We start from the raw sequence: 144179 nt of genomic DNA, 5'->3' as shown, positions 1-144179 counted from the left end.
GGGAGGATTCAGGTCCACAGGAAACCTGGCTCTTCACTTAAAATCCCAGAGAACAATTTGTATTTATAGGCAGAAAAGAGCATGCTGTGAGATCTGGAGACCAAAGATAAAACAGCAAAGGCCTTTTAATCTAGGTAGACAAAACAAGAGAGAAGAATAGGGAAAACGGCATATAATCACTGAGCGGTTGTGCTGGCTCAAGGATTGTTTTTTTCCATGGTTCTGTATTCTTCTAAACGTGTGGGGGTAATGCTGGTCACCCATAGTGTCCACCCTATCAAGTGTGGCACACTTGGGTTTGGGTTTGTTTCCAGACCCCTTTCTCATGCCCCATCTGACCTCCATGCACCCCATTTCTGCCTTTACCTCTGGGCAGAGCAGACATTTCCCGCACCCAGTGCTGCTAGTACCAAGCACCCAAAAGATGCCTTCTCATCATACATTTAGCTTGGTTTTACTTATTTTAACTCTTATTCAGTAGGACAAATATGAAGATTTGAAATTCTCTCAAAAAATGCCATCACTAATGGGATAAAAGGGAGCTAAATGGTAGGCCAGTCATTTTTTTTTTCCTTCTTCCACATTCCTGATGACTGAAAAGGATGCCTGCATTGAACAACCACGATTGTAACCTCACATAAGCAATTGCCTCAGTTTACCCATAACATTCCTTTTGCTTTCCCTTGGTCTGAACCCTGGCACTAAACTCCTGGTCGTACATGATTGGGAAGGTCCTGGTGATTTACTGATTGCCATCGCTGACTTAGAAATTTCAATCTTAAATTTAAAAAAGGTCTATCCACACTTACTGCGTTGATCTCAAAATTACATCACCCTAATGCAGTACTGGGGAGAAGGAGAGAAATCTAAGTTGTAACTACATATAATGGTTCTTCAATGTTATATTTAGTGGCAGCATTTAGATTTCCGTAATTTTTTCCTCATGTTTAGTAAAAGCTAACATTCTGCTTTTAAGAAGGGCCAAAAAAAATCTCTCAAGAAGCACTTGTCTATATATTAAGTTGGAAAAGAGGATTTTGATTTTCACACTATTAGTAATTATTTTTGTACATGCTGACTTAGTTTAAATTTCTACAGAATATTTGGAAGCTACCTCACTTTTATCAATAGGACTATTCACAGTTCCTCCTGTATCTCATTTCTCTGGCTTACATCCTAGCAGTTAGAAGAAGAAAACTACCCCGAATCTACCTTCTTCTATTTCCTCCCCTTTCCTAATTCCATTTTCCTAACTTTCTCTCTTTCCCAGCTGTTCCCTGTTCCTCAGTGAACTCTCTATCCACTCCATGCAACAAGACATTCAAGACACATTTTGGGATATTGAAGCAGAAGTAACTTGACTGCAGCAGCTCCACACAGCAAAAGCTGGAGACATTCGGTGTTAAGGTGCCCAAGCCACGACCATGCATCAGCCAGAGTGAAGGTACTAGTGGTAAACTCTTGCCTGCACATCTGGACCGCACAAGCAGTTTCTTTTCTAGCAAATAACAACCAATTCCAAGAAAGGATCCTCCCCAGAATGACAAATAAATGTTTTCAGGCTTTTTTCCCCTCCTCTTCTATGCAAGCAAACTAAAGAACAAGATTTAGAAACCTGACTGGTAAGAAAGATGGAACGCACACACAAAGCAGTAGCAATCAAAGGGTTCATAAATGTCACATTTTCACACCAGTCCAATTTCTTTAACATTAGAACACATTCAGAGCCTCACCTAAGATTTGACCACCCAGCTAGCACTCACACAGCAATGATAAAATAGACAGAATACAGACCTCAATTTCTGATGCATTTTTTTCTGATGAGCAAAACACAGACACCTATAAAAGTTATCATATAGGTCCTCTCTCAGAAGAAAACCTGAGATCTTGTAAGCAAAGAACACCCTGAAAATATATTGTGTCAGTTTAACAGTATGACCTCATTTTCCGAATGCATGAAAACTACTTCCAGAGGCAAAACAAGAACCTAGAGATCAGATTTTTGATAACACTTTTGCAATATTCTACTGGGCACAAAGTATATAATGACATGATCAGCTCAAAAATAGAGTATAGTAATAATTTAAAAAATACCAGTAAACTTGGTCATAAGGAAATGAAAAATATTTACTTAACATCTACTGATGTGTCCTGGAAATTTTCCCACAAAAATTTATTCACCAAGAACATAAAAAAGTATTTCTAGCTTTCACCGCCTTGATTGAATATAACATTATAACATTACAATTTCAAATATGAATTTGAAAAAGCCTTATTTCTTTTTTTATGAATGCTGAAGACTAATTCTGTTAACCCACCAAGTTTATTTGACCAGGAAATGCTCTCCTAGCATTCTTTTCCAGAGAGGCTCTCCCAGGAGGAAATATGGAAAGTAAAATGCTGGTAAAAGTCTGGGCCTGGAAACTCAGACTTTGGACGTGTCTGATTTGCACTATTTTCCAAAGGCTACTGACCCCAACCTACTCTCAGCAGCATCTCAACATATTTACCAGAACCTACAGTACCTTCAATTTTGCCATCTAAGCTCCCTACCCTATTTGAACTAAAATCAAAGCTACTGTTTAAACTGTGCAAGTTAAGCAAAACAATTTTGAGGAAAACAGAAGGGTTAGCCTGCCCAGTCTGACAGGGCAGCAAATTCTGGCAAGAGATCAAGCACAAGCTGCTGGGGGGGACAGAGGGAGGATGGCAGTGGCCTTTGCAGCCACCAGTCACGGACATGGAGACCAAGAGCTCTGCACTTCTTCACGCCACCACCATCTTCTACCTCTGCTTTCCTGGGCAAATTCTGAGTCCCAGGGAAGGTGGCCAAGGTGGAAAAGTGGGTATCTTGTGCTGCACAACTGTCTCTCAGGCTCAACAGCTTTTACTTAGAGAAAGCTTGTCTTCATTTGGGATCCCTTCCAGTTAAACACCAACCATTTCATTAGACGTGGCTGACTTTTGGATACTTCTCTCCTGTGAACGTGTAAAGGTGGTGGGAGAGCAAGGACAACACCACCTGACTGAAGGCCAATTTGCACCAAACCTGTTTGTCGGAAGTAGTGTATTTGTTTGGAGAATTGTGCTAGAAATACTCCAACACTAGACTTTCCTTTGGAGCTTGATAGCTGCTTCATCAATGTCACGTCCATCTGCCCTCCAGGAAACTAGGTGAAGTAGGCAGCCCATGGTCCTGGTCAAGAAGCTCTCACCTATTGCCATCTAGTTCAGTATAAATGGCTGCATGAAGGCAAGGAACAGCCTTTTGAGACTCAAGAGGAAAATATATATGTATATTGATGAATTAATTCATCTGCATTTTGTTTTTCAGTTTGCAAATTTTAAACATTTAAATCAGCTGGCTTCCCCAAAAGTACCGAAGTTTGGAAATTGCATTAGACTATGCCCTTTTTCCAGAGATTTACTGTTTCTTTGGTAACACATTATTGCCACAACATGTTGGGTTAGTCAATGCCTACTGCAGCATATAAGTGCTAACTACTGTCTTTTCCATGCTCAACTAGAAGTGTTGCTGTCTTTTCATTCATGACAGTAGCACTTCCCCATCACATATTTCACATACACAATAGAAAAACCTATAACCGCCTCATGTCTTTAATAGTTAAAGCTAGTAACAAAATGCGCTCTTTCAGTCTCTTTCAAAACAAATGTATCTGCTGTCATTCTTTGAGCCAACATCTGGAGACTTTGCAATGTCTGGCTGAATTTCCCCATGAACACAGCATCTCTTACAAAAATAAATAATAAAGAACATCCAGATGCCAGGATGCTATTCAATACTTTCATTGCCAAAATAACAACAACAAAACTCTGAAGATCTGCAACAAGTTTGCAGAATTCCCCAACTTTCTGCACCAGCAGTTCCATCTCCAGAGGCAGAAAAGCAGACCCTTTTCTCCTTCTTTGAAGATCCCAAACATGCCCCCAGAGCATCTGCCATCTGCTTAGTGCTTGAGCTACTGAAAATGAAAGCGATAACTTCTCTTAGTATAGCCACAAAAGCTGGAACAGAACCTGCAGCAGCAGCAGGCACCATGTGAGCAACCTTCTCTCAGGACCGAGCGTGCTCAGTTTCCTACCTGAATAAGTTTTGCATAAACAAGTCGAGAGCATGGTTGAGCAAAATGAAAGAAACATCTCATTAAACTTTTTGGATGCCTGCAGGGCTGGGTACCTTAGGCGCTGTAACTGCTTAATGTCACTATTATATTAATGAAAGAGGATGGGAATATCCCACTGCTTAAAGTACACAAATGAACCTGAAATAGAATGCAAAGAAAGTGTTGTTACACACACACAAATAATAGTAAAAAAAAAAAAAAAAATCTATGGAACAGGCAAAAATTCATCTTCACTGTCCACAAACTTGCTGGGCTAGGCACTGGGTGGGAAGTTTGCACACATGTAGCAAGTACAGATTAGTGCATTTAATAAAAAATATTACTCTTGTCTATCCTAACTTTAGTTATATTAAACATGGTAATGGTGGGGGAACTGTGCAGAGAACTCGGTTCTATTGCTATGCCTCTCCTTTGCTAATTTGGTTATCTGGGTGCATAATTGCCCTATGTGCGCACAATTGTGCTGTTGGGTGTCCAAATACAGCATTCAGTTATGCAGCTCAGCTATTTCAAAGTTTCATTTTCAGATTTGATATGCCTCTGAGATGGGCATAGAGCACTTAATTGTATAGTAATTCTGTACTTTGTTAGTGAGTTAGATCTCCTATCTACTGGAAATCAACAGGATATTATCACTGACTTCTTAACGTAGAGACAGACATATCAGCCAAAACCAACAAGGCTGATTTCACACTATGTTCTTAAAATCATGCATCTGAAAACAGCAACGGCCAATAGTGTTTTTAGAAATCATGTATGACATATGAATAATCCAGGAAAGGTTTCCTTACATGCACATGCATGTACTTATACGCACATGCTTGACACATATTCAATTACAATAATCTAGGCTCCTTCTCATTTCATTTCTTTTTGATTGAAAAACTTCCAGTAATGTCATTCCATACAGAATGTTACTTGTTACTTAAAGTATTCAGAGGGCATTTTGAAGTGTGAACGAAAACATCCAGTGTAAGACCACTATGTGAAATTCTGAGCATCGCATCCTATGGTATGCTTTGGCATATCATTTATCCTATACTAGGAGCAATAAACTGTCCAAGGGAAAAAAATACTTTATTATTTAAAGTATATCTATTCTAGTTCAGATCCTGCAGGAAAAAGAAAGAATGCCTGTTTGTTATATTAAAAAGAATAAACTATGAATTTATAAAACATCATGTCATAAATATCTAGGCTCAAGTTCAATTCCCAGGCCGAATAAAAGCATCAGCTTTACAGTGAAGCTTGCTGAAAAGAAGCTCTGTAGGTAATGCTTCAGCTTGATTCGTGCAGTCATGTCAGCAGGCAGAGTGTTTCAGGTTAGGAAATGACTTCTCCACCATAACTTCTATTGTTTAGTAGCTGCTTGCCTTGCTCCGTTGCCAAGACATACGAGTGTGTGCCCACATTCTCATTCCTCACGTGCCAAAAGCCAGCGAGGTTGTTCAGGTGAAAGCAGGAGACCCCTGAGCAGCTAAGCTCCAAAATGCAACTGGCATTGCCTATCTAATGCCAGGGAAAACTTTGTCATCCCTAAACATAGTTATTGGTATTGACCCCGAGCAAACGAGCAAGATGCAGAAAATCCTCTCCTAGCTTGGTGTATCAACACAGCAATAAGGGAGGAAGGTGAATGCCAATATCCCATCTCCAGCTGCAACCAGATGCTAACACTCTAGAGAAGACTAAATGATTGTTAATCATAATCCCATAAGTCAATTAGACATTGAGAAAAAATGATTCTCCTGACCCCAGCCACAGGCCGCTGAAGCATGAGACGTCATTATAATCTTGTCCAACATTAAGCAACATGTGTTACAATATGCTGAAGGCCCTGCAAATGTTTCCTCAGCCCAACGAGGAGTGCAAGCAAAACAGAACACAGTCCCAACTCCTCTACACGCACTGAAAAAATTCTCCACAAAACCCAACCCAAGCAAATTTTTAAGGAAGAAATCCTGTCCCATTTTAAACATCCCAAGCAATGACAAACTCTAAACTATTACAATTTTTAATTGCTCTCCTTGCTCCTTACTATTTCAAAGCACAACATCATCCAGGCACTGAATCTCTCAGTTGTGTCAAGAAGCTATCATGGGTGTTCCTTATACGCACGTAAGATATTAAAGGCCTCATTTCACTTTTCAGTTTCCTCTCGATAAGTTGAAAAACGCTGTACACCACGCATTATGAAGCATGTTTTAGAAATCTTGGGTCATCTGGTTGCCGTGAGCAGAGCTCTTATTAGTACTTCACCTCCTTCCTGATGTGCGAACAACAAACCAGACACAGACTCAGAATTCCAGTGATCTTACTAATGCTGTGCACTTTCTTATTTCTATGCAATAGTTATATTGCTATTGAGCCAAAGATCACATTTAAGTCACAGTATTACAATGAAAATTCCTGATTATATGATTTTCCACACTTTTTTTTCCCCAAACTTCCAGCTAAAAATTGTCTCCTATCCTGATGTTGTAACTATTCTCCTGGTTCCTCTGCATTTGGCTGTATGAAAATGCCTTCGACGAGGGATGGTAACTATTTAAAAGACTGATTTAGCGTTTACCATACCAGTAACCTGACCTCCCCCCAGCCAAACCTGCACATAATTTATCAACGACAATGGGGTATCACATCAAAAATTGTGAATCTAATGACATTAAACAGCTTAAAATTTTGTCTAATTAAAATTAAACCAAAATCCAGTCCCCGGGGGACCGCACAAGAAACAGTTGCGCTTACAAACACGCCTAAGATCCTCTCTAAATCAGGCAAGATTTATGAGGGGACTTTGCCAATGTTTGTGGTATTTATTCCACAGCGACTCCATGGCACAATAGTTTTAAACTCACACTTAACAGCAGAACTAATAGACATATCAAGGACACAATATAGGGTGAGTCTGCTATAGCAGAACACTTGATGAATAGCTTAGGAATTTGGAAGATGTGGTTTCTTACAATATGAAACTCTGGGAAGCAATTTGCTCTAGTTCTACTGTAAATTGGTCTTTAACAATTACTAAGTCATTTGGAAAGATTCAGAACAAGCAAACCACAGCTTGTCATTTATTTCATAGGCTCCATTTTTAAGGCTTCATCTTTTCAGCTAGGAAAACAACAAAGAATAACATATGCAAAAGCTTTTATATAGTTAACCAAGAAGTTTTAGTTGACTTTTCTATTCCAAATTTTCAGAATAAAATGGGTACCAATTAGTTGACTGGGTAACCCATTAATTAATCTTATAAATCAACAGTGTATTTGAATGTACATAAACATATACATATGATCAGCAAAGTTCGTAGGACAGCCGGTTAGGCAATTGCTGAACACTTTCAATGCAAAATGCTGTTTCCAGCTGCTTGTAACTTGGCCAGACTTTATTTGGGCTGAAATTTTCCAAGTTGAATGTCTGCCTCAGGATGTATTTTGTTCCATGTGTTGTGGAGGTTTCTTCTGAGGGAGGCGTGCAGAAGGAGGTAGACTGAGAAAAGCAAATTCCAGCCAATGTATTTCAGCTGTTTTCAGAACAAGAACAGGGAAAATATGATCTTGCAAAGTTAATAAAAATCTCTGGCAAACTTCTTCCCGGAAGAAGGTTACACCATCCTTTCTGCCTTGGGCCACTGATTTGGTACCTGATATGATGCTGGAAGCTCTGTACTGAAGATGCACCTTCTGCTCCCTCCATTTAAAAAAAAAAATCCATCTACATGTCAAATCTCCAAAGACAACCACAGTTTGGGCATTTTTAGGAGATATTTGCTAGATGACACTCCTACCCTTTACAACTCCAGTCAGACTGCATAGGCTGTCCCTGTAGCAATGAAGTAACTGTGGGGCCCTGCCCGTGGGACAGGAGCGCAGTTCCAAGGCCAGGCAGACTCCAGAGCTTGCCTTTAGGGGCTGCTTGGGGCCACTATGGCACTAAGCAATTGAAACAAGAGCTGAAATCTCACTTTTCCTACACTTTCAGTGCCCCTTCCTACGGGTCTCCACAGCATGGGACTGTGGAGAAACATAGGGAAGGATTGGAAAAGATGCTTTGTTCAGAGGAGATGAAGGGCAAAGTCTGGGAGAAAAGAACAGCAGAAGAGGTGAGCAGAAAGACTTGATCCATGGGCAATAAGTGAGCTGACCAAGGAAGCTTGACTGCAAGAAGGTCAAGAAGAAGGGAATAGGGAATACAAAGACACAGAGTGACTTCAGAATGGGGAGAGAAAAGGAGCTGGAGAAAGGGAGGCAACTCACTGAGCTACCAGCCTGGAAACATGGAGAGGGAAATATAAAAGCAGAGCAGGAGGAGGAAAGGGGCAGAGCCTCACGAGGTGAGAAGACGAGGACAGATGTAACAAGACAGCGTGAGAACAAGTCGGCGTGGAGACAGGGACCAGCACAGGAGGGGTGCAGAGCGAGCGGGAAAGCCCAGAATCCCGACAGACTGCACGCTGTCCTCCAGAGCCTGGCACGGAGCCCAGCCTCGCCGAGCCCGGCCCTTCCCTCCCCGTCAGCAAACAGCTGGGAAACAAACTGGCAGAGCGTAACAGAGCCTCTGCTGCTGGCCTGCAGGCAGGGACGACCCACTGCTATCAGTTATTCTCAACAGAGAACTCAAATAACAGTCCCATGTGCCACATTAAGTGCATGTCCATGCAGTCCATGAAGGATAGCAATTGGAGTATGCTACCCTGGGCTATGTATCTCCTTTTCTTCTCTTTTCTTAAAAGAAATCCTAGGAGGATTGCACCAAAAGACAGTATTAAAAATGTTATCAATAACTCAGAGTATCAGAATCGCTAGGATTAAGTGGCATACGGTAATTAAAGCTGCCTCTTAGTGCTTATATGCATAGAGGTCAATCTCTAATTAAGATTGACCTGGTCACATATTTTTCCCAGAGAAGCGTTGCCACAATCAACACAAAAATTACTTGTTCTCCTCTTGTTCTTCAGAGAATCACTACATATTACTGAATCAGAAAGAGAATTCTTTCTTTCCTCCAAGGTTCTTTTGTGATTCTCCTCACTGTACAGCAATCCATGATATAAAGGATATCTAAATTCTTATCTAAATTCTTTAAAAGCAGGAAACCATGATATGAAAAGACTGAATTAAAAAGTTAAAGACGCCCAGCAAGCAATTCTGATACTCAAGACTTGCGTTTGTAACATACTTACGCATACAGAACACTTTCTATATGTTAAGAATAACCAACCTTTTGCTCCAGATCAAAGAAATCAATATACTGCAAATCAGATTCCAGAGGCTCAAGCCAGACCCTCAGAAAAGCAAACTCTCTACACATGAAAAACTTAGCCTTGCACAGAAACTCAATGGGAAAGGCAGAGGCAGCAGAATCCACTTCTCTAAGGCAGCATCCAACTATCTTACAGATGAAACTGTCTCCCCCTCTCTATATATAATCATCTGCCATGTTCACGACATGTTTTCTAACTTCTGCCCAGCTGGAGAGCTCTTACAAGCAGCCTCCGTTAGCAGGGACACCTCTGATTCATGGGGCAGGGAAAACAGTGCCTGATCACGTAATCACAGACAGCTTTATAATGCGTAAGTACAGGCAGATTAAATTTACACAGGCAGTTTAAAGCCTGGTGTTCTCCAAACTCCGAGTATTTCATCTTGCAAGGATACTATTGGTGTTGGCATGGGCTGGGTTTGGCAGAAGAGAGGTAGTAAGTGTAAAGAATATAGAATGTATAGAATATAGAATATTCTATACAGCTGCACTATGTCCACTGGGTGGCAGGCGCGTTTCAGTGGATCAAGACGTACGTGTATAAAGGTATACACAGGAAACCCCTCAAACACCATGCTTGCTCCGTAACTCAGGAGCGGCGATTGAACTCGCATTAAAAAGCTCCACAGAGCTTTGGTGGCAAAGCTTTAAATCTCGCTTTAATGCTGGCTTCTTGTTTGTAATGCTACGGCTTTCAGATTGCTCTTCCACTCAAAACCCTGGGCTTCACAGACTCAAGCTCCACAGTGCCCCAAGTCACCTCTTTGGCTGCTGTGACATTGCCAAAGTCTTCAGAAAGATCCGCAGAGCAACTCCAAGGTCAGCACATGCGGAGTCTGCGCATCCTTCCTTGTTTAAAGAATACAGTCAAAAACGTTTCGACTAACAGCTATAATATGTCTATGTGCATGAGCATGATAAGTTTTAAACTTTAGAGGAACATAAAAAGCCAGTATTTTCCATGGATTTCCACTTAGCGTCTATGCGGAATCATTTCAAAATGCACTTTAAAAAATGCTCTGGAGAGAAGGGCGCTGACCAAGTTTCAACCCAGTGCATATTTTTATAACCAAGTTGTAAACTACACAAAAACTACACTTATAATGGAAATGCTGACAAATGCATAACTACTGCAGTTAGCTATGACAGCCTGACCACAAGTTCTCCTTCAGGAAAAAGCAAAATTACTACCCCCCACCCCGCCTCCTTTAAAAGACTGTTCTGTAACATGCCTGAGAGGAGGATATCTGTATTTTATCCTTTTACTATGAACCTAAGCAACACTTTTATTCCACTTACTATCCGCACGTTCAATTAGCCACCACCTATTTTTTTTTCAGCAAACAATCAGAGGGCCTCTTAAACTCATGACTCACTTCACATACTTCTCCACCCTTGGTGTGACTATAGCAAAAAAAAAAAAAAAAAAAAAAAAAAAAAGTTGGGGGGGTGCCAGCTGTAATCGATGGATTAAGGAGTTTTTTTGCGTCTGTGCAGTAGTGTTGGGAAACAAAACACATTATAACGGGTGGGGGGAGCGTGAAGAATCCGTATGACTTTTATTTGCGAAAATTTAGAAAGCGCCGAGGAGGAAAACAAGTAAACACTGGGCAGTCTGGCTCGGGCTAAACCGCGGCCACCCGGCGTCACGAGAGCCTGGACGCGGGGGTAACGTCCCCCGCGGCCAAGCTGGGGCCGGTGCGTGTCGGGTGTTGCGTGTTGTTGAGTGCCGGGGGTTGTGTGTGAGGGTCGTGTCTGAGGGTTGTGCGCGAGGGTCGTGCGTGCCCAGCCGGCCCCTGCCCGCCACGGCAGCCCTGCCCGCCCGCACGCACGCGCCGCCGCCAACGGTCCCCCCGCGCGCCGCCAACCGTCGCCCCCCCCGCGGCCGCCAACGGTCGCCGCCAACCGCCGCTCTCCCCTGCCCTCCCGCCACCGCCGCTGGCGGCGAGGGGACCGGCCGCAGCGCCGTCCTCCCTCCCGGCCCTCCACTCCGCGGAAAGTTGGCAGGGCTCAGCAGCCCGCGGGCGCGCACGGCGCTCTCCCTGCCACCTCCTCGGCACCTCGCTCCCACCGCGCCGCTCTGCCCTGCCCTGCCCGCCGGGGAGCGGGACGTCCCGCGGCAGGACTCGAACCCGCCGCCCCGGGAGGCGCCGCGGCGGAGCGGGGCTGGCGGGGGCGCCCCTGCCCGAAGTTCTGAGGCGGCTCCCGGGGGGCAGAGCCTCCTCCTATCCCCCTCGCGGGACGAAAGCGGCCGCGAGCCGCGGCGCGCGCGGAGCCACTCACCGAGCGGCGGCGGCTCCCTCCTCGCCGGGCGGCTCCCCGCAGAGCGCTCGCGTCTCCCGGCGGCGGGGGAGGAGGAGGAGGAGGCACGGCGAGGGGCGGGGGAGGCAGAGCGCGGATTGAGCCCTGCCAGCTGCCGTAGCCGCGCGCGCGCCGTGGCTCCCTCGGCGGCGGTTGGTGACGGTTGCTGCTGCGGGCGCCGCTGCGATGTGAGTGCCCGAGGGGCGCGCGGGGCGGCCGCGGCCCTGCCCGGAGCCCCGGGGGAAAGGGGGGCGGGCAGGGCCGCGCCGCGGGGACGCCTCAGCCCCCACCGTCCCGCCTGGGTCCGCCTCGTGCTTATCCTCTCCTCGACCTTCCTCCGCCCTCCGCTTGTTTGTGCCTGCGTTTTCGGAGGCTTATCTGTGCCGCGCACTCCGGGGAACTTTGCTTTCTGCTTGCCAGGGGCTTCACTTCTGCGTCCTGCGCCGCCGGGGTGGTGAGCATCGCGGACGAGAGCCTGTAGCCCTCCGTGTCCCTCCCCCGGCTTCCGCCCTTTAAAGCAGGGTTTCCTTTAGTACCAAAAATTATGGGCAATTCCCAATAAGGAAAATACCCGTCTCTTAGTGCTGCTCTTTTCGGTGTTTGAAAGGACCGTAAAGTCCGGGATATGAGGTTTATGGGGAGTTTACGGGGTCAAAGACTAAGCTGTGGTTTTCGTCAGATGAATGACATTTAGTTATTTTCATTTTATTTTCTTTTTGATGATTTTCTAGTTTATATGTTCCTATGAAATCTGAAACTTATACCATTTTCTTAGTATTTGGTGGTTAGATTGTGTTAGCACAGAATCAAACTCCTACTATGTGTAGTGTGTTTTTAGTTATACTTGTTCCTAAAATGATAGTTGGATGGCTTCTTGACCCAATTTGTGTTCTATTTTTGCCCTTTTCTTCTAATCATTAATATATTCTTACTGACAAAGCTCATATCCTTCACCTGGGTCTACAGCAGCACATCTCTGCTCTCTGTAAACATCTCTGATTTTAGATACCCAACTTCTGCAGGTTGGTTTGGACTGTTCTCTTTAAGCTTCCAGGGTGAGAAGGAAACACACACCTACAGAGTTCAGTTCATTTCTTGTTTCTTAGACAACTGTTTCTTTTTTTTTTTTTGTTTTAGACAACTGAAGTTAGGTAAGTCCCATTGGAGATCTATGCATGGAAAACATTAATTATCCCTACCATTCTTGTATATTGCTGCAAAAATTCTTGATGCTCTGTTTCTTAAAACCTAAAATTTAGGAGAGTGCTCTTGCAGAGCAGAGCCTTGCAACAGTGTTCAGCACCAATACAGAGTCACATCAAGTGGTTTATGCAAATGCCACTGTCAGCTGAGATTATCTTGCAAAATTATGACTTGTATTGTATGTTGTTTAGAGGGGACTAATACAGTAATAAAAAGAAGCAGCTGTTTGGTTATAAATTACAGTTTACTGAAGAATTGCCAAAATATATAATCGACAGCCAGAAGTACTAAACCCTTCACAGAACCACCCTGTTTCGTGAAGATAAAATTTTTGTGCAGGGCTGCTCCGTCTTAGGAGCTCAAACATACAAATACATTTGGTGACATAGTAGGCCAACAAACCAAGGTTATATTGGCTAGAAGGACAGTCCTGTGTAGTAGGTGCATCAGGGACTTGTTTTTCTTGCATTCTTATTTTTTAGATCTGAGGTTGTTTGTTTGTTTGCTTGTTTGTTTTTAAGATATAAATCAAGAAAGGGTTTTTAGGGTAAGGTTAGTGCAGTAGGAATGAAGAGTTGCTATGAATTCCTAGGGAGCGGAGATCATTAGGGCCATTGTCATAATGGACCTAATGTCTTGTACTGCTTCACAGTACAAGAGAGACTGTTCCTCATTTCCCTTTTTGTCTTCCTTCTCTGCTGTCCCTCTTAGGGCTTACAATACAAAAAAAAAAACTGGGATAATTGTAGTATTAGCTGTTCTGGAATGTCTCCCCATGGGGAGGCTGTGTTGTGAAATATATGATTCTTTGTTTTTTCTGCATTATTATTAATTTGTTTTAGAAGTATACAGTATTCCCAAATAAAATTTGTTAGCATTCATGAATAAACACATGTCCTTTGAGTGGGTTTTACAGAATACTTATCCCACAACAGCTCTTAATTTGTTTCCTTGTGTAGTCTTGGATCCATATGTTGCTTACAAGTTATTTCACACACCTCTACTCGAGTGTGATGCATGCACAGGCTGCTCGGTTCTCAAACCTGTTGAAAGCTCTAAAATGTTAACTCTATGCAAAGCCTTTGCCGATATTAAAGACACACTGAGCATGTGCGTGATGGATTTTTTTTGTTTGTTTCTCCTAAAGACATATAATTTAGACAGATATATCCCTGATAAAATTTGGCAGGAATGCAAAGGCCTTTTTGAGTCTGGTGTTTTAAAAACAGAGTGGTTTGAATGCTTCCAGATTTCGTTTGCATGGCCAAATTACTTTTTGTTGTCTTCAGAATCACCTGAAACAATTTTATTTCTTTGTTTTATATCTATCTAGCTATAAAAAATTGAGTCAATATGGGATAGAACCCATAACTTTCAGACCAATCCCAAAATAAGGTTTGCAAAACTGAAGATAGGCTCTTTATTAGCATTACTTGAAGCTTCCCAATATAGGAAGACCGACTGCACCGTCTGTTAAAGTCTTAATAATGCTGTAAGTTGTTAGGAACGGAACTTGCACATTGGCAGGATGATGTAGAGTTCTGGGATATGGGATTCCAGTGCTGCTGTAGTATTCTTCTGAATATTCTCAACTGCTCTGTGTTCTCCCAGAAGTGTGGCTCATGTGCAACAGGAGGATGTAATCTCCATTTTTTTGTCATTTTGACATAGTTCTGTGGTTCCAGTTGTTCAAAAAAGGAATAACCCCAAATAAAAATATCTAAATTTCAGTGCTGCAAATAATGAATATGAGAGTGCTCTTAAGGCAGAATTTGTATTTCATCTTCACTATGTTCTCCGTCCCCCAGTGTCTTAAATGAACTTAAAAATGCAAAAATGTTTTTAACACAGAAACTGTTTTCACTGTACAGCTGTTTACTGCAAAGTTACTCATTTCATTAAAGCTCAAAGAAGCCAGTTCTATGTTCACTCTTCTTCCCTCTCCCCACTCTCCCATTTCCTTTTGGTCTTCTGAACTGAGCTTACAAATTCTCCCTTGTAGATTTGACCATTAGGAGTTGAAAAAAAATCCCCATTCCTTGGGAGATAAATTTTTTTTTTTGCAAATTAATACAGGATTTCCAACTTTGCAATTAAACCTTACTGATGTAAGTGCAGGCAGAAGATAAATAGTCTTAAAAACTACTGTTTGGCTACAATGCTACAATGGCTTATTCCCATAGTCGTATGCAATTGTACAAGTTTGAGAGAGCAATGTGCCACTTTAACTGTATCTACTCATCAGTTTATATTTAGTGGAATAATAAAAAATTCACATAGCTAATCACTGTCCTAAGACTGGTTTGACTTTCAGGCTTGTAGCAAGGGCCTGGGGAATGTGGTGGGGTCCTACTGAGGTGGGATTTTTCTGCAGGTGCTTCTCTGTTTCCAGAATATCCCTCTTGGTTTACTCCCACTGCAGCACTGCTGCTGCTTTGCAGGCCCCGTTGATGCTGCCAGGGCAGATATTATTCAGTGGATATTTCAGATGAGTTTGCTCATTCTTCGAGTGATATGAACTAGAAAATCTCTGAGGGATCTACTCAGCATATAATACTCTGCATTCTCATAAGTCTCAGAATTGGGTTCATAATTTATGCAAATGACTCCTTTTAATCATGACCTGCAAATTTTAAGACTTCCAGGATAATACTAGATCTACAGCACTGAGTGTGTTTAACGTTTATTATATTTAACATCATAGAGTTGTCTCCTATGTCTATCAAAAATAATAGCATATGAAAACAAAAGGTTTTTAAGTTCAAGGCAAATATTTCATACCTAAGTCCTAGATTCTCGTCTCAGATTCACTAGCACAATTTCTATAATATGTTTGACTCCTATGTCTTGACTCCTGGTAAGTGCAAGGTCTTCATCTTAAAATTTACAGCAGTTTTATTTTTAGCATTTTCTTTTGATTCTCTTTGAGAGAAGGAATCCTAGTAAGTTATGCTTGGAAATGCAGAAATGTTCTTGCATCTTTGAAACATGTGGTGAAATTATTTTGCAATATGTATCTTTCCTGCCAGAACTGATTCTCTATCTCAGGAAAGTTAACCCAAATTTTAGCTGGAAATTTATTTTAGATGATGTCAAAGGATTTAGAGAACATTTAGGAGCTATAGCTCAATTAGGAGCTACAGCTCGAAGAGGAGAAAGGGCCTAGCAGTATTTCTGAGCTTAGTGAGAATCTCCTTCCCACTCACTTGATTTTCAAGCCAGAGTGTTAGATTTCCTGGGCTTTGGCCTGAGTATATTTTAGAATACAAATCTCAAAAGCCTTTTAATTAAAAGTGTGACTAAGTAATCACCCAGTTTTAAAGTTCACCATTTAAGGATGAGCAGATTTCTGTTTAAATTAGGGGGAAGCCCAGCTGCTGCTTAGCTTTTCAGAAAAGTACCTGAAAAGCTGCATGTTGCCAATGACAATGTTGCTTACAAGTTGATGCCTTTTTATTTTTTTTTTGACTGCAGTAGCATCTTAGAAATTTTGTTTAACCTTAAGTCTGAGAGGAGGGCTTGTTTTGCTATCTGTGCTTCAATTTTAAGTGTTGTATAACTCACGTCTGTTTCTGTTTTGAAAGTTCTGCTTGCATGTATCATAGGGTTTAAGAGGTGCTATTTTTGTACATGGAGAATTCTTTGTTTTTAGTGAATAAAAATGTTGGGAAGTATTTTCCTTTTCTCTTCAGCTTTGTATATTGATCCTCCAAATGGAAAGCAAAGATTGATTTTGGGCATTTTTTTTTAATGTTTCAAGTGTTATCCTGAGTTGGTTTTATTTTTCTTTTTTGACTCTCATTCTGTTCATTTTAATTTTAAAACATAAAAATATGTTACTGGAATGTTTTCTGTTGAACCGAAGCATTGCATCTATTTCTGCAAGCCAACATGAAATGGAATTTATTTCTGTTCATCTAAGAGTCTCATCTGGCATTTGAAAGAGCTTGTTGATTAAGAAACAGTCTTTATCTAGTTGTTGAATGGGGGTGTTTTTTTCATTAAGGACTTTTATGTATTAACTTCTGAACTCTGCAGAGTTCCTTCATGTTTCCTCACACATATGCAACGTTTTATCCGAATTGCATGGTTCAAAAATACTCCCTTTTTTACACTGAAACCTCTAAACCATTTGCTCTTTTGTCTGTGACCCCACAGGTCAAAATCTGTTCCAGGCCCCCTTCCATTAGCTCACCTTGTCCAAAGCTGTACCTCTGTTGCTAAGCTCACTGTGCTGAATCCAGAATTGACTTGGGCATTAAATCAAAAGGTTTACTGTTAAAAACATGTACTGGGTGCATTGTTATTAAAAGTAATTTGCACATCCCTGACAGTTCTGTGTTTAATAAGGGTATTTACTGCAGCTTGTTAATCTTTGGCTAGTGTTGTCTTCTGGTTCTCCTAGCACCCTTTCCGTTATAGAAAATGTCATAGTCTTCGGGAATCGATTGGAATAGTGCAACACCGAGTTGTGCTGTGTGGAACATAAGGCTTACTTTTTGGGGCTGTCTGTGTAAAAAACCTTTGAGTTTGATGTTGTTTTAGGTTACAGTTTTTTTCCTTTTTATTTTTCCAGGGCGGATTACTGGAAATCTCAGCCAAAGAAATTCTGCGACTACTGCAAGTGTTGGATAGCAGACAACAGACCTGTAGGATGATCTACCATATTGCCTTAATGATTCTGAGATACCACCAATTTGAATTGCAAGATCTTAAAATCACTTCATTAATAGTCTATTGATGCATGAATTATATTGTTGTAAAATAGCCTTGTAATATTTACCTGTGATACTTAAAAGAAGTTAATTGAGAAACAGGTATCTGCACAGCCGTTAACTTAAACTCTCCATTTTTAGAAAGAAATTTTGGAATCACTAAGTCAGATTTAGGCATCTAGCTTTTGAATGCTTAGATTAGCTCAGATGTTTGTTTTGGGAACTGTATTAGGACATCAGCTGTTGTTGCTGTAGAGTTTCTGACTAGTTTCAGTCTTTCTGGCAGCTTTTGGCCTGCAGACCATCCTGTTATTACCTAGCTCTCCCATTTTCCTTTTTCTGCACTCCGTCTCAGATTATTCTGGACCAGCAGACTAGTTGAAGTTCATGGGACCTTTGAGGAATGTAGCATAATCTAACTAAGGACCATAGTAATATTCGGAATGTTAAATAAATCACTTAAAAAAAGGCAGGGAAACAAACAGCAAGTTAAAAAAAGAGGTGATACTTTAAAGAACAGCATGGGGAGGGAACCCAGGCTTCCCCTCCTTGTTTCTAGTTATAAAAAGCTTGAATCTCATAGATAAACAGTATGAAATTTTATAATACCATTTCAGAGTGTTTTTCATAATTTTGATTTTGAATCTTTCTTAGTGTTCCTCAGTTGTTGTGAGCAAACATTTTATAGCTACAGTGTTTGCTCTAAGTATTTTCAAAAGAGGTTACATTTGGGTTTGTTCAACTAGATTTTAACTATATAAAACTAATTAAATTTGTATGTATTTTTCTTATTTTGAAGAGCATTGAATTTCATGAAAGAGGAAAGAATCATAAAGAAAATGTGACAAAACGAATTAGTGAGGTAACTCAAACATCTTATTTTCACAAATATGTATTTTTTGATCTCTTTCATTGTCAGACTTGTTTAATCTTTTGTTTGTTTGTTCTTGCAGATAAAAAAGAAAAGCATGGAAAAAGCAAAAGAAGAAGAAAACATGTCAAAAGAATTTGCAGCAATGGAGGAAGCTGCAATGAAGGCATATCAAGAGGATTTGAAAAGGCTTGGAATTAAGCCAGGTAGTCCATATAGCTGCCAAAGGATTAAAGACAGAATTGAAAGAATATTGAATAGTAATTTGTTTGTTTGTTTCTTACATAAGGTTTTAGGAACATAAGACTTTTAGTGTTTGTGCATCTAAAAAAAAAAAAAAAGAAAAAGGAAAAAAGAGAGAGAGTGCCTTCATTTTGCAAGTGGTGGAAATTGCAGTACAGAATGTTTTTAGCTATGCTGTCTTCTGCACATATGAAAGAATGTGATAGGAAAAATACTGTGTAGCTTGCGCTTGCAATCAGCACTGCAGCTTCTTTTAGTTAGTTGTGTGTTTCATTTCTATTAACAAAGTTCTTGCCAGTTAAGAGAGCTTGGACCCTACTGATGTCAAGCAATGGAGCTTTGAATCTCCTATTAAGCTTGCAGTTCAGCAGATACCTTTGATCTGTCCCTGTGAAGACGCATCCTTAAAAAAAAAAGTTAATAGTTGCAAACTCCTGGGGAAGCCATCTCTCTCATAATTCTTTTTGTTATTCAGAAATCACAAGTCCTTATGTTTTTTTTTTTCTTCATGTTACTCGTTTTGTGATGTTTGGACTTCCTTGTGGAACACTACTATTGTTAAAATGCAAGCTTTCTTTATTGCTGTTTTCAGTTTACTCTGTGTGATGGATGAATGAAAATACTCCCAAAATTTCATATTTGTTGTTGTTGTTACAAAAGAGTGACTAGTATGTAAGTTCAGATTATCAATCTTTCTTTTAAAAGGGAATATCATTTTCTTTAAGATGATGTAGGTCCCAGTTCGACACAGAGTAAAGCACAGAGTAATACAGCAGAAAATAAAGGGAAGAAAGAAAAGAAAGAAAAAAAGGAAAAGAAGGAAAAGAAAAAAAAGATGCCTGAGGATCCTTCAAGGCCACCAAAACTTGAAAAGAAGGAGTGGGTACAAGGACTTTCCCCTGAGGGCTACACATATTACTACAACACAAACACAGGAGGTAAAAACTAGTGAGAAGCAAATGCAAGCATAATTCTTGCATGTAAATGAGAAAAGACTTCTTGTTTTTTACTCTTCTACTGTATCAATTGTAGATCGGTAATTAAAATGCTAAAAATTAGCTGGAGATTTCATATTAAAGACATAGGTATCCAGAACTTATGACTATTTGTGCTTTTTATTAGTAAGTTAATAATGTGAAAACTCAGTAATAGGTATTTCTGGAAATTGCTAGCCTCTCACAGGGTAAATACAGAAAAAAATAGATCTGTTCTTTCCAAAAAACCTTTATTACCAGGTATATGGCACAAAATGGTCAATTACTTGGACATCAACTGTGTCCAAATCAAAGACAGTAGAGTCTTCAATAGTTACGGGTTATTGTCGTCTTTTTTTTTTCTTCCATCTTTACAGCATTTATCTCACTTGTTTCTGTTGAACAGCAGTGTGTTACAATCCATTTAAAGTGTAAAAGAAATCCGCTATTATTATTAAAAGTAAACATTACAAACAGTTTCTTATAAATTTAAGATCTGATATTAAGGTTTGCCTTAGTATTTCCCCATACAATTTAATTTCCAAAATGTAAAAATCTTTTGGCCAAAGTGATCATTTAAAGAAAATCCTTCTTGTACCAAAATTTTAGTATCTGTGTATCAGCCATAATTTAATAGACACTGGCAAGTGATCAGTCCTTGTAATGCCACCAGTAATTTTGACACTTTGGTTTACTATCCCTTGGTACTGAAAATGCCGTGGTTGGGTAAAGGATGATTTATTTGTTGATGAAGCATATCTGTAATACTTGTTTGTATATGTAACCGACATTGATATGTCCTTTAGATCTGTTTTTTGGAGCAACGTTAAAAATGGACAGAAGTAAACAATGGATTTTTTTTTCTGTTCTTGCTTTGTTTTGTCTTTTAAGAATCACAGTGGGAGAAACCTAGAGGATTCCAAGACAGCTCTTCAAACTCTAAGACAGTAAGCAAATGCTTGTTTTTTCATTAACTAAATAAGCTAAACAATGTGCAAACCTGTCTTTTCTGAGCGCAGAATATAGATTTTTTGCTCATAGTAAACTTAAGAAAATATAATTTGAATATATAGAATGATTTACTATGTTACTGATGAAAAATAAAATTTTACTACATAAATCTTTGTTTTAATCATCGTTATTATGTCAGACTGTTAGAGTAAATTGATGGAATATGAGCATTTGTGAGACATCAGATCTAGACTATAGCTCATTATTTTTTTCTGCACTACAGTGACATAGAAATTCGTAACAATTAAAAAAGGAAAATCTTCCTGTTGGACCAAAAAACAGACTTTTTTTGTGTGTGTGTGAAGGAATGCACATATGGTTATTTGTGTTATGTTATGTTATGTTATAATGCATCCCAAACCACTGTTTGACAATGCAAACTCATTGTTTTCCAAATACTTAAAAGAATGAGGAGTGCCTGTTTTCCTGGGTAATTACTTTAGGATACAATTGTGTGATAACTTGTCTTTTCTGTAGACACCTTCACAGAATCACTGGAGGGTTGGGGTTGGAAGAGAGCTCTAGAGATCATCTAGTCCAACCCCCTGCTCCAGCAGGGACACCCAGAGCACAGGGCACAGGGTGGCATCCAGATGGGTTTGGAAGATCTCCAGAGAAGGAGACTCCACAACCTCTCTGGGCAGCCTGTTCCAGGGCTCTGTCACCCTCACAGGAAAGAAGTTCTTCCTCACATGGAGGTGGAACTTCCTGTTTTTCAACTTGTACCCATTACCCCTTCTTCACAGAACCTATGTACAAGCAAGCTAGCATTTTATATTATTTTGTCTATTTAAGACGTAGATAAACTTGCCAAATAATTCAAAGACAATCTGCTTTTATTAATATTTATTATTATTAGGCTTTGCTCTGATACTTATCATCTACAAGTCCAGTGCTTAAAACAGGAAAAATACTATTTTTATAACAGTCCTGAAGTCTGCTTTATGCAATTTTGAAAACAGGTGCCACGGGTACGGTATGACATAAAGTCAGTGCTTTCCACTAACGTTAGATTTGCTGTTAGGAATCAAAGAAGCCTGACTTTTATGCCAGTTATTTGTAGCTCTATAATGTTTTTCCTTAGCGTAAAAAAAGAAGCCTTTTCTTAGTATTAGATTATTTATAGTCATAGGAGAAGCTGCTTAGAACTATGTATATTTGTAGGCATTTGAATCAATTTACAACATGTACATAGCGTCCACTGTCTTTATTGGCCATTGCTAAGACAGTGTCTGTCTTCAAAATGAAGGCCTTTTTTGCAGCCAGTTCTCATTCCCAAGTGGCTGCATACTTTATAGCAGAGCTACCCAGTCACATGCCACTCCAGCTTTCTCATTCCTTTTCAATTCAGCTTTTACATAGCTTTTTAACCAGTACTTCATCTCTTCAGTCTGAGTGGCTTTGCAGGATATTTTGGCAGTGTCACTGCTGTCCTCCAGTGAAGGAGGTGGCCTAGTGACTTGTGGCCACGGTGCATATTTGTCAGGCTAGTGAACTAGTTCACAGGGTGTGAGGACATCAGAGTTAAGCGTAGTACTTTGTAGGCTTTTGGTTCCTTGAATTATCTTACTGCAGAGTCAGAGGAATGTCAGAGCAGCGAGAGAAGCTAGAAAAGAGGAGTTCTCCTTTTGGCACCATTTCAATGTTAGGTCATTTTAGCAGTATCATAAACACACACCTCCTGCCTCAGATATCTCCTCAAACCACATGGTCATGTTTTGCTGTCTTCTCTTGCCTGATCTTTGTGGTGTCTTTAGTCATTTGAGCTGTTCCTAGAAATGGGAATTTGATTGGTCTCTCATTTAACCTGAACTAAAGGTATTGGGAGTACAGCTCTCTAAGGACTGACATTAAAGGGCACGCTTGAAGTGCGTTGTTCGATTAAGATTCATTGTCCCTTCTTGTTTCATAGCACATTAGCTTGCTCCTCAGACCTCACAAAACATGCACAGCACTCAGTAATGATAAAGTATGTTGGAGACCACATATGCCTTAAGTGAGATTGACATCATGCCTGTTAGCATTTATATAATGGAATACTTGGTGTGTCTAACGTCATATATCTGCTAAAATCCTCTAAGAACCAGATCTGAAATGTTCGGGATCTAACTTGAACCAAAACAGTAAGATGGACTTAAGGATAGTCCATGGTCCTTTTTCCACTCAAATGAAATAAATTTTCTTTTTTGCTTCTTGGCTTGAAACTAGCACATTCGTAGAATCACAGAATGCTTAAGGTTGGAAGGCACCTCTAGAGATCATCTAGTCCAACCCCCCTGCACACGCAGGGTCACCTAGAGCACGTGGCACAGGACTGAGTCCAGGTGGCTTTTGAAGATCTCCAGAGAGGGAGATTCCACAACCATTCTGGGCAACCTGTTCCAGTGCTCTGTCACGGAAACTCCGTCATTCCAACTTTTGAGAACAAAACTTTGAGGAAAATTGCTCACTGACATTTTCCCACTTTTCCATTATCTGCACTAACTACCTGTAATTTCTCTGTTTATATAAATAGCTTTCTGTGGAGCATATTTGAGAATTTAAACCTTGGATTTTGTTGAGTTTTCAAAACACAACACGATTTTACTAGAGTCTTAAGCAAATTCACAGGTGTGTATATGCAGGAGCCTATAGATATATATTTGCGTGCATGTATATATGCACAAACATTTATTAATGGAAAAAATAATACATGATGAAGCTAACATTTCTCTTGCCTCAAAGCTCTGTCCTATAAAGGGGATGGGCAGTTTTAGTACTTAAGAAACAGTGAAATAATTGTATATTTAAGTGTAGGTAGAATCAGTTCTTTGATGAAAATCTCAAGTTTTGTAAGCAATAATAATTATCTAGGTGTAGATGATTTTACAAAATATTTTTCTTTTAGTTATGCATCCATAAAGACACACCAGCAACTTCTGCTCAGTATCCTAAACATGTATTAAGTAGTAAAAATGAGTGCTTTGTTGAAATCAGTGGTTTTTTTCCCTAAATTAAGCAAATTCATTGGGATGCATTCCTCCAGAGTTTCATTCTTAACCATTTTTTGGTGAAGTTCTGTTTTAGAAAACATTTTGGAAGTTTTTTTTTGTTTGTTTGCTTGTAGTACTTATTGATGTTGTTTTTTTCTGTTGCTTTTACATACCCTGTAATTCTGGAGATTTTTTTTCCGCTCAGTCTCTGCTTAGGAAAAGAAACAGAAAAGGAAATTACAATTGAAGGTGTGAATACTTCGGACAACAACAAAAAAAAAAGTTGTAAAATAATCATAATTTGAACTATTCAGCAACCTGAGCTATATTGTCTGGTTCTAATTATCCACTGTTTGGAGAAAAAAAAATCTGTATTGTGTTCATGGTATTTAAAGCTAGAAGCTAGGCAGTCTGTACTCAATTGCATTTGAGTCAAAAGGAATATTTGCTAACAGCTTTAAGGGTCCAGGTTTCAAGCAAACATTCAAACAGTAAAATTATCATAAATGAGAAATACTCAAAGAGTGAATGTTGTTATATCCTATAAGTGATGCTTTGATCATTAAAACTATTTTTTTTTAATTAACATCTGTCTTTCTTAGACAGCAGAGTGGGTGGAAGGTGTTTCCGAAGATGGTCATACCTACTACTATAACACAAAAACAGGAGGTAGGGAGACTCTGTTTTCCAGTTCATCACTGCTTCAGAAAGCTTTTTCAACTCTGCTTTTTGTTTAGCAAGTGAACTGTCTTTTAATGTTATTTGAAAGTTTTATTTTTTTAAATTCATCACGTTAGTTGAAATATACTTCTTGCATAATCAGTGCTGGCTTTTGGATGTTTTTTCAGTGTGTATGCACTTGTGCTTTGTAGGTATTTAAACACATAAAACTATAAAATATGGATTCTTCATTTATACAAATGTGTTACTGTTTTTGTTTGGAAATAGGAAAAAAACAGGATTTTATTTTGACAGCTGTAGCGGGTTGAGTAAGAATCTGCACAGTTTAATCCTTTTACTGAAGCAGCACTGATAAGAGATAGGCTGAGGCCCCTAGAAGAGGACTGGAAGGTGTCCAGCTGAGATCAGACAGGCAGACTATACATTGTAATTTTTTTTTTTCCAAAGGGGAATTTTGTGGTAACTCCCCCAGAGCAGGCATCAATTCTCCAGATCTGACTGACACACGTAAGATAGGTGATGCCTTTTTGGAGAGCCAGTAGTTTCATACCAGCCATGGGTCTTAATTCTGCTGCTGGGTGTGGACTGGCTTTCCTAAAGATGTTGAAAAGGAAAGAAAAAGAAAAAGGAAAAGGAAAGGAAAAGGAAAGATCCATTTTTCAGCATGCCACTTCTCTAACCGAATCCTTTGTGGTTTGTTCTTTTGAAAGGGAAAAGAGATGCTGGATAATTTTTAAGCTGCCTTCTAAATTCAGACATGTTTTATGCCTTCGGTTGTATTGCTTTTTAAAGTTCTTCTTGGACATGTGGCAGAAAGAATATCTTTTGAAATCAACATATTTGGTAATTGGTCTTAATGCGATTTTAAAGTTGGAACAGCGATCTTTTATTTTTATATAGTTATAGATGTTTTTGAAGTGCTTTAAAACTGCTTGTCAGCTTTGTTACACTAATGCTGTTCTCTGAAGAAAAGAAAAATTGTTAACCAAAAAGCATATTTATAATGCCTAATCTCAGACATGCCATATAGGAGGCTGGTATCCCTGGGCTAAATTCCTGCTCTGAGTCATACTCTGGAAGGCCTCCTCCATCAACTGTATGGAGCACCTAGGGAGATGAGCCTTCTCAGTTAATGGCCTGAAGCTCCATGGCATGAATATCCTTCACAGACTGTTTTGTTAGCTTAGAGCCATGGACTGACAGAACCTTGCGTTTTTACTTCTCCAAAATACATTTACAAGCATATCTGTTAAGTATTTTCAGCCAGGAATATCTTTGGAAATACATAAAATAATGAGAAAGATTACTTTTAATAAATTATTTTATGTAAGCTTTCATATATAATAAAGCAGCTAATATACTTTTGCCTTCTTATTATTAACAACAGTTTTAACACCATTGAGTCAACTGTAAAATTAATAAATTTAGACATATTTAGACAAAACAGACAATAGACAAATCAGACAGATAACTCCAGAGGGAAAATTGTCTGTCCTGTTCTAGAATGAGATGGAAACATAGTCTTCTAGTTTGCTATGTATTATCTTAAGGGCTAGTTACAACAAGGTTTATCAAAAGTGGAGTCAGCTGTCATGATAATATTTGTGCTGGGAAGTAGGGTGCTACCTTTCTGATCAAGCTCATGTTAAAAAACAATAAAAAAGACATACTGGGTAAAAGCAAAAGGCTTATACTAAATTACTTGCTGCATTTTTGCATAAAGTAGCACCGCTACTGGAAGATAATGTCATCAAAGCAATAATAGTTCAAAATGAGAAACATAAATAATATGGTTATCCAAATATCTTGGGCAGTATCCACTTGGGAGAAACCTGCTGGTTTTGTTTCATCTTCAAATGAGAACAGTCAACGTAACAAGCGCTCTGGAGACCGTGCAGAAACCGATTCCAAAGCATCTGAATCAGACTCTGAAAAGGATGATAGTGGAAGTGAGGAGGAAAGTCCAGAAAGAACTTCCAAGGTAAGTTCTTTTTTCAGGACTGCTTTATTTTTCACAGTAGTCATTTTCTACCATAAGATGACTTTGTCTTTTACCTCTTACAGCATGCTGTACTTGTCGTAATTAGATTAAACCTTATGATGGAAAATAAAAGTTTTCACTTGCTGGAATAGTAAAATGAATCTTTATTCAATTATTTGTCACATTGATAGCACTGTTTCAGGATATTGCCAAAAGTGTGATGTTCTCCAAGAAAGGGCACTGTCATCTCTGAAATAATCCACAAAATGATTTGAGTTTCAGGGTGAGGTTATGACTTCCAGCCCTCACTGGTAAAAGTGGCTGCAGAGTCCTTAGTTTAAAAAACAATGGCAGCACAAAATCAGTTAGCATCTTTATCCTCGAATCTGAAGGTTTATGATCAAGGCACCAGCTATGGCCCTTGTTCGGCCTAATCTTTCCTGGAACAGGTAGTCCAGAACAAGGATAGTCCAGAGCCCATTTAAATGTAAAAACTGCTGATAGGCAGATGTAAATTCTAAAATATGTATTTTTGTTTCTCTGTGCATCGTTCTGAAGTACTAACAGGTGCTTGTTAGCTGTGAAAGGCACATGTATGTGTGCATGCAGGAAGCTCTATGTAGTATGTTCACCTCTTTTTTTGCATGTTAAGCTTTGTTTTTACATTTGTATTCATTACTCGTTGCTCTCATCAACCATGATAGATGAGACTTCCCAGCTTTAATTTTGTCTAGTATTTAAAATCTTTATCAACTGTATACGTGATGAAAGTGCAGGGAGAAAAATGTTAAGATTTTATAACGATATGAAATGTATTGTTTCAACTTACTCCAAATTGAGAAGTTTAAATAGTAGACAATTATAAGTAAAAGATGTAAATTAAAGCTATATTGTGTTTTTATTTAGGCATTTTTGCTTAAGGTTTTTTTTTTTTTTTTTTTTTCTCCTCTTTAGAGGAAAGGAGGTAATGGTGAAGAAACAGAAGAAAAGAAATCTCCCAAAGCTAAAACGTTAGGTGTGTGGCGAGAAGTTAATCTAGAAGAGGAACGTAAAAAGGAGACTCCCTTAGTTTTCGACGAATCCTCCAGTGATGCATCTAAGACGACCAAACCTTTTGGAACCTGGAAAGCAATTAAAACAGAGGAAGACGACACCTCGTAAGTATCTGTTTGCCAAATGTGTTCTCAGAATGTTTATTTCCAGAGTCCTTGTTTTCCAGAGCTAAAGCTTTTGTTTCTGACACCTGTCGGAATGTGCCTAGCAGTTATTGGAAGTGTAGTCCAAATACCTTTTTTTTCCTAGGTGAATACTTTAAGGAATATCTTTCTATGGAGAATAGTGGTATTATTTTGTTTTCATTTTAAAGTGAACCATAAGTACAAAATAAATTTTGGTGCATTAGTGGATTTTTGCCATCCTTTTTTTTTTTTCAGAAATTAAATATTGACTGTATAAATGTAGTTATTCTAAACATATGTTCCTTAGCATCATCTCTTTCAAAAATATGTTTCAGCTGCCTCAGAAGTTCTTGTGTCTCCTTCTTCAGCTCCTTCCAGGCTAGGAATTACGGGCAGCTTTCTGGAATTCTCTAGTTTCTAGGCTAAATTTTGTTTCTTCCTGATGTCAGTGGGGCTGACTCTGCATGGAGTTGAAGATCTGTCTTGGCTGTCCCATGCTGGGGCCAGTCTTCTAGGACCAGCAGCATCTTGATCATGCTGTATTAGCATTTATTTCAGTTTCTTCCCAGTGGGATCAGTAGTTGTTGACGTGATGATTGTACTTTATTAGACTCGAAGGAAGTTCTACCTAAGCCCAACATACACGGCTAGGTTTGCTTCACAAGCACTGAATTAGTTCTATGTTCATGGGTCTATACTAACTCCTAACTGTTCATTAGAGGAGCACAGCTTTTTTGTGTCTAACTTCCATCCAGACTTGCAGTAGAAGGCTTCTGGTTGAACTCCTGCTTATCTTGCTCTCTAATTTATATCTCCAAAATAAAAGAGAAAGAAAATAAAAAATCTGCTTCAGCTTTTCCTGCTGTCACTGGATAAGTGCTACTGCTCTCATAATCAGGTAGGAGACACTAAACCACAGGCAGTTTTGAAGAGCTGCCAAAATCAAGGCAATACTTATGATGACTTAGGTTATCACCCTTCTTTGGAAGACACATCTCTTTCCGTCAACTAGCCCATACAGCATCTTTATCTTTTGAGGACACTGGGCAATGTGCCAGAGTCTTGACTTGGATTCAGATACTTTTGAATGAGAAATACATTGCTATTTAGGTACTTGAAAATTCAAGCCAGATAAGGGTAAAATGCAAATGGATGCATTTCTTATAATACTCAAAATAGACAACACAGGTGCCAATGTTTACAAAAGACTTAAATAAAGAGATGAAAGAAAAAAAAATGTTATTCCAACATTAAATGTGGAAGTTCTCTCTCCCATGTCTAACTGATTTGCTGCAGATGTTTTCCTGATCAGTTCTTATTTTATTTTTACTGCATAATCTCTGCATGAGGTGGCTCCTATTCTGAAGCGTGCTGTCTTTTACAGCTGGTTTGCTGTTATGGTGTACTCCAGGTCTCCAAAGAGACTAGTGTTGGGAGAGGGAAATTAACCTTTCCCATCATACCTACCCCATTCTAGAGCATTTATTTAGTTCTAAATTCTTCAGAAGCCATAGTTTTGACACTCCTCAGGCTAAATTAAGCACTGGTATACTGCTTAGATATCTCATACGTGGTCAGCTGCTCTGTTGCACCAGTTAAACACTCCTTGACTCCAAAACTGATAAATTCTCCTTTAAGTGACTCCCTGATGAGAAACACTTCTAGCTACTGGACATTATATAGCAGTCTGTATACAGGCTTGATATATATCTGCACATAAGAGTTGTTCACTTTCGGTAAACAAGAATGAAATTTACTTTTGATTGACACCAGAACCAGTGCTCTTTCAGGAGGCTGACCTTTTAGGACTAATAAAACATTTTCTTGGCTTGCAGTCATTCTCATTGCTCCTGTTTGGGTGCTTGAGCTTCACAGTGCCTACCTTGAAGCGCAGTGCCTGAAATCGGGTGACATCAGAGCAGCACATGGTAGTGCAGGAGGTTTTCTGGTCCCGCTGGGCCAGCACTATAGCATGTTGTTTTACTTTGCAGCAGTGTAATGCTGGTGTGATTTGTGGTGCACTTGTGATCTCTAAGATCATTTTCTGCTGCTTGTTCACTTGTTCTCCATTTTATCTTTATGCCACAGGTTGTTTGTTTAGATTGGGGTTTTGCTGTTGATCCCCTTAAACTGATTGGAAATTTTTAGATAATGTCTTTGTCTAGGTCAGCGTTAGCTGTGATTCTCCACAGCTGCCTATCCCAATGTAGGGCACTGCTCACTTCAGCAAGCCTGTTTTATCTCTTCCATCATGTAGAACATTAACTAAAGTGTTGAATTACAGACCTGCAATGGTCGCCTGAGGAAAACTACTCAATAGCATTTTGGCATTGAACTATTGCTAACTGCTCACTGATGACAGTCTTTTAACATTCTTTGGTTTACAAGCGTGCGACACTGTTGGTTTTTATAGGGCTGTTTGCATGATCAGTAGTTGGGCCATGCTCTAAGCACAGTGCGGAACTGGGGACCCAGTTTTTCACTTTGTATGCAGGTTCGCACCGAACAAATCACGTTTCCCCTTGGTCCTAGTTGTGCTGGTGATCTTGTCTAGAAAACTCTGTAAGCTGCTTATATGTTTTCATAAGAGTTTTCAAAACTGCTTTGACACGTATACATGGATGTTACTGGCTGCATTTGGCAGTGTTGTTTTTTTCCATGTAGATTAACACTCTGCTTATTATTATTATTTATCTCCTTTCTTCTCACAGTGAAGAAGTGGACCTGGAGCTTCCTAGTGCAGAAGGTGACAATGCAACAACTCCAGTGCTGGAAGTTCCAGAAGATGCAAATGTGATATTTAAAGAGAAGACTGTCACCTCTCTTGGAGATGTGTCAGAAGGGGTGCCAGTATTTAAAAAGAGAAAATTTGAAAATGGAAAATCTAGAAACTTAAGACAAAGACTAAGTGATCAGTAATATTTATCAAATCAGTCTAGATTCTGTTTAAGCTAGAGAGAATCAAAAGTTTAATATTTTAAACAGGCTTTTATAAAGAAGTTGGTTAGAAATTAAGGATTTATAGCTATTAAAACATATGTGAGTTGTAATATTTTTTTAATTTTATTTTGATGTGATTGCTTTCAGAATGGAAGTTTATGCTATATTACTTAGCAGGATTGTAAATACATTTAGTTTTTATTTTAACCATGCCATCTAAGTTCAATTTACTCAGTGTATGCTGTTTTAAATACATTATATAAGGTGTTTTTTACTCCTTTTCTAAGTATGTGAGAAGAAGGTAGAAATCTTTGGTACAAGAACTGGGTCAGTGAATGGCAGGTACTAGAAAGCAGAACAAGCCCCCAGGATTGTGTTTGAGTCCTTTCCAAGCTAACCAGGAGAAATACTTTGCTTACAAACCTTTGGCTCATCACTTGCAAAACAGTAGCTGGTGGCAGTTCCAACTTCTCAAACAGATAATTTGAAGCTATTTTTAGATGGTCACATCAGTGTCATGCATTTTGAATGACAGTCAAAAATAAATTACTCATGTACATTCATGACAAATGCAGAAGACTTAAAACTGTTGTCTCTTAATAGCACCCAAACCACCTCTGCTGGGGTGGATTTTTCCATGGTGACTTTGTTGTTGCTTTACTTAAATTATTCTCTTTTTTTTTTTTTACACGTTTTCTTTCTTCAGTGTTAAATTCTTTTTGTCTCCCTCCCCTGTAAAAAAAAAAAAAAGCAATTGCATGGTAGTCCATGAAAATATTCCAAAGCTGTAGCCCTGCTGTAGCATTCAACATCCTTTTTGAGGCTGATGCTTTTGTCTTTTGATAAAATGGATGCATTGGACGTTTGCAGACAGTGCCAGGTTGGCTGTTCTTGATGTCTGAAAGGAGCTGAGCATCTTGCAGCTCCATCGTCCTCAGTGCAGGAGGAGAGGAGAAGGAACCATGAACAAGTAACGATGGTGCCTGAGCTGCCCAGGGATGGCTGCAGGGCAGTGCTTGGCAGTTGGCAGTTCCCAGTGTAAATGCTTGAACATTTTCTTAAGGATTGCTTGATGTCTTCATCTGGTGGGAATGGTCCGCATCGAGCATCATCAAAGTTTTCTTGTCTGCCTGAGAAGACAGTTATACCTACAAACAGTGGGCCACAAAGGTTCAAATCATGAATCCATTCAAAAATATGTCTCCATTTTAACATTCTCAGTGCCTTGCTTGGGAGACTCTCAGTCAAAAATAGTGCAGTTAAAAAATAGTCAAAGTCAAGCTACAGCAAAATGCACTTGGTAACTGCTGAGCTTGAAATTTCTGAGAAAATGGCTCTTAATTTGTCAGGTCAGCTGAGGAAAGAGTGCACACCTGGGAGTTTGGTTTATCGTGTATCACAAAAGAGGCCAAGGGAACAGCTTTGTGAGGTTTATGTTCTTATGTTATTTAAACCTCATAATTCTAGCATATGGAAGCTTGCTTCTAGTTTCTAGCCTATCTGTGTTTGTGTCCATTTTACACTCATTTATTTCCAATTTACACAAGTGTTAGCCTTGAGTTAAAGCAGCTTTTCTTCCTCTGGAGTCCATCATTTTTGTTGTTTTTATTTTGTTTTGTTTTGTTTTTCCTGTGTGTGGGGGGGTGAATCAAATACAGTATCTTTCTGTCATCAGGTCTTCATTACCCCACCAGCGCTCCACTTTTCCTCCATTCCAGGCTGAATTTGTCCAGGCTCTATGTTTGCAAAGGATTAAGGCCATGCCTGCTGTCACTGACACTTCCTCCGCGTGTCGGGAAGCGCTCTCGGTGCGTCCTTGGACCACACTTGCTTTCACATGACTGCGTCGTGCTGCCTGCTCGGCCTGCCCCGTGGTTACCAACACAAGCAGCTCTTTCTGCTCCTTCGCCATTGCAACCGCCGGGATCGCAGCTGATCCTGCTTTCTTTCAAAGAACAAAATCTTGTCTATGACCTTGTGCTTTGTACTGCTGTGTTCATTTCCTTTCTGTTACCCCAGGCCTCTATACAATAGTTCTTTTTTTTTTTTTTCTTTTTGTGGTAGTCCCTGTATATGTTTAACATCTTCTGAGGAAATAGTCTTTCTTTTTAGTCAGAGTCCCAAAATACAAGCATCTTTCCTTAACCACTTCAATGTGACATCATTTTTATCAGCAGTGATATAAGATGCCTATAACTAAATTGCTTAACCAGCTGTTTAAAAACATCTGATAGTAAATAAAAGCTTGCTTTAAACTGGTTTCCTTGAGGAGCTGCTGTTAGTTTTAATATGAACCAAAGGCATCTGCAAAGCACTGTATTAAACAGGTAAATCAAAACAATCATTTCCTTTACATTAGGAAAAATTAAAAAGAATAAATATTTTCTTTGTTAACCCCCAGTGAAGCTGGGTTACATATCGCACGCTTGGTGTTTGATGTGACTTCCAGAGCCAGGATTTCCCAGCAACGCAGCGCTTTACTCCCCAGTAACTCTGAAGAACAGTTTGGAGACGAACCAGCGCATTGTTGGTTTGTCAATTGTAAACTGCAGTGAGAGCCAGCTCAGGGAAACGTGATACTTGCGAAGCCACTGTTCAGTTTTGCGTCATGCTGTCATACTATTTCTCTACTGTGTATCTAAATCAAATACTTTCTCTTGTTTTACAAAAAATATTGTGTAAAAAAGACTTTTTTTTCACTTTTTAAAAGAACCACATTTTGTTTTCTGCCTAATCCATCTTCTGTCATGCCTTATGTTTTGGCCTGCTGACCAGCTTTTTTCTCGACTACACCCGTGGTGATTTTATATGCTGCGTAAGACATTATTAGTGTTATGAGAACCATAGGAGAGAGAAAGCAATAGAGAGTTATTGACGTTTCTACCCATGATTTCATTGTGTGATACTGGGTAAGTCACTTCACTGCTCTGCATTTTTATTTGTTTTGTGTGTGATAAGGTTTGTCCAGTTTCTGGTATGTCTAGAAGCAAGCGTATCACGTGTACTAAAGATGATAATTATTTTGTTTGGTGTGTAATTTAAAGTGACAGGGTCTGTGCAAAGGCCACCTACTCGATTTGACAATTATGAAATGTCCTTGTTTCTGTTTGAGCTAAGCCCAGTCTTAATCCTTCCTCACCTGTGAATCTGCAGGCTGAGATAGATTTGTGTGAGTGTGTTTTTATTTTCTGATGGAAAAAACCTGTGCTGAAAGATCACCCAATCCCAGCAGTCAGGCTTAGAGGATGTGGGGGCTGGTCATGACTTGGGTCTGAGTTAAAGTTTCTACCTGTGCACATATTAAAACAATGCTTATTTTTCCTTTTAGAAAAAAAGTGCATGCTTTGGCATCTCAGAAAAGGAGTAAAAATTATTAGAGGCTGCCTGGTTTCCTTGGTTTGCTTTTTGAGTTGAGTGTCTCCCCTTATTAGTTCTTTGGTTATCAACAGCGTCTTCCTCAAACTGTCTTCCTGCAGTGCTCCTGCGTACGCAAGCCTACGTGTCTGCTGTGCTGCGTTTCTGGGGCCAAACTGCCTGGCCGTGCCCTCTTGATTTTCTTGGTAATTTGCTTTCCTAAAACAGATTTCATTCCATCCCTCATACAGGATTTGAAGCTTTAAGTCCCTTCCCTTCCCTCGCTGCCGGGGCAGCTGTCGGTGCAATCCCTGCTTCACTGCTGCAGTCCTTTGATGCCGTCTCCTCCACTGTGTCTCCTCAGCTGCTCCTGTATCTACCTCTCAAGTCCTCTCATCTTCTACCAGCTATTTAACTTAGAAATTGTGTTATCCATTTGTGTGGTTAACAAATCTAGTTTTGTGAAATGTTTGGGGATATAGCTTGAATAAAGTTTCTGTGCAAAGGAAAAAAATATATATTGCACATCATTATCTGAACAAAGCTGAATTTGTCCAACAAGAGTTGCAGAGAATGTCAGCAAACGCTGCTTTGGCTTTATCTGTAAACGTAGGAATATCCAATGATAATGTTGAACAAACAGCAGGCAACAATACACACGCCATCTGCTAATGACAGGGAATTTTATTTGATTGTATTACTAAAGATAGTGGTGAAGAACAACGGAGTTGTTTAAAACTGCTTGTTTCTATTTTCAAGCACTGTCTGCAGAGTTAAGCAGCTGTTTTCTCTTTAACAAATTCTCAGTTCCTATTACGGAATACGGCCAGCTCTTGGAATTTATATGAAATACTGAATAAAGCTTCAATCATTCGAACAGTGTCTATTAGTTATTTGTGTAGTCAAGGTTTTTAGGGCAACCTGAGAGACTTATGCATGGATAGCATATTCTGTTAAAATAGGGCATGCAGAAATATAATCCAAAATAAGTACATGGGTATGGAATTGCTTGTTTCATATTTTTTACTTTGTGGTCACTAAGGTGTAATATCTGGGTGCCTTCCAGTAGTGCATTAAGCAGTTAGTGGAACTTACTTTAGGCAGCTTATCAGTCATGAGTAACAAATGACCTGGGTTAAAATTGTTAATTTTAAATTTCCTATCAGAATTCAGTTAAGATTTGTTGTCATTACTACTTAGCAACATGCAGAATGCATCTAAGAGACACAACAGATTGTTATTCCGTGGTCTTCAGATTTATTGGTCTTCTAGATGGTAAACAATGACCTGAGAGTTAGAGATACAAGCTTCTAAAAGGTGGGAAATGTGCACGAATCATTTAATAACATTTCCTTAAAAAGAAAATCTTCTTATCAACTTGATCATTTGACAACTTTTCTTACAGGAAGTGATAAAATTATTCAGCTGTACTAAGCAAGTAGAAAACACATGGTAAGATCTGGGCAAAGAGCTCTGCCAGACTGAAATGTGTTCTGTTGCTAATGGCATTGGGTTATTTCTTCCTTTCAGTTAAAAGGATAACAAAATGATAACAAATAAAATGGGAACAAAACCAGCATGCTACTTCAAGTGAATAAATTCATTTACTGTTCCAGAATTTCTGAGATATTCCCATGTACATTCTGTCGATTAAAACAATCAAGATAAAAGAAAAACTGTTTTACTAATGTAGAAAGTAAAAATCCCTCCCTCCACTATCAAAAAACTTCCACTATGATACAACTATTTTCCTTTAATTTTACAGTTTTTTCCTTCATTTTTGCTTAGCAGTATGTATATTAAAAGTGAACATATAATTTAGCAGTGCAATGTAAGAATACAGTCATACCTGTTTAGATAGTATTAGATTTTAATATCATTTTATAGCTTCCTTTTTGTCGGATTTGGAAACAATCCCAACCCATAAAAGGGACACTGAGAGGCAAGTCGTAAAGTTTATAGTAGGATACAAGGAAGAGGTGGGATCACGGTGATAAAATCTGTTCTGATAAGACCCAGCGCATGAGGCTGAGCTCTTCATGGAGACCGAGCATTTTTGCAGGATGCATCTCCATGAAGGAATCACAAACCCGTTAAAAAGCCTGTTCTGCTCGTGAGTTCTGGACCAAAGAGAACAGCCAGGTGACACTCTCCAAAAACTGTGCTCCCTACGTGTATGTTACAAAGAAGCATTAAGTTTTGCCTGAAACAGTCTTCTCCGTTTAGCAAATACAGATCTGATTGAAATCATTTGAGATTAGGTACTTCATTACTGCAGGCTAAAATGGAAGTAACTTTCTGCACAAGGCAGGTTGCATTGCACTGGGTAAACCCTACGGCAGGAATCCAAGCCAAGCCTGGGCGGGACTTGGAGGCATACGGTGAGCTCACTTTGCATTAGTTTCTCTAATAATAAATCCTGCTCAAGACAGAAGGAAAACAAAAAAAGCCTGTTTGGACTCTGTTGTGTATGAAGAGACTTGTGAAAGATGCCAGTTTCCTCAAATAGCTGGAAGTATAGAATGTGTAGGAAAAAAAAAAACAGTAATGAAACATACATTGACTGCATATATAGTCTAACTTCACATATGCTCAAATGTGCGGGCTACAGCTGCTGGTGTCCTAACATATTTCAAAAATTCAGCTTTGAGACTGCTCTAGTTGCACTTAGCATGATGCCTTGTTCTGTAAATCCATTTTAAAGGATCCAGACACTCTCTTTCCTTTTCTTTCCGTATCTCACACTGCAGCGCGGTGTCCTGCTTGTCTGCTTTCCTCTGTGGGTAGCTCTGTCCTGCCACAAGTCCTGCTGTTGCCACAAGGGGGTCTCCTTGTTTTGTCACCGTTTTCGCAGTGTCATGTTCTCCTCGGTTGGGCTCCCAGCAAGCACAGAACCGGCTCTGTCCATGCCGGTCTCCCGGCCCATTCCTGCCCCCGATGTGAAGCATCTTGCATCTCTTGGCCACTGGAAAGAGATTTGCCCCTTGCCTAGTTAATGCTGCAGGTCTTGGGTACCTTTGTCCCAGGTGGGTTTGGGAAAATAATGTCAGGAAAAGAATTCTGGAGGGGTGAAGTGGAGGAACCAGCGGCACATCATTTTTATTTGCAAACATTTCATCTTTTCTCATCGTTCTGACAGCTACATTAAAGGTAAAGAAGTTTTCAAAATGTCCAGGTGGAACCTGCATTGAAATTTCCAAATAAAGCCCAAGGGTAAAAGGAAAACAAACAAACAAAAACAGTTCTTCAGCTGATGCTGTTTATTTGTTTGAATTGGATGATTCACCCATAAAATGTTTCGAATAAGCAGTTAAATCCTGTATCTTCTGGTTTAAAATAAAGTGCTATTAAAAGATAGTAAGACTTGATGCATAAAAACACATTTATGGCTCCTGAAAATTAAGAAGATTCTCTGCTGTTTTGACAGTACCTGTTATTGTCATGTCTAACATTACAGACAAGTAAATTGAGAAAGAGCTTATATATAAAAAGCTTGACTGAGGAAGTACTTGCTCCTTCAAGTAATGAGAACATAAAATTTTATTACAAATATTAATGTCAGTACAGCTGTTGTTTCCTTCTGGCATTATTTCTGGAACTATAAACAAAACATTTGATGTTACAGAGAAAGTAATTTATTTATATTACTGTAGCATCCAAATGGAAAAAGACATAAAACTCAGGTTCTCGCCTTAAAAATCTTGCATTAAAAAAACTAAGCATCAACAAAAATACCCTCCAGGCTGCAGAGAGGTAAATAACTTGAGAGAAATATTACAGTGAAAAAAATGCCCTGTGGCCTGAGTTTTACTTCACGGGAGGAGGGTGGACTGAGGCAAGAAGGTTGTGAGCAGAGGCCATACGCGCGGTTCAAAGATACGGGCAGGCACCATAACTCGGTACCGCTCACAAACATGTTCCTGCAAAAATGGCTCAATTATAGCTCATCTACATGTTCATTAGGAATGTGAGTGATGGAGTTTCACCATTTGTCTTAGCAGTATGAGGCAGCAATGTGCCCTCGTGGCCAAGAAGGCCAAGTGGATCCTGGCCTGCATGAGGAGGAGCGTTGCCAGCAGGTCGAGGGAGGGGATCCTGCCCCTCTGCTCAGCTCTGGTGAGGCCGCACCTGGAGTATTGGGTGAAGTTCTGGGCTCCCCAGGACAAGAGGGACGTGGAGCTCCTAGAGAGGGTCCAACGGATCTAGTTACTCACTGAGATGGTGAAGGGATGGGAGCATCTCTCCTACGAGGAAAGTCTGAGGCGCTCCAGGGCCTGTTCAGCCCGGAGAAGACAAGGCTAAGGGGAGAATGCATCAGTGCATTTAGATCAGGAGGAAGGATGTAGGGAGGAAGGAGGATAGGCCTCACTCCTCTCGATGGTGCCCAATGTCAGTACAAGAGACAACAGGCACAAGCTGAATCACAGAAAGGTCAGTCTGAACGCGTGGAAAAACTTTGCTGCGAGGGCAACTGAGCAGTACAACAGGTTGCCGAAAGAGAGTATGGGGTTTCCATCCTTGGAGATGTTCAGAAACGATCCAGATACAACCCTGACAATGTGCACTAGGTCATCCTGCTTGAGCAGGGGGGTTGGATGAGACAATCTCCAGAGGTGCCTTCCAACCTCAACCCCTCTGTGATTCACATTATTATAGCAAACGAGCCTCTCCTGGACTTGGGTGCATACGCACGACAGCTTTTCCTGATACATAAACCAGTGTGAGTTCCCTCGAGGCTACGATGCTGCTGACAACCTGAAATCTGTCCAAGAATTTGGCAAGAAATCGGGCTTTGAACAGACAGTTTTTGCTTCTGAGCTGGGATGCAGCGGAGCAAAATTAAGTCACTTCAACTTAGCCGGAAGAAGAGTTGAGCTCAAAAATTTTGGAATCCTGTAAAGTCTGTTAAATGACAAGATGTCACACAGCTTGGCAGATTTTATTTTATGCTTTCCTTGTCATCAAACGGTCTTGCCTCATGAGGCTCTAATTAGGCAGTTCCTATTCCTCACCCACTGTAAAATTTTGCGAGTACTACAATAGTAGTTTGACCCCTACGACGACTTGGTGGTCACCTGTTTTCAGGATTCACAGTACCCGGAACAGCTGAGCCGGGCTCAGCTGGTGTCTTTAAGGACCAGGACTACTGCTAAGTGCAAATTTCATCCAGCTTCCTTCTTTGCTGAGTGCGGCAGTGCTGCTGCATAGACCTCGACAGGGAAAAGAGAGACGGTCACCGCAGGAAGGTCGTTTGCGTGTTTCATGCAGATCAACAGAAAGAGGATGGTGGTGACTCTTACCATTTACAACATGACAGCAGTGTGAAAGGTCTGGGTTGTGCATGTTCATGGTTGTGAAAGTAAGCCAGATCAGTGGATGTTAAAAAGCAAGTGTTTCGGTCTGCTTGTTGTCACCCTATCTTGCAAGCGCATGTGAAGCTCTGGGGTAAGGCTGTTCCTATCAAACAAAACTGTTGGCGCTCTGCTCTGCTATGGACTAGTGCAGTCTCTAGAAGCTATTTGATGCCTTCTCAGTAGCCACTCACCTTTTCATGCTGGCACTTTGGGATCATCATTTTTCCTGCTAGTAGTGTAATTTGATAGATTTAAGCCACCTGCAGACTTGGCAGCAAGGATAGCATTACTAGATGCTGCAAGTTCAACAGTTTCTGACGAAGCTCATGGGCATTGGAAGCTGCTCACCGCTGCGGCGAATCAAGGTTGCTTGAAGGAACTGGAACGCAAGTTGGGAGTATTCCATCCTGAAACACAAGTTGGGAGTATTCCATCCTGAAACGCTTCCTGAACTGCAGAGCTCCTCTCCTGCAGCCCTCCACAAGTACAAACGGCAGCCCACATCCATGCCTTGTCACAGGCTCTCAGCTTTTATATTCCATAGAAACACTAAGGTAGAAGAACTTGGAATAAACTAGTGGTTTCAAATAATAGTTTGACAGTTAGGAGAAACAAATATGTCTCCTTTTTGTAAAACTGAATGTTGCAGCCAATGACAATAGAAGCAGAAGGATTGTGTACAAAATCGCTGTCACAACTGAACACAACACTGTAATTTTGCTGTCTCATACTCCGGCATGAGCAATTGCAGGATAAACTTATTATGACAAAGATCCTTCAGAATGCCCTGAAATGGGCTGGGATAGAGGGCTTAGCTGTCAAACTTCAGTGCTTGCAGTGAGGACATCAGAAATTAAGCAGCAGAGTAGAGCTCTCTTCTACTTTCCTTCCTCATTACTGTGCACCCCCCCAAAAAATCAGCAACAAAGAAGCTAAATAAAAATTAATCAACTTAGTCACAAATATTCCTTCAGCATAAACATTGCCATCTCTGCCTTCCAACAGTATTTTTAAAAGTAATTCCACAGGGTAAGCATTAATAGTAGGAGTAGGAACTGATTGTTTTAAATGCTCACATTGTAGCAAATTTCTAAGATTGTTCAGGATATATAAATTAGCTAGATTGATTTGCATAAAATTTGCATCAATAATTGATTTGCAAAGTGAATTAAAGCAGCATGTTAATTGGAATATTAACTGCATACTCTCCTACAATAGCTGATCATATTAGTTACTGCCAGTCAGTCAACATCACATAAATATAGCTGAATTTTCTATCTCCATGCAAGTATTTGCAGAAACAATTGTTTCCTGAGAATAGTCAATGTTCAAATGTACAAATGACTAAGTCATGTGAAATTATGTTTCCTGGTTGACTTATAAAGCTATGAATTAAAAAAAAAAGTAATTAAGTGTTGGAAACAAGTAAAAAATTACCAATAAAATTTGCATGATAAGAATTTACAAATACACCAGAATTGAAAATAATTCCAGAACTGAGAAACTGAGCAGAGTTTTCTTGCTTTCTTGCTGGTGCAAACCCTGCATTTTTTAATATACCCAAATAAAGTTAAAAGAACGTATTATTTGATATAAATACAGTAGTAAAACTATGCTTAGTTTAGATAAACAGACTATTGACATTCTTCTTTGTCAAACTACATGAGCAGTTTTTTCAATCCTGTATCATTCACGATTATAAAAATATGTGAATACGGCAATCGAGTCCTCACTTTCACAAGACGGTTCGGAACAAGAAGAGCAGTTTCACAGCACGGCGTGGGAACAGCAGGATGAAAGGAGGAAACGTTCCCCTAACGGGTTAGCGAACTCAGCAGTGCAGTTGTTACCTGCTTTTGTGGGATGCTGAACACGAGAGGACTCCCGAGTCACTGCACGTGGCTGCCGGGCGCCTATGACGCTCCTGCGGCTGCGCGCGCGCGTTGCACAACACGTGCCTGGAGGAAAACGCGGATGCAAGTCCCACTAAAGACAAGTGCCCTGAGGATATCTAGCTGGTCCTCAGTAACAGTCACAAAATTACCTGCTGGGAAATCAGTTGAATTCCAGAACAGTTTTATTTGCTACAGTACGTCTCCACTATGAGCTCATTTTCTCTCTAGCTCTTTACCAATGCTAAACACTCTCCAGAATTTTGTCAACTTAATTTGAATCTAGATAAAGGTCATCTTTTTCTTAACAGTATATTCACGACCTGCCTTCAACTGGCCTAACTACAGCTGCAAGAAGGCTGAAAGACTATATCACTTACTTAGAATGCTTAAGGACTCTTCTCCAGGCTGTTACCATACTGTGTGAGGGAAGGTTTGTCACCTGAGGAGGAACATTTCCCATCCCAGCGTCCATGTGGTTTCATGCACTGCTTAGAATTTCTTCTGCTCCATCATCCTACCTGTCCAGCTGCAATACAGTCAAGAGAGGGTCTGGCTTGCTAAAGCCACACTGCCAAGGCAGAGAGAACACTGGTGCACACAGTATTCCCTGCCTGTTCTCCTCTGCTGGGGAAGAGTAAAATCATAATAAAATCAGTCCAGTGAGTTAAATCATGCTAAATTATAAAAGGTCATATAACACATATTGAAAGGCAGAGGCATAGATTTTAACCAAGCTACCATCTGACAAACACATCCATTTTATTTTGCTATTAAAGGAAAAAATCTGTTTTAACTGTACACAAGGTCTTCAGGAGCCTCCTCTTTCCAAAGACTGCAAGTGTTCTAGATATTCAGCGACAGCCTCCACCTCTGAAAACTCCAGTAGTCTGTTGATTAGCTTATCCAGTGCTTCTCTGCCACTTAGAATCTCCTATGAAAAAACAACAACAGACAGAAGTATTTCTGAGCGTACGCAACACGATTTCGAGATGCTGACGGCTCAGGAGAGGCGTTCCCGGATCACGCCGCGCCTGGAGCCCTGTTTCAGCTCCTCCACGTGCCGTGGCGCCCAGCAAGCGGCCCTGCTGCTGCTCCCGCTCCCAAACGCACCCAGGTCTCAGCAGGAGCCAACAGGGAGCCGAGACCTGGCCCCACTAACGCTGCCCTAGTGCCAATACTGGCTTTTGCTCCCAAGTTTTATTTAATAGTTCGAAATTCCGTAAGTTTCCAACTCTAAATAAGCAAAAAGATGGACTAACAAAAGGGGATTTTTATGAAATCCAAGACCTTTTCCCCGCTCTCTTCCATTATGATATTAGCATATCTATATCCTGCTTCAGCAAATATGAACCATTCCATATCCAGCATGCTCTGGGTGTGTTCTCCAAAGGAAATCTAGAGATTTACATCTTTCTATAGTAAATCTAAAAAATCCGGTAAATCTAGGCAAAAAAAGGTCATCCTAAATTTTGTCCTAGATTTTAAAATATTGCCCATAAATTTAACACACAGAAACACATTATTAGGTATTTGTTCCTTGTAGACAATATGAGATGCAAAACATATGTATAATTTCATGCAAAACACCAGGTAATCTTAAAATTAAAGCAGTCAGTTTCTTTTAACTATGGCAACCGTAAGACATGCAAGACAACCATAACAAAAAGTTATTTTCTTTCTTCCCTCTAACATTAAAAGGAGGAAGAGACAGTGACTTAAAAAAAAAGGCTGAGGGTTTTTTTTGGGCAGGGGGGCTGCACTAAGCTCCAAGTATCTCAAATTCTACTCGCACAGTTTGGCCAAGGGACTCTCAGAGCTCAGGAACAATGACTACATGTGATCATTTTTCATTCATAGTAAAGAAATGTAGAGAGAACTAGGCCAATTGCTGAATTTGCAGGGCAATTTTCAAAGGACAGGACAAGTTACCTTGCAGGCATCTTTAAGAGCAGAGCACATCACCAAGACAAGGCAAAAAACGTGAACTTTCTAAGTCCGTGAGGTTCGGTCAGTGCATGGCTGGTCACCAGGTTCCTGACACATTATCAATTGCTTTCCCAAGGTGAAGTTTTTGTGCCTGTGGTACACATATGTATCTATCTTTTAAAGCTCTTAAGAACCACCGTTACCTTGATACTTCGTGCATCATATGAGATCCGGTGGTCTGTGACTCTGTCCTGAGTGAAGTTATAAGTACGAATTCTCTCTGACTGGGCTCTTGTTCCCAGCTGTAAAACAGCAACCAAAAAAACTGTTATGTTGTGTTTTGTTTTTTTTAATAAAAGAATCTCTTCTAAAACGGCATGTCTCAAATAAACACTAATGGATCAGCCTGTCCTACCTGCAGACCTAGTGGTCACTGACTCAGATTTTGTTTTGATAATTGTGCCCTTGTTAAACTGTGGTTTTTTGCCATTCTGTATCGCGGATCCAACTCAAACACCCCCCAGTGACGCCCTCCTCTTTTCTAGCTCTGTAGCTGGAAAAATTACCTAAGTCTCATCAGTCACGTAAGGCAAGAGATACATACATCTATATGGGTCATTAGTTCAAACATGTAGGATGGTTCTTTTCTTTTTTGGGGAGTTTCAACATCCTCAAAGGATAATGAGAGTAGACATCACTAACAGACAGGTACTACACAGAAAGGTGGCAAAGCGCTTACACTAATATTTGGCTGACAGAAATTAATACCAAAACAGGAGCAAATTAAGAACAGTAGTCCTCTAGTGGTCAAGTGCAGGAGTGCAATCAAATATAAAAGTCTTCGAAGAGAGTTCCAAATATAACTTTGAGGCCTGGTTGATTGCTTTTTTAAAACGGAGAACTAGACGCTGAAAACTCTTGGAGAAATGAGTGTCTGATTCAACATCCTTTTCATCTGCACCCACATTTATATTTCAAAACATGGAAGTTATTTAATGTATTCTGGAACATATTCAAAAATAATTTATTTTCCTCTGATTTTCTATAGTATTAATATAAACATACACCCACATCCTCGATGCAGTTTTGAAGATTTTCAAAGTAAAATTAGCAAAGATAAATGGCTCACAGATTAAAATGACTGAATTAGTCTGTCAGAACAAAACACTTAAATACAATCTGAAATAAGTGATTAAGAAGCTGAGCTGAACAACTTTTACTATTTTAATGTATTTTTATTTCTGTTGATCACTATAGAAGTTTACATTGCAAACAGCAAAATGTTCAAAAGGTAAGAAAAGAATGATAGCACATTTTCACAGAAATATATGGTCTCTAATATAACTTGTGCTAACTTTTACAACAAGTAAAGGAAGTTGTTTCTTCCTTAAAAGGTTACCTAAATAACAGAAAATATTAAACGCATAACCGTGAAGTGGAAAGATTGTTTATATACTCCTTATTTTTCAGTTATCAAAAACCATTTTAGATTAAAATACAGATCTGAGGATGCCTCATCCTAATTTTCGTTGAAAAAAAAAATCCTCGTTCCTTCTGCTCTGATTGTATAAACGTGACCTTAATAGAGACATTCACTGCAACACAGAACGCTTGGTGTTAGAAGGGGCCTGTGGAGATCACCTAGTCCAAACCCCCTGTTAGAGCTGGGTCTCTAACCCTGCTCATTGCTCAGGACCCTGCTGTTAGTCCATGTTATGAATTAGCTTTTTAATGATAATATCTCATTTCATTAACAAGTGTTTTCCCCTCACCTGCGAGGTATACACTAGGGCCAACTAGTAAAAAAGGGTAAGTAAAAAGCAAACTTACTCTTTTAAAGCAGACTGGCATGGCAAGCACACCTGGTTCAACACGCACACTCACACGCTCTGGCCCCCAAAATGACCAGGAGCAAAACTACCACGCAGCATCCCCCTATGTGTCACCAACCACACGCTCTCACCTGCAGTTTCCTGGCACTCTGCTCTTGGCTGAGCTGTTCCTCAATGACCTGCTGGTACAGCTTGGCTCTCAGGGTGCGCAGGGCCATCTCCCTGTTCACCTGCTGCGACCGCTCCTGCTGGCACTCCACGGTTAGCCCTTGGCACGGGAATTCCAGGCAGCACAGATCAAAACAAGCAAACAAAAGCAACTCTAACGCATTAGGGAAGTGGAACCTCCTAAAGTGTTTGCTTGTCACATGTCACAGGCCTCTCAGCTGCGAAATAAAAAGCCACTGGAACTCAATGGCAAAAAAATATTAGTACATTTTTGAACTCTTCTCAGCTCCACCAGAGGTTTCTGGCTTCAGTGCTAGGGAAAAGCCAGGGCACTTTACAGTTTCATGGAAAACGTAACTTTCTGACATTGCTCCCAGAAAACAGGGTTTTACATGAAATAGCTATTTCATATTAAAAAATGGAATTTGCACAGTCTGCAGAAGCACAGTTAAAAGAGTGTAACACAAGTTTTAAGCATCTTAGCCTAGATAAGCACTTAGCAACTGAAAATTATCTTTATCAGAGAACGATGTCAAAGCAATGCAGGACAAACTTAAGAGTGAAATAAAGCAATATAAAAGGCAATACAGAGAAAATAATATTTCTTTTTATTTCACATTTTAATTCTGAAATAAGAAGTCATACAGTAAACAGCAGTTTTCACATCAGCACTGGCATCTCTTTTGTCTAAATAGATTCTGCATCTGGCAAATAGTAGCCCAGTGACTTCTATTTGAAAACAAATCCTGAAAGCCAGAGCAGCACATTAGATTTCCATTATTATACCTTAACTTTCCTACTCAACGCAGGATTTCAGTAGCTTTATCTACTACCAAATGCAAATCTCCATGTCTCCTTTCTTCTTAGCCCTGTGACTACCAGATTCCAACTGCTGGGGGTACAGAGCACTCAGCAGGACCTACTGACACCTTCCATCCTGCCCCTGTCACTCTGCTTTTTGCCTTTCATTCCTCAAAGACATTCTGTTTGCTAAACTGATACTCTGAAGACACAACTGCCGTGAGAGCAGCACATTGGTCACCAGGTTGCTGGCACATGCTCCTCGCTCACTGCCCTGCAACACGGGCAGAAGGAGAAGGGGCTGCTGCCAGAGGGGCGGCACAAACCCCTCTGTAAGAGGCAACTTGCAGGGTCAAAAGTTCTCATGTCAGGATACCAATTTTGAAAGTGACCCAAAACACAGAGTAATGCTGGACTTACCTGTGGGAAGGTGCACAATCCGCACAGCGCTGTCAGTTTTGTTCACATGTTGCCCTCCTGCTCCTTTGGCCCTGAACGTGTCGATGCGCAAATCTTTGGGCTCCACTTTAATATCGACCTGGAATGAAAGTGAATCATTACTACCCATTCATCCTAATACGTTTTGGAATGTCTTTGTAATCACTCTCACTTCTCTCCCCAAATTGCTCCTCTGCAACTGTAATTATTATACTTTAATTATTATGCTCGGAGAAATGATCATACTTAAAAGAGATGCAACAGAAATCATCTCTATCTAACACTATACTTTAAGCAATACTTTAAGTATTTCACTTTTTTTATGGAGCTGTACTACAGGTGCGTCACAAAACAAGGGGAAGGCATAAAAAAAGAGGTTTTGTAAAATCAGCTTTGGCAAGGAAAGTGAAAAATAAGCAAATCACCAGACACTACTACTAAAAAGTACTGCCAGGATGTTGTTCAACAAGTTGAACCTGATTGATTTTTATAGCAGTGCTTAAAAACATCTAACAGAGGGAAAACTGGGTGTATCCAGATCCAAGAAAGGATTACAGCACTGGAAATAGGAGACCATGGTGACCTGGACCCATGGTGGATGGGAAAGGAACATTCAGATCTGAACAACCTTGCAAGGAAAGTAATACAAGGAAGCAGAAGAGCTTGCTGGGAAAGCCTATCGGATCTGGTTTGGGTTATTTTTGTGTTTAAATTCTGGCTGAATATCTGTGGGATCTCAGAAAGACCTGCCAACATACTCATTCAAATGCAAAGCACACTGTCCTTGATTTAGCAGAGGGCACCAATAATTTAAATGAAAGAAAAGGAAAAAAAATCCCCAAAATCCATTACTATACAACATCAACTATTTCTTTGGATATATTCCTTGTCTTAATACACTACAAAATTTAAAACTGGGTTACTCCTAGCAAGTCAGTTTTGTAGGTGTTGGGGCTGGAATGCTTAACAAAATGATCACTGATTTACTTTCCACTTCAGGTAACAGCAAATCTCTGCAAAGTTGCTTCTGGTGATCCATTTAAACATGTAAGGAACCATTTAGCTAAGCACAGAGCCAAGGGCTATTGCCTGAGCTTGTGGTTTACATGCTCAGACTTGCACAGAGCCCTTGGGTACCAATAAAATCCCAAAACAGTAACGGGGTTTTAAATAACCCACCCCAATGCCAAAGTGGATGATCAAACACCTCCTTGTTGCCCTGATTAACTGTTTACCTCCTCTGGCTGAGGGAGGACAATAACTGACATTGTCCCCGTGTGAATACGCTGCATTCTTGACGACAGGCCCGTCTCAGGGATCCGCTGGACTCGATGCGTCCCTCCTTCGTATTTCAGATGCCTGTAGACGTCACCTCCTGAAATCTGAGCAGCTGCATGATGCAACCCACCTATGGAGACAAATAATGTATGTAAATATAGCACAGAAACACAGCTTTTAATTTGGCTGCTTTGCAGGAATGTCCAAAGAATTAACGTGCCTATCTCAGCCGGTGTGTAGTTCAGGATATCAAAGGTCCAAGATTTATAGTCCGCATAGTTCTGGTACATCTCAAACATTTCTTTAGTGAACTGTTGGCAGATGTCACCTAAAAATATAAAGGCACTACAACATCAATAGCAGATCATAAAATGGCAGCCACCACTTTTTAGCTTTAGCTGCAGCTCTAACCAGTCATTAGACTAGTCATTAGATACCAGTCATTAGATAGATTAATACTCTTCTTTAGACAGTGCAAATTTATATCATTAAAGTGTAAAAATACACTAAGCATAACCCATAAGAGCCTTAAAAACTCAGATGAAGATTTGACATGATCTTTACTGTGGGGACTTTCTGACCTCCAGTTGTTCTGCCAGCTGTCACTTCTAGTATGACAGGACTTCCATCATACTTTTGTTTTGGCACTAGACTCTGGAAAAGCTGAAAAGAAGAAGAAGAAAAAAAAAAAGAATGTCACCCTCTCCTTCGTGACTCTGTATCTCCTTCTAATCAAATTTATAGACAGCCTTCACAAAGGCCATAGCTTGAGCACACACAACCACAAACTTGCAATGGTAAACTAGGAACTAGGAGTAAAAACCATCTAATGGCTACTGCATCTCGGAGCAGTCAGTGTGGAAACGGGGTATGTTGGTGCAATCGCAGGGAAGCTAGCTGAAAACCTGATTCCACAAAACCATGTGTCAGGTCACCCACTCCAGCCCCAACTACCTATGAACATGAAGTCATAGCTATGAAACATCCCTTTTTTCTTTCCTTTTTTTTTAAATGCAAAATTGACTTTACTTTTCAGAAGACTCTATTTCCTATTATCTTAATCCGAACACAGAAACGAGCCCAAACACAGCGCTTTCCACTCAATCTTTCCAGCTTCTCTGATTACAATTAATTTCCCCACTCTGGGAGCTGTCAGCTGAAAAGAAAATGAAAGATTGAAAGTTTCAGTCAGAAATCTTTTTAAGAGTGTCCACTCCACTGCCAGGGGCAGTTACTAGGATGCCACCCTGGGTCTCAATAGCACAGACTCCAGTTTGGCATTTTATTTATATTCCCTGCAGCATCTGGAGACAGACAAGCAAGCAAACAAAACCAGCTGAAGTAACGCGCTTCCAAGACGCAATTGTCCGTAAGGGGTGTGCTAATGTTGCCACATCTTTCCTGGAAGAATTGAAGAAGCTGGATTGCTGATTCATTAAATGCACGTCATAAGCTGTTCGGATCAGAAAGGAGCATTTTTCTGAAGTTTTTACTTACAAAGCTGTATAATTTCACCTCAGGCTCACCTTTTTGCACAAGGTGTTGATTTTTTTATCAAGGGTTTCCTTTTCTTCTAAGGCAAGCTCTAAAAGTTGTTTCTCATCTCTGCTGTCTAGCTCTAAACAGGAACAGACGTTAGCCAATCTCACTTAGCTTAGAGCAAACTCCAATACAGCTGTCAAAAGACATGCATTACAGCATATAAAAACTGGCAGTGCATGCAGTTCCATGTTCCAAGCATGAAATATCTAATAAGGGCAGCCCAAGCCAAGATGCATATTTCTAACTGATCATATTTTCAGGGTGGAAGAAGTAGCAGACTAGAAGTGAGGTATGAAATATCTTACCTTTGAACTGCTAGCTGCAGGCTCCAAGTCTGCAGCAAGCAGAAGTCAATGCCACCCAACAGTGACTCGCTGTCAGTTATAGCATGCTGACAACTATGTGACCCCTAATGACATTCCAGGCTCAAATCCACAAATGCATGGATAAAATGCATCAAAAGCATGCCTGGGAACAACAACTGACTCAGTTTCCCTTATTTCAGTTTCTCAGGCAATAAATAAAGGTTATTGTAAATAAACAAAGGTTTCTGGATGTGCCCAGAAAGACTCGTGTACTGGACAATTTGTACCCATCGCGTTAAGGTGAGCATGAGCAATAGGAGTGTGTTGGTGGCCTCGGTCACCCTTGGCTGCCTGCTATTCTAGGGATCAGCGGGATGTGGGAGGTGCGGGCTCAGGGCAGCAGGATGTGGGAGACCTCTCTCCAACCCGTGCCGTTGCACAAGGCAATTCCCTTCCCTCTGCTTGGCACCGGTGTGACCACACCAGGAGTACCGTGTCCTGTGCAAGGCAGGGACGCTCTGGGGCGAACAGCACAGCGTGACACGGCAATAAACCAGGGGTGCCTGGATGACCCGTCGTCAGTTAAACAGCAACAAGTTGTGCTGAGCGTGAGCAGCGAGGGAAGAATGGTCTGGGAGGGATCCATGTCCCAGTCCTATCTCCTTGAGGACCTCGTCTTTCAAAATATTCACTTAACCTGCCCCATGAGCCCTCACTTAACCTCTCACATCACCCGTGACAAACTGGGCGACGTGGCTCCGCTGCGTGTGCGAGAACAAGATCCAGCGCGACCGCGAGGAGCTCGGGAACGGAGAAGAGGCTCAGAAAGGGCTCTGAGCAGGAGCAAAGAACACCTAAATGAACGGGACCTCTGTGTTTTACCTCGGCCACGTGATACAAAACACAAGTAGTGTCACTGAGCCCTGTTTAATTAACTTTGGGGCTCTAATTTTTCTTCCATTTTTTTTTTCAACTAGTTATCTCACTTAATTCCTCCATATCATAATTTATGGAACAGGCCAAAATTCTTCATTATCTTTTCAATCCCAAAATAGCCTTTCTAAATGGAAGTATATTTTTCTTTTTTTCTTTTTTCTTTTTTTTTAACTTTCTAATTCTTCAAGAACATTTCAGTTTCAGCTTTCAGTTTTTGGCCTTCCTCATCTTCACCCCTTTTCCTCTCTCTCTAGTGGAGAAATCATAGAATCACAGAATGCTTAAGGCTGGAAGGGACCTCTAGAGATCATCCAGTCCAACCCCCCTGCTCCAGCAGGGACACCTAGAGCACGTGGCACAGGGTGGCATCCAGACGGGTTTGGAAGATCTCCAGAGAAGGAGACTCCACAGCCTCTCTGGGCAGCCTGTTCCAGGGCTCTGTCACCCTCACTGCTAATAATTTTTTCCTTAAGTTCCAGTGGAACTTTTGGTGCTTTTTTTGTACCAGTGATTTTTTCAAAAGCACGAGCTCACCCTTTGATTTCAAAAACTAAAGAATATAAATATTTTCTTTCTAAAGGATATGCTTTTTTATGAGTTTTACTTCAATCTGGCTTTTACCATTTGCTTGGTCTTTTCTCTGAGATGCACCATGATCTTTCATCTAGTTACATTTATAGATACTGGCTATCCATTTCCCCTTTCCCTTGCTTCACTTCTTTAATGTAAGCCCTTTCTCTCCAAGCCACTACTTCCCTCTATTAATTTAGCATCTATTCATATAGGAGAGAGGCCAAAATTTTCTCTGTCCTACTCTCTGCATTGCCTTGCACTTGTAACTGAACAATTTTGGTAAAACACTGCAGCTGCTTACTCTATGAGTTACTTTACTCCCTATGTACTTTCTCATTTCTGAGCAATACCAAAAATGGACAATATATTTTTTATTTTCACTCCAACTTCTATTGTAATGCTGCATTGAGAAACACCAGGCATGCTTCTTATAGAGCCATCAATTTTTATTCCACATTGGACTTCTCAAATAGCTCCAAATAAGTATAGATTTTTGCTATCTACATTAGAAGCTGACAAATCAGGAACTAGTGTTGAAAGTCCACTTAATTTGCTTGATAACTATCAATGAACTGGGTAGACAGGATCCTATTTCCAGTGAGACTGATGAAGTCTGCACATGTCAAATGTCACTGAAACGTCTTCCTTCCATTCATGCTATTGTTGGTTTCATAAAAAAACAAACAAACAAACAAGAAAATCCACAAACCTTAAAACAGAAACATTTGCAAACTAATTCTGCTAGACACGTAGTTAGGAGAGCCCAGATGGTCCCTATTCTCCCAGGGTGTCTGTATTAAGACCTCAAAATGAGGCAAGGTAAATATGAAAGGAAATGGGTGGATCAAGAAAACTCCAGCTGTGTGAGCTCCCAGGAACAGATATGACCAGAGAGCGTTCCATGGTCTGCTTAGCACTTATTTAAAAACTTTTCTTAAAAGCCATACATTGAAGGTTATCACAAGCAAAGACAGTATTTTATCCTTACCTTTGCACATGGTTTCTAACTCTTGAACCTCTCTTTCTGCCTCTTTGATTTCTTGAAATACAGCTGCAACTGGGGACAGATCAGCATGTCTTCTCTTCAGGGATCTTTCCTCAAAGTCACTTATTGAGCCAGCACTTAACAGATGACTAACCCGCTGGTATTCCTTGCTTAGAGCCTCTAGATACTTCTGCATAGCCTCATGCTTCCACAATCCATGAGAATCCTGATGTTTTTTCCTCAGCTGATTGCTAAATGTCAGAGTGAGTCTAGCTGCGTCCAACAAAGATTTTGGCCCCCAGTTGTGCATTCCCATCACATATCCCATCTTCCTAGCGACAGAAGGAAGAGGACAGCTGCGAAGCTGACCACGACAGCAGCACTTGGTGAACCAGCTCCCGAAAAGCCAGACATTGTGGAGAGATTTCATTTTGTTTCTTGTTTTTTTCACCCCCTGAAATTAGAAGCAGACAGAACATGGACTATTTTTAATTGTGTGTGGAAAGGGCACTTTCTACTTTGAAAAGCTGCATCATGCTCAACACACAGCCCCGCTGTCATGGACAAAACTATTCCCGCAAAACTATTCCTGGTTTAAGCTGGCAAACACCGTCAGCACAGTTGTACCGACTGGGGACTGGAAATAAATCTCCTCCCTCGCATGATCAAACAATTTTCTTACGCTGCAGAAGCTCTACTGTTCATGCTGCTTTACAGACAGCAGCTTTATTTTGCCATACATCTCACTGGAAAAAGCCAAACATTTCACACACTACTGGCAAAAGCACAATGTGGCTGAGAGAAGACAAAAGTTCTGCAGAATTTTATATAAAGAACACATGAAATGTGTAGATTTTTTTTGTGCAGAATTCTACCCACTGCTTTAACATGGTATAACTTGGGCATGTGGACATTAGTGGTATCAGGTAGACCTTGCAACAGGTTAGTCAATGGGACCATTCGTGTCCATGAAATTATTCACCTATGCACCAGCACTGTGTAAGACATGGGATCAGTGTTTTATGTTCCCTCTGTGCCCCTTTCGATGCAAATATGAGACATAAATATTTTCATTAAGAAAAGTGAGCAAGAAGAAGCTCCTCTGAAAGACAACCCCTTCTGACAAAGTTAGCCTACAGCTTTACAGGACACAGCCTCTCCTTACTACTATCGCCCTAGGACAGGTCTTTTTTCTTCATTGTACATGACGACATTGTACATCATCCACATCAAGAACTATACTTGGAATTCTTCTTAGATTGTAAAAATTGATATTGATGCCCAAGGATCTACCAAGAGGTCTAAGCCTGCTTGCTGTAAGCCATTCTCATTCTAGGACTATTCATGTAGAACAGGTCTAACAAATAAGGAATATGGAATAATTATAACCCCATTTGTCTACTGCCTTCTAAAAAAAAAATGAACACAAAAAAACAGTTTTTAAAATATTGAACTTTTCCAGCAGAGCCTCCTTAAGCACACATTTCTATTCCGTGACACAATGACTTTTTGCTCATTAGTGACAAGACTTTCTCTACATCTTTAGGCATTTTACTGACACATTACTATGACATTTTAACTACTCATCTGGCCAGTTTTCCTCATCCATTTATTCCCACCCATTTGCTTGACATGGAAAGAACAGCAATATAAAATAAAAGCCAAAGTATTTCAAATTGCTTGCCCACAAATTTGTTCTACTGCCCACAGGACCTGAGAAAGCGAGGGAGGGAGGGAAGGCCTTTATCTTAGTTAGCTGGTAAGTGCTATCAGACCCACAGCAACAACCTCAGGATTACTTTGATTTACAGAAAGCCGACAGTACCTCCATGGACTGTCTAGTGACTAAAAACAACTGCTGTGCAAGGGATCACACTTCACCCACCAGGAGTGCAGCAAAAGGCACAAATTGGTTCATCCTCTACAATCCTGGACTTGGGTCCACAGGGCCACATGGAGACTTAATTCAAAAAAATGCCCAAATCTGCTGATTTCAATGGAGTTGCTCCTAGGAATTTCATGCCAGCGTGGCCCATCATCTTCCGGTCAAGTGTCAAGCATCATTAGAAGAACTACTGCTTATTTTGCAAGAAACGTACTTAACTAATAGCTAACTTGCAGTAGAGCTTTGCCTGAGCTTTCAAAACCATAACTTTTGTTTTTAATGCCCTAAGCAGCTGTGTGACTCAGAGACCTTCAAGGACATCCCAAACTTCAGCACAGCTTTGTTTGGTTGAACTTTAAAAAGCCAACTCCTCTTTAAAAAGAGATTTTGTCCCAGAATATTTGTGCAGAAAAATAGACACATAAAACTTTCAGGGAGCTATGAACCTATGAACAGTGGACCATCTACACATATTTTTCTCATCTCTTCTTCCTGACTTATATTTTAAGTGACATGATTACTATGCGGGCAGCTTAAGTGCAGCTCAAACCTGAAACTGGTAAGCAAAAAAAAAAAAGAGCAATAATCTTATGAATTTATTAGCTAAGTAACAGGAGTTAGTTACATTGCTAATGGATTTAGTAGTAAGTTAATTTTCAGGCACCACTTATCAATGTCACAATTGTTTCAAGAGGCTTTGTTAAAAGACACATCTAATGACCAAAGGTGCTATTAAACTCCAGGAAATAAAATAAAATAAAATAAAATAAAATAAAATAAAATAAAATAAAATAAAATAAAATAAAATAAAATAAAATAAACCCTGTGCCACAAGCTGTAGGTGTCCCTGCTGGAGCAGGGGTTGGACTAGATGATCTCTAAGGGTCTCTTCCAATCTTAACCATTCTGTGATCCTGTGAAAATAAAATAAAATAAAATAAAATAAAATAAAATAAAATAAAATAAAATAAAATAAAATAAAATAAAATAAAAATGGGAAAATCAGAAAAATCCCCGGGATAGGAAGGAATGTAGAAATGCATGGGAACAGCAATACGCGCGGCCACACGAGCACGTCCCCCACCTGCCTCCGCTGCCTCCCCACGCTGGGTTATCTGTTCGGATGCCCCTAAAGATGGAGCTGAGGAGAGGGCACGGGGAAGCCGCAGCCCTGTCCTGTGCTTCGTGCCCGTCCCGGCTCCAGGCCCGTGGGGCTCAGAGCCATGGTCCTGTTCTGCCCCTCGTGCCATCCCGGCTGCGGGCCTGTGGGCTCGGGAGCGGCCGTGCCGGCGGCCGCAAGCGCGCCAGGCCGCGGCGCGCAGGAAGTGGAGAGGAGAGCAGCGCTCCCGGCATGCCCGCGGCCGCGCGGCCCGTCCCGCTGCTCCAGCCCCAACGTGCAGATAAACGTGTGTCTATGTGCACACGGATGTGTATGGGCCTATGTATACGTCTGTGCATATACACAGACATGTATAAACACACATGTATAAAAATATTTATACTCGTCTCGTTTATATGACACTCTAGTCTAAATCTTACCTCTCCACCACCCCCTCACAGCAGCAAAAGTAAAGGGCTTTTATTTTTTTTTCTTTTTGCAAGCACTTTGTATGAAACACCAAGAGTAACAAGCAGTGGCGTCTCTCACTCCTGCTTCCAGGCACCAACCTGGAAACTCACTCCATTCAATTCTTTTTTGAAAGAATTATTGCTATGCTGCAAGAGATGCACATCGGTTATGAAGTGTAAACAAACACAACCATCCACGTTATTTTTAAGCTAATTGGTTGCAGCTTCCTAATAAAAGTATATTTTACAATACTACATTTGCATATTTTAATAGAAAAATTTAAACCAATTATAGAACTATACCTAAAACTTTGTTCACATTTTGAAAACCTTAAACTAACATTATTTTTTATACCTGCCATTACCCAAAAGGGCAAATTACCTACTCCTTACTCTTTATGTTATCGGAAGGAAAATATTTTTTTCCAAACTCTTTGTGATGAAAACTTTTGCTGTATGAACTCTTTTACGTTTCCCTTAGGTGCATAGCTTGCACTGAACTGTCACTCTTCCTTCTGGAGTTTGCTTTCTTTCAGTAAATTCTCCCATCAGCAAACTCAATCTACAATTTAGGGCCACAGCAAATAGCTCAGAAGTGCTTCCCCAGATCCTGAGCCTGCTGTGCTACATGTCAGGCTCTGTCCCCACCAAGATCCACTCTCATTCGAACGTGACTTAGTCCTCAATGAGGTTAAATAATAAAATTATCCTTTTACTAGGATTCTAAATAAATATACCATCTAATACTTAAAGGTCCTGGAAAGGTAAACTAGAGAAAGACAACCAAGACGCTAATAACAACACAAAAATCATAAGCAGACCATTCACTCAAAATTACCAATTGGATGTAAGAAGTAGAGAATAGGCCAAAGCAAACGACATCTGCTTCAACCATAGCCAGTAAAAGTTATTACATTAAAGCCTCTGATTAAAAATGAAATTGATTCATTTTTTATTATGCTTCGTTGGCGACTTCTTTAGCTTAAGTCTGAAAGCACAAGGCTGTAACAAATTCTCCGTGCTCCCTATAAGCCAGCAGACCAGGCAATGCACACATGGCTGGACTCAATATTGTCAGTAAAGGTTGCCAGAAACACCATCAGCTACAGGATACGAGACCCCTACCTCATACTGGAAGCACATCAGCGCATATTCTTCCCTCTATGTCCTAGGTGCTTTTAAAATGGAATATGGTATTTAAGTACGAAGGATGGCAAATCCCACTGCTGTTTGTGCTTCTCCCCAACCCTTTCCTTATGGTTTGCTTTGGCATGTTAAAACATATATTATTAAATAATAAGCCATGGCTGTAGCAGCTGCCTGTGGAGATGGTGAGGACAAAGAGATATGGGGTGCAGAATTCTCTATGACCAGAGCAGCCACATGAGCTGTAGGGTGCAGAAGAGCAACAGCAGTAGTACAGCAGGGTTTTGAGGGGTTTTGCGGTGAGATGAATACCAGTGACAGGCCTGTATTTTTAAAACCCAAATGTGGTAATTCCAAGTCAGTTTAGGTCCTGGAGGTAAAGAAAAGGCTAATCAAGCAGGATGGGCTCCATGCACTTGGCATGAAGGCAGCTCTATGCTTGCACTGGGGCTGCTTTTGCTTGGGGGGCACTACGTGGCCTCAGCAATCTGCAAGCATCGTGCCACAGCTTTTCTGGAAACCTTCATAGTAATAAGGCTTGGAGAAAAGCGATGCACATGACAAAATCACGTGCTTGTTACAATCACTTTGATACTGCATTCCTATTTAGACCCAATTTGTCAGCTTTCAGACACCTGAGTTATTTTTGTCTGAAGGAAACACCAGTGACAGAATCACAAGTGCCACAACCACGGTCCTGCTTATTAAGAGCCGGTAGGAAGAGCTTTCCTGTGGCCAGCACAGTGGGATTAGACAAGCGGAGAAAGCTCTCTTGACTGCATCCCCAAATCTCAACCAGCTCTCTGCCCCTCAAGAAGCTCTGGTTTCTTCCTCATTTGTTCTCCCTTCAAGCCAGTCTACAGATGATTTATTTATTGCCTCCTCCGTTTTCTTACTGCTTTTAACACAGGCCTTTAATACAGGCACACGTTTAACCCAAATTGAACTCCTGCCTTGTAATCAGTCTGTTTTCAAGCAGCGTTCTTGCAGTGTTTGGGCCAGCAGGAAACATTCAGCTGTTAAGAGCAGCCTACTGCCTCAGACCAAGGATCCACCAAATGCCTGGCTGCTTTGGAGATGCATCTTCATACCCCTAACCCAACACAAACCATAAAATCTCCCTGCTAGGAAGACAGAGGACTAGAGTGGATGAAGCTCATGCTTGGGCAGACCTTATACAGCCTGCGATCCCAGCGTGGCCGCAATGGTAGAACCTCTTTCACGTGCGACTGAATAAAATATATATTTTTTTCTGACTGTTACTTGTCACATGCGATGTTCCAACAGTCGCAATCCTGTGGATGCCTGTCAAGCTCACCGTGTGAGGTGGAGAGCTATTCCTACAGGACTAATATTCTTTTAAAGATACAAAAACACCATTAATATTTAAAAAGAGCAATTACATACACAGAGGTTCTCGCTGAGGCTGCCTAATGCCTCTCCTGCAAAACAGTCTTTTTAACTGGTTATAACTTTGATTAATTTGAACAGTAACCAGTTTGCCTGCCTAGTAAGTGCCTTGAGGCCAAGTAGCTTTGGTGGGGGGTTTGGGAGCAGGGAGACAGTTTTTTTTTTTTTGGGCCTTTATTCTCACACAGATTCATTTGAGCGTGATTTCGGTGGAATAAACAAGAAGGAAATTTGATTATCGGGAGAGACCTTAGACTTCCTCAGGCAAAGGAGCCGCGCACAAACCCTTCCGAGGCGACACGACGGCAGCTCCCGGGGGCGGGAGGGGAGGATTTTAAGGTGAAACGGGGGGCGAACGGCGAACGCGGCGCCGCTGCCGCGGAGGCCGCGGCGGGCGCGGGGGGAGCGCGGCGGGCTCAGCGCGCGTGCGCGCGCGCGCGGCGGGGCCCCGGCCGCCATTTTGCAGCGTCAGTTGGGGCCGCGCTCGCGCGCAGCGGCGGAGCCGGCGGCGAGGGCGGCGCGCGCCCATGAGCTGAGGAGCCGCCGCCGCCGTCCCGCGGAGCCTGCGGTTCCTGCCCGCCCTTCCCTCCTTTCCTCCCTCCCTCCCCGCCTCGCGCCGGCACCTCCCGCCATGCCGTCCGTGCCGCTGCCGCCCAAGGAGAGCAACCTCTTCAAGCGCATCCTGGTGAGACGCCGCCGCCCTTCGCGCTCCTTGCGGGGCCGCCTCGGCCCTGGCCGGCGCGCGGGAGCCGCCGCGGCCGCCTTTGTGCGCGGCCCGGCGCGCAGGCCCCGCGCCCGTGGCGCCCCCGGCTGCGCGAGCGCGGGGAGGGAGGAAGGGAAGGGAAGGCGGGAGGGAGGGCCGAGGAGCCGCCGCTCCCCTTGGCCGCGCGGCCGAGTCCGGGCGAGCGGCGGATCCCGGCGTCGTCCCCGCCGCGCGGCCGCCCGAGCTGGGCCGCGCCAGGCAGGGGCTTGATCGCGATAAGTTGCTCTCGTTTGCAGCCCGAGTGTCTGCCCTGCTGCGGGACACAGTTAGAGCCACCTCCGTAAAAAAGGTTTCTGGAGGTGTCTGGCAGTTGGACTTATTCTGCCTCTCTTGGCCCTGTTGGAAAAGTTTCCCAACTCCTGCGTGCGGAGCTGCAGCCATAGAGTGCTTCACCTCTTAGGCCTTACGGTGTGAGAGCGCATAGTGTTCGTGAGCTAGCTGGAAAGAAACAACTATCTTTAACTATGACTTTCTAAGAAATAAAGTGATTAACTTAATCACTTTATTTCTTGTGCCTTTTTTTTTCTTTTTATATAAAGTTTGAAAAGGGGAAACATTCTTCTCGGCTCTCTCAGATTGGTACTAATGGAACGCCAGCCTCTCCAAGCTTAAGGGTTCTTATACCAACTTATCTTTCTAGGGGTAGAGGACATCTGTGCAGCTCACTGGTAAAATACTGGCCTAAACTGATTGTTTTAGTTATGTAAGAAGTTACTGGGTTAGTTTCAGTGATTCTGCGGAGAAGAGATGAGCATTGTAAGTTCAGGAAGCTGCGAGCTGTCCTGCACAGCATGGGGCTGGTTCCCTTCAGGTGCCCTGGAGGGCTTTTCTTCTGCTGTCTGTGGGCAGTATGTAGATTTTGAAAAGACTTAGTGCTTAACGGTGATTTGTTGCTTACTGCATGCTTATGGTATGCATCTTAGTAAGACATTCTAGTACTCATCTTTCTCGCTGCTAAAAATAAATGACTAATTTTAGAACAGTTAAGTGATTATTCTTACTAGTAGCAAGTAAGTTTACAGTACCAATCACTTATTTTAAAATGATAATGTAAGAGCTTCTTTAGAAGATCATTTTGTACACAACCTATTATCTGTTGTATTGTGCAGTGAACCCAATATAACTTCCTAGTTCAGGAGAATCAAGTTAACATAACTTCACTGAAGCTCCTGTGGAGGTGTGCTTGCTTTCTAAAACCTCATGAAGACTTAAGTGATGTAACGCCTGTGCCTGAAGCATTAAACTTTGAACAAGTCTTGTGTCACTTTGTATACTTCCTGAAATGTAGTTTCTTACAACTTACTAGCTTTGACTCTTTTGATTGCTATCTCTTCCTGCAATAGCAGTGTCCACGTAGTCCAAATCCAACCTTTGGGTTTAAGAGTATTGTGATGCACTAACACAGCATATAGTGCTGAGGGCTATTCTGTGATCAAAGCAGCTTTTGCCTGTTTTAGTGCTATCAGAATACTAGAAATGACTGGAGATGCAACGAGCATTTTGTATATCAACAAAATATTGTGAATGTGGGAGGCTGTATAGTAGGACTTAATCACTTGGAACAGATGCAAGGTGCCTCTGTTAACATATGAAATCTAAGAATTTTTATAAGCACTTTGCAGAGAATTAGCAGTTACAAAATAGGAAACCCAAAAGCTCAGAGATCCCAAGAATTACTTGGGAGTCACTCGTTGTGTGTATGTGGATGTATATGCATATGGGAGAGGTTATTAAGAGCCTGATCAAGATGCCTGAACAGTAGTGAACCCAGCTTGCTCAGAACTCGTGGAGTTCAGTGGGAGCCATGAAATCACAAGCAGCTGAGTGAATAGTCCTCAGTGCTAGTTTGCATGTTTGCGTGCTTGGCAATATAGGACAAGCTGACTTAAAACTAGCTGTGGTGGGATTACATAAGTACAGCCACTGCAGCATAGGTAAAACTCTAGCATATAGGTAATACATAATTGTTTCTGTGTATGGCTGTGGTACTGCTAGAGCTCTTCCTGAATGCTGTCTTAGCTTCCAGGCCGGGAAGCTTGTCTTTTCAGCCTTACTTTCAGTCTTCTGTTTTATGTAGCCTAGGCACTCTTGCTCTGGAAGCTATTCCCTTGCCTAGAGGGATGACATTGCTTAGGAGGGAGAGGCTGAGCAATTTTGGGCTCCCTTCAGCTGCCCTTCGTGGTCTTGTAAAAGGCAGGGAGAAAGTGTTGGGAAAGTTCCTGGCCCTTCCTTTCGCAGGAAGGGAGAAAGGCATTAAAAAGGTTTAATACAGGAAACCTTCCCCTCCCAATCCACATACTTTAAAAGTAGGCTTTAGCTGTAATTGAGCTTCTATGATTTTTTTTTTTTTTTGGGGGGGGGGGTGAGGGGGATGGGATGGGTTGGATTAAAAAATAATAATAAAATAAAGAGAGTACAGTAGCTCAAATGTTTATACTGGAGTTTGGTAACTTGCATTTGATGTTCTAACTCTACTAAGTTTAATGAGATCTTTTATTTTGTGTATCTGTGCAAGTTTTAAGGTAGCCTGTGGGTATATTTCTGTCTATGCAGCTTTTCTGCTTGAGAACTCGAGTTACTAACTACATCTCACCTTAAAATAGGCTTAAGAAATCAAATTTAGTCTAATAGTTAATTTAGATGGAGTTGATTTTAATCTGATATTGATTCATACAGGTCCCTCAGAGGAGGGAGTGAGGTGATGCTGCCTTAGTTCAGGCTTTTCTTTTTAAAACAGTGTCTGTCCTCTGCCGTGTGGTGTAAGGTATTCGTTTCATATGAGGCTCATGGGTAATACAGCTGTGGATAGTATCATGCTTTTAAATAATGATTGGATTTCTTGGTGAATTCCATATATTACTCTTGTGTAAAAATAGGTTCCACAGTTGCACATACTTCCCTTAAGGAAAGGATAGTGTGTTAATGTTCCCTGTCATAAGAGAGGTAAATCACAGTACCCTTTCAGATATAAGGCGTCGTTCTTGCAGATCTGAAAAAAGAGTTTAGTCATTTACTTCCTTTGACTTTAAATCCCCCAAACCTTCCAGGATATCATTTTATAGCCATAACTTGTTGCTTCTTAGTTCATCTAGGCATTTCTCCACCTTTTCTTTTGTTTTGTTTTCTGTGTAATGTCTTTTTTGTTCGCTGGCCCTCACAGTACTCTTGGCAGATTCTTTCTCAGATAAGTTACTTATACAAGTGTTTGTAGGTGATAATGCAAGTACTAAACTCAATGATTAGGAAGATATGGTGCTATGTTAACTAAAGTTCACAAGGTGGATGAGTAACGGAGGTGAGATAGCCATTTAATCCAGGGGTTTGTGGTTGTCTGAAATCTAATAAATCAGTTCCTTTAAAAACATTGCTGTTTAAAACTCTGTGGCTAATTAACCTGTTGGTTTGCAAACAGTTGTTATTAGTGCTGTTGGAGGGGAATATCATAGGAAGGCGGCCTGTTTTCTTGTTAATAACTTTCAAAAGGCTTGCTGAAGATAACTGGCAAAGTGCAGGCTGTTAGAATTGCAGGGGCTCTTCTGTTAGACTTACAGATTGAGAGATGTAAGACCACATGCATCTTGATAAGGGAAAATCATGCCTCACCTTGATTTAGTGATTCAAGTGGGTCTGACTTGGAGAAGATTATATCCCAAATAGTCCTGGGTTAATTTTTAAGAAGAATTTTGTGACTGTTATCATTGTCATTTTGTTTATTCATGCTGAACTCCTTGAAAGAAGGATCCTGCCTGGATAAAATGGTAACTTTTCAGAATAAATCCCATGGAGATGTGGCTGGAACCTTTTCTAAATTATTTTTGGTTATGTTGAACAGGCTAAGTGATAAATAGCAACATGAGTTTAATCATACAAAGCAATCATCCTGCAACTTTTCAGCTAAATTTCATCTTTACTGTTGTACTTGCTTCATGATTCTGGAATAAAGTCAGTGATATTCAATTGAATGATATTCAATGATATTCAATTTATTAGGTGAATGTGTTACATTTGGGAATCCTAATTTACCACAGCAGAGCTCTGAGCTGAATTGTTTGTAAGGGTTGAGATTTTTAGGGATTTTTTTTGAAGTTCTGTTGAAACAGTTTTAGAAAGCAGTAGTTAAAAGCAGTGACAATCACACACTAGCACTTTCCTACCAGAGAAGAAGGAGTAATTCCTAGAATTCTAAGTCCATTGTAAGCCTGTATTTGTGGTACTTCTTTTTGTGCTCCTCCTACCTCCAGCCTCCTTGGAAAAGGGAGAAAAGTAGGAAATGATATTTTAGAATGTGGAGAACCATAGTAGAAGACTCACAACTCATGTGGTAGTTGTAAAGTAGTGGGCTCCAAACTGGAGGAGTAGTTTTTAACAAAAAAGATATTTAAACTGTAGAACCCCTTGCTGCAAGATGTAGGTAGTAACTGCTAAAGTTTCAGGCACTGAGTGGGATCATGGAAATAAATCTTTTCAATTCTTCTGTGTGCAAAGATGCAACCTCTGGTTCAGGGGATTAGTGAACTGCAAATAGCTGGATGCTGAGGGCATTCTGGAAGGAATTGTGATAATGCTCGTTTTGAGAATAACCCTCTCCCTTTGTGTCTGCCACTCTACTTTGCCTCTAATAGTAGCATGTGCCAGGTGGGCTTCTCGCCTGATCTTTTGTGATTCGTACAGTTCTATTACTTTGTCTGAACCACTGTATTAAGTTTTATGTGCAATGTTGTGATGAGGTTATTTTTTTACATCTGCATCATTAATTGCTTCAACCTTGTTTTAAAATGTCTGATTAAAAGCTGAACCTTTAAAATTTGAGTTTTATATAGGTGTATGTATTTGGTCCCAAAAACACTACTCGCATTGATAGCATGATTTACTCTAACTACTTGCAGTTCCAGCAGCTTTTAGAGTACTTGCTCGATCTGAGTTCTTGATAGTCAGATTTTCATTTAAGAGATGCAGACTGGTCTCTTTGGTACTTAGACTGTATTTTAATCTGCAGTTGAGTATAAAATGTGTGACAAGACTGACTTGTCAAATTTCTAATGTTATTTCACATATGTTCATGAACCGTAGAGAGATGCTCTATTAACTCAGTGTGAGGTGCTAAATACCTCTAAAAAGAGCTTTTTTTGCTAAATGGTCTGTGTTATTTCTGCTTCTTTGCTTTGAGCAAAGGATGTCCTAGGGATTCAAGGTTTACTGAATGTGTGTGCAACACGGAGTAGATCTTAATTTAAAGCAAGTACTTTAATAAGCAGTTTCTTTCCCTCTTCCTTTCTTCCACCCAGAAAAGGGTATAGTTCATAGAGCTGCTGAAAAATATCCCACCAAAAGATTATGAAACATTTGTTTAGCATTTGAGTTCAACTTGATAATAAAACCTATTAGCCAACAATTCTGCCAAAATGGAATATAATTGGAATATTGTACAGAATATCATGGTTATTATAAAGAATACAGATGGAGATTAAATGTATTTTATGTAATCTAGGTTTGAACTTTAATCTTTTTTTTTCTTCCCTTTGCTCATTAAGGGAAGGAAGGTGGTTGTGATAGTAGAAGGTTAGATGTTACAGTGACATTAGTGCTGTGATGACTAAAATATTACCACTATATCTGATCCTGGCCACTTGATCTATTTTGCACCACCATGTGTAGCCTGGGGCTTAATCACTGTTCTGCATGGCCCAGTCCCCAGATTTGGGGCAGGGGGACTAATGTGGCATCTACATTTTCACAATTGAAGTGAGAGCAGCTGGAGGTAAATTGGCTTCCACTTTATTTCAGCTAATGAGCTTAATGCTGCTATTTGATCTGACTGGGAGAAAAACAAAACAAACAATGCCTCCCCCCCAAAAGAATATATATTCTTATTTTTTTGAATGTAGTATTACACATTATTTGGCTTCCTTGTGGAGGCGTGAGTTGTTGCTGGAATAATGCCACTTCAGCTCATTCAGAAGCCTGAGGGATGGAGAGTGCAGAAGAGAAAGCGGTTATGACAACTGCAGCTCTGAGTAGCCTGTCGAGGTTACTGCTTTAGATGCCTTCTGAAAATTGCCTCAAGTAGGTGTTAATGTGCGAGTAGGATAATGAGATGTTCTTCAGCTCTCAAACTGCTGATCTATATATTAAACTTCAACATGTTGAAAGGATAACTGTTCTCTCAATAAAACACTAGTTTTGTCTTGACATGGCAAATGTTTCCTCTAGTGAGGTGTAGAGTCTGTAAACATAGGTGCTATCATAGTTTTGCAAGTAGTTAAGCATAATTTGTGTACAGAATTAGTAGTGTACAGAATTGAGCAGTGGTACACAAATCATTTTAAGTAATCTTAAGGAGCCATTCCAAGCTATTTCTATTAATATTTAATCTAGATGTATTTTTCTCCTCTTAAAAAGAAGCTGGCATATGACAGATTACTAATTTCAATTTTATAAAACCTGCAGAAGAAAAAGCAGTGCAAACTGATTTTAAATTACGCCTCCTTCTCTAAAGAAGTTGTTGTATCCTTCTTAATAGTTTTTTTTTTAAAAAAAACTTTGTTTACTTCCTAGAGGTTGTACTACTTGACGTCTAGTGTGTTAAACAGCTAAACTAGCCATCATTCTCTATATATTACTGTAGGCAACACTCGCAAGTAGATTTTTATCTTTAGCTTAATGTTGGAGAAAGGGAATAAACCAAGATGAGACATTTGATAAAGGAAGTAAGATCCTTCCTGAAACATCTGGTAGCATAAGTGTTAGATGGTGTTTTTGCCTTGCCAAAAGCTTCCTTTGAGGTTTCAGCGAGTAAGAATTAAAGCCAAAGCACAAATATTTGGCAGGAAATTATTGCCATAAAAGGGCTCATATTAAGCACAAAGGAGAAATCTGTCTCGGAGAGAGAGATAGAACAAAACAAGAAAAACTCAGCCTGTTATTTTGAATTTTTAATGCATCAAAGCTTGATTCAGTGGGACTGATATAAATGAATGCATGTAAGCTATATTTGTCCTGATTAGCTCGCAACTTTAGAGTACGTAATGGAGCCACCAACTTTGTCAACTTGGAAATTCTCTTCCTTACTACAATATGAAACAGTTTTGTGTGGCATTGAACTCTGGTCTTTTCTAAATAAGTTACAGGTAGAGCATGGTGCGCTCATATGCGGTCTGACGTACAAATTTCAAAGCACTCCTTTTGCTAAGTTTGGGCACATTAAAACCCAAGGCTTCTCGATGCAGCTAAATCTGCAAAGCCTTTCAATATATCTGTATGTATTGATGGTGACCATGGGAAGTATACATTACTTAGCAGAGCTGAGAGCGGCAGGGAAGGCTCCCAGCTAACATCAGCAGTTATTTTTGATGTAGATGTGGGCTGAGAAATCATCTTTTGACTGACTGATCAACAAGGCTATATCATAATCAGGTGAATAAAATGAAACTGCTAAAAATCCTGTGTTTCTCTAAACTTTTTTTGGTGATGGCATGAGTTCCTCTTGTGTCTGGTAGCCACAAGCTGGGCAAGAGATGTTATATTCTGAGATGGATTTGCTGCTGATTTACTGATATTTGGGCTTGTAATCAAGGCATCAATTAGGACATGAGATCAAGTATACCAGTACCAAAGATTAACCCTCTTTCAAATTCTAATATTGTGTATTTTGCTCAAATTATACCTGCGTAAAATAATTTTCTAGGCACTCAGTTTTTGCCCTGGGCTAAGAGGGAACACCTTTTAGAGAGGTGGGGGAAAAAAGTCAGAATAAGGATAATGCCCCTAACTTCCTCAAGTAGTTAATCAGTCTGAAGTGACTCTTGAGCCAGACAACTTCTCTTACATGGTTTCACTCACATTGCAAGAATTCTGGAAACATGGGGGGATGGTCACGCTTTGTTACTTCTTTAATACTTAGCTGGATAAGTGTAAACATGCCAAAAGGGTTTAGTGTCTTAAGACTACTTTTTGTTATTTAAGCAGGTAGTAGTTGTCTTAAGGGGCCATTTTCCCCTCTTTGCCCCTGCTCTAGAGAGGTCTCAAGTCAGAAGGAGGTGGGAAGTTAGTTTTCAATTTACTTTTTTTTTTTTTTTGCGTGCTGTTGGCTAGATGTTAATTGCCACAGCATAACTGTATTTGTCTCTGGGAATCTCTGTTCATGCTGCCAAAACTCAGTTGAACAAGGTACTGAGCAACCTGATCTAATGTCAAGGTTAGCTCTTTGTTTCGAGGGTGAATATCCAAAGGTTCCTGCCAACCCAAATTGTATAGCAATACAGTCTCTAATTAATCTTGGTTATCTGAAAGTGCTGTGAATTTTAGGCAGTTTAAACTCTTCTCTAGTTAACTCCTTATCATGCACTCTGGAAAAGGGATTTTTGTTTTGATACCTTAGCTAGCTATCCAAAAGGAAGCCTAGGCAGGTATCTGTGCTGCTGGCACCCTGGTAGCAGTATCATGGTGTTATCATTGCAGAGATATTGAAGCATCTGAGGTTTCTTTGAAGAAACATAGGCTAGTGAAATGGGATGTTGAGGGGAATGTCTGGTTTCTTAAAGCCTCTGAGTTTTATCGAGAGTTCTCTTTGATTTCCATATCAAAGTAAAGGCTTTTACATATTCTTCCTCTTTCTATTGTAAAGGAATTACTGTAAAGGAATTGATAGGTAACAAGAGTTAAATTTCAGCAGAGATCATGAGGGAGAACATTAGCTGCAAGTAAATGAAGGCAGATAATGTTGTGAATGCTGAAGAGGGACACTGTAATATAAATAGCCATTCAACTGGCACTCATTAGTGATCTAATTGCTGCTACCTTACTGAAAGAACTGCTGCCTGTGTGCTACTGTTCTAAGACAGTTTTCTATAAGCATTTCTTTTAAATTGTAATCCATCTTTTTTTCCTCCCCCACAGAAATGCTATGAACAAAAACAATACAAAAATGGACTCAAGTTCTGCAAGATGATCCTCTCTAACCCGAAGTTTGCTGAACATGGAGGTAACTGCAGGCCTAAAGTATTTTCTTTTTTTTTTTTTTTTCCTTCCCCCTTCTCCCTCTCATGAGTCTAAATATACAGTCAGTCTATCCCATAGTGCAGGGGAAGAAATAATCCTATCACCGAGTATGAATCTATCTTTAAGATTGAATAATACTCTGATTTTTTTCAGTCTTGATGTGTTCAGACTAAGTGTCTGTTAGCTCATCCTGAAGCACTTGTGTGTGATGGGATGGCGAAGATGAAAATATATGGTGGAGGCACGCTTCAGTTAAGCCTCCAAGTAAGCTGCCTTTCTAGGTTTCCAGATCAGAATGCTAGTGTATGGGTGTATTCTGCGAGTGTGTGTGGGGTAGGGGGAGGTGCTTTTTTTTCCTTTTGTTTTTAAAGGTGTTTTGCCAGGGAATTAAGAATCTTGCTTTCCTTGACAACTGAGTACTTTGAATTAAATTTCTCTACTGCAAATCAAGTTGCTACGTATAAGGAACGTAGCTAAGTGTAATAATTTTGATGCTGAAACCTGGACTTAAAGGTGATGTGAAAATCTGTTTCTGATAAGTGTTGCAGGAAATCAGATAGGAAAATGTGGCTTTTTTTTCTCTGTCAACTTGTTCCTCCATAAGATACTGTAGCTCTGGTATGTTACATGGCTTCCATCGCTTGTTTCAGGGAGTCTTTCTTTCTGAAACAGTGTGTGTCGGTTTTTTCTTGTTTATCTGCTATTGAAACATTCAGCAACTCTGTGTGCATGTATTCTGTCACTAAAATCATTTTGCCAAGATTTTATGGTCGGATCGGAAAAAGTTGGTAACTAATCCTTCTTGTCTGATTCTTCCATCAGTGCTGTTTCTTGGTTGTTCTCATTACTTTCCTAGAGACAAAAATAAAGTATCTAAGCTGCTTCAACGCTGTAGGGATGCCTCCATATTTCTTTGACCTAATGCAATTTTCTCTAGCATTTTACAGCTTCTTGCTATACATTTCTATGGTCTTGTCCTGGAAAAGTTTGAGGCAGCAACAGCAGGCAAATAGCTCCCTTGGCAGTCCACATGTTACTTGGGCTCTGAGCCACTAATGGCTTTGAAGCTTGGGAGCAAAGCCTGGAATGAACAGCTGAAGCAGAACTAAGCCAGTGAAATGATCTGATGGGAAGCTGCACTGTTGTCACACTAAGAAGTTAGAAACTTCTAGTGAGAAGGTGACAAACGTTGCTGCAGTTGGACACTTGCCTGCCTTTGTTTATGAAGGTAGGAGGAGACTGAACCCTTTGTTCAGTATGGATATTGTTTTTCAAACTTTCTGATATTGCTGGTGAGGTAACATTCTGTCTTTCTGTATTCTTACGGTCATCTGTCCATTAAACTTCAAGCTGATTTTCTAGTTTATGACTGACCTTGATAGTATATGCCCTTTCCACGAGTATGCAGGAAAAGCTTGTAGTTGCAGGAAAACCAAAGTACTAGGATGAAAATGTGATTAATGTGCTCTCTTTAGCAGAGGCCAACAGTAAGTCATCTCTTACTTAGCAGGAAAAAAAGCATGGATCTGGAATAGCTTTTGGGCATATGCGTAACTTGTTTTCCACAATGTTCCATGAAAATTGGTGTGGAGGAGCAATAGTCATACCAGCATGTCACTGGCAATCGTTTGCCTCTTTGAAAACTGGCAACTTTTGTCAAACACATGCTTTGAAAAGGTCTTGTGCCTCAAAATACTGTACGAAGTAATATATTACTCTTAACTAAAGATTTATAAATAACCTTTTCATGGAGAAGGTGATTAGGACAGATCTTTATTTCTCATGGCATTATAAAACCTAATGAAATTCTTCGTATTTTGCCTACCTTGAGCTCCAGTGTACAGTGAAAAGCTCTCTAAAATCTTTGGATTATTCTTAACTGCTTTAAGAGAGCCGCATCTGGAGTACTGTGTCCAGTTCTGGGCTCCACAGTACAAGAGGGATGTGGAGCTGCTGGAGAGAGTCCAGTGCAGGGCCACAAGGATGATCAGGGGCCTGGAACATCTGCCCTATGAGGAGAGGCTGAGGGAGCTGGGCCTGTTCAGCCTGGAGAAGAGAAGGCTGAGAGGGGATCTAATCAGTGTATATAAATACCTCAAGGGAGGGAGTGCAGAGGACGGTCATGGTCTCTTTTCAGTGGTGGCCACTGATAGGACTAGAGGAAATGGCCGGAAACTGAAACATCAAAAATTCCATAGGAACTTAAGGAAAAATTTCTTAACAGTGAGGGTGACAGAGCTCTGGAACAGGCTGCCTAGAGAGGTTGTGGAGTCTCCTTCTCTGGAGATCTTCAAAACCCGCTTGGATGCAGTCCTGCGCCACGTGCTTTAGGTCTCCCTGCGTATGCAGGGGGGTTGGACTAGATGATCTCTAGAGGTCCCTTTCAACCCTAAGCATTCTGTGATTCTATGATTCTATGAACTGTTGTATTTCCTTATTGATAGTGTTTGTGTTGTCTGTCGCACTTGTATTATGCTCTGCCATGGTCTTTTAAGACTGATCTTTAAAAAAGGAAAATACTGTGTAACAATCTTCAGCTGTGCTAAGCGACTACCCTGATCTAAATTTATCATGTATTGGGGAACTGTGTAACAACTTCAAAGGATATCTGCACTGTGGAACTGACATATGGGAAGTCAAACATAAGCATATGATATTTCTTACAGAGACCCTGGCTATGAAAGGATTGACCTTGAACTGTTTGGGGAAGAAGGAAGAAGCATATGAATTTGTTCGTAAAGGACTTCGTAATGATGTGAAGAGTCATGTCTGTATCCTTTGTAAAACATAGCCTGAGTTTTTTTTCCTATATGTTCTTACTTTTGTATATAAGATTCTCTTGCTACACAGTACATAATGTGGCTTGTGTACAAAAGATGTATATAGTGAATATTAATTTATAATAAGGTATCCTCTTCCTTCAATTTGGTAGAATCTTTAAGAAAAATATGTGTCTCATGTATCACAAAAAAACTCTCTCGCACTTGCTTTTTTGCAGAAAATATTTCTTGTAATATCTGGCCTCTTCTAAAAGTGTAGATTTCTTAACATGGTATAAAGAATTCACTATCACTGAGAACTAGCAAATAAAGTACTTCCATAGGACATTTGGACTGCTTTAGGTGTACTGGCTTGACACATTTCTAGGAGCCTGTCTTGCAGAAATGTGTACCCATGAAATACTATATCAGCTCCACAAGAGCTTTGAGAGTAGTTTGGTTGTTAGGCAATATCTAGGAGGCTATTTTCAACTTAAGCAAAATGGCTAATTTGTCTTATATGCACTTTGGGAGTATGCAAAGTCTATTTGGGGTCAGACTTCCCCCCAAAATCTTGAAGTTTTTACCATCCAAAAATCTTTTAAATATATCACAGTTGAAAGAAATGTTTGGCTTAACCGGATGGTGATTGGAAAAAAGTTTGCTGTTTATACTCTTCCTATATTAAACCTCCAGGGAGATTGAGGTTGAAAAATCTCCAGGCACATGGAGGACATTAGGGTAACTGGAGATCTGCCATATAACAAATATAACTTGTACTTTTTGATCTATAGGAATTTAATATGTTAGATCTTGAAAGCTGAACATCTAAGGAATACCAAAGCTATTTTTATCTGTGTGTAAGGACTCTGGCACCTTAAATTAGGGGAGTAAAAAAAAATCCAGGATATGTGGGAGGAGTGCTTGAGGATTCTGGTTTCCTAAGTGAAACAGACTAGCATCTCTCAGCATCCCTACCTCTTGTCCCTAACTCTTGAAATTGTTGAGAAGACTTGCAAATGCTAGAGACCTTACTGGAAGAATCTGTGCTGTTTCAAGTCTGATTTGAGGTGGGGAGACAAGGAGACTCTTATTTTCTTTTTTTAACCTAAAATCAGGGAACTTTGAGTTTAGTGGATTTGAATTATTGTTTTACTCATTAAAGGGCTACAAGGGCTTTCTGTCTTCTGGCTTCAAAGAAAGTGTAAGCTCATCTGAATCCTCTTAGCCACAAACATTCTTTTTCTGGGGCTCCATCCATGGTAATAGACTGTATAGCTCTTGTGTGCATGCAAGAAGGTTCAGCTTTCTGTCTTCCACTGTACCAGTCTGGTTCTACAGAGTCCCCTCATAAGCTGTGAGTTATGGATCCATGCAGAACTGCTTTTCTGATTTGTGGTATTTCAAGAAATAGCAAACCAATTTTATTATCGCACTTTAAAAACAGCTACTGTGACATTAGTGTTGCTCTGTGAATCTCTCCTGGTGGTGGGCTGTAGTATGTAGGAAGAATTAAGGCCAGAAGGCAATGTCCTTCCATGAGAAGTCCATGAGAAATGGAGATCTGAGGCTGCTTTTTTTTTTTTTTTTTTTTTTTTTTTTTTTTTTTTTTTTTTTAATAAAGGTTCTTCCTACATCATTTGGGAATGCCTCTGATCAGCCGTGAGGTTCTAATGAAAGCTTGAAGCCCTGCTTATTCCCGATATAACCCGGGTAGAGCTCAGGAAGTTCTCTAAAGCTTAAATAGCCTCTGATTTATATGACCTTAGTCCTTGCCCTTTGGATTAAAGGGAAATGCTGGATGCATCTATTCAATGCATCTGCATATTCTTATTTCTGTCTACTAGCATATGTGCCTGTACTTTCTTATATCAGTTATGGTATTTCTTTTTAGAAAGGCACTTTGCAGATGGTGATGAAATACAACTAATCAGTGTTCTGATATGTGGAAGAATAGAAGAAAGTTTCAATTATTCTGCAGCATTAAGCAATTCCCCTTACTTACATTGAGGGCTGGGGGATACTAGCTGCCTAAAACTCTTCAGGACTACAAAAGCTTTCTGATCAAATTATGAATTAATTTTGGACCATCCTGGGCATAACTTGAATCTTGGTTGGGTTAGAGCTCCTGGCTTATTTTGGGAGTAAATGTTATAGAAGATGATGTGTTGTATTTTCAGGATATTTTAAGCACACATGGAAAATTACAGCAATTTATTGTAGGAGACAATTCTGGCATCTTTATTGGCCACTATCAGCTGTTGTAATTTCTTATACTTAGTAGTGGTACACACTTATTTCTAAATGTATGATTTCTTGCAGTGGTTCCTAGTGTGTTCCTCAAGAAATGTCTTTAGTGTTAAGTACACGCAAATTCTTTTGGACTGAATCTTCCTACTCAAGGTTCTGTTGCCATTTCATAAACCTGTTCTGTTAAATTACTACCTGTATCCTGAATGCTTGAACTCAAATACATAAGACAGGATTTATAGAGAAAAGTAAGGATATTAACTTAACTTTTACAGTTATACCAAACATCATTTTTTCTCCTTCTCATCTTTAGTTTTAAATCATAATGGCAACAATGGAAGATAGTCACAAAGATGTGTTTTGTGATTTTTTTTATTTATTTTTATTTTTTATTTTTTTGGTGATGCAGCCAGATGGAATGACTTTTTCTTGTAGAAACATAAAGCAGAGTCACTTCCTTGTGGTTTAGAAGTTTCCTTCAGTTCATAATTACACGTCTGTTTTATCTCTTAATATCTAGAACTTTAGATATTACGTCCTTCTCGGAGAGAAGGAATTTATTTATTTAAATTGTAGTTCTGCTTCCTAGGTTAATCTGACCAGGCTAACCCATTGAAATATTTTATGTGCTTTCTTGGCTTACTTTAGAATGAAAAATTTCAAATGGAGGGAAGGGCTGGGTCTGGGTTTGTTTCAAGTCAGTAGAATGGGAACTCCTGGTAGCTCATAGAGCTAATGGCCAAAAATTTATATAAGCCATCTTTTTGATTGAGAGTGGCTGCAAGATGCATATGCCTCTTCCCAAGATTTGTGGTGTTTTGGTCCTTTAAGAAGGCATGTGGAAGATATTCATGAGAGTTCTGAGTCATTCTTAATTTGAAGATGAAAATAAGTGTGGAATTACTACTGAGAAGATGCTGCCTCAATGAGCCAGTAACCTGCAGTAGCAAGTGATAGATCTCGCCAAGTAATTTTTCTTTTAATACAGCTCTCAAGCTGACACACGCACACTCTGTGTAATGTGTTGCTATGACATCTCTTGGTTTTATGCTTTGAATTCAAAGCCTTTCCAGGGTAAACAAGGTTGTATGAAAAAAGTCTGTTGAAATGACATAGTAGAGCTGGAAATCTAGGATGCTGTGAATCTGACAACCAAGAAGAGACAGACATGCTAAAATTTCCTTTTTCAATCAAATATGCCTCTGTTTATTCCTTACTGTGAGATATGGAGGCTTAGTGAAGTTGCAGATAGGCAAGTAGGGAAGAATAAAACTTCTCCAGTAATTGTTTTAGTAGAGCGAGACACTTTTGGAATCAAAGTGGTGTAATTACAGTAGTATGTTAAAATAATATATCTTTAGGAATAATTTTTCTTGAATCACAGTTGTTCCTGCTATTGAATATTTTGAAGGAGGTTAATGAATATCACTCTACAAGATACTGAAAGTAATTTTTATTGCATAATTTTATTGCTAATTTGAAAATATGTTTTAATGTTATCAGTTAAGTCAGTAATTTGCAGTAATAAAACTAAATTTACAACAGTACCGAGCTTCAAGGAAAATATCAAATAGTTTGGTCTGTAGCACAAACTACAGTTACTTTGAGAATTGTGCATCTTCCTTAACGTGTGTTAGGTTGGCATGTGTATGGCCTGTTGCAGCGTTCTGACAAGAAATATGATGAAGCTATCAAATGCTATCGGAATGCACTCAAACTGGATAAGGATAATCTCCAGATTTTGAGAGATCTCTCTCTCCTGCAGATTCAAATGAGGGATTTAGAAGGATATAGAGTAAGTATTCTATTTACATTCCTATTCTATTACTGTTAATATTATTCTGTTACTTGATTATTAACTTTGTTACCAGTAGTAATTGTTTCTAGTTTTGTTTACTATTTCAAGGTAGAAAGTGTTTTGAGCTCTTGTTGAAGAAAGCATGAAGATAAATGGCAGTAGAGCTCTATATAAAATTGAGAGTAGACCCCAGAAGTACAGTTACTCTGTACAATTATATTTGTGGATTACCTTTTAAATCTCTAGTTCTCAACTGTCTCAACAGTCTATGGATTTAAATTCCGTAGACTCTTAACAAGTATTTGGAACCCACTCTATTTTACTTCATCTTGACTCAGGTTCCTACTGTTTACTTTTCAACTTTCTTGAATTAAAACAAAAAGACTTACTTATAAGACTTTTTTAAGTATATACTTACTGTATTGTTGTGAAGTACTGCAAGCAATGTTTTGGTGATACATACTGGAGGTATTGGTACAGAATGTTACCTATGCATCTGAACTTGTGTAATAACAATGAGCTGTGAAACAAAACAGCGGTATAGTTTTGTCAGTAATTTTATTTCCCTAATCCTACTGATTTTTAGTTTTTATTCATTTGTGCTTATTGAAATTCCTACCCCATAGCGATATTTAACATTTTTTTTCCAAAGGTCTATTCCTGTGAAAGGCTGTGTCAAGAAAAACAAAGTACTAAATTCATGAATTTGAAGTGTTTTTAGATAAATTTGTCTCTTGTAGAATCTTGAAAGACGCGACATTCTGCTGCTAAAAATGCCTTGAATCTATCTTGAAGGGCATTATCAAATACTGTGGAGCTTCTCCTCCCTGTCTCCAATCTTGAAGCTGTGTTAAATCATGGTTTCCTGTGGGATTGACACCAGGAATGTTAAAAAATAATAATAAATAAAAACCAGATTGTTTTACTGAGTGTATAGGGAAGCTTGCCTTGTGATGCTGAAGTTTGTGAATCCCAGCAGACATTTTCATGGTAAAGTCTTAAAATGCACCCAACAGAGTCAGTAGTTTAAAAGGTGACTAAAGTGATCTGGCTGTCAAAGGCAAGGATGATGTTTAAGTTTGATGTGAGGCAGTGATCTGGACTTTGGGCTGTGGCATTAGTTGGCCCTCATTTAGTGCAGTAAATTCCCTGACAGAAGGGCAACCCTCTGGCTTATGGAGTTGGACTGGATCAGGAAGGTGGGGGGGGTCTGAGGAGGGTCAGAGCAGTGTTAGGAGGAGAAACTTGCGCTTGAGGGCGAGGAGACCGAAACTGTTTTTTCCGTTGTAGTAAGTTCCATCTTCTATTTTTAAAAGAATTTAGGCCCTTAATAGGTATCTTCAAAAATGTATTTTCAAAAAATCTTCCAACAGGTTTCTTTGTTTTAATACTTCATGCTGTAACTCCTGCATTTCTGATCTAATCTACAGGTTTATACAGCAAGAACATGCTGCTTTTCACTATATTGGTAGAATTCAACCAAACTGCTTAACTTTGAACTTTTGAAAGACCCTTTTGAAATATTAGCAGTAGTAGCGCTAAATCGTCAAATTTATTTAATGACCCTTTAATGTCCATATTAACTTAAATTGCTTTCTTTTTACTCAAGGAGACAAGATACCAGCTACTCCAGCTGCGTCCCACACAACGGGCTTCCTGGATTGGATATGCAATTGCATATCACTTGTTGAAAGACTATGATATGGCCTTAAAACTACTTGAAGAGTTTAGAAAAACCCAACAGGTAAGACTTGCTATTACAAAAAGAAAACATTCTTGAGCAGGGGGTTGGACTAGATGGTCTCTAGCAGTCCCTTCTAACATCAACCATTTTGTAATTCTGTGATTGTCTTTTTTATACAAAGAGTGAATCTGAATAACTGTGCGTAAGAATTAGAAATTTCTAGTTGTGAGGCTTTTGCTTTTAACATTTAACTACATGAAATTCTTTCCAGCAACCAGCAGCTCATGCAGGTTGCATAGGCTTGCTTGTTCCCTGACAATGGGCTCTTAGCATTGAGGATATAAGAACATGCTTGTGTGGAAACTTAGTATTTGTGAGACTTTTAATCAGAAGAAATTTGTAATGAACCTGTGTCTTGCAATACAACAGGTAAAGCTTCAGAAAGTTCTGTTGGATGCATGTTCATTCTTGTCCTTGCTTGCTCCACACACAGTCTGTCCCTTCTACCCCATCTTTTTTTTTTTTTTTTTTTTTTCTTGAGGTTGTCATTATGCACTTAAAATCTGTGCTTGGTGTCAAAACAGCACAAAAGGAGAGTTAGCTTTATTTTCCTCTTTTGGGGAAAAAAAAAATTGGTGTCACTGACACTTGTTGGAATAAATCAAATTATTTGATGCTGACATTACTGAATATAGCCTCTTGAGAGAGGTGTTATTCACTTGTTCTGTTACTTATAACTCCAAACCATAAACTGACTGAACAGAATGGATGTGTTGGTTATTCTGGAATGTAGAAAAAGAAATGGAGATCTCTGACTGGGAAGTCATGCTGGAAATATGCTGCAAAATACCTTTAGATTGTGTGTGTATTTAATGTGTAATTTTTTTAAAGCAATGTCATATCCTATATGAAAGTATTTAGTTTCTGGCTCCTAGACACATTTTACTTAATAAAGAAAGAATAAAGAATAAAAAAACAGTTTCTTGGGAGGGATTGTTGCCAGCATCCTGAAAATACATGATGCAGTCAACAGAAGCCATTGCGAGCCATGGACATGTAACCTGCTACTTGAAAAGAGCAGTAACACCAATGTTGCATAAAAACTTAAAGAATGAATTTAAGTGAAAATAGGAGCATCATCTGAGAGTTTTTCAGCGAAAAAAATGGTTGTTTTGCAGTGAGGGAAAAAAAGTCCATCTGAATTTCATTTTGAAATAAATGCTGGAATTAGGAGTAATAGATGGTAAAAGGAAAAACTGCTAGTGAAGAATTGTGGAGGATTGTGAGAAATTCCAAGGACTAAGAGAATTTAACACCAGCAGTGGTCCTTTGGAGAGAATGGAGGTTATATCGTTAATGCTCTTTTTTCAGAAGAGTTGTGTGCACATATGCTTGGTGTGCAGAAAGAGTCATGATGTGCCTTCAGTGTAGTGGATAAACAAGGTTTAAAGAACTTATCCCAGTGAAAAATATTTTGAATATGTGAAGTCTGTTGCACAAGTTATCACAGTGTTTAGTTGGTTGGTCTGTTTTTTAACGTTTAGGAAATGTTCATAAATTGAATAAAACAATATGATTTGTTTAACTGTTGCTTATCATAATGCTGTTCACAAGGAAATTAAGAAAAGCTGATCGAGCGTGAAAGGACAGAAATATGCCATAAATGTCAGACTAGTTTCCTGAATATTAGTCATGTCAAGGCTTTTGTCTCTTTTTTTCGGAAACAGATATATCCAGTTATGTGTTGTATTGCCTGCTCTTCCTCTCCTGCTTCCTTCCCCTGCAATATAAATGTATATTAGTTTCCATTTCTCTTTCAAAAATAAGTTGTGTGCGCAGTGGTCTTGTACAGGTGCACACAGAGCATGACCACGTGAGAGAGATGGCTGTGCTGGGTCCAGAAGAGCCCCTAGGCAAAATCTAAGCTCTTGAGAGCTCTCAAAACTACAGTTTTGCTGTCTCTGGGTATTTAACAGTACATGGATGCCTTGAGTTGTGTGCTGATGGTACATGATGGTTGTACATGGTTGTACACTGGTGATGCATTTAAAATGGTTGAGTTAGAACATTTCATGGATCCTTGGGAAGATGTACTTCCTGACCTTACTTTCCAAATCTTTCCTCTTGTCTCATTCTTTAAATTTATTCAAATCTAGTATATGGACTTCTGTAACTTATTTAGTTGAATACTTTGTCATTGGTCAAACTTTTAAAAGCAACCTCGAATGACTGAAGGGTTTCCATGTTACTACTGAGTGCGAATCTTCATCAAACTAGTGTTTCTGCAGAGTTTCATGGCAGTTTGTTTTAGGCCTGATGTAAGTGACTCTTTACCAGTGTTAATAAGTAAAGGAGAAAATAAGAAATCTGTTTGGTAAAAGGTCTTGCTGTCATATTGGTAAATAATGGTGATGAATGGCATCTGCATACTTACATAACTCAGGCATCTCTGCCCATTCAGGTGTGATTTAAAAATAGCGAGAAAGCAGTTAAGAAATGAATAGATATTTTATTATCAATTCCTTATTGATATGTTATTGTGGATGACTCTCTTAAGATGCTCAGATGAATGCGTCTGAGGATGTTCGCATGTGCAATTACATAACTGAGCTAGCAATCTGCCGGGGGCTGCCCAAAGCAGTAGTGTGACCTCTGCCTCATGCTCAACTGCTTCCTTGTGCAGCGCTGGCTGACTCGTGGAGGCCTGGTTCAAGAAGCTAAAGTGGTGGAGAAATACGCACTTGTTTTAAGGATTGACTGACTGGATTTGAAAATCTGAGATGAGAGGGTCAAAGAGGAACTCCAGGTCCAGATTGCAGTTAGCTTATTTTATTGTGAAATTGTCCCTTCAGTGCAGATTTATGCAGTTATGCCCCTTATTTATGAGAAGAAGCAAGAGTCTTCTCTGTAAAACGCTGAAAATATTATTGGGAAGGCAAAACTTTCTGATGCCTCTGTTAATAATGCTGGGATTTGAAAAGAACAGTATTGGAAGGGTTAGCTGACTAAAGAAAATGACCTGCAGTTTTAGGTTGAGGTTCCATTTTGCTTATTTTAAGCAGAAGAAAATTAGATGACTTAGCTCAAAACATAGACGCTCACTTTAGCAAGAATAATATCTAAGAAGATTACGTAGCAGAGAAGAACATAAGAACTCAGCTGGAAATTGAACAGTGTATTCAAATGATTAATAAAGCGCGTTTTGCCACAGACAGTTTTATTCCAATTGTTAAGTTATCATGGGAAATGGTGGATTTTCTGTCTCTGTGTCTGCAGATCAGCGCTGCCTGCCATCTGGAAACTGAAAATTAGCCAGATGTACAGTGTTTCAGTCAAAAACAGGTTATGAGACTGAATGCAGATATTGCTGCAGGAAATGTAGCAGCCTGTGCTGTGTAAGTTAGATTCCATATTGGGAGCCAAGGTGTAAAATAATTATGCTATTTGTTTTACTGCTGTATATCCCGTATTCTTTCTTTCTTTTCTAGAGCTAAATTTTTATTCTTTGTTTTTATTTTATTTCTAACTTCTGCATCAGGCCCACAATAACAGATATGGACAGAAAACTTCTGGAGTTCTGGGGGTCTGAGGGCAACTCATTGATTGTAAAGTGTATTTGGTCTAGGACAGCGAGATGATTTTTTCTGAAACAGTAGGATTGATTTAAAGACAAGTTTGAAGATCTGATCATCAAGAATCGTAATTCTTCTGGGGGAAGAAATCAAGATGTATTGTGCAGCAATAACAATAATGGTTTTAAGCACATCTTACAGGATCTGTTTTTCTTTTTTTAAGATTCATTGTCCAGTCTAAGTATTGGGATCATAAGCCGTTTGTCTTCAGATGAATTGTATTTTTAAAAGTTAATTACATTTTTTAAAAGAGAGAATTTAAAAAAAAAAAAAAGTTTTCTTATCATACTTGTAAAGATGGTGTAGGTCTGTTCTGAGACTGATGGTTAAGTACAGTGTCTTTCTAGTAGATTTGCCATGTGTATAAAAGGTAGTTCATTTGCTTCATTAGCATTTCTTTTTTTTTATGTTTGGAAATAAATCTTATCCAGAGAGGCAAAGAGAAGGTTAATTGACGTGTTTTGTTTGTGCCTTTGCAACATAAGGTTGTTAGTGATCTTTTTATATTTAAAGTCTGTAAACAAATCCAGATGTGCCAAAAAAGTGTGCTTATATTTAAGTGCTAGATATTAAGGGCACTCTATTGGAGGGGCAGATGCTTTTATAAAGAAATAAATGAAAGGTAATGTAAAATGATGTCTGTAGTCTCATTTGTGGTGTTGCAGTGGTGCTAACTGCTGAGTCTCTGCAGTTGGAGGGAAACAGGCTTAAACTGATAGTGCTGCTGCATGTGTCAGTTCTGTGAAGCAGTTGATGCTTTCTGGGTAACAACAAAATGTTTTAGTGTTGTTTGGTGTTTAGTTGGGATGGAAGTTGAGTAAGAAAGATAAATGCGTATGGCCGTAGAGGAAGTGGTCCTGGTTATGGAATAGATAGGACTATGTGCTACCTGTCAGCTCTGATGTGAGCAAAGTTCAGGGTGTTTATTAGCTATTACTTGTTAAAATATGCAAGTTGCTAAAATTTTGAATGCTGTTATTTTCAGCCATAGAAGTGAGATCTGGAGTTGAATATACATGCTTTTACAATGCTTTGTGTAGCTATGTTGTTTTTTAGAACATCTCCTGTTTCTCCTTTTTCTGATAGAAAAAATATACTTCAAAAAATCAGTACTGTTAAAGCTGCATCTGCAAATTCGAAGTGTGCTGCAAAAATACTAAATCTTGTACAGCTGTTGTGCACTTAGAGGTCTCGAAGCATAGTGCTTTATGACAAGACACTTTTAACATGAATGTTAATTTTAACCAATTTAATAAGTTTTATTTTCTATAGTTTTATATTTTGTTATTTACTTAAAGTCTATATTTCAGGGAACAGAAAAGCAACAGAAAATGCTTTGACCAGTGTGACTTCAAGTGTTCGTAGATCAGAAAAAAACAGTATGTAGTGTCATGGAGGAGAAAATCATTAGACAAATTTATCAAACTCAGCTGCTGCTTTTTATTTATTTTTATTTGGAAAAAATATAAGCATACAGATTATAACTGTCTTCTGCAATATCAAATTAGGCAGTATATTACATATGGTAAATTGTCGTATAGACCTGCTTATAGGTGTCTGCATTTGATCTCTGAAATTCTAGTTCATTGGCAATTCAAGCAGTTTCTGTGTATATTAGTGAAGAGAACTTAGTATGAATTATTATGACTCCAGGAAGATTTTTCCATTGCCTCATATGTTTCTAGGGAGTTCTCCCTTCAAGGGTGGATGGGGGAGTTGGACTTGATGATCTCTAAAGGTCCCTTCCAACCTCAACCATTCTGTGAAGGGAAAGTTTTTGAATCCACTGGGACAGGATGAGGCATCAGTTGGGGTGGGGAGGCATGCCAGTGTCACTACAGCCTCCAGCAAATCCCACGTGTGCAGCTGGCAGCCGACCCCCAAAGGGTTGTCTGTGACTTGAGAACAGGCTTTATGGGCTTGAAAGCTGCACTTGCAGGGGGAGCAAAGTGTAGTGCAGAGAGTGTTGAGCTGGAGAGCCAAATGCCTGCTTCCCATCTGAAAAGTTCCACTTGTCATGCTGGACTCGATTGCTGGGGGCTCCTTCCGTCTTGGAAAGAGCTTGATCCGGAATCGTGACTATGCTGAAGTACTGTGAGAGTCCACAACCCTGCTGTAGATCTCAGGCGTGGAGTGAGACTACCTCTCACACCTCTCTGCAAGTTTAATGGAAGTGTACAAGGAAAGACAAGGAGCGTTTTTAATTATCTGTGTAATTATAGAAACAGTGAAATACAAAAACCTTAATATAAAAAAGCTTTATTTTTACTCTTCTGTAGCAATGTATATCCTGAACGAATTTAATAGTTTAATTTTCCAGCGAGTATGGCGACTTTCACATTTTTAACATTTAGATTGGTATATAGATCTGATATCTCCTGTTGCCTCAATTGCATATTCTATCATACTGCATACATACAGTTGAAGGAAAAATAGATGGTATATATTAACTAATCCATTGCTTTTTTCTTTTTCTTTTTCTCCCAGATTCCTCCTAATAAAATAGATTATGAATATAGTGAACTGATTTTATACCAAAATCAAGTGATGAGAGAGGCAGATTTATTTCAAGAGTCTTTAGAACATATAGAGACATATGAAAAGCAAATATGTGATAAGTTAATAGTAGAAGAAATCAAAGGTAAGTTTGTAAGAAACTTTTGCTGCTAGCTTTCAGAAAGATATGGCATGGAAAAAAAATTGTAAAATCATAAAACAATTTGAATCTTCTAAAGAAGCTCGTAATACCATATGTGCATTTATGTGTTCTGATAGCTTATCCTATCAAAGTGGATAGTGTATATGAGTAGTTTAATTTGAATTGATACAGGAGAGGAGATATTAAAGATACTGATTTTTAAGTGTAAATAGAGGTACCTTTTTGTAAGTTAAAATTCAGTTTTAATCTAATGAGTAGTAAGAGTTTTATGAATAAGAATACTCTTCCTAATATCTGTATGTGATGAAGCCCAATTTTAGGCACCTAGTTTTTCGAACTTTACTCCAAGCCATCTGTGCTGGTTTTTGATGTAAATCACTTCTTTAGAACTTTCTTCACCCTTTTGCTGGATTGTTTTCAGGAGAAATGTTACTGAAGTTGGGAAGACTAAAAGAAGCTGGTCAAGTATATAAGGAATTAATTGAACGCAATGCAGAAAACTGGTATTACTATGAAGGTTTGGAAAAAGCCCTCCAACCTAGTAAGTGATGATATGCTGATAAACTGAAAATATATGTTACAGTAACTTAAACATTACTGTGTTTGTATGGCATTACAGTTTTAGATTGAGAAGCTTGTTTCCTCCCAGATTCTGTTTCTTCTGAGCCTGAATAGAATAATCCTGTTTCTGTTCTAAAAATTTGTTCACCAAGTTAGACGCATGTGAAAACAAATAGCAGGTCTTTCTGTAGAAATTGGGGTTAAATGGGGCATTTGTTAGTGTGCTCACCCAAGTCTTTCCTTGGCATGCATGAATATAGAAACTGAAATGCAGTTTATTGCTCCTTATGTTGCAGTAGATTGTGTTCATTATTGTAGCTGGAGCTGTTACTTTGATATGTATTGGGATGATACTTATTTCTATGACATGTAGAGAAATACTGAAAAACCTGCTTTGACCTTTTAAAGATATTTAATTCTATGAAAAGGTAGATATTCTTTGGAGGAAAAGATTATAAGCATGATAAAAATGTTCCCTCCACCTCTTATCTTCACTCCCCCCAAAAATAGCTTCTGTAATTTCTCTTCTGTTCTTTCAGAAAAATAACTATTTTTAATCACACTATTGCAGCAATAGCTACTATAATAAATATATTGCAATGGTAACTTTCACAGTTTTACCTGTATGAGTCCATGCATTGGAATGGTTTCCTATATTTTACAATTCACCACTTGGAAGAGGTTTCAGTGGAGTAATTCTGATGACATCATAAATCATAAGCCCCCCAAATATATAGATACTATAGCTACATTTTTTTCAACAAATTTTGATTTAGGAAGTTTTACATTCCTGATTTAGTACAACTGGAAAATATGGTTTGTGGTTGGAAGATGATTACATTTCTTACATTTATACAAAGACCAATCTTGCCATTTGTTTTTTTTTCTATTGTACTTATAGAGTTGAAAATGGTGAATTTATTTTTTGAAATAATATCCAGGTGCTTGATTCAGTTGAAATACATTTACATGTCAACATGTTCAGTATATTTAACAAAGAATCAATGCAATATTATTTTTGTTTGATATTAAGATCCTGCTTAAAACTGTTCTAATTTATAAAACTAATAATGCTACTTTATTTTTTAGGTGTTCTTAGGACTATTTCCTCCCCCATGGTAAGTTCTGGAGCTCCAACTTGTGACTTCAATTAGGGATTTGTATATGCTTTAGTTCCAATCCTAATGTTATTTTAAAATGTGATTCTTAAAATTGCACATCTCTTGGAGACACTGGGTAAGATTCCCCCTTCCCCAACATCAGAGCTCAGTGACAAGATTTAAGTTCTTTTCCTCTTGAAAAGAAAACAGATTTAAACATATGTCTTGATCTGAACATCCGGTCGTAATTAAACTGCTTGGTCAATTAAAAAAAAAAAAAGCAAAATGGATTTTAATTATATAAACGTGGAATTTCAAAAGCAACAAATTAGTTTTATTTATGTTCTAACCACATTGGAGCTCCAAAGCATATTATGGGGGAACGGGGAGGAGTGGGGAGAAAACTGTAACAAAAGCAAAGCTGCTTAAACGGGAGGTATTGTTAGTGCTGAGTGCTTAGCCTGGCAGTGTTGGGCCACATTTTTGATGCCAGCAGAGTCAATAAAGGCATGCTGATAAAGTAAGCTATTTGTAGACCTATGATTTAGATGCAGAATGTATTTTTCTCAGTGTTTTAAGTATGTCTGAAACAGATGCAGTTAAAGCTGTGAATTTTAAGCTAAAATATGAATGGTTCCACACAGTGTATTTCTGAAAGAAATCAAACTCCAGTACTGTTTGTTTGAAGGTGCAAGGCAATTTTTTTGATTGCAGTGTAATATCTGTATAATGATTAATGCTGGTTTTTGCATACTAAATGTACCGTTTGTTGATATACACTATTTTACACGGTAGTGTTTGTGATTTAATGAAAAAGAGCTTGAAATGTTTAAATTAAGTCCAAAATATAAATTTTAAATCCATTCTCAATACTTCAAAACCTTTAGTAGAACATACTTTTATCACTGTCATTACTTATATCTATTATATTTACTGATAATAGGCACTTTAGAAGAAAGGCTTCAAATTTATGAAGATGTTAGTAAAAGGCATCCCAGAGCAGTTTCACCTAGAAGATTACCCTTAAACTTTGTTGCAGGTAACACATTGCATATCTGTTCCATAATACTTATAGCTTTTTGCTTGTTTTTCTTAAGTCTTTGTCAGGATGTTGAATATACATTTAATACCTATTTGTACATATACAAAATGACATGTCTATTCCAAGAGAAGTGCATACAAGTATATCAGTAAGGCTTTCAGGAGTTGAGAGAAACAATTCATACACTCTTACAGCAGTGCCAAGCTTGTGATATTGTTTTCATTGATAAAATGACAATACAGAATTATGTATAGTTTTTTTTAAAAAATCTTATGCATAATCTCTCTGCTCCATCATTATGCAAGTTAATAGTCATCAGCTAAAAGTTAGAAGTGTAGTGAGCTTTTGAATTAAAAGAATAGATTTATCTATCATAGCTTATTTGTGAGTTGTGGTAATGTTCAGTGCTTGTGAAAAGTCAGCTGGTCTTGATGCTGCAATGTAGATTGCCTCAAAAATGTAAAAGTCAGTAGAAGCTAGAAGACTAATTAGAGTCTGGCTTCTTTGTGCTTTTTAACTTAAAACTTTTTTTTTTGCTTAAAATCACACATTCTGGAGGTAAAAAAAAAAAAATCTTCTTGCTCAAGGTAGCCAATTCTCAGGTTTATAAAGTTGGAAACGAGTTCTGAAAGGTGCATATAACAATCCCAGTATCGCAGATCTGATGAAGCTCCTCGCAGTGGTTCTGGTATCAGAAAACACGAAAGCACTTCTGTGAAACTGGGTTATCTTATTAGTGTGCAGTGCTTTTTTATGGAACCATTGAAGTGCAAAACCAAAGTGTAAACCAACTCTGTGTTCTTAAATTAATACAAATAGTGGAAAAAGATAGTTCTGCAGTGTATTGCAGCATGAATTATTTTACTTATTCTATAGCTAACTCTTTTCAGAGACTATACCCTCTTTAGAAGTTATATGAAACCACAGTGCACAATACCCTGAGTTCTGCAGTGAACTTCAAGTGAAACCCTAGCAAGCTACATTCCTCTGAGATGGAGGGATAGAGATTAAATGAATTAGTTAATCTCATAAAAATATAAATCTAGGGTATAACGATGTATATATAAGTGTGTGTTTATGTACATATGCACTGCAGCTCTAATGGAAAAATGGAAAGAAATACCCAGTACACTTTCAGAAACATCCTGTTGAAAACTAAGTTTAGCTGCAAATTCCTAATACCCCTGCTCATGCATTTGATTTCTTGAGCTTAGTTTTTAGCTTAGCTTGCTTACCAAGTGTCACGTGTTGCTGCCTTAAAAACTAAACAGCATATTAGTCTTCTGTGCATGTGTTGCTGAGGAGGCATACATCTTTTCTTGGGTACAGTCACAAAATTGTAATTGCCTCATAAGCGAACCAGTCGTGAAAGTATCAGATCAGTCTTAAATTCCAGATATTTCAGTTTCTTTGAAAATCCAAAAGGCAAAACTTTACTGCATTTAAAAAGCTACATGATGAGTAATTGTTTTTCTTCTGGAAGGCAATAAGATAAAATTGTTTATGCTAATCCATAGTGAGCAAGGAAATAACCTGAAAAATGTTCTTCGATAATTTTATTAATAGGATGTTTTGTCATTGACTTTGTTTCATGGTGAATGCTTTGAGTTGTTTTATCATTTTTGCTAGTTCAGTTTCATACCTAGTGTTCATTTAAATAGAAGTATGTTGAGCAATAATGCTTATTCTCCACCTTCATGGTTAAACCAACTTCTTACAGCTGTTGTCTGTTGATTCAGAATTGACTTAAAACACTCAACTGGAGCCTGTCACTAAAAGGACAATTTGCTCCTTCTCAGACTTTGCCATACACTCTGTCCCTATCACGCTGCATGTGTTACAGATCATCTTCCTGATTTGGCTGAAAATCAACGATTTGAAGGAAGGGTGTAACTTTTTTGGTTTGTTTGTTTTGTTCTTGTTTTTTCTTTTTGGTGGGGAGTTGGTTTCAAACTGACCGAAGTGCCTGGGTCTTGGCATTTTGGTCCCTATCCACAGATGGTGGGAATTACTGTATTTAGCAATTTGCTTTAGTACAGCCAAGGAGGAATGCAAATTACTTCTATCAGTCACAATGGCAATGGTAAAAATGTAGAATTGGTAGAATGTATATTAAGATTTTTGTATATGGAGGAGTAATATATTGGTATTCTAAGTATCTACTAAAATTACTCGTTAAACACATTTGGTAATGCAGTTTTAATTTCCATTGAATGAAATGGACAGTTGTTTAAACTGCTTTATTGGGTATATGTTAGCATTAAGTATAGCACTTTTTGTTTAGAAATTTAGAGTGTGCTCCAAAATGAGCAGTGAAGCGCAGCAACTTCATTTCTATGCAAAGCAAACAAAAAATGAGCACAAATAAATACTGGGGGAGAAGGTCTTTCTGCAACCATTGATATTCATAGGAGTAAGAACATGAAAAGCAGTTCTTTTTTGGTTAGACATCTTATTTTTGAAATACTGCTTTTTTTTTTCCCTCAGCAACAGCATTTCTTAGAAAAGTATCATATTGCAAATGCTGTGGTTTGAACTGAAGTCATAATCAAATAATTAGCTTTCTGACAGTTTATTTTTGTAAAGGTAATTCTGATACAAATGTTATCCTCCTGAAGCCCAGTGTTCTGCTTCTGATTCCAAAAACAATCATATCATTGGTAGTCATGTGCTACTCATTTAAAAAAAAAAAAAAAGAAAGAAAAAAAAAAAGTAGGACTGGAAGAGAGGTAGAGAGTTTGTTTTGTTTATCGTTCTTCCTCAAAGCAGAATAAAATATCTGCACTATTTCTAATACACATTATCTAATCATAAAATCTTCCCAAGATGAGGCTTTCGCAAAATCTCCGTGGTAGTATATTCTAATACTTAGTTACTCTTACAATTAGAATTTTTATTCAGTGTTTATTTAAGTACCCCTTGTGACATTCCATGTAGCCAACAGTTTAAAGCTTTTCCTTTCTAACAGATCTTACATGTTTAAAGACTGCTATCATGCCTTCCCATTGGCAACTTCATAAACCCAAACAACTGAAGCATTTTGCCCTAGCTTCTTTTAGGGCATTATTTGTATTTTGTTAATAACGTTCCCTGTTATTAACACGTTGACATGATGAATGATGATGGCCCTTACTTCCAATTCTTCAGTTACTTTTATTATCCAGAGTTGTACACCAGGTAGTGTTTATATTTATCTAACACTTGAAATCACTGACATATAACCAATACACTTCTGTTTCTAGGTGAAAAATTTAGAGAACTAATGGATAAGTTCCTGAGGGTTAACTTCAGTAAAGGCTGTCCACCCTTGTTTACCACTTTGAAATCTTTATATTACAATCCAGAAAAGGTAAAATTTAGTATTTATTTGGTTATAATAAAGTCTTTATATTTAATTTCTAATAGATTACCCAAATGTGTTTACATATTTTTCCTGTAACTTTCCAGTAGCTGTAGCTGAACATTTTTCTAATTAGTGTGCTGTTATGTCATATCTAGTTCATCAGTTGATGATGATTCATCTGTATGAAACATGCCATTTCCACGGGCCACTTTGACTATATAACACTGTTTAAAATCTGCTTGCTGAAGAATGGACTGAAGTTTTAGATGTACAAAAGTAAAAGTCATTGTTTATTTTGAGTAAGAATTTGTTTGAATTCTTTCAACTTATGGTTTATGATGTCACCAGAAATGATGATATTTTGAAGTATCACGTGGATTGCTATTGTTCTACATACATTTCTGAATTGCATGAATACATTACATTTGCCGCAAAGATTCGCTTCATATTTCAGTCTCTGGCTGATATTTATTTAGGGTTAAGTTTATGCCCTTTTAAATTCATACCGTCTTGGAACACTTTTGTCGCACCACAGTGTGTATTACAGATTTTGTTCTTTGTTTCAAGGTCTCAATAAGGTATAGTAACAATTCATTATCAAATTAAAACAGGCTGCTAAAATTTATAGGAAATAAAATACAGGTCTGTTGGATGGTGGTGGTTTTGCTGTGGACAATGGTTTATTTTATGCATCCATCCATAACTAGTTAAGGAGTCATTTTTGTACCTGGGTGGCAAAAATGCACGAATACCTGATTCAGCTTATTCTTTGAAACCACTAATGGATATTTCTCTAATTGAAGGAAATTCGTTCTTCATTTTAAGTTTATTTTTCTGCTTAGCCTAATGTAAATTTTTTGATATTTTTCTGTTTGGAGGATGGAATCTCTGTTGTGTTTCCTTGATGGACATGATTTTAAGTTCTGATTTTGTATAGGATGGTCTTTTCCACAGTGCTTCAAAAACACACTTTTTATTGTAACTGTCTTGAAATTGAATTTCTTTTTTAAATCATCAAGCAATGAATATCTAGAGGGAAAAAATGAAGTAATGAAAGATTCCCCTTTGATATTTAAATGTTAAAATCTAGATGCAAAAGATACAAACTGATTTGGCACGGGGGGGAAAAATAAGCACTTTTTATCTTCTCATAGGAAAAATGATTGAGGCTGAACATTGTGCTGTGGCCTATGTTCTTTTCTGGAAAGATGTCTTGCTGCTAGTCCTCTGTATCAAATTAATACTTCTGGTGTGCTTAATTCTAAAAACTAACCAATTATTAAAATGCAGAGTCTTCCAGTTGCCAAATGCATGTTGATTTTTGTGCAGTCCTGACTTCTGCAGAAGCATTTTCCTTCTTTCCCTTATTTTCTTTTCCAAGAGAGGGTCTATTTCGTGTTTCACTTGGTGGAGGATTCTTGTAGCTATAACACAACAGAAGCCCTAAGAGATGAGTGTCAATTTCAGTTTGTGATAATGAATTCTGAAGTTTGGGGAGTGAGTGTGCAACAAGCAAACAAGTTCTTGCTGCCGCTCTCAGGAAAATCTTTGGCGTCTTTTTGTTCCAAGTTGGTGCCTAGTGTTACCTTTTAACATTATTATTGATATCTTTTTGCTTAATAATTGAAAGAACCTGGCTAAGTTTGTTACTGCTTTTAGAAAATATCTGAGAAAATACTGGATTCTTTAGAAGATGGGGATGAGCAGTTTACTACTATGATTTTGCGAAAGGGCTGTAATTTGGCATAAGTGACTGCAGTTGCATTTTGAAATGCTTATAGATTTTATAGAGAATTTTGTGAAGAAGTTTGTATTTTAGTCTAGAAAGTATCTTCTAGAAGTTCAGGGTAGTCCAACATTTTATATATTTTTTCCAAGGTAAAGATAAAATGCAATATTTAAATTAATAGAAATTTTCTTTGTGCTAACGCATGCAGAAAAAGGCCTCAATTTTATACCTGTAAACGGAAAATGTAAATTAATGCTTCCAAAAATACTTCTGTATGTCTTGAAGTATTTAATAATTTACCTTTCTCTGTATAAGTAGTATAATTATATTTTCATGTACGTATACATGTACATTTCCTGTTTACATATAAAGTACATTTTCTTGTTATAAGTAGTGGGGAAAATAACTTTGTTACTTCTTTGGATAGTGAAGATGAGGATTAGAACTTCTTAGTATTTTTAAACATTTAGCTGTTAAACATATTGTATGTTTGAGCGAGATTGGAAAAGGCTATTGTAAGACCTGCTGGTTCTAAAGCAAAAATACTGATATTCTCTCCTTCTGCATCTGGTGGAGTGGAAACGGAACATTTGCTAAACATTATTTGGTATCTAATTGTTCTAAGTTGGTACTTCATTCTAAATTTTTAACCTAAAGAATACAGATATATTTTGATTAAAAATGGATTATAGCGTGTTAGCACTACAGTTTCTGTTCTAGGAGAAAACAAGCTTCAGCTTCACAGGCTACAAAGCTCTAGGACTTTCCAGGATCAAAGTGAAAGCTCTTCAGGAAGTTTTTGAAGACTACTCAGTACTTACCCTGCCTAGACTCAAAGCATCAGGGTTCTAGTATGGAAGCTATACTTCAGATTCTAGTACTTTAGATTCACTGTTGTGATATGAATTTAAAACATTATCTGTGGTTGTGGGAAATTGCAGAAGTAACCTCAGAAAACGAGATGGGAAGGATTATGGGTTTTGGTCCATTTAGAGAGTTAGACCAGCTGTTTTTCTGTTAGCTGATGACCAGCTAGCCATGTCTTAGTAAGTTAGCACTGATTTGACCAATGATCCCTTAAGTAATTTAAATAAACAGTTTAAAGTGTGGAGTGAGTATGCACACTGTCAAGTGAACACTGGGATTATTTTTGATTTACAAGTCTGGCAAGTGTAAAACATTGTCCTTTACCCTTTATCTTTCTTTTCAGCTGTGCTTATTCTTATGTTTTGAAGATTAACAAAGGGCATCTTCAATATTTTTTCCTTTTTCTTGTGTGTGTGTGTGTTTGCTTTTTTTTTTTTTTAATATATATACATATATATATATATATATATGTGTATATATATGTATTTGTTACACACCAGGCCTTAGAGTGATTCAAGAATTCCTTCCCTGCAGGAAGGGCAGTGAGTATGGGGACTGGGAGCTAAATCCTGAATTGAGCACCCAGCAGTCAGGTAAAAGCACAGGTGTTGACTTGCATATCTTCTGTAGCATATGCACTGCCACATGGGCAAGTGCTGCTGTAACCATAGCAGGAATGTAGAGTAGGGGACAGGCTGCAGGATGCAGAGCAAAACCAGGTATTATTTTGCTTGGTGCTTGCAGAGCATCTTTTTTTCTTAAAGAAGGAAAAAGGTTTTGGTAGGGGAGTAGGAGGGAAGATGCTGGTTAAGAAAGCTGAAAAGTGCTTTGATGTTTTGTTTTCATATGCAGCTTTCTTTCAAATCTGATATTCCTCAGGAAATCATCCCAGTTTATATGCTTCAGAAGAAATACCATAATATCTTGCAGTGTGCACTACTGTCCTTTGCTCGCCAATTACAGTATTACTAGAGTAATTTTTAAGTAAAACTTAAGGCATTAAAGATATAAGCAACATAGCAAAACTGTTTTCTTTCTTACGTGGGTAATTGTATTTTGCATACCCTTATGGTGTTTAGGCTAGCAACTGTCTAAATTACATTTGCAATATAGTTTTGCAGCATCTTAAGTTAATCTTCCCTTTTCTGCTATGCAGTTTCCCTTCACGTCAGCTCAAACTATCACACAGCTGCACAGTGAGGTGCTTCAGAGGGCTAATCTGTCTGCAGGAAATCCCCCAAGTTAATTTTCATGTGGATGGTTTATTTGAATCTTCTCACTAAGCTCATACAATGCTGTGAATGTTGCACATGACAGGGTAGCTGAGGTGTTGAGCAAGATGGAAGGATTGCAGCAGCTCAGACTTTGACGGCTTTCAGCTGAGGGGCTTTGTATATTTAATGTGAGCATCCCTCTGACCACTCTTCATATCTTATCTGACCACATTCTTAGGTTAGTCAGTTGTATGTCCATATCCATAGTCATTTAAATGATATGGGTCATACTGTTTCTCTACTTCAGTATAAGGGAAATTTATAAGACTATGTAGAAAAGTTATGGTGAGATTCTTTTTATCTCAAGGAATGATAAGGTGCTGCCTTTGATTTTTCCCTTCCAACTCATAGGAACTTTGAAACCTGCTTTTTGATGACATTGGAATCTTGACCATATAATTTAATACAAAAAACTTCAGTAAGGTGAGTATGTACATGAATAAAGTGAATCTTAGCCTTGTGCTTCAGCTGTCTGAATCAAGAATTCTTTTGGTTATAATCCTGAGATTTAACAATGTTAATATCTTGCCTAAGAAATTTTAGTTAGATATACAAGTTGAAGAACAAAGATCCACAACTTAAGTTATGCACTGTGATAACTTGTGCTTTCAGTGGGCAATACCCAATAGTGACTTTCCTTTGGGATGTAGTGTAGTTACATAGAATTTAATAAACTAATTAATGATTTTAGGCTTTCCGTTTTCTCCTAATTGTAACTCCTCTGCAAGCTGAAAAAGTAACATCTTGTTTTTTACTCGCTTTTGTTGTAGACTCTTACAGAATATAATGGAGACTAAATCAGCTTTAAGTTCTTTGCTAGAATGTGGAGATGGAGTCAAATTTCTTGGTTTCCAACTACATGGGCTTTTCTTTAATGCGATTTCTGGGCTCTCATTAAATTTCTGATATTGAATTAGTTCATCTTTATATAGAGATTTTTTGAAGTGTTTTTGATGCATTTGTTTAAACACATCCAAATGCTAGTAAATGAAGTGTTGTTCAAACGTAGGCTGGCACTAAGGAAATGTAGTGGGGCTTTTTTGTAATGCTGCTATTAAATTGCTCTGCTCGGGAAGGCTGCCAGGAATGCAGTGCTTGCGTGGCATTATTCTGTCCATGCAAGCTCTATCCTTGTTCTAGATCTTTAATGGATTTTTTGTTTTGAAACGTTTGAATTCCTACTATTTGAGACCTTGCTGGTGATGAACACGCTGTGCCTAAATAGAGCAGTTTGAAATCAGCTTCTTTTTGTTACTTCAACATTGCCTGGATTAGAAAAAGAACAGATATTAGCCTAGTTTAGAGAGTACACTGCATTACTGTATATTCATGCATTCAGATGTCCATTTTCAGAGTATTTGATTAAGAAAGTGTAATTCTTGTTTGCTGTAAGGATAACTTTTGATGAAGTCAGAAATGTTCCATTGCTGTCCTGTAGTAAAAAGATGACTGAAGTAATTACCTGTAGTTCCATTTTTTTAGCCGTATCTTGTCTTGAACACATGAATTTTTATGGACAGATGCGTTTTTGAGCCCTCAAATTAAAACTACCACAAAGGTGTTTGAAATCTCTAGAAGAGAGTTCTCAGGTAGACGTGCGTTCAACAGCCACTGAATGTCATTCAGCTCCAGATTCAGGCGTGTGTGTTCAGCTCGGTGGGTACAGAGAACGGTTCAGCTCATGGTTAAGTAGGTTCCTATATGTGGTCAATGGAATGGCTCTCTAGACCACTCGTGCTTGGTTGGTGTCTTTTGGCTGTAGGAGGAGCTCAGGCATCTGAGCTACAGTCACCTAAGTACTAACATCTGAGCCCCAGGTGTCTGTTGTTTTCCAAGTAAACTTCCCCAGTGGGGGTGGGTGCTTGGTTGGTTGTTCTCTTTTCTTTTTCTCCTCCTGATGAAATAACTTACTGGATATTTGAATCCTAAAATTAGGAAGTCAGTTATCCAAAATTATTTAATCCTTCAAGCTTGTATTAAAAAAGAATCATAACCATATTTGGGTTCATTAAGCTGCACGTGTTTATTCATTATCTTGCTAGACTGCAGTTGTTATAAGTAGAAGTAGAGGCAAGCAAGCCTGAAGGAATGGAGCTAGTAGTTGTCTTTACTCCAGAAACTGTACTATTTGCACCCTATATATTGTACTGAGGATAGAACTTTTGATGATTAAAACTATTTCTTGGAAAAAGAAAAGCTGTTCAGCATCTTAAATTCACCTGTGTACCATGCTGTTGCATTGAATCATAGAATATAGAAATGAGAAATGTGAGAGGGAGTTTAAATAGGAGTGTTAGAGAAAAGCAAACTGAAAAGGAGAGTTTTATCAATTTCATTTAATACAATTAATACTAGTAAATTTCCATATAATAAGAATATAGGTAATATGGAATAAGGATATATCTAGTAAATAGTTCAACAATCTTTTCTCAGATGATAGTTATTACTGTGTTCACTATATACAATTACTAAGAGTATGCACTAATAGCTTCTCAATTTGCTGTATTGGTTCACAGACTTATTCTTTGCTTTTCTCTCTGGATAAAAGATGAATTAGAAGGCAACAGGCTGTTGTTGAGTCTTAGTGTATTTTCCAGAATTTCTTATTCAAAACAAAATTCTAATATTAAACAGACTGTTCAATCATATCATCTCTGGTGTGTGACTCCACTTTTTACCAACAGCTTATTAGAACATTCAATCAGCTCCTTTTATATTTAATAAAATTCTGTTTTGATGTCGTCTTATTTAAAATAATTATGTTTTATGGTCTGCGCTAATGATAAGCATTATGTTCTTAAATCATAGTTAAAGTATCTGTTGTGAGTAGCTATTTTGTTGTGAAGGAATTGGTCAAGTCCTAGTGTTGGTTGTTATTTAGCAGAGCTACAAAATGCTGTAAGTACAGTTGGAGGCTTTTAAAATGTGGAATATGAGATTCTTGGTCATGTTGTAGTACTATAAAATGAGTGTTGGTTACATAAAAGCCAGAGGGCTCGCAAAGTAAAAATATTGTCCCTGGTCCTACAAACGAGGTTGGAGGCCAGAAAGGAAGTGGGTAGTTTGAACAAGAACTTAGACCTTTCTGTCCACCTTAACACCACCAGCATTAAGGAACAACTCAGTATTTATTTTTCTCAGAAATGAGTTTGTAATATCTTGTAAAGACAGTGTGCTTAAGTTGCACTTTTGCTATGTTTATGCTATGTCCATTAGGGAGGTATCATTTGGGAACAGAATGATATGCTTGCTTTTGTTGTGAATAGAAGATCCAGTCTTCAGGGGGAAAAAAAAATGTTTGTTTCTAAAACTTCTTAATGTAAGTGATTAATAGTATTCTGCCTTAATGTATGGTTGCTAAATGGAGGGAAGAAACTGAGAAGGAAAATACTGATGTAGTCTTTTATTTCTCTGAATTGCCTAATGTATTATAGTATTATGTGTTATAGTGAACTCTACCAGCAATATCCCATTTTTTCTTCAATAAGATTTGATTTAATGGAGCTTCTAGAACGTGGGACTATTATCATGTCTTTATGCTCTTATAACACAGGCTTGGTTCTGGTTATTGTTCAAGATACTAAGATGGAACCACGTGAATATCTTACTGGTTGCTCTTCTCAACTCTTAAATTCATTCCATCTCAGGTTGTTTCTTTCTTGGGACTATTTTTTATGTTAAATTTATTTGGATATTTTCTCACATAATGGAAAAGTTACCTACTAGGGCAACTCTCTCTGTTTTAACACCATGGTAGGGGAAGCTAAATCCATGGTTTAATGTACCCTTCATGCATTGATTCTGTGCCTTTAATTGGCAGGTGCATCAGATGCCTAGCCCTCCTGGGAGGAGGACATGTCCCTAGCAGGTACTTAGCTCATTTTTTTTTCTCAACCTGCATTTGTAACTTAATGGATGTGAGACTTGCTTTATACTTAAATGATTACGTGAAAGTCTTTCTCAGTCTTGAAAACAGAATTCATCAAACTGAGATTAAGGAAGCTTTAAAGAGTGGATACCCCAGTTTAATTCCTGTTGCCCTAGCAAGAGTTTTGGCGGCGAGGAGGAGTGCTCAAATTCTTGTGTTTTGAACTGAATCACGGAGTCCCCTGCTCTATAACCTTTCCATCACAACTTCTGTGTGAGCTATGGCAACATCACCTTAACAGTGCAGGACCAGCACTGACAGTATCCAAGTCAAAGCAAGCTTAACAGTATATCTTTATCAAAAGCAGTTTTGAATGTGTGGTGCAAAAAAAAATCCTAGTGTCCTTACAATATCTTCTATGCTAATGCCAATAAGTTTAAGTAAGAGCAAAGTACCAAATGAGGCACTAAGATTTTGCTTGTCTTAATGTCAAGGTCAATATTGATGTCACTAGCAGCCATTGGTAAGCCTCTTCCACTCTTAATAGGCAGTTTGATTTACCTCTTCCCCCATCCACTGACTCCAGGATGAACTTGGGATACTTCTGTTCTTCTCCTAGGCATCATTCTGTGCTTTTTCTCTAATAGGACACTTTTTGAGAGACCCTTTTTTGACCTAAGGCATTTGTACATATTGTGTAATTGAGCACGGGTGTAACAAAATTGTTCACCTGCAGCCTAGCTGATGCCTTGGGTGATATCTTGGCAATATTAGTGTCCACTCTTTTGTGTGGCCAAGAATGGATCCCTACTCATGTATCAAGGAATAGCACTTGATGTCAGTTGTAAGTGACTTCACTGGCAACTTTAATTCTTGAATAAAACAAAACAAAAAAATTCTTCATGGCGTGTAATCCAGAGAAGTTCTAAGCCCTTTTACTGTTGAAGCTTTTTGTCATCTTTCCTTTGGAAGTTGTCTTTTAAGCATCAACACTTGCAAATGTTTTTAAAGCCTTCTGGGAGTTGCAGTTTAAAAATAGCAAGTTAAACCAAGACAATAAAGAATATGTGCAAATTCTCCTTTGATTTTGAATACATACGAGTGTCACTTTTTTCCTAAATATGTCCGTCGTCCTAGAGGAGGGTCAGCTTAGGTAACACTTGAACAGATTGGGTGTGCACAACTCCTTTGGACCTGATAGGATGTGTCCATGTGTGCTGAGGGAGTTGTCAGAGCTATTGTCAATAACCTTTGAAAGATGGTGACAAATAGGGTCAATACCTGAGAACTGAAGACAGCATGTGTCACTCGTGCCTTCAGGAAGGTGCAGAAGAAGGATCTAGGGAACTACAGGCCAGTTAGCTCATCTTGACTCCTGGGAAACAAATAATCCTGGAAAACATTTCTAACACATGAAAGACAAGATAAGTGGATGTAGTCAGCATAGGTCAACCTGACGGCCTTCTGTGATGAAGTCACTACCTTGGTGGACAAGAGGAGAGCAGTGTGGCTATTGTTTACTTAGGCTTTTGGCACTGTCTTCTATAACATTCTCCTAGACAAAGTGAGGAAGTATGGGCTGGATAGTGGACAGTGAGATGGACTGGAAACTGACTGAACTGCCAGCTTCAGAAGGTTGTGATCAGCATCAGAACCAACTAGAAGTGTCCCCCATAGGTTGATACTTGGTCCAACGTTGTGCAGCGTCTTCAGTAGTAATGATGGGATAGTGTGCACCCTCTGCAAGTTTGCAGATGATACAAAGCTGGCAGAAATGGTGATGATAAACCATATGGATGGCAGTGTTGTGTTCAGAGGGACCTCTGTAGGCTAGGGACCCTGACAGAGGAACACTCTGAAGTTCCCCAAAGGGAAGTGCCAAGCCCTGCACCTGAGGAGGAATAACCCCAGGTACCAGTACAGGCTGAGGGCTGAGGGGCTTTATAGGAAAGGCCCTGGGGGTCCTGGTGGAGAAAAAGCTGGACATGCATCAGCAATATTTACTTGCTGCAAAAACCAGTAACATCATCCTAGGCTATTAGGAAGCTTATTACCAGAAAGTTAAGGGAGGTTATCCTGCCTCTCTATTTAGGTTTAGCTGAGGATATGTCTGGAGTGTCCACTGCAGTTCTGGACTTTCCAGAGAAAAGACAACGACAAGCTGGGGTGAGTGCAGTGAAGAACTGTGAAGATCACAAGGGCAGCGAGCATCTGTCATGTGAGGAGAAGCTGAGAACTGGATTTCTTCAGCCTAGAGGAGAGAAGGCTTAAGGGGGGGGGTTGTTAATAATGTGTATAAATATCCAGTGAGAGGAACTGGAGTATTAAAAAAAAACTCAGTGTTTTTTATGGTGCTATCAACAGGATAAGAAACAATGGGCAGAGTTTGAAATACAGAACCTTCCATGTGAATATAAGAAAAGGCTCTTACTGTGAAGGAGGTCAAACATGGTATCACGTTGCCTAAAGGGATTGTGGAGTTGACATCCTTGGAAATTTTCCAAACCTGACTGGCTTTAAGCAATCTGATCTTGCTGACCCTCATGCTTATGCTATAAGTATGAGGCGTGGACTAGAAAATATCCAGAGGTTATTTTCAAACTTAATGATTTTGTGACAGCACTTTCTTATGGGTTTTCATCCACAAATTTAGGATCAGCTTGTGGCCATCAATCTGCTGGCTGGTCAACAAAGTAGACTGTGATAAATACTTGAGTGTTACATTAGGACAAATGCATTTTGGATAAGTCTGTGAGATAGGATAAGAGGAAATGGCCTGAAGTCGCACCAGGGGATGTTCAGGTTAGATACTAGGAAAAATTTATTGGTGGAAAAAGTAGTCAAGCATTGGAAGAGGCTGCCCAGAGAAGTGGTAGAGTCATCATCCCTGGAAGTGTTCAAGAAATGTGTAGATAGGGCACTTAGGGATGTGGTTGAACAGGCATGGTGTTGAAGAGTTTACAGTTGAGCTTGATCTTGAAGGTCTTTTCCAACCATAGTGATTCTGTGGAGATCCTGTAGTACTCATGCAATGTACTCATCACAGTACTCATTGCAGAAGGGCATAGTGAAGACAGTTGTCCTTGTATATTGGAGTGCATCTACACAGGCATTTGGAGGTGAATAATCAGAATACTCTGGGGGATCATTTCTGTGTTTTTGTAATGGTCTGCTGACCTACCCTACTATTCTGAGGTGATACCTGTGAATTTCTTGGTTCATTCTCTTGCAGGCCATTTCCAAAGGCAAACGGTAGGTGTTGGTCACAAAACCTACCTTCTACAAATGTATTCACTGTGAGTGCAGGAGAATGAATTTCTGTAAGGCTGCTAGTTTGGCTTCGTATCAGTCTGTACATAAGGGACTTGCCACATGTCATATAAAGCTACTTCAGGTTAGGCTGCTCTCCCATAGGGCAGGTTGTTTATTCAAGAATGTGCTGGGGTTTGGCTTAGGTGCTACATATGGATATGAAGGGACATGCTATTCTTGTGCGTGTTCCCTGGCATTAAATTTTCATGCCTTGGCCTAGTTGGTAAAGAGTAAAAAGAGATACAGATAAAATGCTGGTAAATTTGTGAAGTGTCCAGGCTAATTGGTATGAACCAAGCTGGTTCATGCTCACCTTCAGTAGTTGCATAGTGACAGGGTTGGCAAAACTGGTATGCATGCCTGTAATGTCATACAGGAGGGACCAGCTTTTGGTCCAGCTTGGAGAATGTAGAGTTACTAATCTAGATTTCCTGTATTGATATCCAGCAACAATTGGGGTGATTGGTGGAATGGTTCATTCTTTAATGCTTGGCAAGTGCCACGTACAAGATTCTCAGTGGACACATTAAGTGGTGTATTTTGGAGATAAGTATTTTGAACTTCAGAGTCCTTCATCTTTCTCCCTATCCAAAGTAGATACTGACTTCCTGTACCCTGCAGTGACAGCTGAAATAACATATACTTAAAATAGCTATTTACTATAAAGTAAACAACTCTTTTTGCAAGGTTATAACACACAAATCCCGTGATCTGTCTTCTTGATCTTGAAGTTCTTAATTCATACTTCATGGTACTTCACGAGAATAGATCATGCCTTTGGTTATGCTTGTATACTTAAAGATGAGAAAAATGAGTATTAAAAAAAACTGACTCCAAACAGATTGCTTGAGAGTTTGGTTCATATAGTGTGTGTGTGTGCACGGGTCATGCAATAAAAAAAAAAAAAAATACATCACTTTTTAAGGACCTTCTCCTTTGAATGGCTCCTGCGCAACTGGGTACCTCACATTCCTGGTACTTCACATTCCTGATTGTCCATACTCTGTCTCCTTCGATTCTCATTGTTGTTCAAGGAACAGTTAAGGTGTAAAAGTTCAGAAACTGCTATTTAAACAGCTTTATGTTTACATACATTTCTAGTTTTTGGGTTTTTTTTGTTTTGTTTTCTGTAGCATATTATGAGACTTGTAGCTGTTGGCAGAATGATTTCTGCAGTGACAACTCCTAAAAGAAGGTTGGATTAAATGTGTTAGAAAAGAAACACTATCTATGGGAAATATCCTAACAGGATTTTAAAAACAAACATAAAATGTACATGGCTGAGAGGGAGGTGCTTGCGTGTAGTGGGATCTATATTCATAGCATATTTTGAAGAGCTACTTTTTCCCTGGAGAGAGAGAGAGAGAGAGAGAAAAAAAAAATAAAGTCCTCCCTTCTGGAAGGAGAACATTATTAAGATACATTTTTTATACTGCTTTTGGAGTTTTTTTTTCTTCATTCATTTTTTTCATATTGAAAACCTGACAAACTTCTGCCTCATCTAATAAGCCTAAGAGTAGAAACAACTGCATTGGATATAAAAATTATTCTGTAAATTCATGAGCACGTTACTAAAGTAGCTTTTATTTTGCACTGGATTTGTTGCTTATATCGCTTGTAATCATGGATAAGATAGTAAGAGTTGTATGGGAGCAAGGCACAAGGCATTCGTCTTTCTTCTAGAACATTGAAACTTAAAATATGACTTCAAAATGTGGGTGTTTGTGGGTGGGTGTGGTTTTTTTTTTTTACATTTGACTGATACTTCTCAAGTTGTATGAAGAATTTCATATTCCTTATTTGCAGAGTGTTTGGCAACAACCACTTAATGCACATTTATGAGTGAGCTATATTGAGGTGTGAATGTTTTATACATGTTAAGGAGCATGGGCATTTACAAAGAAAAGGCTTTAGTTCAACACCGTCTGTGTGCATGTGAAATGTTTTGATATGGGTGTTTTTTGATCCTTTTCTCTGGTATGAGAGAGAGATACTATCCAGCTACTAGTTCTTCCTGTTTTTGTTGGTTTAATGTTAAAACATGACTATCAGCAGACTGATTGGACTACCTAAACTTTATGTGATGTTAAACTTCGTGTTTTAGAAGTGTACTGTAGAGTGCTAAACCTAGCAAGTTTTCCTTTATCAGACTGCTTTTAGTTTTAAAATAACAAACGTATTTGGGCACTTGGATTACATTCATCATGGTGATATCTGTGTACCTAGAAATAGCTCGTACAGTAGGCATGAAATATAAATATTTTGTCCTAACTGTGGTCTGTTGTTGGCATTTTCAATAAACAAAAAACTATTTAGCAGTAGCAGCACATCATTTAAGTTCTGTTTTTCACGTGAAGTTACTGTTTCAAGTGAATTTAGCTGCAGCTCTTGGCAGAGTGGTTTTGCTGGGAGCTAGTAGCCTAAGTGGTGGACACAACCACATGGGGTGTAAGAATTTTCACATTCTGTAAACTGCTGTTCAGAGGTACTAGAAATAATGCACTCACTTGTGATATTACCTACAAGGAAAAGAGAGGTCTCGAAATGCCTGGGGAAAAAATCATTTTCTTTGTAATTAACCAATATTTGAAAATACTCTTTGGTTCCCCATACGTGCTGGTCTCTGTATCCATGAGATTAACATCCAAAGAGTGAAGACCTTCAATTAGTCAACATCAAGGTTTGCGTCGATTGTGTTGCAGGTGCGTTGATTCCATTGAAGCTCGACATTAGCGCACATGTGTCCTATTTCTGAGTAACTTAAAACATGGAGACTCTGTGAGGATAAACTGGATGAGAGAGAATGTCTGGCTGGAAGAAACATCAGAAACATCAGTCTCAAAAAAAGGTGTAAGACTGTCTACACAGGAAGGTAGGCTGTCTCCCCTGAAGACCTTTCTTTATCCCTCATAAGAAAGATGGCATTTTCTTTCCTTGATGTGGAAAGCTAAAGGATATAAAGGACGTTACAATTATTCTTGTAGCTAGATGTCATCTGTGAACTACTGGTGGATTATACAAAGAAATGGAAAATGCTTAGGTCTGCTCCAATTCTTTCTACGTTTTAAGATGAAACTACTCTCTCAGATCAACCAAGGAGTACAGTCTTCTGATTTTGCTGCCTCCGTCGGTTTAGTTTTTGAAGAAAATAGTGTCTGTGAGCTCAGATTTTAGAAGTGAATGTCTGGTAAGTGGACTCATTCTGGGTCTGCATAATAGCTGGTACATTCACATCAAAAGATAGCATCTCTGCTGTGTAACTTTATTATAAGGAGAAGTTAGAAAATTTTAAAATAAGTGGAGAAAGAAGGATGAGAGACCATTTCAAGTATTGGCAGGATTTTATATTTTCTCTCTATAGTGAGAATGAGTAGTATAAAACACGTTAGTGACTGATTGTTTGGGTTTCTGAATTAACAAGCCAAGAACTGACAAAGGTAGCACCTCATTTTTCAATTTATCATAAAGAATACTTATTTGATGAAAGAGCATGGTCTTTGTGGCCTTCCTGGTGAATAATTGCTCCAAATAGCAGTTTGAAAACCCGTAAGTATTCCTGACAGCTCTGGACACGGTAGTTCCTGCTGGTACTCTGTTGCTATGAAGCTGTTTGCTTTCTTTTGTTTTTGGAGTCCCCAGGCTTATCCAAGAGCTTTCAAAGCTAATTGCTGTTGAAAATAGTTTTGTGTGTGTTGGCCGCAGTGGCACTTTAGATCACTGGTTAACTCTAAAAGAGTTTGTTTTCATATAAGTGTCTTAGCCTTTCCGTATAGTTTTGTACTGCTGCTGTGACCTTATTCCATTTCGTCAACAGTTGGTCAAAGTATTATTGACAGAAATATTAGCAAAGTTGTAGTCAGATGCTCTAAAACTAGAAAATAATTTTTGTTTGAGTGTGTGTTGCAGAAGGTCTCTAGTTAATCTCTTCAAGTGGATATTTCTTATTTGATGTCTTTCATTGACTTCTGTTTTCCAACCTAAACGTTGTGATTTTGTACTATCGTCTTATCCAAATCTAGTTTGTTTCATAGTTTCCTTGTATGTTCTTTGTGGTTCATGTCACATCTTACAAGACAGTAATCATAACACAGTTTAATAAAGATAGGAGAAAACGTTATGCACGTTTCACACATTTAAAACAGGTAGTAAGATGCCAAAGCCAATTTTTGCTGGCACTGCTTATATAACCCAGGGGCTATGGCTTTGGAGCTGTTGACCTTCAGTAGATTTGGTTGAGCTCAGGTGACGTAGAATGCTCAGCATTTTGGAAAATCTGTTTCTGGATGTTTTATGGCAATCTAAAAATGAATATGAATTGTTCTGTGGGTACTAGTAACTTCATGTAACCTCCTCTTGTTTCTTTCATTCACTGATGTCTGGTGTATGTTATATGTGGCAGTGCCTCCTTAGTAAAAAATAAGCCATAATGAAACATTTTATGTAAAGTTGTTGGGGAACTTGATTTTCTGCATGCACTTTTGAACTATTCCTTGATTTGTGCCTTTCAACCTCTTCCCTTTAGTGTACGTCAGAGACCTCACAGGCATTAGAAGAGAAACTTGCTCAGCCAGCTAGTCCTCTCTGGCTTTGAAGCATTGCTTTTCCCTCCTTACAATTCATTGTATCAATAAAATTTGCCATATTACCTTATCAAATAACTATTTGCAGTTTGCTCTTAAGTGTTGATTAATTTGGGGTGGCATGAATTCAGTGACTGCTTCAGATCCTTAGGCCTCTGTATGGCCTAAGGATGACTGTATCTCCTAGGATCACTTTACAACTGTAGGAATCTATCTCCTAAGGCTCTGTCATCACTTTAGTAGTGTGTCTGGGAAAGTAATACCCCAGTTGTGGCCTGTTTATCCATTAAATAAATTCTAGAAGGAAGAGGGCTAGTGCTTTTAAACAGTTGGCAGGCCTGGGTACTTTTTATAGGCTTCATTTCAAATACTTAAGAGATAGCAGGTAACTGGGCAGTCTCTTTCAAATTATGCATAGATTTCAGTGTAGACCCTTATCAATATAAGTTGCAAGCAAAGGAAGTTGCATAACTTCCTTTGAAAATGCAGTGAAAAATCAGTGGTTAGAAACATAAAAACAGATGAAACTTAACACTGTTAAAGGCTTGATTTTTGTGTGGTCCCTGATCTTCTGTTTTGTGTATGTGTCTGTGTGTGTGGTACATTTTACAGCTTAACTGCTAAGGGCTAATTTTCATGGGGTAAGTAGGTCTCTGTTCTGACCATAGTAGTTGTCCTGATTAATCCATGGTTCCTCTCCCAAAAGTTTCCTAAATTATGTAACTTAAACTGGGTTTCGCTTCAAAAAATTTATAGCAGGTACAAGAAATTGATTCTAAAATGATAGCCAACTTGTTTAATTTTTGCTAAAATGATACAGTGTTCATACGTCCAAGTATTTGGTAGCTTTAGTATAGGCACTGCATTTGTTGTAGCCAATATACATTTTCTTTGAAGTGTCCTTGAATAGTGGAGATTGTTCTTTTTGAATTAGTTGTCCTTCTGCTTGAGTAGCCAGTTCTTCAGAGAGCTGGTATACAGGGCTGTTTTTCCTGTATTCCCACATGCAAGCCCTCTTACGTGCAGGACGAAGTAATTTGCAGTGCCAGCACTCGAGACAAAACACGGATCATGCATTCACACGCGACTCCGGTGTTGCATGGTTCAGTCTAAATTGCAACACTTTTTGTGTATACACAAAATGCAAGCAATTGCAATGCTCTTAAACTAGAAAATTTACAGTATTAGTAGCATATTATACTTATGGATAGTATGCCTTGGAGAGAAAAAAAAATGTCTTAGCTGAGCAAGTATACAAAATATGTAGAACTGTAGTGTTTAGGAAGATATGTAGTTTTTTTGTCAATGATGCACATAAGACATCTTCAAACCTAATTTAAGGGAAAAGGAGTGTTCTAGCTTGTTTTTAATTAATTAAAAATACTGAAGCTGTCTGACTATCGGGTGTACTGATTAGGAATCACTTATCAAAGGGTTTGGTTATAAGAAAGTATTGTAAAAGAAAATACAAAGAACTAATGAGGCTCTTGTAGATACTCAGAAAGAATGAGATACAATAAAAACTCTTCTCAACTTTGTGTACAGTGAAGGACAGCTCTAAATGCATGGATATTTGGAGGCTACTTTGTCTGACACTTGTGAAACACGGACAGGAGTAAAGGAATGCTGGAGCTGGTCACTAACCAAAAATACACTGTTGGATTAGAGTCTGAGGGGTACATAGGAAAGTCGTGTCGTTGGTTGGAACAAGCTGACAAGTTGCAAGAACTTCTTGCAAGAAGCGTTGCGAGAAGGTGCTTCTGTGGCCCCTTGAGGCTGACTGAACACCAGCTGCCTGCTGAAAGCTGGTGAGGGCTTTTGTGCAACTGCTTAGGAGGCCAGATCAAGAAATGGATCCACCTGAAACACTCACTGATATTTCTTGGCAATTAACATAGCCTAAAATGGCTATGAAATTTCCTTTTAGGTATGTGTTTCAGAGGTAGTAGCAGATGTTGTCCCCTTACCCTGTGTATGTGTGAGCACATGTTTACAGCCTTTTTCTTAAGGAAGCAGAAGTTGACTATTCGTGGCCACTTGATCGTTTTATAAATCAAGCTACTTCGGCGTTTGAACTATTAGTTTCAAAACAACATTTTCTTTGTGACTTATGCAAAATAAACAGCAAAACTGCTCTTACAGAGTGAATTTAGAGCTTATATATGCCTAAGATTCCTTAGAAAATTGAGGAGGTCTGTATTAAGGAAAGGGACAATTTGTTCTTATTATCCCATTTCTGCCTTCACAGTATGAGCTTGTAAAATAGTTCTTAGTTGATTATTTTTATTGCACTCAATGTTCAGCATATGCTAAAACATAAGCTAGGGAAATCGTCTCTATAGGAGGCCAAGTATTTTTTTTCCAGTGGGAGTTATTTACTTAAATAGCTTCTTTTTATGGGCTTGTTCTATGATTTGCACCTCACTTGGGGGTATTACACTGTATCAGTTACACAATAAGCTGTGGAGACGAAGCTTTTCAAGTGACACTAAGGAAACTTGTTGCATTAAAATACCACTTTCTTGAATAAGATTGGAATTGTTGAAGTACTTGCAGATCCTCTTCCTCCCTTCCTTTTTATACTGACAAGCCTGGACTGTTGTTATCTTGTATTTGCAAGCAGCAAAGTGGGCCATTTTTGAAATGCCGCGGGAACATTGCTTTTTAAAACTTATTTTTTGAATCCATTGGCAGTTTGTTTCCTTGAAAATACCCCCCTCAGTATTTTCACCTAGAAACTTAAGTTCAATCCCTTAGAATGAAATACCATTATTTAGTAAGGCTATGCTAGAAGATTTACAATAATCAGTGTGCTTTTGTTACCTTGAAAAATCTCCATAAGTAGCTTTCAGAACCGAGGGTTCAAATCTAAGTCTCTGTATTGGTAGAGATGGAGACTTCAAGTTGCAGTATTAAGTCTTGGGCAAGGGCCTGACTGGCTCCGAAAGCAGGATCCTCGTGCACAGTGCCCCTGAGGAACCGTAGCAAGAGACACCAAGCTGCTTGCCTAGCTGTATGCCCACCTCTTAGCCAACATGAACAACTGTGGAAGCCCTGAAAGGCAAGCTGTGAAGGTGTCTCTGTAAGCAGAGCAAAAAAAATCTGTCAGGAAACAACTATTTTGGAAGATGTTCTTGTTTGCATCAGCATTGTATCAGAGGGTTTTTTTAGCTCCACACTGTCTCCAGAGAAGCTGTCATTTAATGTGGCACTGAGAGGAAGCTCAAACCATCTTTGTTGTTCCCCTTGGTTTCTTCAGGGCTCAGCTCCTGAAGTTTTCAGCCCTACACTGTTGGGTGGTTGGTTGTGCATACGTGTATACATGTGTGTAAATACCACTATCTCATGCACAGACTGGTAATAGAGGCAATAGAGGTTTTTGTCCCACCTCAGAAGGCGTGTTTTGGTACTGCCTATATCTCTATGGTGCAGATGAGGCACAAGCAGTAATTAGACTGCTAAAAAGGCCTGTTCTCTTCCAGAAATCTGAGCTGGAGCTGCTGCCTTTTTCCTGTATTAACTTTGGGACCAAATTCAGACATATTCTACAGGGACCATTGGTATTGCCTCTTTTGGCACCTTCTTTGTTGACAGTTTGTAAAGTTGCGCTAGACTCCAGCTATTGGCACAGTGCTTTTATGGGCATTTTTTATCTTTTTAAATCAATTTCCAGCAAGGAATTTAGAGCATTTCTTCAGGGTATATACTAGATACTTGTTTCTCTCTAGTGAATGATATTCCTAATAAATTGGTCACAGGGATCCTATCTGCTAATGACAACACGGTTTTTCTATGGCCCAGGGCAAACGCCTTGTTGCTACTGCCACTGAGACTGATGGTTGCTGTCATTCCAGTTGCTGTCTATTCTGTATCTATCCATCTTTTCTATGATGGACATTATGAACATGATGACTTCTGAGGTTCTGCTACAGTAGTTTTCTTTTGTGAACTCTGCAACTAGCAAGTTGCAAATGGTTCCTGGACGCTTTAAGTGCACTTGTTTTTTCAAATTCTCACCTAGATATTATCAAAGGATTAAAAAAAGAATCTGGTTGTCATTGCTTCCACTCTGCTGGAAACATGGTGTTTCAAACTGCAGCTCTGTTTAGTTTTCTAAATAAGAGATGTTTTTATTCAGGGAACCTGAAACTGTTTTTCAAAAAACCACCAGCTTTTACTACATTGGTAGTGGAAATTACTGGCAAAGTTGAACTATACTTTGAGATAGAAACAAAAGGATTGATTTATTTAGTTTTGAGGCATATTTCTTTTGCCCATTAAGATGGAATTTTTGGGTGTTCAGGAGTCTTTTTCCAATAAGTAGTCACCTAGTTCAAGAGAAGCTCACTTCCTTGATGCTGCAAGGGAAAACTGCTTCATTGGTTGTGGTAAGCAGTGGTAGTGCTATGCAAGTCTGCATGGGTAGATTTCTGTACTGTCACTTAACTGTATTTTAAAAGCAAAGGTTGCAGAAAACTTTGACATCTTGTGTAGTACTTCAAGTCTTAAAAAGTTTCCACTGTGAACAATTTTTTTAATAAAAGTTAATGCATGTGGTACAGAACTGTGAATAGCTATTCATTAACAAATTTTAGTTTTCTTAAAATATGCAAAATACTTCTACAGAGTCCAGTGTTTGTGATTATTAGACTTTCTGTAAGGAATGAGTTACAGTCACTTTCAGAACTGTCATTCTTTTGCTGTGCATTAATACCTGGAACATATCCACTTAATGCATGATGTTTATGGACCATTTTAGTGATTAAAATGTCATGCAACATGTATTTGTCAAGTGGCATAACTGTGTTTGTCTGTTCTGTTTTTACTCTTCCATACTGTTTTGTGTAGTCCCTTTTTTTCATGGAGATGTTGAAATGCTGTTTAATTTGTGCAAATACAAATTAATCCTGTATTAATAAAGCTCTTTACTATGGTAATGGTGATTTTTTTTTTTTTTTAATGAAACAAAACATGCCTTTCAAAAATATTTCTGGGGCTTGTCTGAAGATTTTTACACAAAAGCGTAGCTATAATATGTACAAACCTTCTTAATAATAATAAAAAAAAGGCCTTTGTATCCTTATATGAAAGTCAGTAGCATATTTTGTCACGCGGGCATTTTGATGGATGTACCTTGAAACTTTTGCATCCCTGGAGCAGTACTGAAGTTTTCTTTCTAGTGGTTTGCCTTTGAGAGGGGTGTGGATAACACTAACTGGGTCTTGGGAAATCAGAAGGCAGTGGCTCAGACCTGTGCTAAATAACGCGGATTGCTTCAGTAACCGACTGCAATATCTTTTAGTCTGTGTAATGAAAACATTAATTGTTTCGTACTGATTTGCAATTGCTGTGGCTGATAAACAGGCTTAAATTAAAAAGCAAGAGTAGGCTATTAAAAGTTGCTTAGTTCTGACCACCATTCATATTGAGATTGAATTAAGTTCCTTTTCTTACAGTTGCGGTGGTGAAAAAGGGAGTACAGTATTATTCTTTGGAATGTTGCTGTTGAAACAAAAGCCTGTTAAATATTTTGCCCAACTACTGAAGCAATAAAATATATACCTCAAGGATCATCTTGAGGGAGGTGATCCTGCCTCTCCAGTCAACCTTGGTGAGGCCATGCCTGGAGTGCCGTATCCAGTTCTGGGATCCTGGAGCATCTCTCCTATGGGGAAAGGCTGAGAGAGGCTCCAGGGCCTGTTCAGCCTGGGGAACACAAGGCTGAGAGGGAATCTTGGTCAATGTGTAACTATCTGAAGGGAGAGTGTCGAGAGGATGAGGCCAGGCTCTTCTCGGTGGTGCCCAGTGATAGGACAGGAAGAAATTGGCACAGATGGAAGCACGTGAACTTCCCTCTGAACATGAGGAAAAACTTTACTGTGAAGGTCACTGAGTACTAGAACAGGTTGTCTGGAGAGGTTACGGAGTTTCCTTTCTTGGACATGTTCAGAAGCCATCTGGCCACAATCCTTAGAAACATATTCTAGGTGACTGTTTGGATAGGCTGGTTGAACTGCATGATTTCCAGAGGTTCCTTCTAATGTAATAATTAATCATTCAGAGTAATGAACACAGAATTTGAGCTATTTCTTAAAAAAAAAAAAAAATGGAATCCTTGGTCTGTGCTGGTGGATTCTTTAATTCAACTAATCTTTTTCCACTAAATATTTTTCCTTACACGTGTGTTTCCTCTTAATTTCCTTACTGCTTTTCTCTTTCTTTCTTTCTTTGTCAACTTACATCCTACACAGAATGAAGTCTGAAACTTGCAGTTAGGCTGCTGTAGCCCTAACATGCCAATTTCCATCCTCATATTGTTTGTTCTTTTGTTCATATGTTCTGCTCTTTGTCTATTTTATGGAAGAGTTGTGTGACAGTTGTTTAATAAATGCTGTAATGTTTTCCATTAATGACTGGTCCATATATGCCACAGAAATAGCTGTGATTGACAGTAAAAGAATTCTAACCATCAACCATGCATCAAGGAAACAGTTTTTCTTATGTTGTCCCTTAGACAAGAGGATGCAATAACCTTTGCTTATTGAGCTGACAAGTAAGAGTGGAGCTCACAAAACCAGGTCCAGATTTGAGGCTGAAGTGCGTGTGTGTGTTTTTGCTTACAGTAAGCTAAGGTGTGGGTATATATGCACACGGTAGCATACGTATAACAGCTATGCCAGTGTCAGTTTTTCTCAGATACTCATCTGAAGATGTAACTCAGATATGAAACGATCTTTGCAACAAAAATAATTTGCAAAGGAATGGACTCAGGAGTGTTCTAGCTTTTGTGAGTGTTTTTTCATTCAATTAGGATGGTGTGTAAGATGCATTATACAACTGTCAAGAACCGGTATTGGTTTATGAGCACATGAAACTTTAATCTTAATATGAAAATTGGAGGGAGCAATGCATGGACAATAGTTTACACACTGTGGAGGAGTGAAAGTTGAATCATTGTGTCAATGGGAGAGCTAGGTCCTTCCATATTTGAGTTCATGCTTCTTAGCTCGTTTTTCTTCTCTAATGTAATTAAAGCTGTAGATAGTGACCTATGAAAAGGTTTGGGTTTTTTTGTTGTCTTTTTTTTTAAATGAGATGGGAATAAGTAAAGAGATGTTTCCACCGCTAATGTATGCATAGTCTGTGGTATTTGCTGGCATTCGAATTGACTCCCTACTTGTCATAGCAAAACCTGAGATGTATTTATTACTTTTATTATGCTTTTGTAATACTCTCAGCTTTTTTAAGATAGGTGGCAATGAAATGACTAAAACTTTTTTCTTTTTTTCCCTAGAATAGTACCATTTAAAATAACTCTTGGTCAGTATTATAGTATTATTTCCAGATACTTCAGTTTGACGTTATTTGTTCTAAATTCAGAATTTTTAAAATGATCACGAAGAATTCTGTAGTGTTTTTAGAAATACAGAAATTTTATTGCCTTTAAGATGATAATGGTAGAATACAGATTAGAGATGAGAAATCCAAGAGGCAGTTTTTACTGCTTAGTTGTAGATAATTTGAACACAGATATTAGAGTAGCTAAGGGCAGTTAAGTATTTGTCCTAGCCTGAAGTGGCATGTCACCATGGAATTATTTTCCTAATTTACTAGCCAGAGACTGAAGCAAACAACATCAGAATAAAAAAGGGGAAAAAAAACTTACGAAATTTTATCAGCTAATTTACATTTTTGTAGTTGTTGCTTTCACTGAATACTTGCAGTATTTCCCAAGTACATTCGACTGATGTTCAAACTGATTTTCAGAATGGCAATTCCAGTCTCCTTGCTTAGGTTGTAGAAGCCCGAACTGGTGCAAAGGTCTGAATTTGGGAACACTTAACAGCTTTTAAAGCGTGCTGCGATTTCTCATCAGCCACGTGATATTTAGGGGATTTGGTTTTGTTGTTGCTCTAAGAGCCCTGGAACAGGCTGCCCAGGGAGGTTGTGGAGTCTCCTTCTCTGGAGATCTTCCAAACCCGCCTGGATGCCACCCTGTGCCACGTGCTCTAGGTGTCCCTGCTGGAGCAGGGGGGTTGGACTAGATGATCTCTACAGGTCCCTTCGAACCTCAACCACCCTGTGATTCTGTGACCTGCAAGCCAGAGCAGTTTTCCCACTGCCTCCCTGGCCTAGCTCAGCTCATTGCCTGTCTCCCCCGTATGCTGGGAGTGGGTGTCTGCACAGCGGCGTGGAGCAGGGCACCGAACCACTCGCAGCCCTGACCCGCTGCAGGGGCCACCACGAGGGCCCCGGGGGTGGAAGGCCTTGCCCTCGGTGGCCGCGGGGCCCTTGCCCGTCTGAACGCGCGCGGTTCTTCCGTTGTGCAGCACCTGGCGCTGGTGCTCAGGGTTTGCTTTGTGAGAAATGAAGTGGGGGGCTTTTTTCTTTCCCGTTTCCCTGTGGTTTGTTTTCAGTCTAGCAAAGCTGGCTGACTGCAGCAGCAGTGTGGGTTTGTTAGCAGCCAGAGGAGGGTAAGTTTGGGTGTGCTGTGGAGCTGTAGGGGAAAGCAGCAAGGAGATACAGCTGCTCCTGTTATATGTATGTGCTGCAAGGCTGCTTTCTGAAGAGAGGAGTGCTTCAGTGCTTGAATTCATTTTAGAGGAAAAACTTCTCAAGGATTTTTATGAGGATGTTGAAGGCTTCTTTTAGCAAATCTGTGAGGCCAGAGAGAAGCAGTCTAGTTACTTGCCAGGTGTCTGTTTATTCCTGTCATCTTAACAATTCCTTATTGTTAGGAAATTACTTGAAGTCTAGTAATACTTTTATATACTTGATGAGAGGTTTTTCAATTAGTATTCCTAATGATTACCCAGAGCTGTCCAGAATGAGCATGTCTGTCTATAAATTTTATTACACTCTTGAGACATCTGTGCTGGCTATATGAGACTGGAACAAGTCAACTTCTCTGCTCTTTGCAACAAACATTCCACATTTCTTGTCCGTCGTGGAATTAGGTTAAATGAAGTAGTACCTGTCAGATTGGAAACGGAATGGTTTATTTTCTGCCCATAAGAAATGTATCTTTAAGCGGTGTTGCATGCTTTATCAAATCCTACCTTTTTTTTTTCTAATTTTGCTGACTCTCCCCAATATTTATGGATTTATTCTTGCAACTAACTTTTTCTTTCCACATAGGCTCGTGTTTTCTTTTGAAGCTTTAGGTGAAATCTATAGTTAGTTTTTTTAAAAAAAAAAAAAAAAAACTAGTAGGTGAATGTAGTCATTCCTATGCTTGCACCAAGATCTCACTTTAAGTCCCTCCAGCAACTTAAGTATATATATGTATGTATATATGCAAACATGTATCATAAATTTCTTTTTAGTTCTCTTCTGGTTTCCTTGAGAAGCAGGTTACTTGCTAGACTTGGCAGGCATATGTGAAATGATGAACTGGAACAGTTCATTGCTATACAGTGCACAGATACCAACATTCCTATTGTTCATGTCAAACTTGTACGATGTGTGTTCAAAACTGAATTTTGGGTCTTCCATCTTGCAGTGATCTCCAAGTGAGATCATTTACAAGGTCTAATTTCAGAAAGTATTAGCCTTAAATCAGTCAAGTGTGTTTGTTTCCTCTTATTTTGTAATGTAAGAGGATGCACCCAGTATTCTAGCTAGCAATACCTTCTCAACAACATAAAATTTTTCTGTAGTAGTGTTCATCTGTTTTTCTGGCTGGCTGATAAGTCTTTTCTATGTTATATTATTTATGAGAAGTTTATGCTTAGTCTTCTCTGACATCTTTATTAATTGCTTTAATTCGTAAAAAGAAAATATCTTTGGAGGAAGAAAAAGGCCCACCTTCCCTCTTCTCCCTCCCCCAGCCTCCCTCCAGTACATACAGGTTTTGAAGGTTACTGATCAAATGCACTTAATTTTTAACAGCTTATTGCTGAAAATAGTGATACTTGTTTTCCTCCTGTATCATTTAAATAGGAGATCAAAGCTAGCTTGTGAAAAGTGAACTATATGCGTATACCTCAATTATTGCTCTAAAGCAACTATTTTACTATTCTTAAATTTGTCCAATATTTTAGTGATATATTTTTTTAATTTATCTATATACAATGATAACTACTTTAAGTTGATACTTTTTATGGCAAATATTTTAAGTTGATACTTTTTTTTATATGTAGGTTTCTACAATCCAAGAACTTGTTACTGGTTATGAAGCCTCCTTGAAAACCTGTGACCTTTTTAGTTCATGTGGTAAGTTTCTATAAACTTATGTTAATTTGTACTATGGATACTAATACTGTTTTAAAGCAGTTAGCAGTAATTGTTGGAGTGCTGCTGTTTTTTTTGCAAGAAAATAACCATTACAGCTTTTGGTAAGTGACTACATAACTGCAAATACTTGATAAATTTTTCCCGTGCTTTCTTTGTCTATGTTTTTCCAATGACGTCTTCAGCCTTACAGGTTACTGTAATTTTGTGCTTTGTTGCAGAAAATGGAGAAAAAGAGCCCCCAACGACACTGCTTTGGGTTCGGTATTTCCTCGCGCAGCACTTTGACAAACTTGGCCAGTGTTCTTTGGCTTTGGATTACATTAATGCTGCAATTGCAAGCACTCCAACATTAATAGAACTGTTCTATTTAAAAGCAAAAATTTACAAGGTAAAAAGCTCACTTAGACTTTTGGAGTAAATATTTTTTTTTTTAAAAAAGATCCTATTAAATTATATTAAACTAGTGTGAATGTGTGGATAGTTATTTTTTTACTCTGCAAGGATTGTGGGCATTGGTCTGGCGTGGGATTTTTTATGTGCACTTTTTTGTTAGCAAGAAAATGGAAACCCTTTTGTTTTGTTAGATTTTGCAGAGAAAGTCACAACTTGTGGCAAATGGTTATTTTGAAAAAATCCTTGGAGGGTGTTGAGAAGGAGAGAGAAATAAAAGTACAGCAGTTTTGTTATGTTTTTAGTGGAGAAATACCACTAACTGTAGATTTCAGTGTTGAAGTCAAAATCAGGTTTATACCAAAAGTTAACTCTTCGCATTCTCTCAAATAGCATGTAGGTAATCTCAAGGAAGCTGCCAAATGGATGGATGAAGCACAGTCTTTGGATACTGCAGACAGATTTATCAATTCTAAATGTGCAAAATACATGCTGCGGGCAAATATGGTGAAAGATGCAGAGGAGATGTGTTCTAAATTCACTAGGGTAAGGTAGATTGCTAATGAAAAGAATTCCTTTGTTTACCTCTGATGCTCTATTTTTTACTTTTCTAATTTTATCTATGTAAAAAAAATGTGCATTGCTAAGAAATGCTTATCATAACTTGCATCTGATAGTAACTATATGTAGAGACCCAGTAAATATTGAATAGTTGTACAAAATTGCTTTTCCAGAAATATTTTTGCAGTGCCGTAATTTTAAGTACCTCTCTAGAAACATGTCTCATAGATACTGTGCAAAGCCTGCTGTTTTCCAGCCTGAGCTAACAGCACAGGAATGTGGAAGCTATATATCTGTTATGATTTAACTTCAACATACATGTAACTTGGCCTGGAGCATTTCGTTCTTTAGTGCTCTAGAATAAAATTTCATGAAGAAAATCAATTCTTACAGTGCAGGATAAGCACTTTATATAATCATTTTGACTTTGAACAAACTTTAGATAGCTCATGATTCCATAATATTTATGTAACTAAATATGAAGACAGCTAGTTGGTGAGATTTCCTGATGCACATGCGTAGATTGAACTCCCTAATTCTTCTTTATTTCAAGTGAGAAACACATAAAAGTGAATTAGAGCTTTCTGGTTATTAGAAGAAAACCTTGAAAATTTAACTACTGGAATTCAACATGTGTGGCTGAACTGCCACAGCAAGAAACACAACCTTAGCATAGGTGCCTACAGTAAAATAGGAAAAATCCCTTCTTAAACAATTTATATGAAAAATTAAAAGCATATGGAACATTTTTTTTTTCCCCTCTAATACTAAAAACTGCTTCGAGCATCTAGTGGTCAGCATTCTTGATAATGTTTACTTGGCTTTCAATTTAATTGTTCTTAATCTAGAACATTGGAATTGTAAAGAAAAAAATCACAGGTATCTCTTTCACCTCTTACGTCCTCCTCCCATGTAAAGTTTAATTCTAACTTTAGTTATTTAGACTAGGTAAAAAGTTCTTAAAAAAAAAAAAAAAGACTAAACCAAGTTTTCAGGCTACAGGACAAAACAATAAGTGTTTTTTGGGGTTTTTAGGCTAGTGGATGCAACTTCTCTAACAAAGGGGAAAAAAAGTTAGCTAAATATTACGATTTTCAAAAACCGTATTTTCTGCTTTCAAGTTATAAAACTAGCATTGCCTGTATAAGCACGAGTTAACTGAAAGAGAGAAAGGAGAGAGACTTACCCGGTTCAGATAATAATTTATCAAGAGTTTTAAATCTCCTTGTGTGTGTTTTCAGGAGCATAAGACTCTTTACAGGTGCTGCTCTCAGTAGTTGGGAGTTTTCAGCTGATTTGTGTTGTATTCCAAGTAGGCTGTTAGGAGGAAACAATCCTACAACTGAAACTAGTAGTCAGACCTGAAAGGAGAAGCTGCTAAATTGTAATGACAAAAAGTGATAGTGACACTTATTTCAGGAAGGGACATCTGCTATGGAAAACCTGAATGAGATGCAGTGCATGTGGTTCCAGACTGAATGTGCTGCAGCCTATCAAAGGCTAGGGAAGTATGGCGATGCCTTGAAAAAATGCCATGAAGTAGAAAGGGTAAGTAGGTATTTTCCTCCAATATTTCTTATATGTTAATTAACATACTTGCTGATGTGATCAGCGTGACTTTTTTCGTATAGAAAATTTCCAGAATAATAATAATTTTTAAAATAGGCTAGAAATCAATGTTTTAATATTCTGTAGTCTTAATATTCTGTATACTAGATCTCCTTGCTATTATTTGTAAAATTGTTACTTGAAGTAAAGATTGAGCGTAAAATGTCACATCTTGTGTCTAAAAAACAATTTGTACATGGACTTTATGTATGGCTGTCTTGCCAATTGTTTTTATCAGAACAATCACATTTTGGTGTTTTTAAGTGTCTTTTAATAATATTCTAGTTTTTGTGAACAAAAGGAGAATTTCCTGGGTGTGTTTTTCCCTGATTACAGCCTCTCTTGGACAATCAATATTTTCAGAATATTCCTATGCTTGTTCAATATCGTCTGTAAATAACTGTCAGTTGTTACTTTATTATCCATTTTTAATTAAATGGAGGTGAAGTAAGCCAGGGCAATGCCTAAGACGTTTTTATTTGTTTTCTTCTTTAAAGCATTTTTTTGAAATAACAGATGATCAATTTGACTTCCACACGTACTGCATGAGAAAGATGACTCTCCGTGCCTACGTAGACCTTTTGAGATTAGAAGATGTGCTCAGGAAACATACCTTCTATTTCAAGGCTGCTCGTTCAGCAATTGAAATCTACTTGAAGCTACATGATAATCCTCTTACTAATGAAAGTAAAGAACAAGAAGTGAATTCAGGTACCTAAACCGTAATCGACGCTCATGTTTGATACAAATATAAACTTACATAGCTATGTGCTGTAGAATCAGTAATGGTTGTACACAAGATTTTCCATTTTCTGGCTCTCTACAGCTTGATTAGCAACTGAAAAGAGATCATGGATAACGTGTTATGTCCTTCCTGTACTGTTCTTGTCTCACCATCTTGTAAAACTAGTGCAAGAATGAACCTAGTTGAAACGCTTGGGAAAGCGTGGCATTTCAGCATCTAAGGAGGAAGAGTTCAGCTGAATACAGCCATTTATCAAAGGTTCATTTAACCAAGAGATAGTTAAGTGTCATAAAAAATAATTACGAACCCAATAGGTGTAATTCATGGGAAAGCAATCCGAGTTGTTTTAAGAATTGGGTTTTGATCAAATGTATTTAATTCACCTATAATCCAGCAATGCAAGAGCACTGCATAGCAATTTATTATTTTTTCCACATATAAAAATTCATAATTTTCACATACATCTGTGTGATTTAAGTCCTAAAGTTAAGTGTATATTAGCAAGATTAATACATTTGAGAAATCATGTGAAACTAGTATTAAATGTAAAGCGTAATTTCTTAGAAAATCCCTTGCGTAGTGTATAAGTTTGAGAACATTGTAAATGTGTTGGTTCTTTGTTTCTTTTAAGTTAAATAATTGCATTTCCTAGTTGCTGTCACTGGTGCCATATTTAAGGTTATACAATCACTGCAACACTCAGAAAATGTTGATAAAAGGGACAAAATTCATATATGGCTACTTGTAAAGGGAAGGAGAGTTGACATGGGGAAAACAAGTTACACTAAACCCTTAATGTTACCAGGGAAATCTTATCTTTCCTTCAGAGATAAATAATAAATATTTCTGTATTTGTCATGTATGTAGGTATATAAAAACATGCATATACACAGCACGATACAGTTGGCATTCTCTTATTCAATTTCATTTAGACTTTTTTTTGTATGTAATGTAAGATACGTGTGTGACAAGACCATTAAAGTTCTTCCTAGGAGAGGAAGAACTTTAAAAGTAATGTCACTTATTCAAGTGTTCTGAACTGGGGTTAGGTAGATTTATCCATAGGGAAACACAGCACTGTGGTGCTGGGGTGAAGAAGGGGTCTGCTTTTCCTCACTTCCCTATCTCAGGACACTGGATGGCCCCAGCACAGGCCTGGTGGAGATAAGTGATGCCATCATAGCTCCAAAAAGATGCGTCAGTCCCCAGTAGCACGTTCTTCTCTTCCATGCCCGCATCATTGGCACAGCTCAGGTTCTCACTGAAGCACTAAAGACTGGCAGAAACTGGTGTTAATCCAGCAAAACAAGTCAGATCAATGTGACAGCAAGGAAGAGAGAGATGGGGCTGAATGAGGAGGCTGCAGGTTCCCCGCTTTTACATGGTTTTGCAGGAAAGTTTCATTCTGCTCAATCATGTTTCACTTTTCCCACAACTGCTTGTTAAACACTTTTCGTCATCTGTGTGTTATACGGTCTAAATCTGTACACAGCAAGCAACCCAACCTCTCTTATAATGGCCCTATTATTATATAGTAGAATATTTTAGCTCCCTCCCTCCCCAAACAATATCACAGTTTTTGATTGTGTCCAGTTAGCTATGCCCTAGACTCTGCAGAAAATAGAGGTTGTTCTGTACTGTATACTTGGCTGTATATTGATTGCATAGGCACCCTCATAAAAGATAATACACTTTAATACAGAATGTAAGTTAGTCATGCTGTTTCTACTTATTAGAATGGAGAACTTAATATTATCTTTGAGAAAACCACTTTCTATTTTGCGCAGGTAAAACTTGTTGTATAGATATATTAACTTAACATAGTAGTTAACCTTTCATATAGATGAGACTTATATAAGAACTTTATTAATAAAAATACACAAGAAAGTGTTGTGTAAACAGTAATCCAGTAGTAATAGTGGATTATGCAGTGCTGTAGTCTGGCAAGTGTAAAAAAAATGGAAAGGAAATTGCTGTAAAAGTATGTATTTTTCATGCCAGGAGAAGGAGCATAGTGGCATCTGCATGTTTAAGTTTTTTTTTTTTTTTTTTTTTTTTTTGTGGAATGGAATACCAGTTCTCTAGTAATATAGATTATTTGCTGCCTTAATCTGTAGAAAATCTCTCAGCCAAAGAACTGAAGAAAATGCTTAGCAAGCAAAGAAGAGCACAAAAGAAAGCAAAACTTGAAGAGGAAAGAAAACATGCAGAAAGAGAACGACAACAAAAGAATCAAAAGAAAAAGCGAGATGAAGAGGAGGAGGAAACTAGTGGACCCAGGGAAGAGCTAGTTCCTGAAAAACTGGAAAGGGTTAGTATGGAGTTATTCCTTATGTTGAGCTCATGCCATTGCCATAAGATTACCTGTAGTACAGGAAGGAATTCATCAGTCTTGCAAAATCATTTGTGCATGCAAAAAGTCTATTTCTACTTATACTGAAAAGCACAATTTTTCTTCTAGATCATTCAATTTTTGTACTAATAATGAGATTGTTACTGTAAATTTGTGAACATTCTAGGCTTGCTCATTAAAATAGAAACTGAACAAAAGTTAATTCCTTCCCAAATTACTCTGTTGGTTTTCATGTGTAGTAAAAAAAGGAAAAAGGAACAGAATCTGTCCTCAAAGAAATTCTTCAAATTCTATTTTCTCTATCAGAACAATTTCTGAAGGTCAAGCTTGCTGTCAAGTGGTCATATTTAATTGTTTCCTAAATGCTGAATTTTAATATAGCTAATCAAATTACACAGCAGTACCACATTTCCCAGTGATGCTGCCTTTTTCAGGATGAGAAGTTGACAAAATGTTTTCAGATCTGGGTGTTCAAATAATTTTTTTTTGAATCACTTTAATTCAGAAAGCTATCAGCAGTTCACATTTAGTCTCTGGTTTAAATTGTTTTCATATTGGAAACTGTCTTCAGTCTGTGTGTTTTTCTGAAATTTATTTTAGGCTTAACTTTATCTTTGTTTTTATTAAAACAGGTAGAAAATCCATTAGAGGAAGCAATTAAGTTCCTTATACCACTTAAGAATCTTATTGGAGATAACATAGACACACATTTATTAGCATTTGAAATATACTTTAGAAAAGGTAAAGTATTTCATAGTTTTATTTTTCACTCTACAGACTTTTAATTCTTCAAGGCAGCTTGTATTTTAGAGCTTTAGTTTAAAATTGACGCTTTGAATGGATACTTCCTTTGCTGACTGAAGCAAAGACTTGAATCATATCAAGCATTAATAGAGGGGGTATTTGGGAAAACTCACAATGACAGATTGTTTTTGTTAAGCCACCAATAGGTTACTTAAAAAAACTAAGGGTAAAGCAATTTGGTAATATGTACTAATAAATGCTGTAGGAAGCAATATTTACTTTTAGGGTGGATTTAAGCATCTAGGAAAACAACAACAACAAAAACAAAATGTTACTTATGCAGCGTTGCTATACAGTTTGAGCAGTAGAGAATTCCGTTAAGTATTTTGGATTGTAAAAGTGCATCTTTCCAGCTCTGTGGAGGCCTTGATGTTTCTAATGTTTGTGCTAGATTTGCTAAATAAAATAGTACAGAGTTGTAAGTAGTTATGTATGCTTAGTCTCTCAGTATGATTTTTGTTTTCCGTTCTCACAGGAAAGTTTCTGTTAATGCTACAGTCTGTCAAAAGAGCTTTTGCTATCAACAGCAATAACCCGTGGCTACACGAATGCTTGATTAAATTCTCTAAAGCTGGTATGTTTGTAGGTAATATGTATGTGTGTGTGTATATATAGGAATATGAAAAGTGAAATATGTTCAGGGACATAACTAGGTGTTACTTAATGCAGAAATACTCTTCAAAAACAAGCTTACAGGCAGACAGGTAAAAATATATGATTTTTTAGGTACTTACTAAGAAAATAGTGGGTGTGCTATGCAATGTCCCATGTATGTTCCTCCACTAATCCAGCAGGTGGTAGATAATTCCTAGTGTTCATACTTTGTATTTTCAGAGGAATAGGGGTTTCTAAGTTCCTTTGAGCTTTAACAAGTTTTAAGAAAGGCTGATATGGGAGAAAGATTCTGACTGAAGCCAAGCATGCATTATGAACTTGTGTTAGGTAACAAAACCTGTGTGACAGCTACTATGACTGCTTTATCTCCATCTGTTTGTATTTAAGGACTTAAACCAGTGTAATTCCATAAATGCTTGTCCTCCTGTATGTTAAATGCAATTAGACTTTTAGAAGTTTGTTACTAATTGTTGTGACATAGAAAAAAAACTACATAGAAAATGAGCAAGCACTCTAAAGATTATAATTGTTTAAATGTAGTACCCTGTGTGCTCTGAGGAAGCATTAGCAAATCTTTTGCTTTATTTGGTAACATGAATCAGTTTAGATTTAAAGCCTTCAAGATTTTTCTTAGGAAAATAATAAAATCGGCACATGAGACAGAGTTAAAGTAAGATGGCAGTATATTTCTTGCTGACTTCATTCCAAAATAGGTGATTTTGAAATAAAATCACTCTGAATAGCAGCATGTTTTTCCTCTGTGTAGGTATATATATTTTTGAATAATATTCTTTTTGTTCATGTGTGTGTGTATATAATCAGAATCAAACATCAATTTGATGTTATTCCACACAGCAAAACTTGTTGACATTAACCCTACTTTGAACTCTCACTTTTGCTTCTGCATACAAGCTCAGAAAAAAAGTATTTTTTAGCAGTGATTATTTCATTGTTTTCTGATGTCATTTAAATGTCTTTTTTTCTCTCCTTCTTAAATTATCTCTTCTAGTATCTGATCATAGTAACCTCCCTGAAATTGTGAACAAGGTCCTAACTCAAGAAATGCAGAAAATTTTTGTTAATAAAAACTTGGAAAGTTTTAATGAAGAGTTTCTCAAACACAATGCTACCTCCATTCAGCACCAGCTGTCAGGTTTGTTTAATATTTTAATGCTCTTGAAAATTAGATTAAGTGATTCAAATGTGTATCTTCTCTGCACTTAACAATCATACATCATACATAAACTGGAATGAGCTAGAGCTGCTGATTTGCTTTTTTCTGTATGTTTTTACCATGTTAAAATATTATTTTTAATTAGCTGCATAAGGAACCTACCTCTTGACTCCAAAAAGCATGATTAAACTACCAAATCACTACAAGTAATCAACTATAGAAGCACCATCTTCCCTCCTGTTGAAGCTTCCAGTATTGAAATAATTAGAAAATATAAATTGTAAATGTTTAACCCTTCTGACACAAAAGATTTTTGTTATAATAAGCAATGCTTTTGCCTGATCAGCTGGGATGTTTCTGTTCCTGATCATGCCTTTGTCATGTAGCAATAGCATGAATAAAAATGTAATGGCAAACTTATTACTTGATCTTTGGTTTTCTACTCTGTAGACAATAATGAAAAATGGAAATAAAATGCACTTGTGCTTCTTGTTTAAAAGAGCTATGAAGAGCTCTTGGAATTGATTGAAAGGAAGTTAGAATTGAATAAAAGTTATGTCAGCTGAGAAGGTGGTAGAAAAAAATGCCACTCTACAGCTGGGAAGCAAGAAAAAAGCTTTGTATTTATCAGTCACTTAGACTGCCTGCAGTAGCACAAAGCTCACTAAGGTTTGTAAAAGCTACCTGGGCTTCATCTAGAATTACTAGGAAAAGTTAGCTCCCAAGGATTGTTTATCTTGGAAGAGGCTTAGATCTCCTACCCCAAACAGGCAAAACCTGTTAAAAAGATTCCAGGTGTGCTGCTCCAAGACAGCACCTGGATGAAAAATCCTTGTGCCCCTTTCCTCTGAAATTGGGGATTGGTCAAGTCAGATACAGACACCTCAGCAGGTAGTTGCTCCCTGATTCTTACGGGTGTGTTCTACTTGGTTTCTTTTGTTATCTTCTCGAGCATAATAAAGTTAGACGTTTAGCTGGCTGGCTGTTTTCCAGGTTCTAACTTCCTATACTGTGTTACTATGGAAAAATGCACACTATGTTGTAGAAATTGTACAGGTTTAAGGCTGTTCAAATTCTTAGAAATTTGGCTTCACACTGGTTAAATCTGTAATGCTTTGGGGAAGAGCCCAAACTAGCCATGGGCAGTGGTGGCACCCATGTTGGTGACACCAGGGGCTGCTCACATTCAGTGGAGATGAGGGACATAAGTGTGTAACAGCCCCTTGCTCTGGGGTTAGTTCCTTCCTGATTTTCACTAAAACTCTAGTCCCCATTTGTTCCCGCTGCCTGTCAATTAATACACGATTGGATCTCAGTGATGAGTTCACTTAACTCCAGGACTTTTCAAAAGAATTTAGAGCACTTCTGGGAAAATGTCTTTTAATGGCTTCCTGATTTGTAGGCTGGATTTCATTTTGCTAGCTGGTTTAAAGGGCTCAGTAATCAACATGCTCTTTACATTTATTTCCTTAATGTTTTGACCATGTCATCAGTAAAGTGAGCCTTTTTGCTTTTGCAGCAGCAGATTCTTGTGTTACTCTAGTAGGAAACTACAGAATGACTTTTAATTACCTTAATTTAAAATAATAAGGGAGGAAAAGATGCATCAAAAAAGTCTTAATTTGCATTCATGTATGATTTTTCAGATTCCATGTGTGTATGTGCAGTGTCATATTTAGCAGTGCTACTATCTCAGTGCTGTTTCCTTTCTTGTGATAGGTGCAAAGATGATGTATTTCCTGGACAAATCAAGACAAGAAAAAGCAATTGCTATTGCTACAAGATTGGATAAAAATATGAGAGACAAAAATGTGAAGGTAAAGACAGTTATATTTAGAACAAAAAGTATATATGATCTTAAATAGTGTGTACTTAAGTACATGGCCTTTGAGTGATGTTAGTATTATTTGCATGAACAATTCTATTAAATTTTGTTTTTCTGTAAGTAACTATGATATCTAAATACCAACAGAGCACCTGAATTTGCTCATGCCAGTTTTTGGCTCTTATTTCTGATAATAAGATAATTTTAATTTGCATTTATTAGCTCTTCCTTTTGTTTCCTTAGACATTAACAAAGGTTTCTGAGGCGCTGCTTGACGGCAGCTTTGGGAGCTGCCCCACTCAATGTGAAGAATACCAAGCAGCATGTCATAAACTGTTTCCTTTCACATCTGCCTTCATGCCTGCCACAAACGAGGAGGACAGCAGCATTTCACCCGTGAACCACACGGCCCTCAACCACGACGTGCTCTCCAATGAGGTCTGAGGGCGCGTGGGCACCTCTCCGCGCCCCTGCCCGCGTCCCCGTGCGCACCAACATGCAAAACTGGCTCATTACATGCAGACTGGCTAGGTACACATCAGGGTTACTTCTCCAGGTTGTATTAAAATGTCTTTGACGAGTATAAAATGAAATGTTTGGGTAGCTAAATGAAATGGAGTATGCTATTAGATTGTTATTTTTTTCTCCCAACAGAAAACTGCCAATATTTATGTAAACATCCTTAATCAGCATTTTTCATGTTTATACTTGTACAGTTGTAAGTCTTTTAATATTTCATCAGCCTTCTCCCGCAGAAAAAGATTTATGGATGTTAAAGACTGCTTTCACCTAAGTGTTGCTATGTATACATATACATGTGATGATATCTTCTTAATAAAATCATCATCAGAGCATTTTTAGCAGGTTAAGACTGAAGTGCTGCTTGAATTACCCTTTCATCTTTTACTTTCTCTTTTTTTTCTTTTTTATAGATTATTTTTCTTTGGTCAGTTTGGTTTCTTTTAAAGCACAGTGGCAATAAAAGCGCTGGCAGTTTGCATGTTTTTCAGTTGTGTGTCTTACATGGAACCAGTGTTGGTGGATATGAAGATTAGGTTTGCGTAAAACCCAAGTTTTTTGAAAACTATATTCTCTACCTTGTGTTCCATAGTTATTGTTTCCTTAAGTTTATGGGCAGTTTAACTTTTAAGTTTGAATTTTGTCAAGCATTTCACAGAAAATGCAGTGAATTTGATGCTGTTGTCTGCCCTTTTTTTCATCTTGTTTTCCTTCTCTTCCTTTTGCTTTCTCCCCATCTGTTCATGTAGTGACACTTGCTTTGAAAAAGCTACTCCAGTTTTGGGCAGGTGCATAAGGTACAGTAATGGGGAATACGGTTCCTCTGTACATCCTAAATTCACTGGTGAGTTTACTGTATTACCTCCATTGAAAGTCTTAGCTGTGGACTTATGGCCAAGAATCTAGAACTTCTCTTGCCTGAATACTATTGCTTTAGGTGCTGCAAAGCAAATAGTATACAAGGAGTGTGTTTTATATTTAAAAACTATTTAAGGGAGCACAAAGAGGCCGACTGCGAATCACAAGGAACCTTTTCTTACTCTGTATTAAGGTGCATTAACTATTAAATGTACAACACATCAAAATGAAAGTCTGAATCTAATATAGCTTTTTAAAGCATAATAGTGCTGGACAAAATGGCTACATATGACAGCTTTACATTCTATAAGAACTGCTATCAAAACATAACTATACTGTGGCTTGTACAGAAAATCAGTTTCTGGAAACTGTAATGGAGTCATTCAGTCAGTTTGTTTTTATTTCACTGCAATGTAAATAATTTCAGTAATATTAACTAGCTCCTCTAAGGCAAATATAAATTCATGGAGAGGGGATTTTATTAAAACAAATAAACTGTTCTAATTAAAAATGTCTCCTTTGTGTGTCATCTGTTTAGATTCAAAATTGTTGAATGGAAAATTCACTGTAAAATAATGCCAACATATGTTATGCTGTAATAAATTATTTTGTACACACTTGCCTTCAGTTTGGAATTTCTGCATATTTGATGGCTGTTAAAACTTCAACTTATTTCATGTTCATTAGTTTATCCAAAAAAGAAGTCTTGTCGCACTTGTACATTCACCGAAGGTTTAACATGAACACTGAAGAGAAAAACAAAAGTATTTAATGCATTGGTCCACATGTAGGCAACGTGCTGCCCTGAGAAATACAGGTTAAGGTGTTTTTATCTTATGTCTTCACCATGCTAGTTGCTGCAGAACAGCTTTTTCCAACATATTTCAAATGGGGAAGGTAGTTGGCTGTAATGTGGTGGTTTTGTGCGACTTGCACCCTATCAGTCTGTATGAGGGGCAGACATTAATTAGCTCAGTTTTTCTTTGCCTTATGTAGAGATGACGTTTAACTTGTTAGAGACTGAATCCAGGGCTTCCAGGGAAGGCTGCAGCCCTGCAGCTGGAAGGGAAAAGGTGGTGTTGGAGCTCTCTGCATCTGATAGGGCGACACTTCCACTCGGACTGGCAAAAATACCTGGGCTGACTGTCCAGCGGTCTGCCACTTAAAATAGGATAACGGCTTCATGCTTTTGGGTTTGTATAAAAAAAGAGAGCTCTAGGAGCTCTCTTGAGGATTGTAAAAACACAAAAATTGATTTTCCTTTCACTCTGTGGGTGTTTTGCTGTTCTCCTTAGAATTGTAAGACAAACTGTGTTTTCTTCTGAACTGGCATCACAGGTGTAAACTGCTTAGAATAGCAGATACTGGCAATTCTGTACAGCATCACAAAGAAAGATTAGGGTAGGACAGGAAGGATAACGGGATAATGGAGAATAACAGAAACCAAGGGGAAGGGGTGTTATGTTTAATTTCTGTGTAAAAAGCTCTGAAAGCATCCGATGTCTTTCCAGGACTATTGCATTAGAAAAGACACAGAGCTTTAACAGGCCTGGTAAGTTTTCTCAGAGGAAATGTGCTATAAGTTAATTTTTTCTCACATGTGTAAAATCACTGTATAGGAGTGCATCACCAGAATATATTTAGTAATGCTGGTATGTCGAATCACTGTGCTTCACCTTTCAATTCATTAAACTTCAAAATTTATTCAGGTAGCCTAGCTCTGTTATTTTCTTCTGTATCTTTGTTTTTCACGCCTGTTTTCTTTCTAACTGCTGTCTTGCCTTTCTTTTTCTTGCCATTTTTCAACTCGGAAGTTATTTGTTCTGCTTGTGTCTGCTATAGTCCTCCTTGTTTCACTTTCCCATCCCTGACTAGCTTTTCTTGCCTAATGAATGTCGGAGATGGCTTCTCCTTTCGTCAGTCCACTGGGGTCAAAATAATTGCTGGGTTATGTTAAGAAACTCGGGCCAGTCCTGACCCTAAGGTGAAGTTCATGTTTTTAGCAGTGGTTCTGATAAGGAAAATTCCCTAATGTAGATGGAGTGAAGCACTGATCATCTACAAAGCTAGATACAGCAAAGCCTTGGAAATCATTCTTGCTTCAAACCTGAAGAGTTTAGGAAAATTAAAGACATAAATTACAGATCTTATGCTATGCTTGAGTATTTTACCTGGTGGTGGTCATTTGTTTTAAATCCGAGAACAGCTTTTGACTGTAATCAGGTAGGCCATGCTGATTAGGTCTAGCAGATTTGTATTCTTGGATAGACAAGGTTCTGCACCTTACCAAGAAACGTTGGCTCTCCTGTACGGATACCACATGGAGATGCTGCACAATGTGGGGATGCATTCTCACCGTCGGCCACGCTCGGCCTGTGTTGCAGACGGGCACGGGGCAGGGTGCACCCTGGCAGCTTGCAGCTTGGTTTGCTGTCCGTGCAGGAGGAGAACGTGCAAATGCAGGATCAGTACATCGGGCTGCCTGGGAATACGGGGCCTCGCTTAGTAACGCGCCTCCAAGGATCAGATGGTTCCGGGTGCGGTTTTGTGGGGAGCAGATTCACCTTGATGAACTGGCAGAAGTACCTTGGGTTTGGCTGAGTTACCTGGTGGTTAATGGGATGGACGAGCTGGCTGCAATACTGGATGAGCACCAAAATGAGCAGGAGCAAGGAGACAGGTCAGCCCTTCCTAAACCCTGCTGTGTGTGGCTGGGTGGCAAATGGACCTTGTACGGGAGCCAGCATACGGAAGCACGAACCACTCCAGGTCAATAACCGGTTATTTACCAGTACTGATAGCTGGGTGTTAGAAAGGACCCAACGGGGTATTTATGCAATGAGGAGCCCTGGGCACGCTTGTGACTTGATCCTGTGGCAGGTCAGCTGGCTGGCATCCCCAAAAGAAGAGGTAGGTGTTTGGCAGCCTTTTACAGCACATAATGTCTTGGTTTTATTTGTGCAGCAGTTGCACGGTGTTCTTTATGCCATCTGAAGACATCTATGCAAAACCTTCAAAATGCCTCACATAGGCTTTATGATAAACTACTGATGGACTGATTCAGACTGCTATAAAGTACAGTAAAAGCTTAACTGTCCAGTGTCATAGAATATTTGAAATTGTTTGTACATGCTGATAAATGCTGATACATGAATATCTCCCTTTCTCTTTCCCATAGTGGAGAGACAGAAAGATGTAGAGAGACCGAAGTCCCCTAAAGCTGTCAAATTTCCCATCACAAGGAATAAGCCTGTTCCAAAAGTCTAGGCTCTAATGGGAAATGTATGGATGACACAGGATGACCATGGAAGGGGTCGCTCAGGCCTGCTCTGCTGTAGCATCCCCGGACTCCCCACATGAGCCCCTCAGCTAGGAGCGCGTCAGCTCCTCCGCCTGGCACCGGGCGGATGCAGGAATCAGATTTTCACGTGTAAATGCAGGGCACGTGCGCAGGCCCCCGATGTGTCTGTGCACTTTGGGAAGCAATGAACAACAGAGAACCAGGTAAGGCCACGTTCTTCTACGTAGCGACACGTCACCTGATCTGAAGGCTACATGCAAGCTGGTAAGTCATTGAAGATGGATGCGGTTTTGAGCTCCCAAGCGCGTTCTGGTTGTATTTGTTCAGCCGGAAGCTGCGGCACTGGCCATTTGTTGTTTCAGCAGTAGCACGGTGTGCTCCTGACCTTCGCTTTTTCATGTTTAAGCTACAGCTTTTAACAGAGAGAGGCAGTTCACGGACTTTCCACTAGAGGGAAGTCTTGCATGCAGGATAATTTTGTAGTAACAAAAGGCAACAGCAGTCTGTTCATATTCAGATTTCCCTTGTCCTTTCCCTTGTCCTTCCTCCTGAAGGGGAGGGCACACACAGACAGGGCAATCAGTACCACAGCCAAAGTCAGATGGCATCCAGCGGGACTATGGTAGTGGGGAGGTGAGGATAGGATATGATTATAGAGGGTCCTCTTCTACCCCTCCTGGGAAACCTGCAGGCTCGGTTACTTCCCTGAAATGCCTGTACACCAATGCGCGAAGCATGGGGAATAAGCAGGATGAACTGGAGATCTGTGTGCAGTCCCAGCGTCATGATCTCATTGGAATCACAGAGACGTGGTGGGATAGCTCGCACGACTGGAGCGCTGCCATGGAAGGCTATGTGCTCTTTAGGAAGGACAGGCTGGGAAGGTGAGGTGGTGGAGTTGCTCTTTATGTGAGAGAGCAACTGGAATGCATGGAGCTCAACCTGGGAGTCGAGGATGAGCGAGTTGAGAGCTTGTGGGTAAGGATTAGAGGGCAGGCTAATGTGGGAGACACTGTGGTGGGTGTCTGCTACAGGCCACCTGACCAGGACGAGGAGGTTGATGAGGCCTTCTATAGTCAGCTGGATGTTGCCTCACGGTCACAGGCGCTGGTTCTCATGGGGGACTTCAACTACCTCGACATCAACTGGAAGGGCAACACGGCCAGGGACAAACAGTCCTGGAGGTTCCTGCAGAGCGTCGATGATAACTTTTTGACGCAGGTTGTGGAGGAGCCGACGAGGAGATGTGGGCTACTGGACCTCGTACTAACAAATAGAGAGGGAGTTGTAGGAGATGTGAAGGTGGGGGGTAGCCTCGGCTGCAGTGACCATGAGTTGGTGGAGTTCAGGATTCAACGAGGAGGAGGCAGGGCTGTAAGTAGCCTTGCGACGATGGACTTCAGGAGGGCCAACTTTAGCCTCTTCAGAGACCTCCTCGGAAGAATCCCATGGGCTAAAGCTCTAGAAGGCAGGGGGGCCCAAGGGAGCTGGTTAGTTTTCAAGCAGCACTTCCTCCACACCCAGCAACAGTGCATCCCTGTGTGTAGGAAGGCAGGCAGAGGGGGCAGGAGACCTGTGTGGATGAGCAAGGAGCCAAAGTGCTGTTTTCTGTAAGGCATTTGGCTGCTGCATAAGATAGCTGAATGCAGGTTGCAGTTGGTGACCCTGAATTAGCTGCTGATTTCCTGCACTTGAGAACGTTCCCTTTTGCAGCCCCACTGCAGCAATGAACCTTTAATGCCTGCACTAAGGTACATAACCCATGGAGTCTGCCTGGCCTGCCACACGTGCATATTCTGTGGTGCAGAACATATATACATGCAGTCACGTTTTCAATTAGTCAAACTTAGTCGTTCATCACCTGCTTAACGTCTCCTCTCTGGACACGTTAAAAACCCGCCTGGATGTGACCCTGTGCCATGTGCTCTGGATGTCATGGCTTGAGCAGGGGGGGGTTGGACTAGCTGATCTCTAGAGGTCCCTTCCAACTTCAGCCATTCTGAGATTATGACTTTGTGGCAATGCTCAAGCAGAAGGCGGCGGTATACGCAATGGGGAAAAAAGGGCAGGCCCCTTGGGAGAAATACAGGAACGTAGTCAGGGAGTGCAGAGATGTGACAAGGAAAGCTAAGGCGCGTTTGGAATGCAATCTGGCAAGGGACATTAAAAATCACAATAAAAACTTCTTCAAATATATTAACAGAAAAAGGAAGATGAGGGAAAACGTGGGTCCGCTGGTGAACGGGATGGGCACCCTGGTTACAAATAACACAGAAAAGCAGAGTTGCTGAATGCCTTCTTTGCTTCAGTGTTTACCAAGGGCAGCCCATTAGAGCCCCAGGCCCTAGGGACAAGAGAAGAAGCCTGGAGAGAGGAAGACTCGCCCTGGGTAGAGGAAGATTGGGTCATAGAGCACCTAAGGAAACTCGATACCCAAAAATCCATGGGCCCTGATGGGATGCACTGCACCCCAGAGTGCTGCGTGAGCTGGTGGATGTCATAGCTAAGCCGCTCTCCATCATCTTTGAAAGATCCTGGAGAACAGGGGAGGTGCCGGAAGACTGGAAGAAGGCCAATGTCACGCCAGTCTTCAAAAAAAGCAAGAAGGAGGACCCAGGCAACTACAGGCCAGTCAGCCTCACCTCCGTCCCCAGAAAAGTGATGGGACGGCTCATACTGGCTGTTGTCTCCAGGCACGTGGAGGACAAGAAGGTGCTCAAGAGTAGTCAGCATGGATTCACCAAGGGGTAATCTTGCTTGACTAACCTGATAGCCTTCTATGATGAAATGACCGGCTGGATAGATGAGGGGAGAGCGGTGGATGTCGTCTATCTCGACTTCACCAAGGCTTTTGACACCGTCCCTCACAACATCCTCCTGGGCAAGCTCCGGAAGTGTGGGAAAGATGAGTGCACAGTGAGGTGGATTAGGAACTGGCTGGATGGCAGAGCTCAGAGAGTGGTGATCAGTGGTGCAGAGTCTAGTTGGAGGCCTGTAGCTAGCGGGGTCCCCCAGGGGTCAGTCCTTGGTCCGGTCCTGTTCAATTTATTCATCAATGACCTGGATGAAGGCACAGAGTGCTCCCTCAGCAAGTTTGCTGATGATACCAAACTGGGTAGCCGATACCCCAGAGGGCTGTGCTGCCATCCAGAGGGACCTGGACAGACTGGACAACTGGGCGGTGAAAAACCTCATGCAATTCAACAAGGCCAAGTGCAAGGTCCTGCACATGGGAAGGAATAACCCCAGACACCAGTACAGACTGGGGACCGAGCTTGTGGAGAGCAGCTCTGCGGAGAAAGACCTGGGCGTTGTGGTGGACGACAAGTTGACCATGAGGCAGCAGTGTGCCCTCGTGGCCAAGAAGGCCAATGGGATCCTGGGGTGCATTAAGAACAGCGTCTCCAGCAGGTCAAGGGAGGTGATCCTGCCCCTCTACTCAGTCCTGGTGAGGCCACATCTGGAGTATTGTGTCCAGTTCTGGGCTCTACAGTACAAGAGGGATGTGGAGCTGCTGGAGGGAGTCCAGCACAGGGCTACAAGGATGATCAGGGGCCTGGAACATCTGCCCTATGAGGAGAGGCTGAGGGAGCTGGGCCTGTTCAGCCTGGAGAAGAGAAGGCTGAGAGGGGATCTAATCAGTGTCTATAAGTACCTCAAGGGAGGCAGTGAGGAGGATGGTGCTGGCCTCTTTTCACTGGCGGCCACTGACAGAACTAGAGGTAATGGCCACAAACTGAAACATCAAAGTTCCACATGAACTTAAGGAAAAATTTCTTGACAGTGAGGGTGACAGAGCTCTGGAACAGGCTGCCCAGAGAGGTTGTGGAGTCTCCTTCTCTGGAGATCTTCAAAACCCGCTTGGATGCCACCCTGTGTCACGTGCTCTAGGTGACCCTGCATGTGCAGGGGGGTTAGACTGGATGACCTCTGGATGTCCCTTCCAACCTTAAGCATTCTATGATCCTTTCCCCTTTCCTTCCCTTCCCTTCCTCTTCTTGTTTGTATAACTTGACTGTATTAGAAGAAAACATCTATTTTATTTTCTCTTAGGCAGTCCAGGGATATTTTTTGCACACGCTTAAATGGTTGATTTAGACTTAGGTTCACACAATCCCAGACAACCTTAAGGTTTGGAGTTCTGAAGATGATGGCGTGGTTATCTAGGGTTGTTTTCATACCAGCTGAGAGAAAGAGATGCTCTAAAAGGTCTCGGCGTCTCCTCAGCCTTCTGAAGAGAGAGCATCAGCCTTCAAGCTTGGTGTTCACTTGAGTTAATTTACCATAGACTAAATACATTGCCTGGTTGTTGCTCAAACTTCAGTGCTTAAACACATCTCAGGACTAGACAAAGTCGTTTGAAAGTGCTCTGTTCAAGTTGTAGAGGAGGTTGAGGTTTTGAGAGGACTTTTGCCCAATGTGCTAAGGGCAGAGAAGGAAATAGATGGTGTTTGCATATTGTATGATAAATGGTTAGACTCAGAGTAAACCGGGAGGTGCCATCTTCCTGCCTGCACACAGAGCTCCCAGCACAGAGCAGTCCTAGCTCCGGCAGCGGTTATAACACAAGCCATAAGCTGTCATAAAACACATTGATAATTGCAAGCAAACTGCAGCTGCTCGATGCCTGCCCTGTAGCTACCAGTATGAAAGGCCTTAGAGGACCCACAAAAAGAGTGAGGTACCAAAGGAGCTGTTACCTGTCACTGAAGATGTCTAATCAAAGTACATCTGGTCCAAACACTCATTAAATTTCAAATGCACTCAGAGAACACCGGAAGTTCAAGGAACTTTTATATCCATTAATAACATTCCCCTCATGCCTAGATGTCTCTTTAGGGACATTCAAGACAATGGCTGAAGCAGTGAGCTTTGCCATGGGTGGATTTACTATTTTCGGCCGCAGTGGTTATGAGGGCTAGCTGGTGGGATGAGGACATCTGCTGAGGGCAAGGCCGGGCATGGAGCAGACCACAGAGCTTCCCCGCTGCAACAAGCTCCACCTGGGGGCAGAGTTTGCCCCAACCTGTCCTACATGGTTGAAAATGTTGGTAGGAGCTTTGTTATTGCGGGGCTGCAATGAGACTGAAGTGGAGGTTGTGAACACTGAAGTATCCACCTGCTACTTATGTGGGATGCAGCAGTAACGAAAAACGTAGCTCTCCAGTGATATCAGCAAATATAAGTTTTGGGAGCCTACAACTTCACTACTCCCCCTCCCCCCCCTTTTTTTTTCTTTTTGTAGGCAGAGAATACCTCAAAAATCAAGGGTCTCAAAAACTTTGCTGTCAGGACCTCTGTATCCAGTTCAAGGCTATGGGCACCGCAGGATGTGACACATCTAAGAGCAGTTACCGCAACGCTGAGCTTGGGGAGCCTTGTATCCTGTGTGTCCTGGGCCTGCCAAGCACTCCTCCTCCTAATGCACTTCATGGACAGTCTTGGGACACGGGACATTTCTGAGGGGCAGAAAGGACATGAGGGAAATGGCAACAGCAGATAACCCATGCCAGGGAAGCTGCCTCTGCCCACGGCTGCTTTATTAACAGACCATCTCTCATTGACACAGCTGGTCTTGGGGAAGCCCTGGCCTTGCTGAGGAATGAGGAGCTGGCTGAGGCCGTCCGGCCCTGGCCCTGGCGTAGGACCTACCGCAGCGGAGGTGCCTCTCACTGAAAACCGTGGCCTACGTAACCCCAGATATACTGCATACAACAACACACATTCCCAGTGGGATGGCGGATGAACGTGGATGTGCAGAGCTGGGTGCAGCACTAGTCTTTACAGTGGCAAAGACTGTGTTTTCCACTGATATTACATACATGTATACATACACACACACACATATATATACACACACTGCTGTCCTCTTCTGTATATATCCTGCACCTGCAGTTTGCCTGCAAATCTTTCGTTGTTGGAGTAGCACAAATAAATTGGTACTGGGCAGTCTGGCATGGGCAATTTTGAAAGCCTGTTATTTATGAAATAGAAGCTGGAAATAGAAAATGAGCATATGGATGAAGTTGCTGTCACAGATCCTCCCTCTGGCTGGGAGGATTACAGCATGGTTTACTTAACTTCTGCTTGGGAGCACAAGAGGATGCTGCTATGGCTTGTCACAAAAATTATTCTAGGCTGAGAAAAATGGACAAAACCCAGGGCTTTTAATATTTATTCAGAAACTGCAATACAGTCGTCTCAGGCAGTCAGGAGAAAGAACTGGATGTGGTCTGTGGTCGCCGCCTCTAACAGTGATGCTGATCTTCCCATCTGCACGAGCCCCTCACGCTGAGCAGCAGGAGTGGGTCCTACGTGCCAAAGAAATGTGACCATTTCCCGACCATATATATGCAAATCCCTCTCCTTTAAATGAGGATGATTTACTAGCTCAACAAAGCACAGGGATTACTGCTTTTGTTCCATGCTTGTATGGTGACTGATTCAATGGGTTTGGGTCCGTGACTGGCCCTGCTACTTAATGAACCTTGCGATTACACAAGGCACCTTTTCCAGCTTGTAAGCGGGCTGTCCGCTATGTTACAACCGGTAGAAATTGGACGCGTCATTTGGGACAAGATGGAACAATCCCACGTCCAAGCACCCAGCCAAAGGAGAGCAAGAGCAAAATGCTACGAGTACTAGAAGACTGAGCACGCTCAGTCGTCTGGGTGAAAAATTTTGTTCTTGAAGTCAGACTAGATGCTACAAGTCTAGGAGAGGTGTAGGTAGACAGACACCTGATGACCCGTGTCCGTCGGGAACAGGCGATGGGAAATGCCAAGCCCCCTAATCGGACGATTGGGTCTGCCTACCATGCGCGACAAATATATGTATTATATCAACACACGATAGGAGGGCCCTCACTACCCGCACATAACGGCTACTAGAGAGTCCAAGATCGGAAAGAAGTCCATTATTGCCAGCCTACCATTTCCCTCTAGCACCAATCGGGAATTCCAGGAAGTCCATTTCTGTAGCTGATGTTAAAGCTCGCACTTCTCCCACTAGATGCTGATATTTTCCAGCCTTTTCTGCTGCAGCGTCATTCAAAGTTGTTACCCCACTTTCGTGGTGGACAGTAACATCCACTACCTTGGGACAGGATCCTTTAACCAAAATCAGATCTGGCTTGAAGAGCTCGTTGGTACTATCTCTGAGATGGGGCTCAATATTGACCTGCAGCTGGATAGCTGTTACTAATTTGTGGTGGGGAATGCAGCCATAATGCAGGAGCCAATCGTTACCCATTTGGTCGTTTTCAAAGTTCTGAACCCCGCAGCCTTGTGATTTTAGATTGACCCACTTCTCCATTTCTCTTTTTCTCCACTTACAGGGAATGGGATAGATGGTTGGTGGGGTTCGTCTCTCCCACTCAGACAGGGCCTCGTCAGCCGACTGAGCTTCCGATGTCATAACTTGAAACTCCCCCGTCACAGACGGAACCTTCTCTGGTGGCCCCTCTGCTGAGATCCAGAGTTTTCTGATCTCCTCTTGAATACCTTCCTGGAGCATGACACTCCTGACGACATCATCCTCTGATTGGGCGATCCGCACTAACCTGCGCCTGAACATTCGGAATTAGGCTCGCCAGATGGAGAAGACCCAGCCTGCCGTCCTTGTAGCTGACATACGTAATAGCGTCACACGTACTAGGCAGTAACCAGCTCTGCTACAACACAAGTTAATAAAGAACTGCACTTCTAACACACGCAGCCATGTGCCTTCACCAAACAAGCACCCATGCCTTCCTTTTCTGCCTCCTACCTCCTAAATGCCAACACAGTGTAAAAGACAGAGAAGACTCCATTCTTTCAGCCTGCTTCAGTGGCAAAGCTGGGACTGCATCTGCACCGACACCCGTTCCCAGCCTGGCGCCCATGCTGGGCTGAGTTACGTCGAAACTAGTGCAATGTAAGAATCAAGTGCTTTTGCAACATGGAAAGACAAAGCGTTTGTCTACCCACGTGAGACAGAGAAAATGGAAAAGCAAGAAAGCAAGCAAGCAAGAAAGCAAGCAAGCAACAAAGAAAATTCCCGGTCAATGTTCTTAGGGTAGTATAATAAGAATTTATCTTACGCAAGGAAAATGCACATTAAAATGCACATCAAAAATGCACAATGCACATCAAAATGACTTACAGCCTGAAACAACAAGGCAGAAAATGACAACAGCCTGAAACAACAAGAAGGCAGCTGGGACAAAAGCACATCTGCAACAGAATTATTACTGCTCCATGTCAGACTGCTGACACAGAAGTACCTTGTATAGCGTGCCACTATTCTATTGAGTGTTTCTCACAAGTACATTAAACAGAACATGATTATTTTGAAATTTTTGTACCTCTTACTGACCCATTGCCACCCCTCCTTAACTTACCTTTCCCACTCAATGCCTGGCTGAAGTCACAGAACTTTCAAATTCTTGAGCAATTTTGCATGTCTCTGCTGTAGACAGAAGCTTACACTGAACGGTCCCTTTCAGCAGCTTCAGCATGGTTTGCAATTATGCCAATCGGTTTCAGGGACTTTTAACCCAGCTACAACAACGGTGGTTGGACAAATTCAACCGTTGGTTTTGGACAGATTCATCAGGGAGCTGTATGCCTCGTTCCCACAGCCACAGGGTCACACCATGGGGTGTGAGGCAGCACCACTGCGTGTCCATCAGAGAGAGAAAAAAGAAAGCAGTTGTGGCAGTGGGGTTCAGCACAGGTTCAGGTGTAAAATCAGTGAATAAAATGCGAGAAGAGAAAGTTCTGTCAAAGTTCTCTGGCAAAAAGACTGCCTGCAGTCTCTGCAGAGGATTAATTATATTACTAGAGGTCTCTCAGTCTTCCCATTGACGTCCTGCCTTCGGCTGCTGGTTGCGGGCTCACACTCAGCCCAGCTGCTACCAGTCGCAGGTCGTTATGCCTTCCACGGTAGGTAGGTAACCCCTGTAAAATGCACAGATGATCTCAGCCAATTTTAATTAGGCAACTGTCCACATCACAGAACAAATTTAGCAGTTCATGTAAACGGGCAATTCCAGTTTCCTGAGGGATGGAATTAACGCGGTGTTAACTACTGTCTCACCTTATAAAATGGCATCCAGAGAGCCAGGCTATGTGGAATGGCAAGACAAGTCATGCCCATGTTGTTTGGTTATTCCTGCTCTGTGGAATTTTGTTTCCCAAAGTCTCCGTCTGTCTGGCACCTATGCCATTTTCATCCTGTGACACTTTTCATTTTTCTCCCCTGCAGCTGTTTAAATTCAGGGTTTCCTTAGTTTCCTTCAGCTAAAAGCTAGTAGCATCACTTGTTAATGAATTACTAACAGACTGAGGTTATTAAAATACCTCCAGAAATTACATGTTCAAAACCCCGGGTCACCTGCACAGGCCATCTCACCACACAGGGGTCTGCCTGCCCGCTCCTGGGGCCTCCAGTTCACCTCCCCTTGACTGGGTAACAGAGACACCAGGACCAAGCCCCCTGGTGTCTTGGTGTGGGTACTGAGGGGAGGAGTTTCTGTGAGGGCTGGGGAGCCATGTGATCCCCAGGATAATGCTCCTGCCTGAGGGCACATCATCCTGGGATCGTTTCCTTCGAGGTCCCTTGCCTAGAGAAGTTTCCTGGGCAAGACCTGAGGAGTCACAAAGTCCCCATGGGTGCATGATCCCTAGGGTGTCACCCTAGAGTCAATATGGGGGTCTAGATTGTTACAATGTTCATTAATGAGCTGGATGGTGGGCCAGAGCGCACTCCCTAGAAGTTAGCAGAGAATAAGAAACTGCAAGGTGTGATAATGCACCAGCTGTTTGTCCTGTCGTTTAGAGAGACCTTCTCAGGCTGGGGAAAAGGGCAGAACCTCATCTAGTTCAACAGAGGACAATTTTTCAAGCCTTCCATCTTAGCAGCAATTATCCCATGCATTAGCACTTGCTGCAGACTAATAAGGTCACGAGCAGCACTGAAGAGAAGGACTTGTAGGACGTAGTGGACAATGCTTGGAGCATGGGCCGGCAAAGCATCCTTGTGGTCGAGAAGGCCAACAGCAGCCCGGCTTGCATTAGGAAGTGCGTTGGCTGTTGCCAAAAGATGAAAGGAGGGGATCCCCTCCCCTTCTACTGAGTGCTGGGCAGGCAGCAGCAGGAGCAGTGTTCAGGCTGGAGGAAAGGCAGGGGTGGGCGGGCTCGGCATAGCCAGGGTGGAGGGGGGGGCTCTCACTTTTGCTGTAGATGCAAACACATGACTCAGCTCTGTGACTGAGAAAATGATCTCCCCCAACACACAGGGCAATAGCATGACACAGGTTTCTGAGGAAATGAGGGTAGAAAACAAAATCAGGAGCCAGTCTGTCCACCCGAGACCCTTCAGATCTGCCTGTTTGGCTATATAGTGCAGTCTGCCTGTGGCAGTGACTGCATGAGACTCCCATGTAGGACTCTCCTCTGCTCATCTCCTCACTGGCTCATCTTGAGCTGGGTCCTCTGCTGTGACCTTCTCATCAAAGGAACTTGCACTGGGGAGCCAAGTCACCCTCAGAGTAATGCTGTCATCTGCCTAAACATCATCCTTGCATTTTTTTCCTTCCAGGTTGTTGGCCTAGGGCAACTCCCCGTGTGAGACCTGAGGAGCCTGAGGATGAGGCCAGGGGTACTGAGTGCCCCCCTGCCGGTGTTAACACCTTGCCTGGCTCCGTTGTCTCTCTGCTGACCCAACTGGAAGGGAATGAGGTAATGCAATGGCATTTTCTGTACATTCCATCTGGATTCTAGCACTTGGATGACAATGAATATGTTCCTGACAAATGCTGCATGTGACCTCTCTGAGACGTATAAATGTAAACCTGAGCACAAATGCGTTATTCCTGAGCACATTTCTGAAGGGTGGGCAGATCTCAAGGTACAATCCACACTCATTCCCCCTGGAGCTTCAACGGGGAGCGAATGGGAATCAGGGCATCAGCCCCTACTAAGGATGTATGGACATGCTCCTGTCCTGTGGCTTCCTTTTGTCCCTGGCACTTGGCTTTGTCTAGGGGAACCCCCAATTCTTTGGGGCAGCAGCTTTGGGGTTCCAAACTATCCAGCAATGCGGTGGAGGGCACGGCGAAGTTGGCTGCATGCTTACCATAGCAATAGGAGGCTCCTCTCTCTAGTGAAACACCTTCTCATGAAGCGGCTCACTCAGCTACTTCCTAAGATGAGCCCCTACAAATAGAGCTGTCTCTTGGATGCCATTTGGCAGGCTCTGTGCACCAAGTACGCCGAGTTATAGGACATCCTGGTCATCAAGGAGAAAGAAGTTCAAATGTTCCCTTCTCTCTCTTGTCCCCAGGGTAACAGAGTAGGTGCCTATGAGGCTCTTGGGAGAATCCTGCAGGAAGATGCCAGCCATGTGCAGAGTGGCCTCATAAGGCAAATCATAACTGGCCTCAAGGGACATGAGAGCGGTGTTGGTAAGTTTGTTCTCTAGGCAGCTAGTCAAAGAATCCTGCCTGGAGCCCAACTTCGCAGTCTTGGGCTGCAACTGGGACGCCCATGGGTGCTCAAATATGCCTGCCTCTCCTGAACGGAAAGGCTCTGCGCAGGCACCCGCTCTGGAACAACTGGCCATTAGCCTTGCATTCCTGTGGAGTCCTCCTACTTGGAAGAAGAGCCACGGCAAAGCGCCAGGCCCTCTTTCACGGCACCAAATCCTGCTGACTCTTTCCCTTCATGGTTCTTTTGTAGGGAGGAACAGATGAGCTGCAAAGAGCAGCCAGTGACATCCTGCTGTCCCTGGCCAACTCGCACTTCCCAGCCATCATGGATGAGCTACAGAGCCATCTGAGGCCTGTGGACAAAACCCCTGCAGAACATCTCCTCACTACCCTCAGCAAGCTTGCCACGAGCTATGGTACTGCAACTTGGACTTCATGCTTTGATGCTGGGTTGTTGGACCAATGGGAGAGGGATGTCATTGTGCCATAAGGTGGCTGCAAGGTGGTGGCTACCATGTCCTTTGCTGCCTGGGAGCAGCTCCTACTTGTGACTTTGGCTCCCAATTGCCCTAAGGACAGGAGCGCAGAGAGACCCAAACTAGCAGAGTTCCGCTCTGCTCTGCTTCCAGAAGCTTCCACAGTGGAAGCCCATCACATGCTTACTGCTTGACTCCGAAGTCTCCCAAGAAGCCCCCTGAAAGCACACTGTTCTCTTCCCCTCTGCCCTCTCCCTTCTCTGCAGTGCTGAGGCGCATCCCCTTTGTGGAAAGGACCTGGGGTGCAATTCACATAATCCTCAATCAAGCACATAGTGGCAAAATCCAGCAAGCAGTCTGTGGTGGTGTCAGCCTCCAGTGTGGGGCTCTGTTGGCATGCAGAGGGAAGGGGAAGGTAGTGAGCAGTGCTCAACACCCAAGAACCTTCTGCGGAGCCAAGAGGTAGAGGGCCAGCAGGGACAAAGAGGACAAGAGGGAGCGGAGAAGCAGGAGAGGCCATTCCAAGGAAGGCCTTTCCACCATTTCACACTGCCCCTGAACCCACAACTGCTCCACAGCTGAGCCGTGAGCAGCATGGAACTGCAGCTAGAGACAGGCCAGGACAATCAGGCATGCTGGCCTCCCTGGTGCATGCTGGACACAGTGACCTCTCTGTCCTTCTTTTCTGCAGTGCTGGAAACCTGGGCGAAGGGGGTAATGCTCTAATTCCAGAGGTGGGCAGAATGCTCCTTCCCTCGAACAGGGGAAGCGCGCCTCTGTGACAAGAGCTACCCCTTGCTCTGCTCTGTGGTCGGCAACTGGTGGGACTGTGGAGAGGAAGAGGTGAGAGTGGCTGCCTTTGGGGCCCTTCAGCTGCCGCTCTATTGCCCGCGTTTCTCTGCCTTCCTGGGTCATGATGGTGTACCAGGAGAAGTGGTCTGGGAGGGAGCAGGTTGCACAAGCAAGTGTCTTGAGCTGGAAGCCTGTTGCAGCTCCAGAGCATGGAGATACTGTGGGCTGAGAGAAGCTGTGCCTGGACTCCAGCTTTGTAGCTCCCTCAGGAGCTGCTGAGCCCAGGCCCATAGAAGCCCTGCTGAGAACCTGCCAAATGCCAGCGGCCCTCCAGGCAGAAGGGTAGTGGGTACCAAAGAGGGGAAACCTTCCCTCCCTCTTCAGCAAGGCCATTCCCCCAGAGGAAGGCAGGCATTTACAGTCATTGGCAAGAGGGAAGTGTATGCCCAGGGAGCCCTGCAACCTACAGCAGAGCTTCCTGACAAAAAAGAACATCAACAACAAAACATCTTCTGCCTTCCCTGTGTGCAGACCAAACAGGCCATCATCAGAGCTGTGGCAGCTATCATGGGCCTCCTTCTTCACAAGGAAGACTATCAATCAGGAGCGTGTCTGCCAACAGATGGCCTGGCTGCTGGGCCAGTATGAAAAGGTCCAGGACACTTCTCTAGTCACCAAGGTGAAGGGCCCTGCAAGACCCTGTGGCTGCGTGAGTCACGCAGTGTGTGCCAGGATCAGGAGGCAGTGGTGCTGCTTTCTGCTGGAGCTGGGGAACTATTCGAGAAGCCTGGCCTAGCCAGCTCTGCAGGCACCCTGTCCTCGGTGTCCTTAGAGCTGCGCTAAGTCAGTGCAGCTGACTCGTGTTTTCACCTTCTCTTGCAGAGTCTCAGCCACATCTTGGAAGTTGTGCTGAAATCACAGCTCCTGATGCCCAAAGCCACTGTTTCTCTCATCCGCCTTGTCGTGCATAGCCAGGTGAGGGGACGGCTGGGGTGTCTCGCACATGCCCTGTGCTCACACGGTCTGGCTCAGGCTGGCAGCAAAGCTATGCGCTGGCAGTGCAGAGATTCACTGCCCTCAGCCCCTCGCCCCCAGCTTTCCTTACACCTTGCAGTCAGGCCTGAGCAGCCCACGCGGGTGCCCACAGGGGTTTCCAGGCCTCATTCTGGAGGCCTTGCACAGGCTCTACACACAGCTCAGTTCAACACAGAACTTCATGCTCCACCAGAGAAAGGCAGAAAGCTGCAGCCCAGGGATCTGTTTTCAGCCCCTAAGAGCCCGTGCAGACGCACTGCCTTTTGCTGCTGCTGCACAAGCCCTCGCTGGAGCTCACAGGCTGCCTCGTGCAAAGGGGCCTGGCCTGCGGGGCCTGTGCTGTGGGCTCAGGCTCCCTCTGGAGGCTTGGAGGCGCCTAGGCAGGACACTCGGGAAGACTGCTCACCCCTGACACAGGCGCTCTGCCTGAGCCCCAGCTCATCCCTCTGGGCTCTCTGGAGAGCCTTAGCAGGAGGGAGAAGCTGGGTGGAGAGCAGCACAAGGCTCTGCGAGGAGAGCGCACTGTCCTTCTTGAAGAACATCTTGGTCTCCTGGGAGCTCCCCAGAAGACAAGACCTCACAGGGCAGCTGCTTTTCAGTCCCTCTGAAGACTCACCGGCTCATGCCAAAATGAACCTTGTTCCTACAGCTCTCAGATGGCACCAAGAAGCACAACACTGACCACAAAACAGAGCTGGCCTACTGCATGCTACTGCTCGGTAAGAAGGAGAGGACAGGGCTTCATGTATTCTTGCACTGCTTTCTTTGTACCTCTCCTGCAAAGCTCTGCAGTGTGAGGAGACTGGCAAGAAAATAGCAGTAGGCTGCTAGTTTGGACGTAGCGTGTCGTGGGGGTGTCTCATGCCTCGTCAGGTTAGCAGTAGAGCTGCTGCGAGGAGGGGGCCTCCTGGGCAGCCTTGGCAGCTGCCAGGGACTGCCCAGTGAGGGCAGGGCATGGCTGATGAGCTTGAGGGGAGCTTTGCCAAGAGGCAGGGAGTGATTACCAAGGGAAAGAGCATTCTCCTTGCTTGTGTTGGTAAAGACATGGCCTGGCTGTGAAGAGCAGCTGGGAAAACAGAAGCTAAGACGTCTTCTGTCTCCTTGTCCTCTCCCGAGGGGTATCTTGTAGGGGCTTTCTGCACATGGCAATGCAAAGGCACCTGTTCCTAAGCCTTGGCAGAGCAGGACTAATCATTTCCTTTGTTTGTAATCTCCCTCTGGGCAGGTGAAGGCCGCAGTCCTCTCCTTCATCAAGGAACTGTTCAGCTCTGGTGTTGACAACAATTGTTCAGCACGGGGTATGGTGGCCTATATTTTCCAAG

The 144179-nt window shown here is 40.1% G+C and overlaps 3 protein-coding genes across 4 annotated transcripts; 2 read left to right on the top strand and 1 right to left on the bottom strand.

Annotated features, from left to right (window-relative positions):
- The first annotated feature begins 2740 nt into the window (after positions 1–2740).
- Positions 2741–30687, top strand: WBP4 (WW domain binding protein 4). The gene is made up of 11 exons (XM_088530947.1): positions 2741–2842; positions 10988–12165; positions 17491–17563; positions 18429–18491; positions 18583–18706; positions 19469–19681; positions 20609–20664; positions 24303–24369; positions 26196–26362; positions 27317–27519; positions 30252–30687. Exons 1-11 carry the CDS (start codon positions 2741–2743, stop codon positions 30457–30459), a joined length of 2454 nt encoding a protein of 817 aa, XP_088387073.1. The 3' UTR covers positions 30460–30687.
- Positions 30688–41818: 11131 nt separating this feature from the next.
- Positions 41819–52318, bottom strand: MTRF1 (mitochondrial translation release factor 1). Its single transcript, XM_010220770.2, has 9 exons — positions 51871–52318; positions 49053–49144; positions 48108–48189; positions 47747–47854; positions 47484–47656; positions 46231–46348; positions 44973–45109; positions 43213–43311; positions 41819–42014 (listed from the first exon to the last, which is right to left on the bottom strand). Exons 1-9 carry the CDS (start codon positions 52295–52297, stop codon positions 41892–41894), a joined length of 1359 nt encoding a protein of 452 aa, XP_010219072.2. The 5' UTR covers positions 52298–52318; the 3' UTR covers positions 41819–41891.
- Positions 52319–58505: 6187 nt separating this feature from the next.
- On the top strand, positions 58506–124850 carry NAA16 (N-alpha-acetyltransferase 16, NatA auxiliary subunit). 2 transcript variants are annotated; one of them, XM_088530939.1, is made up of 20 exons: positions 58506–58562; positions 67536–67620; positions 70304–70408; positions 74284–74441; positions 76054–76188; positions 82248–82401; positions 82841–82960; positions 85024–85119; positions 88365–88471; positions 114238–114310; positions 114550–114719; positions 115115–115267; positions 116702–116830; positions 117388–117601; positions 119753–119946; positions 120621–120729; positions 121268–121366; positions 122417–122560; positions 124301–124398; positions 124650–124850. In XM_088530939.1, the coding sequence occupies exons 1-20, from the start codon at positions 58509–58511 to the stop codon at positions 124848–124850; spliced, it is 2598 nt and encodes an 865-aa protein (XP_088387065.1). In that variant the 5' UTR covers positions 58506–58508. The 2 variants fall into 2 exon arrangements, with proteins under 2 accessions (XP_088387065.1, XP_088387066.1); XM_088530940.1 differs by lacking the exon at positions 85024–85119.
- The last annotated feature ends 19329 nt before the right edge of the window (positions 124851–144179 follow it).

Source organism: Tinamus guttatus, unplaced genomic scaffold (assembly GCF_059628265.1).
Source record: "Tinamus guttatus ecotype Peru unplaced genomic scaffold, ASM5962826v1 Tinamus_guttatus_pri_ptg000394l, whole genome shotgun sequence".
In the NCBI taxonomy this organism is placed as follows: Eukaryota; Metazoa; Chordata; class Aves; order Tinamiformes; family Tinamidae; genus Tinamus; species Tinamus guttatus.
Note: the sequence above shows the minus strand (reverse complement) of the source record. Positions and strands in the feature narration are given on the sequence as shown.

What these genes read in the sequence shown, in the direction of transcription:
- WBP4 (XM_088530947.1), top strand. Translation starts at nt 2,741, where the DNA reads ATGGAGACCAAGAGCTCTGCACTTCTTCACGCCACCACCATCTTCTAC. An exon ending in CTATAACACAAAAACAGGAG is followed by an intron (nt 24,370 to 26,195) that starts GTAGGGAGACTC and finishes TATCTTGGGCAG; the next exon opens with TATCCACTTGGGAGAAACCT. An exon ending in ACAGAGGAAGACGACACCTC is followed by an intron (nt 27,520 to 30,251) that starts GTAAGTATCTGT and finishes TTCTTCTCACAG; the next exon opens with TGAAGAAGTGGACCTGGAGC.
- MTRF1 (XM_010220770.2), bottom strand. Translation starts at nt 52,297, where the DNA reads ATGAAATCTCTCCACAATGTCTGGCTTTTCGGGAGCTGGTTCACCAAG. An exon ending in TCCTCCCTCAGCCAGAGGAG is followed by an intron (nt 46,349 to 47,483) that starts GTAAACAGTTAA and finishes CTTTCATTCCAG; the next exon opens with GTCGATATTAAAGTGGAGCC. An exon ending in AGAGTGCCAGGAAACTGCAG is followed by an intron (nt 43,312 to 44,972) that starts GTGAGAGCGTGT and finishes GCTGTTTTACAG; the next exon opens with CTGGGAACAAGAGCCCAGTC.
- NAA16 (XM_088530939.1), top strand. Translation starts at nt 58,509, where the DNA reads ATGCCGTCCGTGCCGCTGCCGCCCAAGGAGAGCAACCTCTTCAAGCGC. An exon ending in GGAAAAAGCCCTCCAACCTA is followed by an intron (nt 82,961 to 85,023) that starts GTAAGTGATGAT and finishes TACTGATAATAG; the next exon opens with GCACTTTAGAAGAAAGGCTT. An exon ending in TAAAAGCAAAAATTTACAAG is followed by an intron (nt 114,720 to 115,114) that starts GTAAAAAGCTCA and finishes TCTCTCAAATAG; the next exon opens with CATGTAGGTAATCTCAAGGA.